The sequence below is a fragment of the Humulus lupulus genome, chromosome 8, assembly GCF_963169125.1.
Source record: "Humulus lupulus chromosome 8, drHumLupu1.1, whole genome shotgun sequence".
Lineage (NCBI taxonomy): Eukaryota > Viridiplantae > Streptophyta > Magnoliopsida > Rosales > Cannabaceae > Humulus > Humulus lupulus.
In genome coordinates this window covers 154,083,504-154,227,682 of record NC_084800.1, presented here as the reverse complement: position 1 = coordinate 154,227,682, position 144,179 = coordinate 154,083,504, and the positions used below count along the sequence as shown (strand labels likewise).

Here is a 144,179-nt window from a genome sequence, read left to right as displayed (position 1 = left end):
AGCCTACTATATCCATCCTATCCAGAAAAATTATATTCATCCTATCGAGCTTATATCGAGCCTAATGGAGTTCTAATGTATTAATCCTATTGAGCCACTGTTGAGCTTCTTCTATTGAATCTTATCGAGCTTCTATCGAACCCAACCGTAAATATATTATCGAGCTTACATCAAGCTTTCATCGAACCTATCGAGCAAGTTCGACAAACCCATTAAAAATACCTAGAACCTCAAATCGACATACCCACTCCACAAACTCACAGATCACATACAAAAAATTAGTGAAAAGTTGCATTTATGTTGAAAAACGTATATGGGTTCGAGATCTTACCTTTGCTCCATCGTGAAGGGGTTGTCAGAGGGCTTAACTGATTTCGCTGGAATGGGCCTATGTCGAGTCAAATCCTTTACCGAGGATGTGATTTAGGACAATGGTGGGTTGCGGTGGAGGCGAGTGGCGTCGATTTCGCCGAGAGAGAGAGATGGAAGCTTAGTTTTCGGGATAGAAACGGGTTTGGGGTTTTTTGTGTTGTATGAGAGAGAGCTTTGGGTCCGAGAGAGATAAAAACCTTGGGGTTTTTTTTTTTTTTTTGTGGGGGGGGATAGTGCTGGAATTTTGTTTAATTATGGGTACACATTATGTTGGGTTTTATGCCCTTATAAAACCATGTCGGACATGTAGCATGATTTCATATTATCAATAAAAGTAGTAGAAATCATTTAGTTTGACAACCGTGTTGCTTGCTTGTTTTATTACATGATTATTGAAATAATACAAACATTTATAAAATCCCGAACATATGGATGGTTACAATTATAGTGACTAGGTCACAGTGGATTATAGTTGTAATTATATGTTCAAAAGAACGAGTCCTAAGATTAGATCAGTGCATTGGATTTTCACTGATTAGGCAATCTACGATATGATCTACTTACACATTCAGGGTGTGATGTCTTGTCCAAGGCATCGACCAAGTAGATAAGATCGGATGTATTTAGTTACATCAGACTAGGACCGATATTGATTATTGATTGATAAATAAGTATCGTTGTTATCAAATCTAATCAATGTCACAACGTTGACCATATATTAAGTCGATCTTAATTCTGAGTGATAATATTCTGCTAATTATATTATTTAAATCTTTTGACTTGTTCGTTACCAGCTTACCCTACGGTCTAGCCCATACTTACATCTTGGAGATTTATTAGTGTAATTGAGTGGGAGTATTATTCATAGATACGAAATCTATAACTTCTGTATGAGAAGTGAAAAGATGATTTCCTTAATTGCTTTGTTCAAAAGGTTAAATGATTGAGATCTCATTTCTGTGATTAAGTTCACGGAAATATCATTTATAAGGAACTTAGTGGGAGTTAAGGATAAAATACTGATGAGGGGTAAAACGGTAATTTGCACCCAGCTCGTTAGTAAGTCATCGATAGAGGATTGACTGATTGTAATGGTTATAACAATGGATAACGTATTTATGGTTTTGAAAATACGTTCTATGAATTCAAGAGTTCAATTCCGAGTCTATAGTGGAGTCACGAGGAATTAATAAGGTAGTGAAATTATTCGTAAATAAATTCACGGTAACTTGTTGGAGCTTGATTTCATGGATCCATGGTCCCCGCATCACCTTTGAGTAAATCATCTAGAATGTCTCAATTAATTGATTTAATTATCAATTAGGATTTTTAAAGTTGACTATGTCAATTTTGGAAAATTTACAGAGATATGAGATTTAGATAATAAAAGAGAATATTTGGGTAAATTTATTAATATTGATAAATTGGTATCAATATAAATAAATAATATTAAATCAAGTTTCAAATTATAATTAGTTAATTTGAATAAGGATTTAATTAATTAATTAAAAAAATAATAATAAAAGGTTTTGAATTTAGGCCCAGTTGGGATTTAAATTCAAAACAAAGAGATTGGACCCAAGTCCATTTATGGCAGCCCAATGCTTTTATTTTTGTTTATTATTTTTAATTAATTTAAATTTAAATAAATCTCATTAAGTTGCCTATATAAGGAATATGATATCTAGGGTTTTCAGGAGCAAGTCAGTCTCAGTTGATTTGGGTAAGTGAAAACCTAGACACTCTAATCCTTTCTTAGCCACAATCTCTTCTTCTTTTCTAGATCTCTATCTCATGTGTTGAGAACCAGCCCACACTAGTTCTAGGTTGATCAAAGGCTTGGTGAGGAAGACTGTGTTGCTGATCTTGTTCAATCTCTTGATAATACTCTGCTACAGAAAGGAATCAAGGGTTAGAGAGATTGAAGGATGTAGTTGTTCCAGTTCCGCTGCGTAATGTAAGTTTTTACTTTACTCTGTATTTGTATCAATTTCATAGGAGCATGTTCTAGGAATTTGCATGTTTGTTTGATAATATGTAAATTGCATGAAAATAAATAAAGATCCTGCAATGAGTTTTTCCTACACATTATGCATAGAAAGTGAAATTTCCCAATATAAATTCCTTCAATATATTAATATATACATATACATATAAATATATATATATATATACCGTTAAACTTACATAAAGTGTTACTCTATAATAAATAATTCTTATATAGTCATCAAAATTTTAGTCCATACTTGGAACCAATTATAATTAAGAATAAACTCCATATTGTAATAAGTTATACTATTTTTTTATCTTGTCTTAAGAAATATGCATCCATATAGTAATAATTATCTTAAAATTAAATATATACTTTCTTATACTAAAAATTTAAGATGAAATAAAATATATCTAAAGTTGTTGGAGACAATGATTTATTCTTTAGAGTTGTTATTAGATCTTTCAAATTGCAAGTTTGTAATAACTCACCAACATGAGTATCTTCTTGTTCAAGCTAAAATATTTCTATCTTCTCACACATGTTTAGAATTTCTTGGCATGAAATTTTTTGTATTTCTGTAGTTTTATCATCAGGATTATCTTCCCTCTCTTATTGTCAAGTTTTTTTGAAACTATCATAAATATATATATATATATATATATATATATCTTTTCCAATGCTTATATATTAAATTTGATATGTTTATTTATAAATTAATTATTAATTTAAACTCATTATATAGATACATACATGGTAATTATATCTAATGTTTATACAATAAATTTATGTGTTTTGTTAATTATTAATTAATTTAAAATTAAATATGTACATTTATAATATTTTTTTATAGTGATAAAAAAAGTTAGTCTAATAGAAAAGATTTTACTTTATATATACATAAAATGATCATATAAGATCCTAATATCAGATTTTGTAAAATATAATTATATATATTTACTACGCTATATCCTTTTTATATATATTGTGAGTGGAATGTGATGACGATAAAGTCGAGACAATATTGATTGATAAAATATGCAAAAAAAAAAAAAAAAAAAATGGAGATGAATTAGTATTCAAAATCGTAGAATACAGATCATTAGTTGATGTATTAAGTCTGCTACGATGGGACGGAAAGGAAAATGTCTTGAAAAAGTTGGACAAAGCAATGGCCAAAAGTTGAAGGATGACCTTGCTTTTGAAAGTGATCAAATTAATGGTTCAAAAACCTTTCTGATCTCCCATTAGCTACGTACGTACTATACACGAACCATCAGTATTGCATGGTCCTACAACGTTGGAAGTTGGAAGTTGGAACCTGCGGATTTGTCAAAAAAGCAAGAGAGAAAATCACCCCTTTAATTTTGAGGGATTTTCTTTCTTTCTTAAAAAAAATAAGAGAAGGGCTCGGGGACAAATATCTTGGTGAGTAACTGATCATCTTTTAAGACGTCTAAATAGTTCAAAGGAATATTATTATAAAGAGAACAAATATACATTTCTCTTTTACTTTTGATGCAATTAAAGTAGTAAGGAGATATTCATATAATTTATGTTTGATGAACAAGAACTGATTGTACATGCATGCATGTCCCTTATATATATATATATATATATATATATATAAAACCAGTACTGATCTATCATACACTGCAAAAATCAGCCCCGGCCCCCAACAACGACAGCTATCAGAAACAGGAAAAACTAATAATACACATGGAATAGACCAGTTATGGATAAAGAGAGAAACAAGTGATAAACTTGGGTGGTAGGCTAGAGAGAGCCTGATTTTTCAATGGAAGAAAAAGTTAATAAAAGCAATTTAATTATTTTCTTTTGACTAAATCACACCACTTTTCTTTTGTACTAGCTACCTAAGCTAATACGTGTGATAAAAGTTGATCTTCTTTCCCTTTCATTTTCATTGTGTGTATAATAAAATTAAAGTCAGCCACTGTAATTACTATGCTCAATAATCAACACTCTAGATGCAATCATTCAATTCAATTCAATTCAATGTAATTCAATTTCTATCTGTTACCACTGCAATCTAATAATTATATACTAGATTGATAATTTTTTTATCCAGCCTAATTTAATTTGTCTCTAACACTCAATCAATTCCAGTCCAATAATTCCAATCCAAATACTAATTACTTGCACTCGATTGGTTTACTAATGAGCTTTTATACTTCATATTAGTTTTTTTAATTAAAAATAATGACAAATAAAATACTAAATAATTTTAACATAATATTAAATATTGTTCTCTATATATAAATTATAGTCATGTGTCATAATAAATTTCAATAGATAATTTTTATATATTTTATTTGTTAAATTTAATATATAATATAAAGAATAAGTTGATTGGATTTTAACATTCTTACTTACTACTTGCTTTTGTACAATTCTAAATAAAAATGATAAACAAAATATCTTATTTATTTTTATTTCATGAGATAATATACCTATTGTTTTATTTATATATAATAAAAATTGAATTTTTCTTATAGTACATTATATTAACACCCCCAAAATTTAATTAATACAATCATTTCACTATTATAAAACTGGATATAAAACTGGGCTTTCCCAACACCCAACTACGACTATTGTAATTGCTCGGTGTAACTCTACGCCGACAGTTAAAAAATATAAGCACAGAAACCAACACCAACCGTTAATAACTGTCACTATTGGTTTTTACTATCGCTATTAACTGTGATTGAAATTTAATATAAATATATATTTTATAATTTGTGCTCACTTTTTTTTTTATCTTTTTTTTATATTCTAAAATATATATATATATAAATAAAACATATTTTAAATATTTGACAAAATAAAACAAAAATAACACATGAAAATTAGTTAAAGTAATTTTTTTTTAAAAAATTATACATTATTTTTAAAAAAAAACTATTTAGGATCTTTATTATCATGCCCATGATTTTTTCGAGGGGTTAAAAATTCCTCTCAAAATATTCGTAGTGTTGTAATATGAAACTTTCGTCTAATGTGGCTAACAGAATATTGATGTGGCTCTTTACTCAGTGACGTGTATTGGTCACGTCAGTACCACATGTATAATTTAAAATAAAAAAAATAATTAGAAGATATTTTAATTCAAAATAATTAAATTAATTCACATATTTACATAATTATATTAAAATTTCAACATCTTTAAACAATATTAAATCCTAAAATATTTTTAATATACTCTAATCCCTAATATCTTAAAATCATAATTAATTAAAAAAAACCATCATCATCATCTCGTTCATCAAAAACACCTTCCCGTCTTCTTCGTCACATATGTATTACTAACAAAAACATTGAAACTAAAATTACAAATTTAAAGATTTAAAGATTTTTCTATTCCAATACCATCACTGTTCATATTCATTGAGATTTGAAGACCCATAAATAAACCCTTACATATGTATAATCCAGTACCATACACCAGTAAAATTTCAAATCTAATACCCATAAATCAAACCAAAAGAATGAAAGCTTTGACAAAATAAATCACAGAAACAAACCAATGAAGCCCATACACAAAAACCACAACAAAACCCATGAAACCTCGTCAACCCCGTTGTTCCTCCGCCGCCAGATTCGTCGTGCTCGCAACCTCGGCAATCCACCCACGGGTCTACATAGCTCTTCCGGCATCGTCAACCCAAATCTTCTGGAGCAGTTTCGTGAAACCTAAGCAGCCTTCATTGTAGAGGAAGAAAGCAAAGAAAGATGAGAGAAGGAGAGAGGTTAAAGATAGACGGTGATTTTATTCTTTATAATTTTTTTAAGAAGAAGAAGAAGATGGAAAGAATCACGTTCTGACTTTATTTTTTTATTTCGTTTTTAGTTTAATTTTTTAAATTTTAAATTAATTGTAAAAATTTAACATCAATTTAAATTATTTTTTTATTTTAAAATCATCAAAATTAATGTTTTAATAAGAAAATAAGTTTTTTTAATTTTAAAATATTTTTATTTTCAATTACACACGTAGCACTAACGTGACCAATACATGTTAGCGAGTAAATGACCACATCAATATTCTGTTAGCCACATCAGACAGAATTAGACAGAAGTCTCACATTACAACACTGTAAATAGTTCGGGCGAATTTTTAACGACAAAAAAAAATCAGGAGGCACGATTATGTATAAATTATAGTTCGGGATTAAAAATCCTAAATATTATGAAAATAAAATAAAATTATTTAAATTAAAATAAAAATTAAATTAAAGAGCGTAAAAACAATTGAGATAAAATGTTAAGAAGAAATGTAAAAAATAAATTTATTTAATAAATGGGGTGGTTCAGTTGCAAATATAATCATCCTTTATCATATAAGTTCAATATTTTGTTTATTTGGATGAAATATTACAAATATTTAACAAAATATATATATATTTAAAATGAATTGAGAAATATAATAGCATAAATATTTAATAATTACATTAGTATATATTTAAATATTATAAAATATAATTATTATATTAATATAAAATTAAATGCTATGAAATATTATTGTTATAATAATATATAATACAAAAATTAATATTTAATAATTCTATGAATATAAATTCTAATATAACTAATTATAATACTATATAATACATAATCATTTAGTAGTTATATTAATATAAATTTAAATACCATAAAATATCATTATTATAAGAATATTTAATACAAAATTACATATTTAATAATTATATTAGTATAAATTCAAATGTTATAAAATATCATTATTATAATAATATATAATACATAATATTAATTTTTTTTTTAATTTTATCATTTGTATATATTTATAAAGAAAACATGTTGCTTTTTCTATTTCTTAATCTAACTTATACAAATATACATTCATAATAAATAATAACAAATATTATAAATACATTATATATAGGTGTTGTGTGTGTACAAATAGAATGACCGTGTAACTACATTAGAAATTAGAATAATATTTATCTTCTATCAAGAATAAACAATTTTTTTCTCTAATCATTGAGGTGTGCTTTAAATAATATCATAAATATTTTGTACATTAAATATGGTAGTTTGTGATCTACAAGATTATCATATATTTTTTTTTTAAATCATGGACAATGTTTTGGTTTAATTTTTCTTTTAATATGTTTATGTCATTAATTCTTTTATATATAATATTCTTTATTTTTAAAAAAATGTATATGGAAATTCTAAAAACATAATAAAAATAATTAATAAATTTTCTAAATAAAACTAAGCAAACGTGCAATGCACGTTGCTTGCACCTATTATATATAAAAATTAGGTGAGTCTTACATTTTAACACGATAAATTTAGTTTTGAATTAAAATGGGGATTATACCATTTTACTATTCTCTTGTGTTGGGATTTGTGCCCTTAAAACGTATTTCTGTATAAACGATTACTGTTAATTAAATTAAGAATATTTTGCACTCATATTTGTATTTAATTATACATGTCATTATCATGAAGATCCAATATTATCGATGTAGTCTTGAATTAAGTATGTGTATAATGATATATATGCAAGATGATTTAATTCAATATAATAATATAAAAATTATCCTTAATTGCTAAATAAAGTGGGAGCTTTATTTAATAAAGATTATGAGTAAAGTCTATCTTTTATTTAAGATGAAGTAGTTTATTCAAACTGTTAAGTGTAACGACATAGAGAGATAGATGTATTGTATACAATATAGATTGTATAGGACTAGGACACGATGAAAGAAAGATCTTCTAATAATCTCCGTTAAAATTAGAAGTTAAACATTCATCAATCGATGGTCGTTTGAGACTTGACCTCAATCCTGAGTTGAGTAATGAACTTCTATTTGTGCTTTTATGACTTTTGAGTTATCGGGTAAGGTTCAATACTCCTACAACTGAATTCATGATATATTGGAGTCATAGAACTACAAGTGGCTGGGAGTATACTACACAAATATGGAATCTGGTCCTTACTTAAATAAAGCAGATTAGTTGTTCCTCTTAGTATTGATTAGGGGTTTGAACATAGAGCACTCAGTTTTTGTTAGAGAACAAAACTTTTCTTTTGTAATTAAATTTATAGAATAATGTTTATTTGAGGATCAATGAAACTAATTAATAAAGATATGATTAGATATGTTAACAAATACTAGGACCTAGCTTTAATTATGAACAATTAGCAGATGGTCATAACTCATGCAATGATTAAATCAATGGATGACTTCATAGTTATAGCTTCTAATAATATAAGAAAATAGTTTTGAGAATTTAACAATGAATTTCTAGTGGAATAATTCATAGTTAATAAATTATGGAAATTCTTATATGCAGTCGAAGAAAACGCCACCACCATATTGGCGTTTTCAAATCTGACGTGGCATTGTGTTAGATTGGCACATGTTGTTGCTGGTGCTGCGTGGTGCTTTCTGGGCATTTGATATTCATTTTTTTTTTATCAAGAAGAAAGAAACTTCATTGAAAAAACTGTCCAGTACAACCGATGGGCCAAATCACCCAACACTAACAAACAACCTGTACAACCAACTTACAAATAGCACCTGAAAACACCTTAGTTACATTGGAGTTTCCTAATGAAAAGCTGGTCTTGAATAGAGATCTTTCTATTATTAACAGTGTATAATCTATACTTAACTATATTTATCACTTCCTTTGCTATACTATTAGCTGTCAAAGAATAGCCATCAAAAACACATCTATTCCTGTTCCGCCAAATGCTATAGATAACAGCTACTATAACCAAGTTCAGTATAGAATCAGTAGTACCAATCCGACCATGATTAAGCCAAACAACCCAGCCATTGAAATTACTCGGCCAGGCTTTAAACCCAATCCATGAAAAGATGAGGTTAAGAGTCATCTTGGAAAGGCAGCACTCAAAAAAGAGATGAGTGTGACTTTCATTGTGATCTTCACAAACTTGACATAAGAGGCTGTTCAAATGGAAGTTGATTCTAGTCAAATTGTCTCTAGTGAGAAGGTGAGCATTAACCACCTGCCAAAGAAGAAAACGGTGCTTAGGGAGAGTCAGCTTACACCAAACTGCATGATTATAACCCACCAACTGCTGGTTTAAGGTACTATTATATAGATTCGAAGGCTTAATCCTCCTTGAAACCCCAGCAGCAAGAATCTCTGTCTTACTGAATTTTCTCCTTAAATGGCACAATTTCCTCCAATACCAGCTACTATCTAGTTTCAGAATATAACTCTAGAAATCAACACCCTTCAGATAGATATCCTTAATCCATTTGACCCAAAGTAAATCCTGCTTTTCTGAAATAGCCCAGATGTATTTAGCAAATATAGCTCTATTCCAGTTAGTCCCATCCCTAAACCCGAGACCTCCATATGCTTTAGGGAGACACACCTGTTGCCACGAAGCCATATGAAGCTTACTTCTGTTCCCTGAAGCTCCCCACAGAAATCCTCGACAAATCTTCTCTACCTCCTTAATAATGCTCTGAGGTAAGATAAAGACACTCATCCAGTAATTCCTAAAACCAAAAAGAACTGAGTGAATGAGAAGCATTCGGCCTGCAAAGGACAGATGCCTACTGGTCCAAGACATCAGTTTCAATCTGATTTTGTGAAGAATAATCTCACAATCCTCATGTCTCCACTTAGTAGGCCTCATAGGAACCCCAAGATACCTAAGAGGAAAGGATCCTTCAGGCAACTGAATATCTTGGGCAATAATCATTCTCTCTTTTGCATTGTGTAACGACCCGAATTTGCTAATCATCCTTAGGGCCTTGATTAGTGTGCATGGAGGGCAATAAGTGGGTTAATGTGCTTATATGTGAATTTATGTGTATGTATGATTATGATGCATGTTTAAATGAGTTAAATGTGCATGTGGGCCCCTTCTGGATATTAGGGGCATAAATGTGATAAATGAGATATATGTTGTATATGTGTGATATGTCTGTACAGCACGATCCGAGACAGTCCTGGGGAGCGGTTAGCCGGAGAGTCACAACGGGGTTGAGATTTGGACTCGGGGTGAGTTGAGGGGTAATTTGGGTATTAGATGAGTTATGGGGTTATTGGAATATGAAAATAAATATTTAGAGATATATTTGAGGATAGAAAGTCTAGGCGGGAATATTTGGGGAATTTGCCATTTTTCCCTCGGGGACGTTTTGGTACCTCGAGCCTTGAGGTAACCCTTTAGACTTAAGTTAAATAAAACAAAAAAGGAGAATTGTTTAGAAACACAGGGAACCGACACATATTTTCTTGAACTGAAGAATAGCTCTTGTCTCTCTCTCTTTCACTCTCTAAGGCTAAACTTGAGGGAAATTCAAGGGAATTTGCTGGGAATTAGGAGGATTTCAGCTGGGATACTCTAGGGACTTGAAGCTTGGGGATTGAGGATCTAACTCAGGGATTAAGCTCAGCAAGGTAAGCTTTAATTACTAAGGTTTGGTTTTTAAATTTCTGCTGGTTATGGGAGATTGCATGTTAGCTAAGCTTGATTTGTCTTTGGGGGTTCTAGCTGAGTGTTGGTGCAAATTTTAATGGGGTCTTGGGGTTGTTTCTGAATTGGATTAACTGTGCTGGATATCTGGGAATATTATTCAAGTTTTAGGATGAATTGGCTTGGAGAAAGGTTTAGGAAAATGGTGAAAAATCTGGGTTCGGTGTCGAGCGCCGCGGCCCTAGAAGGGGTGCGCCGCGGCTCGCGTGCGCGCTCGGCCATGGGAGGCCGAGAGATTCATGCGTGTCGCGACCCGTGTGGGGGTCAGTGGGGAGCTAGCCTCTGTTTCGAGGCTAGCCGCGACTCTTGTGGGTGGGGCCGCGACCCTTAGTGTCAGTTTGGGTTTTAATGGTATTTTAGGCTTAGGAACTCAAGGGGTAAGACTCGGGATGGATTTTATCACCCGAATTGATAAAATTCAAGGTCCCGAAGGTTAGGAATTATGGCTCGGAGTTATTTATTGGGTTAGAATTTTATGAACAGATATTGTTAATGTGTTGCGACTAGGGTTTCGGCGAGGCTCACGTTAGAGGACTGTGCTCGAGGCATCGGTGCTCAGGAAGCTCGGAATTCAGGTAAGAAAACCCCTGTTTCCATGGAGCTTGTGTGCAGGGTTGAGCCCAATGTGTTGAATGGAAATGATATGCAGGGCCGAGCCCTATATGCTAGAATTGCATAGCGTAGCTCTTTATCTGTTTATGCTTGAATTCTGTATTTTTTATTATATCGTGTATGATATTATGTGTGTGACCGGCAAGAGCTGGGAACGGTGTAGACCGAGAACGGCGTGGGGCCGGGAACGGCGTCAGGCACGTTGAGTGCAAGGCCGAGAACGGCAAGGGGCCGGGAGCAGCGTTGAGCATGTGGGGTGCAAGTTGACAGGGCGAGTCCCTAGAAGGATACCTGGGATATCCTCACGGTGTGGACCGCGAACCCAGGGCTTGGTAAACGCCTGGGACGGCTAGGCCGTATGTGTTTAGCCATTGGTGGCTTGTTTATATGCTTGACTTGTGTATTGCATATGTTATCTGTTATGGGTTTTCTTGCTGGGCTTCGGCTCACAGATGCTCTGTGGTGCAGGTAAGGGTAAAGAGAAGATCAACCAACCATGAGTACAGCGGGCGTGAGGCGGCGTGTACATGTTTGGCCAGCCTGGCTGCCACGGCTAGGGGATTTTGGGAGATGCTTGTAAATGAACTTAGACTTTGTCGTTTAACCGACTCAGAATAGTTTTGTGTTGTAAATATTTTCTAAACTGTGTTTTGGGATCCCAAGTGTAAACCTTTATGATTTTCTATGAAAAACTACTTTCTCTAATGTTTTCTTTTAACTATGGCTTAGTTACACGGTTTGACCTGAAACCTCGATTAGCGAGTTGAAAGCACGATTTTAAACTCACTTAGTAACGGCTCTAAGGAAGTAGGGCGTTACACATTGACTCCTCCAAAGTAAATATGGGACTTGTTAGCATTGATAGAGAGACTAGTAGCAGCACTAAACTTTACTAGGACCTCTTTAAAAATGCTCACAGCCGAACGAGTTCCTTTACAGAAAAGAATCAAGTCATCAGCAAAGCACAAATTGAGAAGCTTAAGGCTCTTACACATGGGGTGATATCTGAAATTAGAAATCTGAGCAGCATGTTGAAGGCTCCTAGTCAAATACTCCATAATAAGCACAAATAGAAGGGGAGACATTGGATCACCTTGTCGCAGCCCCTTCTTGCCCTTAAAACTACCTTGAACTCTACCATTCATAAGTAAAGAGTAAGAAGTATTTCTCACACAGACCCTTATCCAACCTATAAATTTCATAGGGAAACAAAGGGCCCTCAAAAGATCTTCAAGAAACTGCCAATCAAGTGTGTCATACGCTTTACTTAGATCTATTTTAATGGCACATCTAGGAGAAGTTGAAGCCCTCCCATAGTTCTTGATTAGGTCCTGAAATATCATGATGTTATGAGCAATTGAACGACCCCTAACAAAAGCACCCTGGTTCGGCTGAATGAGGACAGGGAGGACTAATGCCATGTGAGAACACAACAGTTTGGCCATACACTTGTATAAAGTAGAACAGCAAGCAATAGGTCTATAGTCGATAGCCCGAGCTGGATTAGAGACTTTAGGGACCAAGGATAGAGTAGTTTCATGAAGCTCAGAAGGAAATTGTCTTGTGGAAAAACCCTGACCAATCGCTGAACAGACTTCTTCCCCAATATCCTGCCATAATGCTTTGAAAAAACCAGATCCGAATCCATCTGGTCCTGGAGACTTAGTGATGGGAATTCCAAACAATGAAGCCCTGATTTCCTTACGAAAAAAGGGTTTTAAGAGAAGCAATTGCTGATCTATGGAGAGCTTGGAACCCATCTCAATACAATGCAAATCGACCCTGCCTGTAGCCGAGCTCGGACTACCTAAGTAGCTTTTAAAATGGTCAACAAAGTGAGCCACTACCTCCTGAAAATCATCAAACAAATTTCCTTGCTCAGTAATATAGGAAGCAATACTATTATCTGCTCTGTGTTTTTTCAAACAAGCATGGAAAAAAGAAGTGTTCATATCTCCCTTTCTAATCCAAGTAAGTTTACTGCGTTGAGCAAGGAAGCTATAGTACATATGCTCTTGAATAGTGAACTTTTCTGCAGTCACTTTAACTGCCTCTTGCAAGCTGTAATCTTGAGGATGAGATTGAGCTTGAAGTTGAGCTTCCTGAAAAGCCTCCTTAGTCAAGTGGTAGTTCATACCTATATCACCAATGTCATCTCTATTGAATTTCTTTAGTCTATGCTTCAGCCTCATTGTCTTTAAGTAAATTGCTCTCAACCCAGTTGCCTTAACAGGGGCCCTCAAACTACTCATAACTACATCTTTGAAATCCGGGTGGGCAGTCCAAAAATTATCAAATCTAAACAGCTTGATTCCCACCTTCTCCATAAGCAAGTTAGTGACAACACACGAGCAATGATCCGAAACTACTTCCCATCTAAACACAGCCATTGAATGAGGAAAGAGATCAAGCCACTCCTCATTCATGAAAACATGGTCAATTTTAGAGTAAATCCTAGCTGAACCTTCTTGGTTGTTTGTCCAAGTAAAATAGGAACCAATACTTTTAAGAGACTCAACTTGAGTATCAGCTAGCCATCGAAGAGGATCTGCCAACTCTAAACTAGAAACTGGTTTCCCTCCTGATCTGTCTAAACCAGAGAAAGGGGCATTGAAGTCCCCTAACACAATCCAAGCTCTAATAGAAAGAGAAATTCTGTGTAGCCCTTGCCATAAACTCCTCCTCCCCTCCATCATGTTGTAACCATAGACAAAAGTAACATAAAAAATTTGCCTCTGACCAGCCATTTTGACCAAACAGTGAACATACTGATGCGATTCTTCCAGAATAGTCATTCTCACAAAGATTTTCCTCCACACTATCAAAAATCTACCCTCAATGGTCGGACTAGAGTAAAACTCCCAATTAGGAAGTTTATGCTCCATGAACTCCACAATTTTATTCCCCCTCATTTTAGTTTCTAAAATACCTCCAACTCCAATTTTATTCCTGCTACATAAATCTAAGACTGAAACATGTTTATTAGAACTATTCAGCCCTCTCAAGTTCCAACTCAGAATATTACAATTATCCATTGGAAGAACTAGGGCCAATGTTACCTTCTTTGCCACCCTTCTTCTGCTCTTGAAGCACCACAAACTTATTTAACTGTTTTTGTACTTGACCAGGAGGAGAAATACTAATACCAGTAGTTGGTCCCTTCCTAGCTTGTGTAGCCACACGTCTTGGCATTTGCCATTGCTCACCCTTATTTGTTTCCTTCAATTGATCAGACTTAGCCAAAATTGGAAGCTGTAAATCCTTAGGATTCTGAATCGAAACATCCTCTGCAGCAGTAGCACTAGGCAAATCCTCAGGTGTCTCTTCAATAAGCTCCTCAGAATCCTTATTCTTCCTTTCTTTTGTCTCTGTTTTAACCACAACTTCTTTTTTCACCCACTGAGTTTTTTGCTCCTTACGACAGTCCACCATAGAATGTCCAAACCCAGAGCACACCTTACACTTAGTAGGCAACCATTCGTATTCCACTCCCTGTTCCATAATCTGGCCATACTCATTGAGAAACTAAATAATTCTAGGAGGATTATCAGTTATCTCCATTTCCACAAGAACCCTAGCAAATTGAATTCTTGAACGTTCCATAGTAAACTTATCAACCATAAGAGGTTTGCCAATAGTGCTCACCAGTGCACTAAGACATTTACTACCCCAATATTGAAGCCCAAGGTCATGTAATCGAATCCACAATGGAACTGAGCGAATTAATCGAATTGCACTGAGATCAACTGTCCATGGCCTAATAATAACAGGTTTTCTATCAAATTGAAGCACACCATTCTCCAACACATGATCTCTCGTAGCTTCATCATTGAATTTGACCATAGTTAGCCCCTAGATGACCCCCAAACTCTTTTGATGAACCCTTCAAAAACAACCATTGGAGGATTGGCACCAAGCACCATACAAATCACTGCCGAACTCCAATTCGAAGATTGAACTTTGACCTCTTCAGTATCTACCTTAGCAAACTTCTACCCATCTCTAAACAATGGTTCAGTAAATTCTAGTTTCTGGTCAGAAAAGGAGAACTTACTAGCCGTGAACTGTTGCCATTGACGATGGGCCGAAGTCTAAAAATCCCCTTCATCTGCCTTATCCGCCCAGGATGCATCAGTCAGACCTGAAGCAAAACCATCTCCCTTAGAGTCGGACCCCTGAGTGTTGACATTTAGTCGATCGTCTTCACATGCGAGATTCAAACCCTCAGACCCAGCCTCATCCAGAGTATTAAGAACATCAATCGCCTGGCCTACATTTTCCAATCCCTCAGGACCTGAAACAATCGGAACCTGCGTATCGGGTATCAACAGATCAACCTGTTCTACTATATGAATTTTAGGCTTATGTACCGGCTTCTTCTTCTTCGCCATGGAAGAGAACAACCCGAGACTCAGCTTTTTGGTATCTTATTTATTATTAGCTTGATATTCATTTTTTGTTGCTCAGTTAATTGATTGTTTTCGGTCACGTGTTGGCTTTGAAGAAAGGACTGTACCCTTTGAAAAGAAATATTGTATTATGACATTAACCAATAACCTTCATATCAGTCCACCTTAGTCTCATTCAAAAAAAATTTCTTCATCCTTTTCACCTGATTCTCATTAACAATCATAGCAATACCAAATACAAACCTAGAAAGATCAACTAAAATACCCCAATAATCAAATAGAAACTCATAAATCTCAAGAAAAAAAATATAAAGAATCAAAATGAAGCTCTCTGGGAAGTCTTCTCAGAGTTTGATGTCATCCTCCACCATTGCTCAACTCACAAACTAGTGATAAAGAAAGAGGGAGATCGAGAAAAGAGATTGATTTGCCGAAACTAATTGTCAAATTCCTAAACGCATTAACGAAGATCCACGAACTCGCGGCACACCCACGAACCCAGCACCGTCCTAAGTCACTCGATGCCTTATCTTCTCCTAGCCCAACCATCATCCCCAACCCCAACACCAGTCCCTCAAGCATCTCCACCACCTAGCACCTCCGTCCACAGAGATACCATTGTTGACCATCAGAGATAGCGGTGTCCCTCTTTGTTTCAAGACCTTAGTTTTGCCCACCACTAGGAATGAAGATCCGAGTTCACCGCAGTGTCAAAGTTACCCCAAAGTTCAATCAAACAAACAACTAACAAAGACCACCTAAGATCGATCACGAAGAGGGCGAATAATATTTTGTTCGGGTTTGCCTTTTATTTATTTTACCTTTAAACAGAAGTAAACAAGCCCAGTTGTATGAGTCTCCACATGCTAAAATGATAAAAATCACATGTCTGAATACAATATAAACGCCAATACAGTGGTGGCATTTTCTTCAACTATACATAAGAATTTCCCAACAAATTAATTAAAGAAACTAAGAGTTAGTGAAATTAATTAAATTATTGGAGTTTAGAACTACGGGTCCATATTTTCCCATACTAGCTCAATAACAGAGATGTAAGATTTTGGAATTAAAAGGAAATAATTAAAAATAATAAAGTATTATTTTTTAATCTCACAAATTAATATTATTTGTGAAATGATATTTAAAATATTATTTATGAAATAATACTTAGTGGAAAATAAAATTATATTAATAATTTTGTGAAATTAATTTTTATATAAAATTAAGTTAATCAAATTTTAATTTTGTGGTATAATTGTATACTACATAAAATAATATGATAAATGCCCAACAAATAGCATTTTATAGAGATAAAATTACATAGGGCCCAAAGTTCTGTAGTTGGCGCCAACCACAGTCCACATAGATTGTGGTCCACACATAGACCCAATGAGATTAAGGCTAGGTGATAAGGTCATTTTTGTGTTAATATTTGATAAGTTTTTCCATGCTTAGATGGTGTTATGATAGCATTTTTAGTAGTTTTAACTTAGTTTCGTGACTCTACAACATATTTTCTACATTGTATTTTATGATGATAAATCTGACATTTTGATGGCAAGTGTAGTTTATGAATCATAGGTTGAAAAAAGACTCGCTGAAATAAGGTTAAATGAAGTTTTAGGAGCATTCCAGGCTTTTGGGATTGAAATGTTTAAGTGGCAGCAGCGTACAAGCTATCTAAGGTCGAGAATTGAAGAAATTGAAGATAGGCCGCAACCCATAAAATTCAGGATGTGGAACTTTAATTGGAATTGACGTTTCAGATTTTATATTCCAGACAGGCTGCTGCCCAGATTTTTCAGGTCGCTGCCTGTTGTGTAGAAAATTGAAGTTGGGCCGCTGGCCAGTTTTTTTAGGTCGCAGCCTGCGTGGCCAATTTTGCCTATATTCTGTTTTAGGCCACAGCACGCATTTTTTAGGGCGCGACTTGTGACACTGTTTTAAGATTTTTAATTACATTTTAAATATAATTTAAAGGACACTATAAAAGATTATTAGGGTTCATTTGAGATTAAGTTTTTATTACGGTTTAGGAGAGAAAAAGACTCAGAAAGGGCTGGAGAGAAGACTACAACACTATTGTTCATCAATCTAGTTTCTTTTCTTCCCTTAATCTATATAATTTTAATTATAATTATGTTTACTATTATGGAGTATGTTCTTTTTAGGTTAAGGGTTAATTCAAAACCCAAGACATGAATTCTTGATTGTTGATAATGAGTATTATTCTTTAATTTCTCTCAATATTAAATTGTTTCTATTTTTCCAATAGATTGTTATGAATTTTGTAATTTCTTGTTAGGTGACCAACTAATTAAGGTTTTACATTGTTCAATTGTCATCTTAGAATTACTACTCACCTAATAGTTTATAATTCTACGTGTATGTGAAAAATTGCAATTGATAGTAATGTCAAAATAAATGTTGATTGTGAAAAAAAAAATAGAACATAGGTTAAATGAATTATATGCTTCACTAATTTATTGCCTACATTAACTTGTCTCCATAGGACTTAATGATTTACCTAAGTTAAATAGATTGTATGTGTTATGCTCGTTTTCCCCCGGGACATGTGGCATGATGCAATAGGTCCATGGGCTCCGTTAACAAGATCCAGGCCCATCCTGAGCATGATGAACAAGGAAGAAGAAAGTCCTAATGGCCCAATCGTCAATAAGCCCAACAATGTTCGATGGGCGTGACCATAACAAGGGAACCAGGACCAAGATGCAGGCCCAACTCATCTTCCCGGTCCCAACCGACCCGTATCCTCCGGGATACCAATAGAGATGGCAGGCTCACTAGTCTGGGAATAGACCTTGTCAAGAATGAACCCGTCCTGGTGAGCGAACTAGGACTCCAGAAAATGAACCAAGACATTAGTAAAGGAACCCGGACCAGATGTCCGGATAGGGCAAGTCTGATCTTCCCTGACACTTACATGTCCCCAAGAAACACGGAAGTTGGTCTCCTCAACTAACTTGCAGAAGAGGTTACGCACGGAATGTACGCTGTTCCTAGGAAATACTACTGCCACTAATCTGACAGATCCTGTCCCCAAGATCCCTTTAGGTGCCCATGCAGACCAGTCTGAGGTTATGTACAATTGGCAGTTATAAGGCTTGGCTATGCCCAAGCCGGCCCAATGGGCCCTAATTAATATATTTTATTATATAACAATCTTTGTATTATGACTCCATTAGTGAGTAAATCGTGATTACATCTCTATTGGCCCTGGATTAGTCCGGCCCAAGCCCACTGCACTTGACTGCCTATAAATAGGGCCAGTTGTGCACTGTGGTGAGGATCTGAGATTTTCTCGTGTAAGCAATTACCTTGCCCCAAAATGCTAGCTCCGAGAGCTCCAGTGTTTGGCTGCCTCCCCTCGAGAAGAGCATCCAGTTCTTCGGAGTCAACCCTCTTCGCCTGACGGGCCTGCTCCCTCTTCGTTTTCTCTGCATCAGCCTTCGTCGCGCCCTCCACTGCTTTGATGTGGATGAGCGCCAGTTCCTCCCTCAAGGTAGGATCCTTTTCACATTGCAGCCCCTGGAAGCTAGGGGCAACTATCGAATGGTTAGCGGCCAGCATTCCAACCAGCCAAAGGTTCTCCGTAGTTACGAAGCCCCCACATGCAACTCCTCGGCGCTCAAAGTGGCGTAGATTTCTTCTGCTCTAGGATCGATTTGGTGAGCCAGGTCTAAGCATATGGACCTGTGTTCTAGGATTGTGAGTATCCAGTAAATAAAACTGATGGCTAAAGAAAAAATAAGTGGAAAAGAACAACTTACCCACACGCTGGAATTTCAGCACCAAAGGGAGGTTCTTCTCTAGGAGGATCCCGGATGTCATGAACCAATAGTGTATGACATCCGGGGGGTGTTTCCACGTGCTGAATGGAGCTGGACTGATTTCCAGGCTTTCAATCTATAGAATTCGTCCCAAGTCTTGTCTTTGGAGTTAAGTTGCCGCTCAAACTTACAGAAATACAACTCCTCCGCGGGAATGGGAGCCGGGATCTCCTTCGAGGCGTAGAATATGCGCCATCTCGTGAGCAATTTGTACGCTTGGGGGAGGAGCTGGAAGGGAGAGATCCCCACAAACTTGAGGAACTGCGTGAAGTAAATGTGAAGTGAGAGAGTGGCTCCCACACTGATGTGCCCACGCTCCAGGCCCCGAACATGCCCACACCAGTATGGGCCTTCTCCTCTTTCTGGGCCAACCGGTTGTAGAAAAGTCTCGGAGTCATCTCTATTCCAAGGGATTTCTCCAGCAGATGTAGGATCCGGTAGTTCTGGAACTCATTCTTCTCCTCGTCCATTTCCCACATGTTGATAGTGGGGAGTCTAGACCCTTCTAGGATTAAAGGGCTCGCCTGGACGAAGTCTTCCGGATGAAGAGTGATGCCACGACTCATGATTAGGGACCTGGAAGCGACAAAGAAAACAAAACGAAGAAGGTAGCACCAAAACTGAATAAAATTTTTTACGGTATGGGGGTTCTCCTAAAAATGCTTGGAGAAGTCCCCTCTGGACCCAAGTCCGGGGTCAATAAAGATCCCAAGAGCTTTAGTCGGGAACTAAAACTCAAAGGTTTCTCTAACTCTCCCAAGTCAACCTTGGGACGTTCGAATTTATCCGAGACAATTAGACGGGAATTATCACCTAGAAAATCTACAATTCAGACCAACACTATCCTACCTAGGACCACCCTATACAGTGGTCACGGCCCTAACAGTTTTATGGTCGCGGGAAAAACATTACAGTAAAAAATAATAATAAACAAAGAAAGAAAAATGACCAAAATAAACAGAGAGGAGCTGGGTTTGAAATTTATGAAATCTGAGGCGACAAAGTCGGCATAATCACAGCCTTAAATCTGAGAAGATGATACGGCAACTTGTCTACAGCCTGAACTGGAACTAAACCGTCTGATGGTTGAATGGAAAGAGGCCTGGTTGAAAATAGACAGCTGCGGAAATGGACTAATCGCCGGAAAAGCTCGTCGGCATGTTGGGACATAAAAATCTTTCTTTTTTGCTCTGAATATGTAGAATGTGTAAAGTTGGAAATGAAACTGTCGAGGTGTTTATCGAGCAGGAATCCACTGTGGGATCCAACAATTTAGAATGGGGATCTCAAGATTATCCCCATCATACGGTCCCGGATGACGGAAAGGCTTTAATTAGCCCAATCGAGCACCAGATCATGGATTCGTCAATCCATGATCGACACCTAACTTATCCAATGGTCAACATTGAAAATTTCCAAGTTATCCCCATCCAACGGTCCCAGATGGTGTAGAGACATTAAACAGCCCACTGGAGTACCCTATCAACTTTGCTCATACAAACGGGACACCATGGAAATTATGCTGACATCCATCAGTCACTGGGACAATCAAAAGATTCTTTCGAAATCTGTGAGGCGCGAGTGGTACAGACGCACCATCAACTTGAAGACACGTGTACGAAACATTGTGAATTTGAAGGGACGTGGATCGCCCAAGTGGCCCCCAAGTAAACGAACCTGACTTCTGGGAATCGTGAAAAACGTGAAAAATCAAAAAAATCTCAAAAAAATCAAAAAAATCAAAAAAATGAAGAATCCTTAAGGGCCGCGGCATAGCCATATAATGCCGCAGCATTGGGGGATCCAGAGACCCACGAATTTTGAAGTCTAGCGGCGGGCCGCGGCATGGATGAGGAGGGCCGCAGCATTGAAACCTAGTTTTTCCAGAAAATCGAGGCGGGCCGCGGCATAGATACCATGATGCCGCGACATTCTAGGCTGAAAAGTTGATGCGGGCCGTGGCATGGTCAAAGTAATGCCGCGGCCCGTGTACGAAATCTGGGGTAAAAAGCCCTAAATCAGCCATATTCTCATTCACTTTCACTTTCACAATCTACCATCCTACTCAAACCTCCTTTTCTCTCTAATTCTTGAGACTTCCATCAGCCAAAGAGACAAAAAGAAGAAGTTTTGTGCCATTCAAGTAAGTGTCTCCTATCTATTCTAGTGCTTTTGATTGGAGAATATATTACATTGTGGTATTGTGGATTGTCCTATGCTTTTCTTGTGAGACATTTAAGGGGTTTGTCAATTGTTTTTCTGGGAATTAGTGGTTGGGCTGTTGATTTTGTTATTCAGAAAGTTTTGGGGGAGTGACACCAAGGGGAAGTTGTACTCAAGTTCTTGAACACCAATTTGGGGGTTTAGTTTGTTCTTGTTTTGAAAGACACTATGGGTCCTAAGAGAAATCCTCCGAGAGGTACCTCCTCAAAGAAAGCCTCCTCATCCCGCACTCAACCACCACCAACACCACCTGCCCCGGCTGATTATGACACAAAATTATTTGTCAACAAGGAAGCAGCTGACTTGTTTAAAAAGATTCATAAGAGATCTGTGGTAAGGGAAAGGGGATTTGAGCTTCATGAGGCCACTGTTGTACAAAACCCTGCCTATGATATCATCAAAGCTGAAATATTGCGACGTAATTGGGGTTTCTTTTGCGACTCTACCTATGTGGGATCAGCCAACTGCTCTCAGATATATGAATTCTTTGCCAACTTCCCATATCTTGATGCAGAACAGAACAATTTTATCAGGGGTAAATTGGTGCCTACAACATCTTATTCATTTAACCAATTACTGGGCCTCCCTTCATTGTCTGCACAAGAGGATGAACATTGGCAGTTGGGCCATTTTTATGAGCCAAACTATGATGCTGTGGCTGCAGTTCTGAGTGTGGAAGGTGCACGTTTCAACTATCATAATGGAAAGCCCAAAGAGTTGTACAGGTGGCAGCTCAATCCAATTGCGAAGGCGTGGGTTTATTTTGTAAGTTCACGTTTATTGCCGACCTCTCATCTGTCTTCTATTGATAGAGAGCGCTGCTTGTTGGTTTATGCTATCATGACCCAAATGAAAGTTGATGTGGGCCGAATAATTCGCTATAGAATTCGCAACATCAGCAGATTCAATACTACAGCTGGTGTCGCCCATGGTACCTTCCTCTCGACCCTATGCAACACTTATGAGGTACCAGTCTACCCAAGCGATCTAGTCCGGCGGCCAATGGGGGCAATCAATCAGACTATGTTTACAGCTTTCCCTTCGGCTTCTCTTACGCCGCCTGCCTCTAGCCATCAAAATAAGCGCAGCCGGGCTGATGAAACAGTGGACATTGATCAAGCTGAGGAGGAGGAAGCAGATGAAGCAGGTCTCAGTAACCCACCTTCGAATTTGACAATTGGTGGACCTATTGATGAGCACACGCAACGCACGCATGATTGATTGGATTACCTTATTCAGCAAAATCAATACTTAATCCAATCGCATCATGCGCAGAATCAGCACTATAATGACTTCATGGTGCAACAAAATGAGTATGGGCGGGTTCACATTGAGGAGTTGAATGCTTTAGTAACGAGGTGGACTATGAGCTCTGCTGATGAGAATTACTTCACTCCTCCGCCACAATACTCTCCATACCAGTGGCCGCCTCCACCACCTCCTCCACCATACTGATGTGGCAACAGGTAAGTTCTCTTCCCTTGTCCTTTTCTTTATCACATTGGGGACAATGTGCATCTTAAGTTTGGGGGGGGAGCTTATTTTGTTTTATTTTTGTTTTGTGCGTTGTTTAGTTTAGATTTTAGTCTGTTGTGTTATTTTCTGTGTTGTTTAGTGTAATTGTTAAACCATCATTCGTGTCTGTTGTTACTTTGTCTTTGCTCGTGAAAAGGAAATTGAATTCAACTGTGTGCTTGGTTCAATTGTTTTAGAGTTTAATTTAAAAGTTTTGTGGGAAATTTTTAATATGTTTTGAAAATGCAACATTTTGGATTTTATTATATGTGTTTGACTAGGGTTGGTGGAATGACAATTTGAATTTGATAGAACTTGCATTATTTGGCCTTTGAGGTGAAATCCTTGATGACATGTGTTTAGAAAAGTGATTTAGGCAATTTTATTGGATCGATTGTGCCTTTCAAGCCAACCTTGATTTAATTATCCTTAGTTACCCTTTTTGAGCCTTAAACTTGGTTTTTGTTCTTGATTATACTATTTGAGCCTAAATTTCCTAACTTCATTATTTTTTTTCCTTTTCCTTTGTTATCATAAGCATATAATTTGTGGGAAGGAAGAACGAAAAATAGTGAGGTATTGGTATGATTTGAATGTAGTATGATTGTACAAAAAGAAGAGAGAGAAGTTTTTAGATTCTTAAAAAAAAAAAATCAATTTGTCACACTCCTTGATTTTATTTATATAGAAAATATTAAGTTTGGGGGAGTGTGATTTGAAAAAAAAAATGATATGAAAAGAAAAGAAGAAAATGATGAAAGTGTTGTAATCTCTCTCTCTAGTTGTATAAAAGGGTGATTTTTTGTGTGGTGAAGAGAAAATTTGGCTGGTTTCAAGGTTTTATGCTTATGGTAACGATTGAGCCTAAATGACAAATTTCATCTACCCTTGCCTAAGCCTAACGCTATAACCTGTGAAAGTCCTTTTGATTTCAAAACACTTGTTATTGACATTAGTGGAGAAGGTCAAGTAACGCAAGAATATTGAAGAATTGGTTTGTGGAATTGTCTGGAATGAGTTGAGCACATATAATAGAGTCCAAGTGTTGTAGTCATTTTCGTGATATATTATTGATTTCCCTAATTGAACTCTACAAATTGGACTTTAAGGCAATTGAGCTGAAATTCTGGTTATAAATATTGCAATTGAGATTTCATGAGTTTTGGCAAACCAGTGTATATGGTAATGATGGTTTAGCTTGTTCGTTTTGTGTTTGTTTCTTTTTGTTAGTTTAACTTGGTCTTTACTCGAGGGCGAGTAAAGGTTAAGTTTGGGGGAGTTTGTTGAGTCTAGTTTTTATCATGTTTTGGTGATGTTTTTAGTAGTCTTTTTATTTCGTTTTTCTTTCATTCAGTGCGGATTTATGCTTTTTTTGTCTGTCTTTGTGAATATCAGGAAGAATTGAGCACGTGGAAGAAAATGTCAAAGAAAGGGAAGAAATAACCAAGTTTTTCATCATATTTCGAGAAAGAATGGTTCCCAACATAATTTGGAAGTGTTGGTGAATTTTTGGGATGAAAACTTGAAGAATTGAGAAATCCCTTAAGAGCCATGGCATGAGCAAAGTGGAGTCGCGGCTAGGTGGGAAACAGAACCAATGTTTTTAAGGAATTCCTCAGGCCGCGGCATAGATGGGCATTTTGCCCAGAACTCGTCGACGCGAGCCGCGGCATGGCTAAATAATGCCGCGGCATGAAGAGGACCTTTGGCCCAGGAAATTGGACACGGGCCGCGGCATAGTGTATGTAGAGCCGCGGCCCGCCTCTTTAAAATTTGAAGTCCTAGGTTTTATTATGGCGAAAAAGAGAAGAGAAAAGGGGACGTACGGACGAGGGAGAAGTGCTGGTTTTGAAGGCTCAGGCTTAGAGTATTTTTTACATGTTTTTCTTCTTCTTCCTGATGTTATCTTTAATTTTTGTTGTGATTAGCATTATGATTATGAACTAATTTTCTGTTTAGGATGTTTAATTGAATCACTTGAATCCCTGTTATGAACTAATGCAATTTTAATATTCTTCTTCTTCAATCTTCTTCAATTCCATATAACCTGTTTTTATAGATTGATTATTGATTGGCCATCTATAGTCATATACATATGTTTTTAAGTCAAAATCTGAGAAGTGAGATTTAATTCTGCTGTGGTTATATTGGACATAATTCTAATTTAGAACGAAAGTATCTGAATTAATTGTGTAACTGTTATTAAGTTGTCGAGATTAATGCTACCTTTGTGGTTCAATTTACCATAGAAATATAGGAAATTGTCACCTAGGTTGAGTTTATAATTCATAGTATGATTATAGGCTGCTGTATCAACTTGTTAATTGAATTAGGTAAAAAGAAGAAGAATTCACACTTTGCATTAGGGAATAATAGGGAGGATAGTTGATGAGATTGAATATCCTAATTGTTTCTTCAGTGATTAAATTAAAAGTTTTACTATTAGTGGTTATTCTATTTAATTTTCAATTATTGTTTCTGCACTTTATAGTTTCTTTTGCTGCACTTACAAAAATCAAGAATTTCAATTCATCAAATAGAACAAGAAATTAATTGACTGGTAATTGATAAATCAGTCCTTGAGGACGATACTTGGTTTTACCATTTTATTACGAATTGCGACTGTGTGCACTTGCATAGCAAAAAAATATCGCAACAAGAACAAATGGGAATTTCTTTGTGGAAGATTCCAGGAGTACTACCCTCCAGTCTTTGAGGGAGTCCTAGATCCATTCAGAGCCGAGCAATGGATGGGCATGATCAGTTCCATTCTTGATAGTATGGGGCTGGTAGGTCACGATAGGGTGATATGTGCTACATTTGTATTGCGGGATGATGCCCGGACGTGGTGGGAAGTAGTATCCCAAACATGAGACACAGCTGTGATGGATTGGAAAGAATTTAGGCAGCTGTTTAATGAAAAATATTATTGTGATGTAGCTAAGACAACTAAAATGAATGAGTTTCTGAATCTTGTTCAGGGTAAGGCATCAGTAACCGAGTATGTTAAAATATTTGATGAGTTGGCCATGTTTTCTTTAGATATGGTACCCACAGATGTGGCTCAGAAGGAAATGTTTGTTCAGGGATTGAATCCTGGAATAGCCCGGGGCATTAGAGTTGCCCCAGTATATGAAATTTCTACCTATGCCCAAATGGTGGAGAAGGCTCTTGTTGTTGAGAGCATATTAAATGAGAAGAAGAGTGTCAGAGAGCACAAATTTCAGATAGGGGTATCTCCACTTATTGGAGCAAGTAAGAATGAAAGCTGGAAGAAAATTTATCCAATCTACACTCGATGCAAGAAGCGTCATCCGGGAGAATGCCAAGCAAAGGCATGTTTCACATGTGGTATGGTTGGGCACATTGTGAAGAATTTCCCTATGCTAAGAGAGGATGAGCAAAAGGGGATGGACAGCTCGACTCCAACTCGAGTGTTCATTCCGAAGTGGTCAGAGTCCGAGACTAAGACTAGCTCTTCAGGGGTAGCAGGTTAGTTTTCTAGTTCCGATTTTGTATTATGTTGATTGGTTTTGGTGCTATGTTGTTCCTTTGTTTGTTGTATATATAGAAGCATAAGGATGACATGTAGATCACATGGTCATGTTGTGATGAGAAGATGATATAGTATTGGTGATTTTAGAGATGAATTGGGTTATGATTAAAAGAGACTCATCAGTGATTTTGATTAAGTTGGTTATAACTGACTTCAGATGATTCAGGATATGGATATGTTAAGTAAGTGTGGGGCAATTTTAAATGGCAAGGAAAGAATAGCATCTCTTGGGCTTGAGAGTGGGAATCCTTGTGGTAGTTGGCACTGTGCATAAATTTGGCATGCTGATGACATCTGTATTGAGAGCTAGAGTTTTATGACAGGGAGATGCATAGAACTCTTAGCAAGTGTGGTGGATGCCACCTAGGTTGTGCCAGTGAGGTCAGGACAGACTGGACTAGTCTGTTAGTTTCTGGATGTGTTTCCAGGGGATTTTCCAGGGTTCCTTTACGTGAAAGGATAGAATGGTGATTTGATTAGTGCCAGGGAAGGAATCAAATTTAAGCATTGTTTGAATGGCTCAGCGGAGTTGTAGGAATTAAAGGTTCAGCTTGTAAGTATGATGGAATTCTCTAAGGTGGATCTTGGATCTAGTTAGGACCAGTTAGAGATCGGGGAGAAAGTTATTTAAAAGACTGTGTTAGTTTCAGACAAGAGCACCGGGAGTGCTATGTATGTCTTGAAATTTTTTCTAATGCCAAGTGTTTATGAATCAGATGAATAGAGCATTCAAAGGGTTATTTGAATGGGATTTGTAATTGTCTTAGACGATGGTATTGTGGTATTTCCTCTGCGGAGATTTGCCAAGGTCAAGGAACGCCTCAAAAGGCAAGAGTTTCCTTGGACGGGCAGGATATTACATGTACTTTGGGGGAAAGAGTTCTGAGTCTTTTTGCAGATCAGAATCAGTTAGTAGGTGGTTGTGACACCTCAGTGACACAGAGAAAAAGATTGCCTAAGCAATATGTTGGTTAAAGTATCTGACCAGAACTAGAGTGGAGTTTCTGGTGGGCCAAATGGCCAGTTTATTGTTTGAGACTATTATTTTTGAAAGGATAAAAAGGAAAGATGACTAAGTGAACCACGGATAGGAAAGATTGAGTGGAAAGTCTTAGCTGGATTAGCTAAGAGTTGTACATTGTCAGGTATGAATTTATTGAGGTATAAGGACCGGATTTGGAATCTGATGGACATTAAGATTAACTGGGAGATTCTGGATGAATCTCATGAAATTCTTTTATTCTCTTCATTCAGGAGTCATGATGGAACAGGATATGGAAGCTTAATATTGATGGCCTGAGTTGAAGAGGGACATGATGGAATGCGTGGTAAAGTTCTTAACCTATTAGCAGGTCAAGACAGGGTATCAGAAATCGGTGAGGCCATTGTAGCCTTTGAGTATTTCATAATGGAAATAAGAGAACATCGTGATGGGCTTCGCGGTGGGATTGCCCAGGTTAGTGGGTCAGTATGAGTTGGCATTGGGTCATTATGGGCCAGTTTTTCCGAGTAAGTTCACTTTTATCAGTAAGGATAAGTGAATAGTATAGCTGATCAGTAATCAGATATTTTTGTGAGAGAAATAGAGCACCTTCATGAAACTTAAAGTCTGTCTTATCATATGAAGAATCTATTGCAACTTCCAGGTCTTGGAAGGGATAAGGAAGGCGATGAATATATAGAAGAAATTCAGTACAGTTTATTACTCTCAAACTGATTGTAAATCAGAGAGAGAGGGTTATCCAATTATTATTGGAAGAACATCTTATAAGATGAATGAGTTAATATATATCTGGATCCTGAGCTGGTTTAGGGGACTATTGAGATTATCAGAAGTTGAAGCTTGGATGCTCACTTCTCAGAGTAAATGGAAAAGTTTTGCTGAATTGGAAAGTAGGAACATGAAATTCCAAGTAGGAGATTGTATCTTGTTTAAAAGTATCACCATGGAAATGGGTGAGGAGTTAGGGGCAAGTTGAGCCCTAGAGTAATTTAACAGTTTGAATCCTGGATTATTTGACAGTTTGAGTTCTGGATAGGACTGGTCAGGTTGACTTTGGATCAGCCTTGTCTTTGGCACTGTTAGTTGTATACAGTGTGATATGTACTTCCATACTGAGGACATGGGTTGAAAGAACTCATGAGTTGAGTTATGAGAATCTGGGGATTTGTGGCTAAGTTATCCTGTAAGGAATAGCCAGTTCAGATTGAAACAGAAAGAATAAGGTTCTGAGGAACAAAGTGTACCTTGGGTTAAGGTATGTTGCAGAAACAGTGAGGTCGAAGGAATAATCTGGGAATCTGGGATGAGTCGTGCGGAATTGATATTCTGGCAAGTCAGATAAATTTCGAGGACGAAATTTCTGTAAGGAGGGGATAATTGTAATGCCCCAAATTTCCTAATAAGGTTTAGGACCTTGATTAGGAGGCTGGGAGGGCCATAATTGATTTATTATGTTATTAAATGATTATATGCATGTTTATGTGAATTATATTATAATATGATGATAAATGCATGCATATGGGTTCACATTATATTATAAGGGCATTTTGGTAATTTGGCCCGTTGAGGGCGTGATTGTGTATTTTCATGCATGTGGGTGAATTATAAATAATACCACATTATATGTGGATTGGTTCGAGCCATTCGGCATGAGACGATCATGGAATGCAAGTTTTCGGTCTAGTCATAACGGGATTAAGTTCGGGGCTCGGAGTGAGTCTTGGGGTAATTTGGTGATTAGAACGTTTCTGGGAATTAAAGGGGAACTGGATATGAATTATTAGCATTTGGGAATATTGAGAATAATGGGAATTGGAGGGTGTTAATTATAATTAACGAGATAGGCGGGAAAGGACGTTTTTACCCTTGGGGGTCTTTAGAAGCTTTTATTTGACCTAGGGGCAAAATGGTCTTTTCACCCCTAAGATATATATCAGCTCTTTAAGTTTAGAAGGCTGTGGAATTATAAGAAAACAGAGCATCATCCTCATCTGTTTCTCTCCCTCCCATACATGTTCTTCCTTCCTTCTTCCTTTCAATTTTTGAGAGCCAATTTGAGGTAACAAGCTAGGAGATCAAAGGTGGGAGCTTAGAAACTTCGTTCATCCATTGAAGGGGTTCTAAATCAAGCTTAAGGTGACCGCTAAAGGATCAAAGGATTGATCATTCTCAAGGGTTGTTCTTTTATTAATTCTTGCTCGAACCTGAGGTAAGAAAACTGCACCCTGTGTATATGTGACATGCATGGTTATTCTTGATGCATGTTGGATGTTTAAATGTGATGCATGTAATGCACGAGAAACATGTGATTAGGGCATGCTATGAATATTGAGTATGAGATTGTTCGGAGCTTGAGCCTCTGTGTGTATGCATGATCTTAATTATGCTAGTAATTGTTAAGCAAGCATGTTGAATGCCCTGTATTTGGATATTAGACATATGGTATATGTTGGTAGCATTGCTTACTTGTGCATGGCCCTGATCACTCAGATTTAGCATTAGTCGTGTGTTACCGACCTGGGAGCCAGACCATTGGAACCTGAACACCAGAGTCAGGACAAATAAATCAGACTACATTTATTAACACCTTAACAGTCCAGGCCGTTGAAACCTGAACATCGGGTTTAGAACGAGTTTACTAATTAAGTCATATCTAAAACAAATCTTTAACGGTCCAGGCCGTTGGAGCCTAAACTATAAAGTCAGGATAAATTAGTTAAGTTATATTGATAAGTTCAAAACGGTCCAGGCCGTCAAGACCCGAACATGGGTCTAAATACCTTCTACAACATTTCCCTAGTGGTCTTGGCTATTGGAATCAAGACCCAACATTCGACCCAGATTCATGTAGAGTGATAAAAAACTTAGTGAATTTTGAGGAAAAACAGATGAATGTACAAGGGAAATCATTGTGCAAAAAATAAAGCAAATATATAACAATACGGATGATGAAAATTGTCTGGGACGCATCCGCATTCATAAAATTAATACAATTACAAAAAACAGGAAGGAAGCCCTAACTAAAATACAGAGGCCCAATCCTAGGCTTCGTTCTGATTTGGGACACCCGAAGTATTCTCATCTTGTTCGTCCCCAGCTAGAAGCTCCGCATCAACTTTCTCCTTGGCCTCAAATTCAGCCCTCTTTGAAGCCGGATATGGATAGAGGAGGAGGTTCATGTTCTTGTCCTGGAGCTAGGCCATGTAAATGGCCTCATCAAAAGTGGGTAACGGCCATGTTCTTGTCCTGGAGCTAGGCCATGTAAATGCATCCGCCCGCTCCTTCGCTATGCAAGCCTCCTTTCTCCGCTTCATCTCAAGCTGAATCGTGCCTTCCAAAGCCTGATTCTAGGACTCAAGGTTTGAAACCCTCTCCCATTCTTGGCGAAATTGGGCCTCAACTGCCTCCAAAAGGGCCTTGATCGAAGCCTCCGAGCCACGAACATGATGCAGCTCCACCTCCAGGTTGTCCACCAACTTCTTATGTTCAGTGTACTTCCTGGACAAAGCTTCCTGATGCTGTGCCCGAATCCGGGTAGCCTCCTCACGATCTGCCTCAATCTAAGTAGCCTCCTTGGCAAGGGCCTTCTTAGCAGCTTCCCTTTGGTTAACGACCCCCTCTAGCTCCATCTGAGCCATCTCTAGCTTCATCTCTATTTCTGCCACCAGATCCGCGTTCCTATGGGCCAACAGGGCTTCCTGGAACAAACCAAATTTAAAAAATACACATGCAATAAGTATGGTAAAATAAAAGACTATACGAGCATGTGACTTACCGCGGTGTCCTGATGATGAATGGCTTAGGAGACGAACAGGGCATCTTGGCTGGCCAAGGTAGCGTACCACTTCAGCTGGAGGGTGGACATGGTAGTTCCCATCTGGGCCAGCAAATTCGCAGCCAACGAAGCTGTGTCCTGATCCAGCTTAGGCCAAAACCCGGTCTCGGCTACCAATCAGTCCACGATGGGTTGGAGAGCATTGAAGGCCTCTGGACAGTTGGAAAACTCCACCTTCCGGCGGATGGTCAGGGCCCGGTACAGCTCATCCCGTTTTTCCCGGCCATCGTCCCAAGCCTGGGACACCATTTTCATCCTTTCCTCCTAGAGGACCAAATCCCCTTACTTAGGAAGGGCTGGGTTGACGGGAAGCCTGGGCGCATCCGGAAGCTGTTGCGTGACGATAACGCTCCCCCCTAAGGAATGCTCCTTGGCCAAGGTAAAATCCTTGGTCTTGGCCCTCTTGGCCCGATTCGGGGACTCTAAAACGACCGAGTCCGCTACTCTTTTCTCCGCCCTTCAACCTTCAGATGGCTCCTGATCCAAATTGATAACATGGAGAGGAGCAGATGGGGGCGGGACCGTTTCAGCGGGCGCCACTAGGAGGGAACTTGCAGCTGGAGCCTCCCCAGAAACTTCCAGGACTAGCTTTGAATCCCCGAGCACTAACTCCATGACCTTTTTCTTGGTCGGGCCCTTGGAGGCCTTCTTCGCCGACGCCTTGGATGCAGCTGCCCTGGCCTCGATCATTTCTTTCATTTTGGTCATGGGGTTGGACATCTCCGAGTCACCTGAGATAGAAAAACAAAGAAACTAATCAGCAAGATATACGAATAAGGATAGAAGTCAAAAATGAAATGAATATTTAAGTCTAAAGTCCTCTAGGACGAACCCTTATCTAAAGAACGGGCACGACTCAACTCCCCTAGGGAGAAATAGTGAATTTGGTCCCCCATGTCATCTAGGTCCAAAAAGTTAACCGTATTGTAAGAACCAGGACGAGTACATGAGGGTCAATGTATCTATAACAATGGGGCAAGGACGCCCCACTTTATTGACGGGCCCGGTCAGATCCCGGTACTGTTGCCTATTCCTAACTAAGTCCTCAAAATGAGGAACATAAGTTAAAATCGGAGGCGAGTTACCTTGCCCTGAAATGCTAGCTCTGGGAGCTCCAGTGTTTGGTTGCCTCCCCTCAAGAAGAGCATCCAATTCTTCGGAGTCGGCCCTCTCCACCTGAGGGGCCTACTCCTTCTTTGTTTTCTCTGTATCTGCCTTGGTCGCGGCCTCCACTGATTCGATGTGGATGAGCGCCAGTTCCTCCCTCAAGGTAGGATCCCTTTCACATTGCAGCCCCTGGAAGCTAGGGGCATCTATCGACTGGTTAGCGGCCAACATCCCAACCAGTCGAAGGTTCTCCGTAGTTAAGAAGCCCCCACATCCAACTCCTCGGTGCTCAAAGCGGCGTAGAATTTCTTATGCTCCAGGATCAATTTGGTGAGTCAAGTCTAAGCATATGGACCTGTGTTCCAGGATTGTGAGTATCCAATAAATAAAACTAATCGCTAAAGAAAAAATAAGTGGAAACGAACAACTTACCCACATACGGGAATTTTAGCACCAAAGTGGGGTTGTTCTCTGGGAGGAACCCGGATGTCATGAAGCAATAATTTCTGACATTCGGGGGGTGTTTCCACATGCTGAATGGAGCCGAACTAATTTTGCGGGCTTTCAATCTATAGAATTCATCCCGCATCTTGTCTTTGGAGTTAAGTTGCAGCTCCAACTTGTAGAAATATAGCACCTCCGCAGGAGTGGGAGGCGGGATCTCCTTCGAGGCACAAAATATGCGCCATCTCGTGAGAAATTTGTATGCTCGGTGGAGGAGCTGGAAGGGCGCGATCCCAAAAAACTTGAGGAATCGCGTGAAGTAATTGTGAAGCAAAAGAGTGGCTCCTGCACTGATGTGGCCCATGCTTCAGGCCACGAACATGCCCACACCAGTATGGGCCTTCTCCTTTTTTTGGGCCAGCCGGTTGTAGAAAAGTCTTGGAGTCGTCTTTATTCCAAGGGCTTTCTCCAACTGATGTAGCATCCGGTAGTTCTGGAACTCATTCTTCTCCCCGTCCATTTCCCACATGTTGACAGTGGGGAGTCTAGACCCTTCTAGGATTAAAGGGCTCGCTTGGACGACGTCTTCCGGATGAAGAGTGATGCCACGACTCATGATCAGGGACCTAGAAGCGACAAAGAAAACAAAACAAAGAAGTTAGCACCAAAACTGAATAAAATTGTTTACGGTACGGGGGTTCTCCTAAAACTGCTTGGAGAAGTCCCCTCTGGACCCAAGTCCGGGGTCAATAAAGATCCCAAGAGCTTTTTTCAGGAACTAAAAATCAGAGGTTTCTCTAACTCTCCCAAGTCAACCTTGGGACGTCCGAATTGATCAGGAAAAATTAGACGAGAATTATCGCCTAGAAAATCTATAATGTAGGCCTACACTATCCTAAGGACCACCCTATATGGTGGTCATGACCTTAACAATTTTATGGTTGCAGGAAAAACATTATAGTAAAAAAAAAAAGAATAAACAAAGAAAGAAAATGACCAAAAAACTTACTGAGAGAAGTTGGGTTTGAAATTTGTGAAATCTCAGGCGACAAAGTCGGCATAATCTCAGCCTTAAATTTGAGAAGATGATACAAAAACTCATCTTCTGGCTGAACTGGAACTAAACCGTCTGATGGATGAGCGGAAAGAGGCCTGGTCGAAATTAGATAGTTGTGGAAATGGACTAATCGACGGAAAAGCTCGTCGGCAAGTTAGGACATAAAAATCTTTCTTTTTTGCTTTGAATATGTAGAATGTGTAAAGTTGGAAATGAAACTGTCGAGGTGTTTATCGGGCAGGAATCCACTGTGGGATCCAACAGTTCAGAATGGGGATCTCAAGATTATCCCCATCATACGGTCCCGGATGACGCAAAGGCTTTAATTAGCCCAATTGAGCACCCGATCGTGGATTCGTCAATCCATGATCGACACCTAACTTATCCAACAGTCTACATTGAAAATTTCCAAGTTATCCCCATCCAATGGTCCCAGATGGTGCAGAGACATTAAACAGCCCACTTGAGTACCCTATCAACTTTTCTCATACAGACGGGACGTCTTGGAAATTACGCTGACATCCATAAGTCACTGGGACAATCAAAAGATTCTTTTGAAATCTGTGAGGCGCGAGTGGTACAGACGCACCATTAACTTGAAGACACGTGTACAAAACATTGTGAATTCGATGGGGCGTGGATCGCCCAAGTGGCCCCCAAGTAAACGAACTGGGATATTTGGATTTGATCCAGGAGAGTAAGGCAAGTCTCCACCATGCGAACACGGATGAAGACTTGGGGAGTAAATGTTATCTCCGTTTTCCCCCGGGACATGTGGCATGATGCAATGGGTCCATGGCTCCCATAAAGAGATCCGGGCCCATCATGAGCCTGATGAACTAGGTAGAAGAAAGTCCTAATGGCCCAATCGTCAATGAGACGAACAACGTTCGATGGGCGCGACCATAACAAGGGAACCAGGACCAAGACGCAGGCCCAACTCATCTTCCTGGTCCCAACCAACCCGTATCCTCCGGGATACCAATAGAGGTGACAGGCTCACTAGTCTAGGAATAGACCTTGTCAAGAATGAACCCGTCCCGGTGAGCGAACCAGGACATTAGTTATGGAACCTAGACTAGACGTCCAGATAGGGCAAGTCTGATCTTCCCTGATGCTGACATGTCCCCAAGAAACATGGAAGTTGGTCTCCTCAACTAACCTGCAGAAGAGGTTATTCATGGAAGGTACGTTGTTCCTAGGAAACAGTATTGCCACTACTCTGACAGATCCTGTCCCTAGGATCCCCTTAGAAGCCCATGCAGATCAGTCTGAGGTTACATACAATTGGCAGCTATAAGGCTTGGCTATGCCCAAGCTAGCCGAATGGACCCTTGTTAATATATTTTATTATGTAACATTCTTTGTATTATGACTCCATTAGTGAGTAAGCCGTGATTACATCCCTATTGGGCCCGGATTTGTCCGGCCCAAGCCCACTGCACTTGACTGCCTATAAATAAGGTCAATTGTGCACTGTGGCGGGGATCTGAGATTTTCTCTTGTAAGCAATCCCTCTGCTTAAACTTGCAGAAAGCTCCCTTGTCAAAAGCTCTCTAAAATATAATACAATAGACTCGTGGACTAAGTCTCATTAACGCCCCAACCACGTAAAAACTTTGTTTGTTTATCTTTGATCCTTTCTTCCTAGCTTTTATTTCTTAATCTATTTCTAGTTTCCAAAAAATTCGGTAAACAATATGCTTTATAGATTTATTGCTTAGCTAAAAGAGTTAATTATTGAGCACTTCGCCTTGATTACTTGTAATAGGGATACTGGGATAATTGTCTGCTTCAGCGTTATCTGCCCAATTAATAGTTTAATTGAGAAATTGGAATAATATTTATTATTAGTGATTGAGAATGATTGTTGAGGGTGGTGATTAACCTTTAACTATTTCTTAATATCGTAATATCAATCTTTATTTTCTTTCTAGTTTATTTTATTTAATTTTGAGTTCAAAATCTAAATCCCCCTTTTAAGTTTTAGTGTTAATTATTGAATAATAAAGTGAACGATAGTCATCGTGGGTTCAACCTGTGCTTGCCATTATACTAAAATAATTGGAAGTATTGAAAGAAAAATAGTTGTTAAATTTGTTGTGGTATACGACACGCATCAAATTTTTGGCGCCGTTGTTGGGGACTATTGTAAGTTTTTTTTATTTAATTTTATTAACTACATACGCACTAGTTAATTTTTTTTATTGGAAGTGTATATGTCTGGTGACGATACTCAAGAAAGACTACAAGCCATAAAGCAATATCTTGAGACATCGTTGTCCTACTCTTCAAGGACTATCACTGACAATCCACTCTTTCAACCTTCCAAGAAAGTCAATCTAGTACAAATACCATTACCATCTGACGACGATTATGACTCTGAAACATCAGTTTAGTCTTAAATGGCTCAGGAAAGGACGTTGAAAGAGTTGGTGGCACCGAATCTAGACCATCAACCTCTATGTATTCAATATCTGGCGTTGGATGTTAAATTTGAACTCAGGTCGGGCCTTGTACATTTATTACCATCTTTCCATGGGCTACTAGGAGAGGACTCGAACAAGCATCTGACAGAGTTTCACATAGTCTGCTCTAGTATGAAACCAGCATTAGTAACTGAAGAGCATATTAAATTAAGAGCATTTCCATTTTCTTTGAAGGATGGTGCAAGGGAATGGCTATATTACCTTCCTCCTGGAACTGTTAATACCTGGAATGAAATGAAGACAATGTTCTTGGAGTGTTATTTCCCAACATCTAAGGTTGGTAGTATAAGGAAGGAAATTTGTGGCATTCGCCAACAAATTGGGGAGTCACTATAGGAGTATTGGGAGAGATTTAAGCGTTTGTGTGCTAGTTTCTCTCATCATCAGATAAGTGAACAACTCCTAATCCAACACTTTAATGAAGGACTACAGCCATTGGATTGGGGTATGACTGATGTAGCCAGTGGGGGGGGGGGGGGGGGGGAGCACTAGTTGATAAGACTCCTACTGCAGCTAGGAGCTTGATTTCTAATATGACTGCTAACTCACAACAGTTTGGCATTCGCCAAGATCCTACTCCACCACCCAAATCAACTAATGAAGTGAGCACCTTTAATGCTAATCATCTTGGTCAACAATTGTCTCAATTAACTACAGTGGTACAACAACTTGCTTTAGGCCAACAAGTGCGGCCATGTGGAATCTGTCACATTGTCGAGCATGCTACTGATACTTGCCCTACTCTATTTGAGGGAGAGACTGAGGGTGTTAATGTTGTAGGAAATTTCCCAAGTCAATTACGCCAAATTTGCTATGAACCCTTTTCACAAACTTATAATCCTGTCTGGCGTGATAATCTAAATCTTCATTATGGGAATCAACAAGTTGCTCCACAGTCTACACCTGTGAGACCACCTAGTTTGTAACGACCCAAAATCGCTAATAAGGCTTAAGGGCCTTGATTAGCGTGCCAGGTGGGCATTAATGGAATAAATGTGATTAAATGAGTAATTATATGATTATTAAAGTTTGTATGATAATTGATGATATTATGTGGTAATGTGATATGAAATAAATGTGTGATATATGTGAGAACCACATTATTATGTGGACAGGTTCGCAGAGCACGACTCAAGACGATTCTAGGGTTAGATAGCGGGATAAGTCACAACGGGACTTAAGATATGATTTTGGTTAGATCGGGGGTACTTTTAGATAGCGGCTAGCGATTTGGACTATCGCGTCATGAAAATAAATATATGGAGATATATTTGAGGTTAGGATGTCTAGGCGGGAATATTGGGGGATTTTACCATTTTGGCCTCGGGAACGGTTCCGGCACCCCGAGCCTCGGGATTAACTTAACAGGTAAGTTAGACATAAGGAAGCTTTTAGAAGAAAAACACAAACTGACTAAGAGCTTTTATCTCAGCTCTCTTTCACGCTCAAGGGAAAACAAAGGAAAGAAAACACAGAAAATAGGGGAACAAGCTGGAATTTCTGAGTTTGGTGGTGAGGATTTGGAGGTTTAGCTCAGGAGTAAATCAAGAACTAAAATAGGGATTAAGGTAAGCATCTGGTCTTCTTTTATGTGGTTGAATTCTGAGTTCTAGCTGGGTTTTGGTTAAGTGTTGAAACAACTATGGTTTTGATGTTTTAAGGCAGAATTAAGAAGGAAACTTGGGAACTTAGCTTGGCTATAGCTTGGCGAAGTGATTCAACAGCAAAGGTAAGTTTCAACTCCTGATTTAGAGGTTTTAAATTGGGTTTGAATGGTTGGTTTGAGTGTTTATAGCTCTTGGGTTTTAGAAATTGAAAAGAGAGGATTAAAGTGTGCTAGGCTGTGTTTTCTTGGCAATTATGTTGTTTAGATCATGCTAAAGGAGTTGGGAATTAATTGGTTAGGAGTTGGGAAGCTTTGAGATGGTTTAAAGTGAGGTTTCAGGCTTAGAAATGGTGTAAATTATGGGTTCGAAAGGGAGGATCGCGGCTCTGTTCTAGAGCGCTGCGGCCCTAGCATGCAAAGGACCCAAGGAGGCTCGACCAAGGGGGAGCGCCGCGGCGCCCAAGACAAGGACCGCAGTGTGTGTGTGGCTCAGCATGGGTGTGGTTCTGTTTTAGGGAAGGGTCACGGCTAAGCTTCAGGGGCCGCAGCCCTTGGTTGCACACATGAGTTTTTTAGGGTTTTAGGCACGGGAAGGTGGTCTAGTGTGCTTCGGCTTGGTTTCACCACCGTGCTTGGTGGAATTTGGAATCCCGGGGGTTAGTTTTGTAATCAGAAACCTATATTTGAGTATTTATGAAACCCTATACTTTGGTTGTGGCTAGGTGATAAGAGCTTAGGCTCGGGAACGGACCGTGCTTGAGGGGCATTGCTCGTAATTCAATAACCGCACAGACTAAAGGTAAGAAAACTGCACCTGGTTGAATATATGTGACGAGACTATGGGCTCCCTATTGTAAATGCTTGAAAAGATGGTATTATGCAACGCAAGCCATTTGGTGAACCAACGGCCTAAGGGTGCCAAGGGTTTCACTAGCGCACAGGGCGCGGCTCGGCCACTGGTAGCCGAGGATAGCTTATTATGCACTGAGCTCGGTTTAAGCGGGCCGGAGTCAGTGGGTTAAACAGAGGGTGCGGCCTAAGTCATCGGCCCTGAATATTATGTGATATGAGTATATTATGAGATAGAATGTATCTTGAATTGGATTGTATGTGCTGAATGTTTGCTGAGGGTTATCTGATGGGAATACATGCATATTGAACTAATGGTCTGTTATTATTGTTTGAGTTGTTTATGATGTTTTCTTGCTGGGCCTTGGCTCACGGGTGCTACATGGTGCAGGCAAAGGCAAGGGCAAGTTAGATCAGCCCTGACTGGAGAGCTCAGCAAGCAGAATGTACATAGCCAGGTGCTCAACCGCCACGGTTGAGGTCTAGGCAAGGACGTGGAACCTGAAGACTGTCTGCTTTGCCTTAGTGTGGCTAGTGGATACTCTTGTACTTTTGGGAGTCTGTAAACTTATTCTAACTTTATTTTTATATGGGATCCCATGTTTACTACAGTTTAAATATATGAAATGAGTTTTTTGAGACCAAAACCTTTTTAACCTTAGCTCTTACATGTTTAGTGACACATTTTCAAAATAATGACTTGATTAGCAAGTCCTGCACCTTTATAAGTACACAGTGTAATGGTCTTAGCTATCCAGGGCGTTACATAGTTTCACTTTTCAACAACGGTCTCAAAAGAATTTTGTACCTAGACCATCGCAAGCACCACAAGTTGCTCCACCACCAAGTGCCAAACCCTATAATGAGAATTTGATCAATGCAATTGCTACAAATACTCTTCAGTTTCAGCAAACTACCCCAGCTTCCATCGAAAGTTTGGAGAATCAGGTGGGAGAACTAGCAACATCATATAACAGGTTGGAAGATCATCTATCTAATAAATTGCCTTCACAACCTGAGATGAATCCCAAGCAGAATGCTAGTGTAGTAACTTTGAGAAGCGGGAAGCAATATGATCCACCTAGTCCTCCAATGCCTAGTAAATTTCCATCCAAGCCACAAGTTGATTGCTCGGTTGATGAAGATGTGCCTCCAAAGCAAACCAACCCTACACAACCAACCCCTAAGCATACTTTTTTCACCTTACCTCCTTTGCCAAGCAGGCTAAAGAAGACTAAAAAGGAAGAGGTTGACAAGGAAATTCTTGATACATTTCACAAGATAAAGTGAATATTCCTCTTCTTGACGCTATTAAACAAGTGTCGTGCTATGCAAAGTTTTTGAAAGAATTGTGCACTAATAAGCATAAGTTGAAGGGTAGTGAAAAAGTTAGTGTAGGGGAGAATGCTTTTGCAGTTCCATGAAAGATGCTTCCACCAAAGTGTAAGGAACCTGGTACTTTTACTATCCCTTGCACTATTGGTAATAAAAGAATTAAGCGTTGTATGTTGGATTTGAGAGCCTCTATAAATGTCATGCCATTCTCCATTTATGCTTTGAAGAAACAAGGGTGATTATTCAACTTGCTGATAGGTCAAATACTTATCCCAGGGGTGTAATAGAAGATGTTTTAGTTCAAGTGAATGAATTGGTGTTTCCAGCAAATTTCTATGTTCTTGATATGGAAGATGAATCTATTCCATGCTCCACTCCAATTTTGTTGGGAAGACCATTCATGAAAATTGCAAGAACTAAGATTGATGTGCATGATGGTACATTGACCATGGAATTTGATGGGGAGACAATTCGATTCGATATTTTTGAGGCTATGAGGTATCCAAGTGATGTACATAATGAGTCTTAGATTTGCATAATGAAGACTGTTTTGAGGTTGCGTTGAGAGAGCATCTTATGTTGACCGATGAATATTTTTTTTATGAGATCATGGATGTCATAACCGCACTCAATAGTGGTTTTGACAAAACTTTTAAGAAGGTTGCATTTCTGGATTTACCAATTTCCAATGAGAAATTGCGGCCATCAATTGTTCAAGCTCCTACTCTTGAATTGAATCCACTTCGGAGCATCTCATATATGTTTACTTGGGGAAGAACGAGACACTTCCAGTTATAATTTCAAGAAATCTTAACCAAGTTCAAGAAGAAAAATTAATAAGAGTACTTCAAGAATATAAAACAGCCATTGAGTGGTCTATTGCTGATATTAAGGGGATTAGCCCTTCTATGTGCATGCACCGAATTTTACTTGAAGATGGGTCTAAACCAACATGTGAGGCACAACGGAGATTAAATCCACCTATGATGGAGGTTGTGAAAAAGGAGATACTGGAGCTCCTTAGTGAGGGTATTATTTACCCAATTTTAAACAGTCAATGGGTGAGTCCAGTTCAGGTAGTGCCAAAGAAGTCTAGAATCACAGTGGTAAAGAACGATGAAAACAAGCTGGTGCCAAAAAGAATGCAAACCGGGTGGCGAGTTTGTATAGACTACTGAAAGTTGAATGCAGCAACTCGTAAAGATCACTTTCCATTGCCTTTCATTGATCAGATGCTTGAGAGGTTAGCAGGTCATCCTTATTATTGTTTGCTTGATGGTTATTCAGGATATAATTAGATTGTTATTGCTCTTGAAGATCAAGAGAAGACAACCTTCACACACCCTTTTGGTACATTTTCTTTCCGACGTATGCCATTTGGGTTATGTAATGCTCCTGCCGCTTTTCAGCGATGTATGATGATCATTTTTTCAGAATATATTGAAAACATCATTGAGGATTTTATGGATGATTTTAGTGTTTATGGTGACTCATTTGATCGATGTCTTCATAATCTCACTTTGGTACTCCAGCGTTGTATTGAAACTAACCTTGTGCTTAATTGGGAAAAATGCCATTTTATGGTAAACCAAGGTATATTTTTGGGTTATGTGATTTCAGTCAAGGGAGTAGAGGTTAATAAGGCAAAGATTGATTTAATTCGCTCTCTACCTTCTCCGACTAGTGTGAAAGGCGTGAGATCATTCCTTGGGCATGCCGGGTTCTATAGGAGATTTATCAAGGATTTCTCTAAAATTTCCACACCACTATGCAACCTTCTTCAAAAAGATGTAAAGTTCGAGTTTAATGCAAAGTGTTTAGTGGCTTTCAAATTATTAAAAGAGTCTTTGACTACAGCTGCTATAATTCAGCCACCAAATTTGGAGCTACCTTTTGAACTCATGTGTGATGCGAGTGATTCAGCCATGGGTGATGTTCTTGGGCAGCGAGTTGACAAGCTTCCTCATGTTATATACTATGCTTCTCGCACTCTTAATGATGCTCAACTTAATTATTCCACCACTAAAAAAGAGCTCTTGGTGGTCATTTTTGTCATGGAAAAGTTTCGGTCATACTTGATTGGCACTAAAGTGATTGTTTATACCGACCATGTTACTCGTCGCTATCTATTGGCAAAGAAAGAAGCCAAGCCTCGGCTGAATCGGTGGATTCTACTTCTTCAAGAGTTTGACTTGGGGATAAAAGATAAAAAGGGTTCTGAGAATTTGGTGGCAGCCCACTTGAGTCGTCTTATTCAGGATGAAGGTAATTTGCCCATGGATAAAAAATTTCTTGATGATCAACTCCTCGCCATGCAAGAAGTTATTCCTCGGTATGCCGACATTGTAAACTACCTTGCTTCAAAGGAATTACCAAGCGATCTTACACAAGCATAACGAAATGAAATCAAGCATGTTGCTCGCCACTACATATGGGACGAACCTTATCTTTGGAAGCATTGTACATATCAAATCATTCGAAGTTGTGTCCTTGAATCTGAATTTCGTTCCATCATTGCTTTTTGTCATGCGTATGCTTGTGGTGGACACTTCGGACCTAAGAGGACAACTCATAAGATATTCGACAACGATTTCTATTGGCCCACAATTTTCAAAGATTCTTATGCTTATTGTAAAGCATGTGATCATTTTCAATGAGTTGGTAACATAACGACCAAGGATCAAATGCTTCAAACTCCTATTTTAATTCTTGAGATTTTTTATGTTTGGGGTATGGATTTCATGGGGCTGTTCCCATCTTCTTTTGGCTATGAATACATTCTTTTGGCAGTCGATTACATGTCTAAATGGGTAGAAGCAATTGCAACTATAGCGGATAATTAAAAAATAGTGGTGGATTTCATTCGCGCCAACATTTTTGTGCGCTTTGGTACACCCAAGGCTATACTTAGTGATCGAGGCACTCATTTTTGTAACAAGAGTATAGAAGAATTGTTTCGACGCTATAGTGTAACTCACAAGGTGACAGTTGATTATCATCCACAAGCCAACGGGTAAGCGAATGTTTCCAATCGTGAAATAAAATTGATTCTTGAGAAGAGCGTAAATCCAAACCGGAAAGATTGGAGTACAAGGCTTGATGATGCCTTGTGGGCTTATCGTAGGGCATATAAAACACCTATCGATATGTCACCGTATCGGTTGGTGTATGGGAAGCCTTGCCATCTACCAGTAGAGTTGGAGCATAAGGCTTGGTGGGCTGTAAAGAAGTGCAACATGGACATGGTTGCTGTAGGACAACAACGAATGCTTCAATTGCATTAGCTAGAAGAAATACACAATGAAGCATATGAGAGCTCGAGAATCTACAAGGAGAAAACCAAAGCTTTTCATGACAAACATATTCTTCCAAAGAGTTTTGTGGAAGGTCAGAAAGTTCTCATGTATCACTCTCGCCTTAAACTTTTTCCTGGGAAGTTGAAGTCTCGATGGTTAGGTTCGTTCACTGTCACCAAGGTTTTTCCTCATGGAGCGGTCGAAGTTGTAAGTCCAAGTACCAGAAAGTCATTCAAGGTGAATGGTCAGAGATTAAAGCCATATTACAAATCAATGGAGAAAGAACAAGCTGCTGTGATTCACCTCATTGACCCGATATATGTTGATGAATGAAGCATTAAGTCAAGCTAGCGACGGTAAACTTAGCTACTTTGTAAATTAGTTCATTTTAATTATTTTTTCTTTAAGTTAAACATTTTTTAATTATTATTTTTTTGTTGTGGTAATTTTAGTTTAATTTATGTAATTAGAACCGTGAAAACTATGAAAAAATATAAAAAAATTGAAAAAGTTGGAAAAAAAAAAAGGAATCAAGCCGCGACACACCTTTCCTAGGCCACGACCCTTTTCTGAAGAAAAGCTTCAGGAGGGTTGGCAGGGCGCGACATGCATTTCCCAGGCTGCAACCTACGAGCGTGATTTCAGACGAAGGTGTCTTATCAGGCCGCGGCACACTTTTCCTAGGTCGCGACCCTTTTTCAAAAAAAAAAGCATCAGGTATTGTATGGGCCGCGACACACATTTCCTAGGCCGTGGCCCATGAAATTTATTTAAGAAAAAAAAGGAAGAAGCTTCAGGTATGTGCGCGGGCCGTGGCACGCATTTCCAAGGTCGTGGTCCACGAACGTTTTTTTTAGAAAAATTGCAAGAACAACTCAATTTCATCATTCATTTTTCTTTAAAACAAACTACTATTCCCCTTTCTTCTCTCTCCCATTACTCTCATCACCATATCCCCATACCAATTTCTCCATTTTCTTTTGTTTTCTTCATTCTTCTTCCATCACAATCACCCTAAATCATTCTACCAGCTTCTTTATTCTTCCATTACTCCCTAAAATCTCTCCACATCTCCATCCTTATTCACACCATACTAATCCGAAAATTCACCCATCCCACTTTGTTTTATGAATTTCTTATACATTTCACACATACATTCAAAGGAGGTTTGCATTCTCATTCAATACTCTCATCAAGTAAGTTTTTCTTTGATAAATTTTTCAATTTGTGAAGAGTATTTGTTTTATCAATTGGACAATTGTAATGTGGTGTATTTTGGAAGCATTTGTGCGGTTGTTTATGTTGGTGTACAATGTGTCTTGCATTAATTTTCTTATTCATTCATGCACATTGTGATTTTTGGGAAGTTTTACTTTATGACATACATTTTTTAGAGCTTGTATTTTTCTGCGCTCTATGTGTTTGATAAAAAGCTTGAGAGGAATGGAGTATATGGTTGGTGTATGAGTGTTCTTGGTGTACGTTGGAAGTGGTTGTGTATGATTTGAGTGGATGCATTATGTCGTTTTGACACTGGAATTGGTGACATTTAAACTTTCTTTTTGGCGTGGTTCAATGTTGGTCATTGTGGTGATTTTCTCTTAATATTTTGGTGACTCACATTGGTGTTATTGGATTCTTATTCTTCATTTTTCTATTTTTTGACAACCATGGCTCCCAAGACAAACATAAATCAAGCTTCTTCATCGACACAAATTCCTTATGATCCCCAAAGGTTTGTGTCCAATGAAGCTTATGAGAGTTACATGAATGCCATTGCTCATGACAAGGCGTGGGTCCCTGAACGAGGATTCGATCTTCACATGCTTCACGATCAACCGTTCCTCATGCATCAAATTGAGTCTCAGGGTTGGGAAAAATTGTGTGCACATCCCGAACCTGGCATTGGGCCTATTGTTGAATTTTATGCTAATGTTGTAGTTCATGAGAACTACAAAGTGAAAGTGACAGGTGTGAAAGTGTCATTCAAAGTGATGAATATGGCCATGTTAAAGATAATCTTAATCATCAAGCTATCATTGATGAGATTGCAATGTCGGGAGCTGTTTGGACCTTGTATAGTAATGGGGCTCCTCACTATATCAAAGTCGCTTATCTGGATAGCAATACCAAAGCTTGGCAGCAATTCATGGGGGAAAAATTAATGCCGACAGCCCAACTTGGTCGCATGAGGCAATTCTCCTTTACGATATTCTCACTGACAAGACCATCAATGTAGAGCAGGTTAGTCATGGCTCCATCATCCGAAGTATGAGCCAAGTGACGGATGATTTTTATGTTCGCTCATTGATCACTACGTTATGCAAGAAGGCAGGTGTTCCTTGGGATGAATATGAAGACAAAGTGCATCCTTATGCATTATTGATCACAATACCCTCGATAGATTGAAGGAAAAAACCGTTGCTTAGGCCAATGATCAAGACATGTCTTCTATTCCAACACTTGTTCCCCCTTTGAATGATAGTAGAAGAACCACTCAAAATCATTTGCAAGCTTTGGAGCAAGAGGTTTATCATGGCCGACTTGATATTCAGGTCAATACTCAACATATCCTAGCTCACAACCAGAGGTTTATTGAATATGCGAGCTATCAAGATATCTGTTATAGGATGGATAAGGCTCGTTTGAATGTGGATATGTCTGTATATCCACCTGCTCCTACTTGGTTGCAGGCATACACACCACCGGTTCCCATGCCCATTGTGCCATATCAGACCTATGATGATGAGGATGATGCTGGCGCTGCAGATATGGATATTCTTGAGGAATAACCTGTTTTGAGGGAGTTTTTCTTTCTTCTCTTTCACTTTATTTTCTATTTTTCTGAGGAAATTAAGGACAATGTACTGTTTAAGTGTGGGGGAAGGACAAAAAAGTTTTACTTTTTTTACTTTCTATTTTGTTATGTCTTTGTTATCTTTATATTATTTTCGTTTTATTTAGTTTCTGTCTTTAATTTTAGTTCAGTTGAGCAAGTCTTGTTGAAAGCATTGGTCGATGATGAAACTTTGAATTGTGCTTAAAGTGATGTTAAACAATGAGGAATTCTGTATGATTTGTGTGCTTGACTCCTATGTGAATTGCTATTTTGATTTATGTTGTTTTTCACTCTATGCACGATTGAATTCACCACTTAAATGTATTGGAAAACATTTATGCTTGTTTGAAAGAAAAAAAACACATTTGAAGTCTCAACCACTCTAGAAATCATTGATTAAATGTTTGAGGCGAAATCATAAGTACACGTGATTAGGAAGATGATTAAGGCAGTTCTTTGGATCGTTTGAGTCGTTCAAGCCAACCTATTATATGATAATCTCTTGCTTCCCATGTTTGAGCCATGATGACTGTTACTTTTCTTCTATGAATTGAAATTTTTGACCTTGTACCTCATTGAATTTTTTTATTGTAACTCATTGCACCATGGTTATATATATGATTGTTAATTTTGTGGGATGGTTTGTAAAAAAAAAAAGGAAATACTTATGGGTTATTTGTTTGGTTGTAATTTGTGTATGATCTCTATTCCTCTCCTTGAAATATATATAAAAAATTTATGATTTGCAATGATGAAAAAAAATATGATATATGTAAATTTCACAAAAATATAAGTGTGGGGGAAATAGTGAGATCATTATGGAAAGAAGAGTAAGACAAAATAGGTATTTCTTGAATTGTATGGGAAAATTTGAGGAAAGTTCAAAGAATGGAATTGATGTATGCTATGGTGTGCTTTGAGCTTAAATGTACATTTCTCAACTACCCTTAACCTTAGCCTTACATTACAAGCCTATAAAGACCTTTTGATTTTTGATCATTGTGTGTTCATAATAGTGGAGAGTGATTGGTTAATGTCTATGGAGTGGATGCATTTCATTGAAAAACATTTCGGTATATGGGGACTGATTTTAAAAGAAAATGATTTGGCAAGTATGAATTAAATTTGATGCATTTGAGTTGGTGTTGTGATCAAGTGTTTAGTAAATTATTTTTGAAAATCAAATGGTGAATTACATATGGAGTTGAAATTCTAAAGAGTATGAAAATCTGATTTTTTTTTTTGGCATTACTTATTTGTGTGATTCTTAGAGACATTCAAGCTTTTGACAAGACCTTTGTTTAGTGAGTCTAGATTAGTTTGTATTATTTTTATTTTTAGTTTTGTTATTTTAGTGTTTTGCTAAGGGACTAGCAAAATTTAAGTGTGGGGGAATTTGATATGATCATTTTTGTATTAATATTTGATAAGTTTTTCCATGCTTAGATGGTGTTATGATAACATTTTTAGTAGTTTCAACTTAGTTTCATAACTCTACAACATATTTTCTACATTGCATTTTATGATGATAAATCTGACATTTTAATGGCAACTGTAGTTTATGAATCATAGGTTGAAAAAAGACTCACTGAGATGAGGTTAAAATGAAGTTTTAGGAGCATTCTAGGCTTTCAGGATTGAAATGTTGAAGTGGCGGCAGTGTCCAACCTATCTAAGGTCAAGAGTTGAAGAGATTGAAGATAGGCTGCGACCCATAAAATTCAAGCTGCGACACTTTAATTGGAATTGACGTTTCAGATTTTATGTTCCAGATGGGCCGCTACCCAGATTTTTCAAGTCGTTGCCTGTGTTTGTAGAAAAGTGAAGTTGGGCCGCTGCCTAGTTTTTTCAAGCCGCGACCAGTTTTGCCTATATTCTGTTTTAGGTCGTAGCACGCATTTTCCATGCCGCGGCCTGCGACGCTGTTTTTCATATTTTGAATTACATTTTAAATATAGTTTAAAGGATACTATAAAATATTATTAGGGTTAATTTGAGATTAAGTTTTTATTACGTATTAGGAGAGAAAAAGACTCAGAAAGGGTTAGAGAGAAGACTACAACACTACAACACTATTGTTCATCAATCTAGTTTCTTTTATTCCCTTAATCTCTTTAATTTTAATTATAATTATGTTTGTGATTATGATTACTATTATGGAGTAGGTTCTTTTTAGGTTAAGGGTTAATTCAAAACCCAAGACATGGATTCTTAATTGTTGATAATGAGTATTATTTTTCAATTTCTCTCAATATTAAATTGTTTTATTTTTCCAATTGAATGTTATGAATTTTGTGATTTCTTGTTAGGTGGCCAACTAATTAAGGTTTTACATTGTTCAATTTTCATCTTAGAATTACTACTCACCTAATAATTTAGAATTCTAAGTGTATGTGATAAATTACAATTGATAGTAATGTCAAAAGAATTGTTGATTGTGATAAAAAATAGAACATAGGTTAAGTGAATTATATACTTCATTAATGTATTGCCTAGATTAGCTTGTCTCCATAGGACTTAATGCTTTACCTAAGTTAAATAGATTGCCTGCTTCAAAGATTTATTTCTTAGCTAAAAGAGTTAATTATTGAGCGCTTCGCCTTGATTACTTGTAATAGGGAGACTGGGATAATTGTCTGCTTCAGTGTTATCTGCGGGGTTAATAGTTTAATTGAGAAATTGGAATAATATTTATTATTAGTGATTGTGAATGATTGTTGAGGGTGGAGATTAACCTTTAACTGTTTCTTAATATCGTAATATCAATCTTTATTTGCTTTTTAGTTTATATTATTTAATTTTGAGTTCAAAATCTAAATCCCCCTTTTAAGTTTTAGTTCTAATTATTGAATAATAAAATAAACAATAGTCCTCATGGGTTCGACCTGTACTTGTAATTATACTAAAATAATTGAAAGTATTGAAAGAAAAATAATTGTTAAATTTATTATGGTATACGACACGCATCACTAGGTCTTATTTTGATTTTTATTTTAATAGAACATAACATCATGAGAATAAGACATCAGAAGTAATTTCACGTTATATTTGCCAAGAGAGAAAAATAGAGAACTTTGTTCTCTCTAAATTGTGAGAATAACACTTTCTCATGTGTTGAGATTCAAAAGTGTGTTATTGTGATACTGCCAAATAGCATAGACATCCACTTGTCTCATTTTTTGTGTGCGAGTCATAGTATGGAAGATGGTAGGTTAGGAGGCTAGCTAAAACACTATTTGATCTACACGTGTTCTACATCTAGAAAATGTATTTGTATTTTTATTTTTATTCATATTCATGTTGCATGTGAAAGATCTCATTCTAGTTATGGTTCCTAGAATGATTTGTTTTTATGCTTTAATAATTGTTATTATCGCATTTAAATGTTATGTTATGCTTCCGGTGCACTATCAGTCACATGATCAAAAACCAACATCTTATTTGTTTCATACCAATTTATACTTCTTTTATTTAAAAAATACTAAAACACTTTGATAAATCAATACAAAGTAAATATTATAAAACATAATTTTAATTTAATTTATTTTCAATGTAATTAAAATAGAAATATTTGGTAATATTAAAAATAAATTTATTTAAAATTATGTTCAAGGTATTTATGAGAAGATTCGCCTAAAAAAATTCAAATAGATAACAGTTTATTTTTTATCATGTCTTATTTTTATTAACTATAGTCTTTCCAAATGTTTCAATAATAATTTTAAGAATGTCCAATTTTTCATTTTACATTGCTCATAGTCACATGCACCATACATTCCAACTCAAATTATGTCATATGCACTAGCTAGTACGACAATACAGTATCAGTATAAAACACAAAATTTCAAACCCACCAAAAATAATTAATAGTAAAAAAATAACAATAATTCAAAGGGATAGCTTAAGTGCTTAATTAGCTTTGGATTCATTTTATGTCTTGTCACTAATTATGGGTTCTAGTCAAATTTTCGTTTTGTATTTTTAATTTGTCTTCTCTATGGTCATTCTCACCCTTTTTTTCTATTTATTTTTCTTATTGTTCTTTTTGTTGGGGCTCTAAAGCAGACTCTACTAAACCGCATTGAGTTGACTCAATTACACCAGAATATATATTCATTATTCATATATATCTCAACAAATTTCTAAACATGTTGAGGACATGGGCATATATTGAACTTATCTATCTTTTAAATTCATTACGTGGTTGTTAGATATTGATTGTGTGAGCTACTGTGGGAGAAAATGGACATGAGATTCTTCTTTTTAGGCTTGTCGTTTGTTTTTGTTAAAATGGACAAGAAAAAGTGATGTATGGTTGGATGGTCAATGGGCTTTGGGGTTCATTGAGGAATTTATAGGGGTGGACGGTGGACCCAAAGAAAAGTACATACAGATGCAAATTTTAAAGAGATGTCATTGCATGTCTTCCAAATAAAGTATAATAATGATAATAATAAAGATTATTTAGGCTCCCTAGAAGTTTGAATCGAATTGTTGTCAAAACTTGAAATCAGTAATAATATTAGGTGGAATATGTATATAATTATTTATAAAAGCAATTGAAGGAAAGAAGGTTGAATGAGTTCCGTTGTTGTTGTCGTCCTTTTAGAACTTGTTTCAACTGTTTGGAGGCCCATCAGGCCTTATGCTTTTTCGGTCTTCTTATGAATTGTAGTTGCCCTGCCCAGTTTTGCCAACGATATTTTATAGAAAATGGTCTAAAATAAATGCATCAACAAGTTAATGTCATTATTTTTAAAATTATAGAGAAATAATTCATTTATATTGTTGATTATCTAAAATGTTATTTTTATAATTTATTTATTTATTTATTTATTTAGGACTGTATGACTTTAATATAGTGGTATATGTATATTAGTTTTGTTTAATTAGTTTTAAATTTATATTGATTTTTTAAGTTTTTTTATAGGTTGTTGGTATATTATTTTCCAATTAGTGTATATATTTTTTGTGATATAGTATATAATTTTTTTTTTTGATATTTAGTTTCTATTTTATTATACATAGTGGTAATATAAAATATTGTATCATAGTATATACATTTTAATAGTAGTATATAACTTTGTTAGCATAGTATATACATTTTTTAGTAATAATTTTGTATGTTTTGATGATATATTATTTTTTAACTCAGTATATATACTTTGTAGTATGGTATATTATTCAACAACCTATAAAAAACGAAAAAAAATCAAAATAACTTTAAAATAAAAACTAATTAAACAATACTAATATACATATACCATAATATTAAAATATTTAGAACAAAATAGTAATTTGTTAAAAGACATATTTGGTAATATGTGATATTAATGAGATGATTGGGCTATTTTACTACAAAATTAAAAACATGGACATTTATTTTCTTTCACACATCATTAAGGATCATTTTGCACTATGCCCCTATTTTCATATTCATAGCTTTTATGACAAAATCTTACAAAAGTACAACTTTTTTTCAAATTTTATAGGAAAATTCCAATCTAAACACGGGAATTGTGGCCGTTAAGAGAGAGATATCATAGGTGTTGTTTGGTAACACTTAAAAAAATAGTTTTTTATTTAAGTAATTAAAAATTTGACAATTAAATATAAAATGTGTTTGGCAACTCTATTTTTTATTTATTATTTTTTATAAATTTTAATTAAAATTTTGAAAATAAAATTTTTTTACTTTCAAATTTTTTTTAAACAGTTTTCAATTTTTCATTCTCTTCTTCAAATCAATACATCATATCATTAAATAAAAAATAAAAATAAAAGTTATCAAACACGTTTATTATTTTTTGTTTTTAAAAACAAAAAACAAAAATAGTTACCAAACATATTTTTATTTTTTAAAAATAAAGAAACAAAAATAAATAATATTTCTATTTTTGTGTTTAAAAAATTCAAAAACAAAAATTTTACCAAACGTCCCATAGTAATTGAAAAGTATAAATTAATTCGGTAGATTGACATACCCATTACACTTAGACATATACATAATGTCTCAATGATCACTACTTATGGATGCTTACCAAATTACCAAATGTTTTTTATTTGCCAAGATTTTTTTTTCTTTTTGCATTAAATTCGAATTGTATGTTTTTGGAAATTGACATTCTTTGGAAAATTGATGATGATCGAATCAATTAGAATTACAGTATCTTTCGAAATTGACATTCTTTTGAAAATGATATGCTTAGAAAATTAAGATTTCATAATAAATACATATATTTTACTTAACTGATCCATTGTTGAAATTGTTTTTTTGTTCAAAGTAAGAAATAGAAGAAGACAAAAAATCAAAATTTCACCCAAATTTTAATCACTACTCAAGATTAAATATTAGATTCTTTATCACTAACACTTTTGTGTGGTTTAATTATACATTTTTTTTATTATCAATCATTTTACTATGTCCATTGAAAATTTCCCTTTATATAATTTGTCATTAATTATTTTTGTTTCAAAATTTATTTATTGAATATCACTTATCAAGAGAAACGTGATATATATTATATTTTCTTTTTAAATAATCTATATTAATGGAAGCTTTTTTTTTTCTTATGAACGCTCAATAATGGAAGTTTTGTTTTTCCTTAGGGCCAATTTTTTTCTTCATGTTGTTATCTTTTTTATTTAAAAAAAAATTAATTAAATATTAACATCAAACAAAAACTCTCATTAAAAGAAAAGAAAATTAAACCTACCAATATGAGCTATAATAAATTGATCCAAATTGAGTCAAGAAATTATTAATGGAATTATAATTCATAAATGAGAAAGAAAAAACATTTGTTGAAAAAAAATATTATTATGATTATTATTGTTGTTGTTATTTTAGGTATTTTTATTTTTCTCCATTATAAATGTCTAAATTGTATAAAAGTGAGATATTTTCGGACTTGTGTATTAAAAAATTAATAATAAAGATATTTTCTTATTGACCAAGTATCTCATTAAGGAATAGAATATATTTTTTTTCAAAAATAACAAAATCAATATCTACTATTTAAAATAATTAATAATTGACAAGTCATTAAGTAAATATTAGATTAGGGCTGAGAATAAGTTATTTATTAGAGAACTTAACATAAATATGGGAATCTTAACTAAACTTTAAATATATATGGACAAAAAAATAATTAAGCCAAATATGGTAATACACGGTTAATACAAAAATATAAATATGGAATTCCCATAAACTAAACAACCAGATTCCCATAATTTTCGATCAATAAAAAGATTTCACCCACTGTCAATCAAGAAATTTTTTGTCCGTGTACAACAATTCATCGACCATTTTTTCCGATCACAACTTCATATTCATAACCCAACATGACTTTCTCATGTGGGAAAACTTGTTCTGTGGACTTAGCAGTGTCGTGATTATCAATGAATGTCATTGCATTTTCCGGCATTATTCCGATCAAACCTGGAGGCTTCCCGTTTGAATCTTTCAACCGCGACAGCTCCCCTTGCAGTACTGCTCCACGCAACACTCCCCTCGTCGTGAAATCAAATGCCTTTGACAACCCCACCTGCTGCCGTGACCCAGTCTTGTTCTTTCCCGACCGCATCCCACTTCTCTCCCACCGCAAACTCCGGCGTAGTTTGCTCCATGTAGATCTTGGTGAATTTTGGGGCGTAGCCCGTGACCATATCGAACCGCCACCCGAAAAATCCAATCTCAGATTTCATCCAATTCATCCACTCCGAGAACTCCTTCTGAACTCGCGGGTTGACGTGGTCGATATCAGGAGCAGGTACGAACGATTCTCCAGTGTCGGGGTTTCCAATGCCATCGGAGTACTCTATGTCATCGCTGCAAATAAAGGAAGGACCCCAATCAAGGCGGTCATCTGGGGTACCACCTTCGAAGATAGACCATTTTCCTCTTTGGTCTTGCTTCTCGGCTGTTCTGTGGTTTATGACTATGTTTGCTATGCTTTTTATTCCTTTGTCTCTAAAAGCTCTTAAAAAAAACAATTAAACATGTAACCAATTTCAAAAAATATAAACATGAAAAATTGATAAGTACTTTACATTTATAAAACTACTTATATGTATTTAACTTTGTATGGTTGAAATATACATATAAAAAAAAACAATTCATTCACTAAGGAAACCAGTTACAAACTCATTAAGCAAAATATTCCACTGTTATCTGCAAAGTAACCAGGTACAAATGTAACCAGGTACACATATAACCAGGTACACATGTAACCAGGTACAAAAAAAAATAAAACAGTTTAACAACAAAAAAAACACAACAATAACAATAAAACAAACACAAAACAGAATTGAACATTATGCAAATTAACTACAAATCTACAAGAAACTAGATACACAACCATACAAAAATAAAACAAACAGAATCCACATGTAACCAGGTAAAAAAAAAAAAAACAGTTTAACAAAAAAAAAAAACACAACTACAATTCACATAAATGCAAAAGCCATCACTATAATTATAATCAACTTAAAGTAGTGATAGTTACAAGAATCGATACCAAAGTGGTTGATCCAAATTTTTTGTCATTTTCTTCCTAACAACTAAGGTTGACCAAAGTGGTCAATATCTAGTATATAATCTGCCAATATAAGAGAACTTGATAGAGCAGCTGAGCTTAAACCTTTCGACGAAACAAAAGCTGGTGTCAAAGGACTTGTCGATGCTAGCATCACTGAGATTCCACGTATTTTTCAATATATGTTCAGTTTCAGGAGAAACTACTGTACCGATCAGTATTCCAGTTATAGACCTTGAAGGTCTTGACAAAGACGATGTTCGACGAAAGAAGATCGTTGAGAAGATAGGAAAAGCTTCAGAGAGTAGTGGCTTCTTCCAAATTATCAACCATGGAATCCCTGAAAGTGTTTTGAAGGAGATGAAAGAAGGTGTTCGGCGATTTTTTGACCAAGAAACTGAGGTGAAGAAAGAGCTTTATACTCGAGACTACTCGAATCCACAAAAATTTCAAAAAAAAAATATAATAATAATAAAAAAAATACTTAAAATGACTGAAAAAACCTCACAAAAATTCACATAAATGCATAATAAACAACTACTGAATTAAACTTTTCTTACAAAAATGTTTACCAAAATAATAATAATAATAAAAAAGACAGAAATTCCCTCACAAAAATGCCCATATGGAATAAATAAACTTATACAAAAAAATATGGGATACAGAAACAATATTTTGATAAATATGGGAAAACAAAACCCATAAAAAAGGAAAACAACAAAAAAAGCCATAAAAAAATGCACACACAAAAAAAGCCATATATATCAAATTTTATTGAATTTTCCCATATTTCATGTAAATTCCTCTATTTAGTAATGATCATTCCGCAATAAGAAGGTTTTCAAGATTAAATTACTACTAATGATAAAGATTACCAATTAATTTCAAAATTATAAGAAAAATTCAATAAATTTATTCTTTAAAATTTTTAAATGTTAATAGAATACATAGATTGGTGGTTGGGAATTCAAAATTATAATTTATCATAACACACTATTTGAAAAATTCAAAAAATAAGGTTCTTATTAATTAAAAATAGATTTTTAAATTTGGAATATATGAAAATTTATGATTATCAATACGATCTCATCATTTGCTAACAAAAGTAGCTATGCGGCAAGAAACAGAGAGAGAGAGAGATTTCAGATCTGGAGTTCTCCATGTCTATATACTATGTGTTTGTCATCTTTGTGCTTACATGTTGTAACGTCCCAATCCACTAATAAGACTTAGTGTCTTGATTAGCGTGTCGGGAGGACAATAATTGATTTAGTTATGTTATTACGTGGATTAAATGATTATGTGATTAGAAATGCATGTTTAAGTGAATTAAATATGCATATGAGCCCATTTTGGTTAATAGGGGAATAATTTTAATTTTAGCCCGTTGAGGGCATAATTGTACTCATGTGTGTGTTATGAATGCAACCACAGTATTGTGGAGATTTACTTGCGATGTTTGATCTGAGACGATCCTAGGGAGAGAAGTAGCGAAATAGTTACAATGGGGTCGAATACCTGGCTCGGGATGAGCCTAGGGGTATTTTGGGAATTTGGTGTGTGTTCGGGATTTATCGGATAACAGGTAGTTATTTAGTGATTATTTGGGTATGCCGAGATTAATTGGGGATTTATAGGAGTACTCGAGAAATTAGCGGGAATGGCGCAAATGACGATTTTGCCCTTGGTGGTATTAGAAAGCTAGGATTGGTCTTGGGGATAGATTGATCATTTTACAGTTGGGGGATAGACTTGGTTTGGCCTAGGATGCTAGAACTGACTAGAAATAGAAGGCAGAAGAAAAAAAAACTCTCTCAAGCTAATCTCTCTCTCTCTCTCTCCCACGTTATCTTGCTCTCTTTCTCTCCCCTTTGGTGTATGTGGGAACCTTGAGGAATTCTTTGGAAAACTAGCTAAAGGTTGGAGAAATTTGAAGCATGTAGTGATTGGAGTTAGCTCAGGTCAAATTATGAATTGAGGTAAGAATTTCTGGTACTGAATTATTAAGTTTCCTGCTGTGATTTTCAAGCTTTGTTGAGGTCAAACCATAAGTCTGATTCTGGATTTTGGGAAGGCTAAGGGTTAGCTTTTGAGGTATTTATGCTGATTAGGTTACATTGATATGAATTCTAGGTTTAATTCTGGGTAGAGGGGCTAAACTGAGTGCGAATTGGTAAGTTTGGCTGAGGAAAACGTAGTGAAAATGCATGGAATTTTTGTGTTTTGGGGCTCGAGTCACGGCCCATATGAACAAGGAGGCTTGGGAGCCTCTGAAAACGTCCAGACGCCACGACTCAAATGGAGCGCGTCGCGGCCCGTGTTCCCCAAAAGAGAGCTGTAACGATCCAAAATTGCTAATGAGGCTTAGGGCCTTGATTAGCGTGCCAGGAGGGCATAATTGGTATATATGAATGTTTAAATAGTTAAATGTGTGACTATGTGGTATGCATGATTAATATGATTATATGAATATGTGATATGCATGTTTACGAGTATTAGATATGCATGTGGGCCCTTTATAGCTTATAAGGGCATATTTTTAATTTTGTCATAAATGTGATTATATGTGATAAATTGTTGAGACCACATTATTATGTGGATATATTTACAGTATATGGCTCGAGACGATCTTAGTGAGCAGATTAGCGAATACTCGGGGGGAGCCTAGGGGTATTTTTGGGAATTTAGAGGATATTTTGGGATTTATAGATATTGAATAAGTATTTGGAAATTAAATGGACTCGACAGGATTAATTGGTGAATGTTAGGAACACTTGAGGAATTAGCAGGAACCGGGAGTGGAATGACCATTTTACCCCTTAGTACCCTTAGAAGATTATAGGTTTAAAGGGGCATAATTGTCTTTTGTTTAAACAAGAGATATATTCAGTTTCACTCTTAGGAATAGTTAGAAAGTGGTGGAATACTCTCAGCTCTCTCTCCATCTCACGGTTTCTCTCTCTCTCACTTGTGCTTGGAAGTTGAAGGAAAAACATAGGAGGGTTAAGGTGATCAAGCTTAGGGAAATTCTGTGGGGAAATCTTGAGGAATTCACGCACCAAACCAGGGAATTCAGCTGGGATTACTTAGAGAAATTTGTTAAGGAATTAGGCTGCCACTTGAGTGAAGAAATTTAGACTGGAACCTCTAAATTATGTTGAGTTATGTTAAAGGTTAAGTTTGTATGAGGTCTGGTTCTGTTAGCTGGATTTGGATTGATTTTGGGTGTTTTATAAGAGTATGAAGTTTCTACAAGTTTAGTTATGATATTTAGGTTGTGGTAATAAATATTATGGATTTGGTTTTGTGTTTGGTTGGAGGTTTGGTGGAATTTTTGAGGCTTTTGGCTGAGAAGAAAGAGGAGAAAACCCAGAAAATTTGGGTTTGTAGGGGCGCGCTGCGACCCACCTCTGGGGCTCCGCGGCCTGCATGCCCAGATGGCCCTAGGTGGCTCTCTGATTTGTAGGCGTGCCGCAACCCTAGGGGGCAGGTCGCGGTCCGCCTCCCCCAGAGGCTTAAGGATTTAGCCTCTGACTTGGGGGCGCTCCGCGACCCTTAGGGTCAGGTCGCGGCCCGCCTGGGGTTTTTTGCCTTATGTTAGTTTCTAGAATTGTTGAGGCTTGGGGACTCGAACCTAGGCACTCAGGATAATTTTCTACTACCCAATTTAGTAGAAATTGAGGTCCCGAAGGCTAGTTTTAGTCTCCTAAGTATTTATTTGGATTAGAACTTGGTGATCACCCATTTGCCACTGTGGCTAGATTTATCACCAAGGCTCAGGACAGAAGATCGTGCTCGGGACCATTCTATATCCTCCGCTCGAAATTCAAGGTAAGAAAACTGCACCCTTGAGTGGTAGTGAGCGGGACTGAGATTCACAGTTATTTGTTGCTTGTACTATGTGTTTGTAGATTGTTATGATATACAAGAATGATCGGCCTAAGGGAGCCGGGGCCAACGGTAAGCGTACTGAGCGCGGCCTGGCCTGACCGAGGAAAAGTACACAGACAAAATCCTTAAACTTGTATTTTGCAATTAGAATGGCCATTGGTTGTATATAACTTTTGAAAATTGTAAATTTTTCTCTTAAACCCTGTTTTTGGGATCCCATGTACCAAACATCTATTTTAATGGAAATTAACCATTTATGATTACAATTTTTTAACCTTAACTTGGTTATTGTCTTTCGGTTCACATTTTTGTCCAAAGGACTTGATTAGCAAAACCTGCACTATTTTAACTACACAGTGTAACCATCTTGGTTATCCAGGGCATTACAACTTAGTATCAAAGCCGTCTAGGTTTAAGGGTTCCTGAAGACTGGCTGGACATGTACACTCGCCGCTAAAGACAAGCTCGACTCAGGGTTTGGTAATTGTGTATGTGTGATTATATATTTAAATGTTTAAATGTTTGAATGAAATATAAATGTTTTAATCTGTGTGATTAATAGGGAGCATGAGATACTGATAGGGCCTGGCCCTTGACTGCTGTGTGATGATAATGAGGCATGCTTATTAGCATTGCTGTTACATGTAAATGAATATTTGAATAATTGTTTGCATCTTGATTGCTTGAGATTGGTTGAGTTTCTACGGTGAACTATGGAATAATTGTTAACCTCTCATCATTGCCTGACCGCCGAGTCGTTGATTGCAGATAAACTTTGATAGCTATGCATCCAAGGCGATCTATACGGCTAGCCGACACCTGGTCTTAGGCTAGAGATGATGATTAGGGCCAGAACCCTCCGCCAGTCCCTGAGAACTGGTAGCAGATACTTGCAGATATGCAAGCTCGGTTACAAAATCAAGAAGAGAAAATTCATCTCTTGAGACAGCAAGCTCCATCAGGGAGTGCTGCACCTATTATCCCACCTGTTTTGACACTAGTAGTACAGACACCTGAGGTTGGGAACAGGTGGGAGCCACTGTTTGAGCGGTTCAGGAGACAACATCGTCCAACCTTTGAGGGAAGACCAAATCCACTGAAGGCTAAACAGTGGATGAGTATGATCACTTCCATCTAGGATTTCATGAGGGTGGAAGGTAATGACAGGGTGGCCTGTGCCACCTATATGCTAAGAGAGGATTCCCATATTTGGTGGGAAGTGGCACCACATACCAGGGATATTTCTACTTTGCCCGTATGGGTTCAGGGATCTATTCAACCAGAAGTGTTACAATGTTGCCATCAGGGTCGCAAAGGTAAATGAATTCACAGAATTGGTACAGGGAAACATGACAGTTACAAAGTATGCCCTAAAGTTTGATAGGCTGGCAAAGTTTGCATCAGACTTTGTGCCTACAGATGGGGCAAGACATGATAGGTTTGTTTGAGGACTCGATACTATGATAGCCTGGGATGTGAGGATTACTTCAGTACCTGGGCAGACGACTTACGCCCAGGCTGTTGAGAAGGCTCTTACCGATGAGGAAGGCATAAAACAAGATCTGGAGGGAGAACACTGCGAGATGAGATGTCCGCAGGACAGTGCTCTATCCACAGGTTTTGGTAGGGGTGAAGGTCCCAGTGATCTGAAGAGGAAGGCCCCTGACACTTCGACCACTGTTGGTCGTAATAGGAGGGGTCGAGGTGCTCAGGGTGGCCGCTAGGGAGGCAGTGAGACATGGAGGAGTTACCCAGAATGCATGAGGTGCAGGAAGCGCCATTTGGGTGAATGTCGGGCTAAAGATTGCTATCTATACGAGGTGGTGGGACACCTCAAGAAAGACTGCCCAATAGTAAAGAAGGAGGAACCAACTCGAAACACAAGTAAGAAAACTGTTTGTACCCATAGAGAAGGGCATGGCCCTATTATTTGTGTTTAACATGTGTGTGAATACCTGTAAATGTTATGCTATGTTGTGCATGATTATGAATGAACGACAAAGGCTGGGAATGACAAAGGCTGGGATTGGCATTAAGCATGCTAAATGCAGGCCGCTAGGGTAAGACCCTCTAAGGGTGCTGTACTCACCCGCTCGGTGAAGACCGTGAACCAGTGCCTGGTACCGCTATCTATTTAAGTTTTTTATTACTAAATTGAATTGTGATATGCTATGTGTTGAGTTTTCTTGCTGGGCCTCAACTCACGGGTGCTCTATGGTGCAGGTAAGGGTAAGGGAAAGGTCGAACAACTATGAGTTGGAAAGTGTGGAGCGGCGTGTACATGTTCGGCTTACCTGGCTGCCACGACCGGGGTTGTTTTGAGGAATATACTGTAATGGTTGGTTTTGTTGCTTAAGTCAATTGTATCATAAATTTTGAGCTGTAATACATTTTTGAAATAGTATTTTGGGATCTCGATGTATAACTTTTATGATTTTAATGAATGTCCAAATCTTTTATAATTAACGTTCATCAAATGAGTCTTTATTTCGATTTAATCACACTTTTCAACCTAAAACCTCGATTAGTGAGCTAATGTCACATTTATAAATCACATGGTAATGACTCTAAGGTAGTAGGGCATTACAACTTGGTATTAGAGTGTGCCAAGGTTTATGGTTCCTGTAGATCGACCGAACATGTATGCTCGCTGCGAGAGACAAGCTTGACTCAGGGTTGGTTGGTATTAAGTGAATTATATATTTAATTGCTTGTCTGAGTTTCCTTGTTTGCCTGGATATTATAGATAAAGCATGATGAATATGCCTGTATATATATGATGCTAGGGCACGGCCCCTTTGATTGCTAGGTGTTTATGTTATGTGTATATTGTGTGGATCTGTTATCATGTCTGATATGTTGCATCATTGATTGTAGGCATATTGAAGTTATGCCTCGATGATAGATTAGACTCCGCGACAATATGGTCGAAGATGACAACCAAGTCCAGGACCCTCCACCTGCCCCACAGAGTTGGCAACAGATGTTTGTCGAAATGGAAGCAAGACTTTAGTGAACGGAAGATGAGCTCCGAGAACTGAGGCAGCAGGCCCCTCCTTGGGGTGTGGGGTTAAAAATTCCATAGGCTGTGGCACTAGTGCTAGCCTGTAATGCCCCGAATTCTTTGATGTGGTTTAATGGCGGCATTAGTAGGCTGGGAGGGCCATAATTGTTTAATTATGCCATTAATTAATAGAATGCATGTTAATATGAATTATATTATAATATGATGTTAATGTTGGATTAGCTTATACAAGATCTTTATTTATTTTCATGTATATCTAATATTAAACAAATTAATACGAGATAGCCTAAAACATGTTTCTAAAATTGAATTCAAGAGAAACAAATAATATAATACTTACAGTATACGCAGCGGAATTAAGAGTCCTTCCTTCAGTTTCTCTAACTCTTGTGTCGCAGAGTATTATCAAGAAACTGAACCGATCTTCTATTTTCTTCACAATCTTCCAATGTATCCTTAGAACCACCTAGACTAGTGTGGGCGATTCTCAACACATGAGATAGATATATAGAGAAGAAGAGAAAATAACAAAGAGGTTTAGAAAATGACTTGTGTTTAAAGAGAATCTAAAACTATAAGAAAATCTGACTTGTGACTTATCAAACGTATGTTTTGACTTCTCTCTAAGCACTCCTTTTATAGACTCAATTAGGCCATTTAATTTAATTAAAAAATCAATAAATTAATAGCCATTTTGAAGCCCTAGGTCGAAATTATCATGGGCTATAGGCCCGTGAAATTTCCCATTTGATTATAAGCCCGTTGGACTTAAAATCAAGGCTTGTATTATTTTATATTGATTTAATTAAATAAATAATTATTTAAATCCTTTATCAAATTAATTATTTATAATTTGAACCTTGATTTAAATTTATTTATTAATTTAGATACCAATTTATCTTAATTAATAAATCTTCCATAATTTCTCTTTTCTTCTCAAAATTACAAAACTCTGTGAAACTATCCAAAATTGACCTGGTCAACTTTGATAATTCTAATTGATAATTAAATCAATTAATTGAGACTATCTAGATGATTTTATCCAAGGTACAATGGGGATCATGGGCCTATGAAATCAAGCTCCAATAAGTTATCATAAATCTAACAAATAAATTTACTAACTTATTAATTCCTCGTGACTCCACTATAGACTCGGAATTGCACTCTTGAATTCATAGAACGCTCTATAACAAATATAGATACACTATTAATTATCCATTGTTACAACCATAATTGTCACTCAATCCTCTATAGACGGTCTACAATGAGATAGGTCTAAAATACCGTTTTACCCCTCATTGTATTTTATCCTTAAAACACTTAGTTCCTTGTAAATGATATTTCAGTAAACTAATTTAATTATTGAAATGAGATCTCTATCATTTAACACCTTGAACCAAACTAAAAGGAAACCATCGTTTCACTTCTTCATCAGAAGCTATAGATGTTCATATCTATGATTAACACTCCCACTCAATTATACTACCGAGTTCCCAAGATGTAAGTATGGGCTAGTCCGTAGGGTAAGCTGGTAACGAACAAGTCAAAGAACTCAAATAATACAATCAGTTAGAATACTAACCACTCAGAATTGAGATTGAATTGACCGATGGTCAACTATATGATATGACTAGAATAGATAATAACGGTATGTTTACTTATCTTATCAACTGTCAATATCGGTCCAGTCCGATGTAACAAATACATCCGATTTTATCTACTTTGCTAATGTTCTGGAATGAACATAACACTATAATGCGTAAGTAGATCATATCGTAGATTGGGAAGTCAATGTAAATCCGGTGCACTGACTAATCTTAAGACTAACTTATTTTGAACATATAATCATAGTTATATTCCACTGTGATTACATCACTATAAATAAGATTTGCTATATGCTCTGGATTTAATAGAAGTTTATATTAAACAAATAACCATGAAAATAAAACATGTGAGCAAAGTGATTGACCAAGTCAAAAAATGATTTCTATTCTTTTATTGATAATAAAATGAGATTACAAAGAATTTTGGTTTTAATTAGGGCATAAAACCCCAACAAACTCCCACTTGCACTAATTTAAACTAATGCCTTAATTATACTAATCCCATTTCCTTGATATGCTTTTCAAATGTAGCTTCTGGTAGTGTCTTTGTAAACGGATCCGCAAGATTGTCTTCAGTTGCAATCTTAATAACCTTCACATCTCCCCTGGCCACATATTCTCGAATAATGTGATACTTCCTTTCTATATGCTTACTCCTCTTGTGACTTCGAGGTTCTTTCGAGTAGGCTATCGCTCCTGTATTGTCACAAAACAACACAAGCGGTTTATCCATTTCTGGAATAACACCAAGATTCGAATAGAACTTCTTTAGCCAGACTATTTCCTTAGCTGCTTCTGACGCAGCTATGTACTCAGCCTCCATGGTGGCATCTGAGATTGCAGACTGCTTTACGCTTCTCCAAATCACAACTCCACCCCCAAGAGTAAACACCATTCCAGAAGTAGACTTTCTGTCATCGACATCAGTCTGAAAATCTGAATCGGTGTAGCCTACAGGGTTCAGAACACCACCCTTGTAGACTAACATATAATCCCTAGTCCGTCTCAAATACTTCAGGATATGCTTAACTGCTATCCAATGTTCCGGTCCTGGGTTTGACTGATACCTGCTCACTACTCCCACTGCATAGCAGATGTTCCGGTACACAACATGGCATACATCAGACTTCCAACTGCAGATGCGTAAGGAACTTTTCTCATTGCATCTTCCTCTTCAGGAGTCTGGGGAGACTGCTTCTTTGAAAGATGAATTCCATGGCGGGACGGTAGACGCCCTTTCTTGGAATTTGTCATTGAGAAACGTTCAAGCACTTTATCAATGTAAGCTGCTTGAGATAGAGCTAAAAGTTTGTTCTTTCTATCCCTGATGATCTGGATACCTAGAACATAACTTGCTTCACCCAAATCCTTCATCTGGAATTGAGTGCTCAGCCAATTCTTCACATCTGATAATTTCTTAACATTGTTTCCAATGAGTAAGATATCATCTACATAAAGAACCAGGAATACCACTATTTGATTTGCCTTCAGTTGGTAAACACAGGGCTCATCAATATTTTGTTCAAAGCCATAGGTTTTGATTATTTCATCAAACCTAAGATTCCAGGAACGAGAAGCTTGCTTAAGTCCATAGATGGACCTATTTAACTTACAAACTTTTCCTTCTTGTCCAGATACTTTAAATCCTTCTGGCTGATCCATATAAATGACCTCGTCAAGCTTTCCATTAAGAAAAGATGTCTTGACGTCCATTTTCCAAATCTCATAGTCGAGAGCGGCTGCTATGGATAGGAGGATGCGAATGGATTTGAGCATGGCTACCGGACTAAAAGTTTCCTCATAGTCCACGCCTTCTCTTTGGGTATAACCCTTTGCCACTAATCGAGCTTTATAAGTCTCGATATTTCCATCAACACCTCGTTTCTTCTTGTAGATCCACTTGCACCCAATGGCCCTAAAGTCACTAGGTGTTTCCACAAGATCCCAGACGGAATTTGAGTACATAGACTCCATTTCCTGTTTCATGGCTTCGAGCCATAGTTCCTTTCCAGGGCTAGCCATTGCCTGTTTGAAAGACAATGGATCTGTTGGGTTTTATGCCCTTATAAAACCATGTTGGACATGTAGCACGATTTCATATTGTCAATAAAAGTAGTAGAAATCATTTAGTTTGACAACCGTGTTGCTTGCTTGTTTTATTACATGATTATTGAAATAATACAAACATTTATAAAATCCCGAACATATGGATAGTTACAATTATAGTGACTAGGTCACAGTGGATTATAGTTGTAATTATATGTTCAAAAGAGCGAGTCCTAAGATTAGATCAGTGCATTGAATTTTCACTGATTTGGAAATCTACGATATGATCTACTTACACATTCAGGGTGTGATGTCTTGCCCAAGGCATCGACCAAGTAGATAAGATCAGATGTATTTAGTTACATCGAACTAGGACCAATATTGATTATCGATTGATAAATAAGTATCGTTGTTATCAAATCTAATCAATGTCACAACGTTGACCATATGTTAAGTCAATCTTAATTCTGAGTGATAATATTCTGCTAATTATATTATGTAAATCTTTTGACTTATTCGTTACCAGCTTACCCTACGGTCTAGCCCATACTTACATCTCAGAGATTTATTAGTGTAATTTAGTGAGAGTATTATTCATAGATACGAAATCTATAACTTCTGTATGAGAAGTGAAAAGATGATTTCCTTAATTGCTTTGTTCAAAAGGTTAAATGATTGAGATCTCATTTCTGTAATAAAGTTCACGGAAATATCATTTATAAGGAATTTAGTGGGAGTTGAGGATAAAATACTGATGAGGGGTAAAACGGTAATTTGCACCTAGCTCGTTAGTAAGCCATCGATAGAGGATTGACTGATTGTAATGGTTATAACAATGGATAACGTATTTATGGTTTTGAAAATACGTTCTATGAATTCAAGAGTTCAATTCCGAGTCTATAGTAGAGTCACGAGGAATTAATAAGGTAGTGAAATTATTCGTAAATAAATTCACGGTAACTTGTTGGAGCTTGATTTCATGGATCCATGGTCCCCGCATCACCTTTGAGTAAATCATCTAGAATGTTTCAATTAATTGATTTAATTATCAATTAGGATTTTTAAAGTTGACTAGGTCAATTTTGGAAAATTTACAGAGATATGAGATTTAGAGAATAAAAGAGAATCTTTGGGTAAATTTATTAATATTGATAAATTGGTATCAATATAAATAAATAATATTAAATCAAGTTTCAAATTATAATTAGTTAATTTGAATAAGGATTTAATTAATTAATTAAAAAATAAAAAATAAAAGGTTTTGAATTTAGGCCCAGTTGGGATTTAAATTCAAAACAAAGAGATTGGGCCCAAGTCCATTTATGGCAGCCCAAGGCTTTTATTTTTGTTTATTATTTTTAATTAATTTAAATTTAAATAAATCTCATTAAGTTGCCTATATAAGGAATATGATATCTAGGGTTTTAAAAAAAAAAAGCAAGTCAGTCTCAGTTGATTTGGGTAAGTGAAAACCTAGACACTCTAATCCTTTCTTAGCCACAATCTCTTCTTCTTTTCTAGATCTCTATCTCATGTGTTGAGAATCAGCCCACACTAGTTCTAGGTTGATCAAAGGCTTGGTGAGGAAGACTGTGTTGCTGATCTTGTTCAATCTCTTCATAATACTCTGCTACAGAAAGGAATCAAGGGTTAGAGAGATTGAATGATGGAGTTGTTCTAGTTCCGCTGCGTAATGTAAGTTTTTAATTTACTCTGTATTTGTATCAATTTCATAGGAGCATGTTCTAGGAATTTGCATGTTTGTTTGATAATATGTAAATTGCATGAAAATAAATAAAGATCCCGCAATGAGTTTTTCCAACAGGATCATCATCACTAGTGTCACCAACAACCATATTGGTTTCACCATCCAAACCATAGCGAACTGGGTTTCTAGAAACCCTCCCACTACGACGAGGCTCCGTGACTGTTTGCTCAGGAACAGTGGTATTTTATTCATTTAAATCGACTTGCGTCGGTTGTACATGAAGAGTGGGAATTTCATCATCAACTCGCGTTGATGACAATGGAACATTGGTTGGAGTCAATTCTTTAACCATCTCCTCTAAAACTACTTTGCTGCGAGGTTTAAAGTTCTGGACATAGTCATTTTCCATAAAAGTAGCATTTTTATAAGTAAACACTTTCTTTTCTGAATGACTATAGAAAAGTCCACCCCGAGTACCTTTAGGATAGCCAACAAACATGCAAACTTCAGTTCGCGGTTCTAGCTTTCCCTCCTTTTTCCTCAGGACGCGAGCGGGACACCCCCAGATTCTATAATGGCATAAACTAGGTTCACGACCATTCCGACGTTCTAAAGGTATTTTGGGGATTGAATTTGACGGCACGCCATTGAGAATATCATTTGTGGTTTCAATTGCATGTCCCCAGAACGAAGTTGGTAGAGTTGAGTAACAAAGCATGCACCTAACCATTTCCAATAAAGTTCTGTTTCGGCGTTCCACTACACCATTTTGTTGCGAAGTACCTGGGGCAGTAAGTTGTGATAAAATCCCAAGTTCAGTTAAATGATCTTGGAACTGCATATCCAAATATTCTCCACCCCTATCAGATCGCAAGATCTTTAACCTTTTACCTAATTGGTTATGAGCCATTGCTAGGAATTCCTGAAACTTTGAAAATGTTTCTGAATTCCTATGCATAAGGTAAAGACATGAGTATATAGAGTAATTGTCAATGAAAGTGACAAAATACTCAAAACCACCCCTAGCTTGTATATTCAAAGGTCCACAAACATCTGAATGCACAAGACCAAGTGGTTCTTTGGCCCTATCACCCTTTGCAGAGAATGGACGCTTGGTCAGTTTGCCTTCTAGACAAGATTCACAGACAGGTAATTCACCTAAGGTGAGTTCCCTCAAAGGTCCATCCTTTGTAAGTCTTTGAATCCTATCATAGCCAATGTGACCTAGTCTCAAGTGCCATAAATACGTCATATTATTATTATCGGTCTTTTGACATTTATTGTTCCTAGGTTTAGCTACTTTGAATAAATCATTGTTAAGAGCAAGGGGTTCGTTAGGTCGCAGAATATAAAGCCCGTTTTCCAAATATGCAATACACAATTGTGATCCATTGAAAGAAATAGATATATTAAAACTTGTGAAAGTCATAACAAATCGTTCTAATTGCAACATGGAAACTGAAATTAAATTTCTACTAAAATCCGGAATAAAAAATACATCTTTTAAAATTAAAAATTTATTTCCAAACTTCAGACGAGCTCTTCCTCTAGCTTGGACTGCAACGAACGCTCCGTTCCCAACTCTAAGCTTTAAGCCGCCTTCGTTCACTTCCTCCCACGATTCAAGAAGCTGTAAAGAGTTACAAACATGTTTGTAGATTCAGAATCAATAATCCAAATGGATTTATCATTCTCTAAAACACATGTTTCCAAGATAAATGAACTATAATCATTACCTTTGTTTTTCATTTTCTTCCCCTTAGGCATCTGTGCACGTGGTTGTACACTCGTCTTTGCAGCCTTTGCAGGCTTGGGGTTGTTTATTTGTCCACCTTTCCTCTTTTTTTCCAGCTTTCGAAGACGAAGCTTGGTTAGCTTCAGCCTTAGCTAGATGAGCAGCAACATCAGTAGTCTTATTTTCACCTCCTTTACTAGGTCCACCCATGACAGGTTCAATAATCTGAAGCTCGTTCATGAGCTGCGTCAGACCATAGTTGAGTTGAGCACGAATGTGCAGACACGGTTCCATCCGAGAATTCACGGTTCCATCACGTACGTGTGGAGTCGGTGTTATCAAATCATTTACGACGCTATCAAGAACGTGCAGAGACGATGCTCGTTTTGGGGATTCATCAATCATGACGAACTCGGAGTTGTCACCAATCAACTTTATGTTGATATTCTGCTTCCAATTATGGAAGTTTTCTCCGGTGAGTTTCTCCATCGAAAGTTGAGAAAGGATGGGAGTAGACACTACTTAACTTAAAACTACAAATTATCAATAAAATAGAAATCAATCACATTTGCTCAATAAAACTTCTATTCACACAAATTTCAAGAAATAGCACAACATATACCAAAAATATGTAAGATATGAGAAAAAATACCAACAACAATCATATCTCTATTTCTTTAGGTTTTTAACTAATCTATGATATCCTTGTCCCGGTTGGCGAGAGTCAAAAATACCACTAGTTAAATAGAGTTGTAAACTCATTTAATAATGGACACCACTATTAACAACCTACTATTCGATCAAAATAAGAAAACAAAATCTCTTATTTTATGAGCTAGACCCACGGTTTCAATAATCATAGATTTAGTCCTAGTAGTCACCGTAGGGGTGAGTCTAGTAGAATTTGACCTATAATTATCTATCTTTCGAAATCTAACCTTGTCAAAATAGCTAATGAACACCTTCCGTAGGGGGACGAATCAAAGCGCCTCGAGGCCCTATTAAGCTATTGACTATGTTAAACCAACGGTGGAGATCGAATAAAATTCTTAAAATAAGCTCATTATAAAATTAAAAATAGTATTTTTATTATTTATTTTTAGAAAATTAATGACTATGGTTTTTCCAAAAAAAAATTAAACTGATTAAAATTTTTAAAACCAAAGTCCTATAATTTCTTATTAATTCTAAAGTGTCACATTGAAATAAATTCAATTAATTTAGAATTAATTTATTGCTAATCAATATTTAGATTTAACTAATATAATGAACCTATACATTTAATTCAAACTCAGGTAAATGAGCCTTAACAATTGGGCTTGTATGGATGAGGGCTGGGTCCAGTATGTCGTTCCCACTACAAAGGCCCCTTATCTTTCATACAAGGTCCAAAAGACAGGAATTTAAATCTTCGTTTTATTAATTGTTATTAATTGATTAGGCCCACTATAGTCATGCAAAGCAAATAGGCATTCACAAGTGGAATTACCTACAAGAGAGGAATATAAACTTTACATTTTCTAATGGGCCCAAATAAAACCTATAATTTTATGAATATTTTATTTGGCAAAATACCATATATCTAACAAACATATGGGCCACTATATTCATCTAAGCCCAATTGCAAAAATACCATATATAGTGCAACACAGACATGTTATAATTGGATGGGACTAATCATGTTACTATATGAGCAATTCTATGAATTTATGCAAAAATACCACAATTTATTTCATTTGCAAAAATACCACAATTAATTATCTAGAATTTATCAAAAAAATTCAAATTAATTAAATTTTTTACAAAAAATAAGTCAATTTAAATGAAATTTATCAATAATTAACAATAGTTAATTTAAATTTCATTTATCAACAATCAACTTGGTTTTAGGTTAATTTGATAAAAAAATATTAATTTAATTTAAATAGGATTTATCAACAATTAACCAAAGTTAATTTAAATCCTATTAAAAAAAATTATTAATTGGCTGAAAAAAATGATATTTTTAAAAATTTAACCAATTTTAAATTTTAAAATCAATATCTTAACTATTTTTCAAAATATCTTGTGTTGTTATAACTATTAGCTAATATTTTAACTATTAAAAAAAATAAAATATAAATAGTTATAACAACCCTAAAATATCTCAAATAGTTAAACAAATTCAAATATACATAAAAATATCTAACTCACAATGTTCAAATTTCAAATAATTTAAATATTAAAAAAATTATAGAATAAAAAGATATTTATATTTTCAAATAAAGATTTAATAAAACAAAATCAAGAATTTAAATGAAAATATCTTAAATATCTAATATCATAATTCTAATATTTAATATATTAAAAGATTTAAAATTAAGTTGTTAGTCTATTTTTAAATTTGAATTTGAATGTTTGTAGAAAATATCTAATTATTTAAATCCAAACTAACAAAAATATCTTTATTTAAAAAAAATTAAATGATGAACAAAAAATATATTTTTGGTTTTTATTATAAATAATTTATTTCTACAAATTTTAATTTAAAAAAAATGTTTTTGAAAAAATAAAAATTGGATGAATAGTACCCGTGGTACTATTCATCGTGCTCGTGTGCGTGGGCGCGCGTGCGCATGGGAGCCAGGCCAAATTTTTCACAAAATTTTTTTTTGAGCAATTTTTCAAACCAAAACCATTTTCTAATTAATTTTTAACATGTCTTACTCAAAATAAAGCATATATAAAAATTAATAGCATAGAAAACAAACCAAAATAATCTAAAAATTGCTAAAATTCACATAAAATATATATGTTCATAAAAACATGAAAAACCATCCAATTATTCAAACATATCAGATAATCCAATTTTAAACATGTTCATGCATGAAAATAAATATTACCAAAGGCTCTGAGGCCAATTGTTGGATTAGCTTATACATGATCTTTATTTATTTTCATGTATATATAATATTAAACAAATTAATACGAGATAGCCTAAAACATGTTTCTAAAATTGAATTCAAGAGAAACAAATAATATAATACTTACAGTATACGCAGCGGAATTAAGAGTCCTTCCTTCAGTTTCTCTAACTCTTGTGTCGCAGAGTATTATCAAGAAACTGAACCGATCTTCTATTTTCTTCACAATCTTCCAATGTATCCTTAGAACCACCTAGACTAGTGTGTGAAATTTTCAACACATGAGATAGATATAGAGAGAAGAAGAGAAAATAACAAAGAGGTTTAGAAAAGGACTTGTGTTTAGAGAGAATCTAAAACTATCAGAAAATCTGACTTATGACTTATCAAACTTATGTTTTGACTTCTCTCTAAGCACTCCTTTTATAGAATCAATTAGGCCATTTAATTTAATTAAAAAATCAATAAAATAATAGCCATTTTGAAGCCCTAGGTCGAAATTATCATGGGCTATAGGCCCGTGAAATTTCCCATTTGATTATAAGCTCGTTGGACTTAAAATCAAGGCCTGTATTATTTTATATTGATTTAATTAAATAAATAATTATTTAAATCCTTTATCAAATTAATTATTTATAATTTGAACCTTGATTTAAATTTATTTATTAATTTAAATACCAATTTATCTTAATTAATAAATCTGCCATAATTTCTCTTTTCTTCTCAAAATTACACAACTCTGTGAAACTATCCAAAATTGACCTGGTCAACTTTGATAATTCTAATTAATAATTAAATCAATTAATTGAGACTATCTAGATGATTTAATCCAAGGTACAATGGGGACCATGGGCCTATGAATTCAAGCTCCAATAAGTTATCATAAATCTAACAAATAAATTTACTAACTTATTAATTCCTTGTGACTCCACTATAGACTGAGAATTGCAATCTTGAATTCATAGAACGCTCTATAACAAATATAGATACGCTATTAATTATCCATTGTTACAACCATTATTGTCACTCAATCCTCTATAGACGGTCTAGAATGAGATAGGACTAAAATACCGTTTTACCCCTCATTGTATTTTATCCTTAAAACACTTAGTTCCTTGTAAATGATATTTCAGTAAACTAATTTAATTACTGAAATGAGATCTCTATCATTTAACACCTTGAACCAAACTAAAAGGAAACCATCGTTTCACTTCTTCATCAGAAGCTATAGATGTTCATATCTATGATTAACACTCCCACTCAATTATACTACCGAGTTCCCAAGATGTAAGTATGGGCTAGTCCGTAGGGTAAGCTGGTAACGAACAAGTCCAAGAACTCAAATAATACAATCAGTTAGAATACTAACCACTCAGAATTGAGATTGAATTGACCTATGGTCAACTATATGATATGACTAGAATAGATAATTACGGTATGTTTACTTATTTTATCAACTGTCAATATCGGTCTAGTCCGATGTAACAAATACATCCGATCTTATCTACTTTGCTAATGTTCTGGAAAGAACATAACACTATAATGCGTAAGTAGATCATATCGTAGATTGGGAAGTCAATGTAAATCCGGTGCACTGACTAATCTTAGGACTAACTTATTTTGAACATATAATCATATTTATATTCCACTATGATTACATCACTTTAAATAAGATTTGCTATATGCTCTGGATTTAATAGAAGTTTATATTAAACAAATAACCATGAAAATAAAACATGTGAGCAAAGTGATTGACCAAGTCAAAAAATGATTTCTATTCTTTTATTGATAATAAAATGAGATTACAAAGAATTTTGGTTTTAATTAGGGCATAAAACCCCAACGGTTAAATGCATGCATGTGGGTCCACATTTTAATTACAGGGGTGTGATGATTGTTGACGCGGTTCTTCGCCAATAGGTAATTAAGAAAAGAAGAGAAAGGGATTAGTGCTTTTGTTGAACCAAAATAGATAGATGATCTTAGAAATGAAATGGTGACTCAAAATACGTTTTTTAAGTGGTTCAAAGGTTAAAATCCTTCTACTCCACTAGTCAGTATTATTGCTATATACTGGGTATTCTTTTACAGGGTCTTTCTTACAATATCGAATCCAACCCCTTATAACTCCCAGGGTCTCCATATTTATAGGAGAAGGCACCTGGGAGTTGGTAAGAAGGTCATCGCGTGACCTCCTTACCTATCATGTCAATCTGAGACATTCATTATTAATTCCTAAACCTGACACATAAGTGTGGTCAAATCAATAGGTAAGGGGATAATGGGCCACACGGCCCAAACCAGATGTGGGTGTTTGAATACGCACGTTCCTGCTACGTGTTTGAGAAGTCAGGGGTATATCAGACACGTGATGTCTGATATATGCACGTTTACCTTGCGTGATTGACTTTATAAAAGGTCACAGCCTCCAACTCCACCTCGTACCACGAGCTGGATGCTTCCCTCGACCTTTGGCCTTCAGATTCCAGGCTCAGTCCTTAAGAAATCTTGGCGAACCCTTAGGTTACCTCGAGCTAAGGAGGTAGGACCTTACGATGGCAGCTCCGGTCTTGGGGATGTTCACGTGGTAGTCGTGATTAGGCCGTATCTCAGCTCGCTAATCAGCCCGTGGGAAAATCAGGGCGTACATCTGCCCCCTAAGCCCCTGCTCATGGTGCACGACGTCGCATAGGGCCATAGTTGGGGCTTTTAGGCTTCCCCAATAACTCTTCATATTCCACAATCTACGCAGGCGCCGAATATGTGGAACATCGTGGTTGGTGACGATACGTCTTCCGAGAACCGCATTTAATGGCCTAGCCTATACCAAGCCGTCGTTTCGCCTTTCGAGTGGAGGGCCTTGGATCCCACATTAGGGAAATCCAACGGCCCTCTTCACGTGACCCTTCATGAATATAAAAGGGGTGACCACCTTACGCATGACCCTTTCATTTGAAATCTTTCATAAATTTTCCTCTTCTTCTCTCTTCATCTTCAAAAGAAAAAACCCTCTTCTTCCCGACCGCCATTCCTAACGCTCAAGAAGTTCAGGCACAAAGACTCCTTCGAAGCCTTGGAACCAACTACTCCGACGAAGCCCCAACCCAGGCGATACCTTCATCCACTTCCCAGCCAAACACTCTGTAAATCTCCTGACTGTGCATGCTTTGAAATTATTTTTCACTGTAGCTTAGGTAAAAATTTACTGTAGCCGCATGCAAGGGTTTGCTGGGTTTTGTGGGAATGAAGGGTGAAAGCCTTTTAGGTTAGGGTATCTTTGCAGTAGAAAACCGTTTAGGAGCATGGTTTATAAGGTGCGTTTTTTGGGGAAAATTTCTGGGTAGGATTTTCGATATGTTGGTTTAGAGTATTCAGTATTTTTGGGTGCAAAACCGGGTAGCTTAGGGGACACGCTTCACAGGCGGTTTTGCCTTCCTTGCCTACTGAAACTTTCCCCCCAAGGAAAAATTCTATCCTGACCCTCCTGACACACGAATTCCGAGTAATCGGGGATCTGTTGGGAGCACAGGCGCGTGTTCACAGAACCGCGTGGTCTCACTCTCCACGGGCTGGGCTTACCTCAGCTAGTGCAAAGGACACTCTTGATTCTTCCCCATACTTAGGTCGCCTTTTATGAAATCTTTTTCTTTTGTTCGCTAGGCGACCAGATGGCACCCAAGAAGAATGTTTCAAAAAAGACTGCTGGCAGCTCGTCCTCGCAACAGAACAAAGGAAATGAGGTGATGGTCGATTCCCCGATCCCCAACTTCGGGCCAGCGGTGGAACAGGAGCTCGAGGTGGCCCTTGACGCGTTCTTTGAGGCGGAGAGGATCGTCTCAAAGATAACCTACTAGGCGAAGATAAACAAGATCTTCCTCTCCCACAAGATTGAGCTGAGGAGAGAATCCGTGATTGCCCAACCTCCCGCAGAGGGCGAGCAGAGCTGCGCGCCGCTTGATGAGGCATTCTCGGCCTGGAGCGACGAGCATTTTAAGGCGGAGGCCTTCCTCCCGTTGGATCAGTACTTCACTGATTTCCTCAATTACGTGAGGTTGGCCCCATTCTAGCTCCCCCCAACTCTTATCGGCTGTTGGCGGGGTTAAGATATTTATTCTTGAAACAGGAGTGGGAGGTCCCCATTCCTGCACACATTTTGTATTTTTTCTGCCTCAAGGCTAGCCCGGAGCAGCGGGGGCGAGGCGATGGGTTATATTACTTAGCCCGGTTCCCCAACACGGCTGCGGTCATCGAGCTGCCCAGCCACCCCAACGACTTTAATGATCAATTCTGTATGTCGACGGGGTTCCGAAACTGCGAGCTCCACTACTTCAATCGTCCTCGTAAGTGCCTTTCAACCTTAGCTCGTGAGTTAAGTATCATTTAACTTCCCTTTTATCCGCTTCTGACTTAGGATAATTTTGCAGCTTTCTTCGCGAGGAGAGAGAAATCTGTGACCCTCGGGGCCCAGTACGAGACACTGGCGGGCTTGCCCCCCAGTGAAAAAGACTATCGTCAGCTCGTGACAGACGAGACGATGGTGGCTTGTAAGCTGATCTCCCCAGGCTAGACTCTAAACTTGAGGAGGCCCCGGGCGCTTCCCCCAGCTCGCGATACTAGGCCTATCATCATGGAGGAGGTCGCGGGGGATGAAGATGAGGAGGATGAGGTTCCCCTCGTGAGGAACAGGAAGCGGGCGTTGGAGGTCGCCCAGAGAATGGACGAGGAGAGGATCCGGTCCGGAGCAGCCGCGGGTCCTTCTGGCCAAGGTAACCCTTATATGTTTAGGAATTTAGATTGGGCCACTGCCGACCCCAGGCTAGCTAGGTTCAATCCCAGACAGCTCGTCCAATGTTACCGAAGTGATCCGGACTTGGATACAACCCTGCTCCACTGTGTCGACCAGCTCATGCTGGATTACCATGATAGCCGCCCTAGGGGTACTGTAGTCGTAGATAACACCCTAGCCTTTAAGTCGATCCTATTCGAGGAGTATGGGACCAACCTTCGGTCATGGCCATCACTCCGGAGGGGTGCCGTAGCTCTGGGACTTAGGCAATACGTAGAATAATCTAGCCCAGAACTAGTGTGAGATCCAGAACTTGTGCCAACTCGGGAAATAATCGAGTTAGATTCTCCCGCAGGAGCTCCGGGGCCGATGGTCGTAACCATAGGTTCTTCTTCTAGCTCGGGGGGTAGGATCCCTTTTAGTATATATATATATATACTTGAATTTCCCATTGTTTTTGTTTTTGAATGGCTGTTAACTTGTGTACTAACCATATCTTTGTTTTGACAGAAGAGATGTCTCAGCTCGGAGGGAGTCTGCGAGCTGCGTTCGCCGGGGGGAATCCCTCAGCCGGGGCCTCTGGGCCCAAAATGAAGAAGCCCCGGACTTCAAAGAAAACCGCTGGGACCCCAACCAAGTCTCCTGCAAGGGAGAAAGAGCAGCCCCCCGCCGCTCAGGTCATGGGAACTGTTCCTCTTGCTGCAGGGGGGAGCAGCATGCCCCCACCCCCTCTGCGAGCTCCGGCCTTCGTCCAGGACACAGGGGCGGAGCTCGGGACTTCGGCAATTTCAACCTCCGAGGTTCGCATCCCGGTTGACCCCCAGGACCTGGAGAAGATTCCAGAGGCCTTCCAGGGGACGGTGTATGAGTCGGCGAACTACGCCGTCAGCCCCATCTACAAATTCAACGAGAAGGAGCTCAGGGCCATCGAAACCAGGAGCCTGGTGGGCGTGCTGGAGTCTTCATTGGGCATGGCCTTAACGGTAAGCTGAACCCACCCTTTTATGGTTTTTGATTATCATGCCTTGCCCTGTTTTCCCTTTCTCCCTCCTTTTTTTTTCTAAGGCATGTGCCTCTCTGTTTTCGCAGAGCGCCGTTGCCCTTCATCGGAGCATAGCCAGGACCAAGGCCCAGCTCGAGGAGATGAGGAGCAAGCACTAGGCGATTGTGGCCACTCACCAGACCTCCTTGCAGATGACTAAGGATGCCCTGGCGGCCGCGCAGGTCGAGCTGGAAGAGGCCCGTCCCAAGCTACAAGAGCTCGAGACCACCAAAGCCGCCCTCGCCGCTTCGCGGGCAGACCTAGACACTACGAAGGCTGAGGCCAAGGCCGCCCTGGAGGCCGAGCAGGCAACTTCAGGCACCGCAATGGAGGACATGTTCTACCATTGCTGGGCCTATAATTAGGACACCGACTTCTCCTTCTTGGCAGCGGACGTCTGGGAGCCCTTGCTGGAGAAGTTCAAAGCTCGCCTCAAGAAAGAAGTACCTTCCGAGGCTGGGGAAGTCTCTGGCGCAGCTGAGCAGGGCGAGACGGTGACCTCCAAGGGGCCAACTGGTGGAACCTAGGGCCTTTCCATTCTGCCCCCACTCTTTCATTCTTATTTTTTTTTTGTTGTAACTTTTGCATGAGGTGTTTCCACCTCGAGACAATTAATTTTTACCTTTAAATTGGTTAACTCTCTTTTGCCTCTACGCATTTCAGTTACAATTTTTTCAAAAACTTAGTTCGCGTTAACTTTTATCAATATCTCGTGCTCTTTAAGAAGAACAACGATCAATCGATTTAAATCAACTTCTAAGTTTTTTGACCTGGTTATATCCAGGAACTTAATTTGAAAACTTAGTTCATGTTAATTTTTATCAATATCTCGTGCTCTTTAGGAAGAACAACGATCAATAGATTTAAATCAACTTCTAAATTTTTTGACCTGGTTATATCCAGGAACTTAATTTGAAAACTTAGTTCGTGTTAATTTTTATCAATATCTCGTGCTCTTTTGGAAGAACAACGATCAATAGATTTAAATCAACTTCTAAGTTTTTTGACCTGGTTATATCTAGGAACTTAATTTGAAAACTTAGTTCGTGTTAATTTTTATCAATATCTCGTGCTCTTTAGGAAGAACAACGATCAATAGATTTAAATCAACTTCTAAGTTTTTTGACCTGGTTATATCCAGGAACTTAATTTGAAAACTTAGTTCGTGTTAATTTTTATCAATATCTCGTGCTCTTTAGGAAGAACAACGATCAATAGATTTAAATCAACTTCTAAGTTTTTTGACCTGGTTATATCCAGGAACTTAATTTGAAAACTTAGTTCGTGTTAATTTTTATCAATATCTCGTGCTCTTTAGGAAGAACAATGATCAATAGATTTAAATCAACTTCTAAGTTTTTTGACCTGGTTAAATCCAGGATAGGACTTAGTTCGCGTTAATCCTTATCAATATCTTGCATTTTTTAAGAAAAACAATGATCAATCGATATGAATCAACTTCTAAGTCATTAAGGCGACCTGGTTATATCCAGGTACCATATGCCCCCCAAGTAACTGGGAAAGGGTCTTTCATGGTTACTTTAGATTACACTTGAAAACATGTACAAATATAAACAAAAAGTTAATTCTCATTGCTTAATACATAAAAAATGGCCATTTAGGCCTTACAAGGGAATCATTGATAATATCTCTTCAAATGGATGGCGTTCCAGGTTCGTGGGACTGCCCCTCCATCTAGCCGAGCTAATTTATAAGTTTCTTCTTTAATGACCTCGATGACTTGATATGGCCCTTCCCAGTTTGGTCCCAAGACTCCATCTTTGGGATCCTTACTAGCCAAGAAAACTCTCCTGAGGACCAAGTCGCCAACGTTAAAGGCGCGATTCTTGACTTTTGAGTTGAAATAGCGAGTGATTTTCTGCTGATAATGGGCGAGCTGGAGTTGCGAATCCTCTCGTCTTTCATCAACCAAGTCAAGGGAAGCGCAAAGTAGCTCGTGGTTGCGGTCCTGGTCATATGACTGGACCCTATGCGAAAGTACCTTAATCTCCACGGGGAGGACTGCCTCACTCCAAAAGGTCAGGGAAAAAGGAGTATGACCCGTAGGAGTCCGATGCGAGGTCCGGTATGCCCAGAGAACCTGGGGGAGCTGTTCTGGCCAGACTCCCTTCGCCTCGTCTAGTCTCTTCTTGAGGCTCACCTTTAACGTCTTGTTGACAGCCTCGACCTGTCCATTCGCTTGAGGATAGGCCACGGAGGAGAAACTTTTCACAATTATGTACCTTTCACAAAACTCGGTGAACAGGTCGCTGTCGAACTGAGTCCTATTGTCAGAAACAATCTTCTTGGGCAGCCCAAATCGGCAGATAATGTTCTTAACCACGAAGTCAAGGACTTTTTTGGAAGTTATTGTTGCCAGAGGTTCTGCCTCCGCCCACTTCGTGAAGTAGTCGATGGCCACCATGGCATAACGGACCCCGCCTTTTCCAGTAGGGAGGGCGCCAACCAAGTCGATCCCCCAAACTGCAAACGGCCATGGGGAAGAGATCATCTTCAGCTCGACTGGGGGAGCTCGGGCAACTGTGGCGAATCACTGGCACTTGTCACTTCTTCGCATATGAGATCGAGTCTTTGGACAGAGTGGGCCAGTAATAACCTTGCCTCAAGACCTTTAAGGCCAAGCTTTGCCCCCCAGTGTGATCTCCGCAAAAACCCTCATGCACCTCCTGCAGGATGGCTTGTGCTTCGCCTGGAAGAACACATCGTAGGAGAGGTAGGGAGTGCCCACGTCGGTATAGCACCCCGTCTACTATCGTATACCTAGGAGCTTGATACAGCACTCGCCGCGCATCATTACGTCCTTCAGGTAGCTTTCCCTCGGTGAGATACTCAAGGATGGGGGTCATCCAAGTCGGCCTGGCGTCGATCATCTCGACCTCCGCCCTGAATTCTTCTATACTTGGTTTCTCCAAGAATTCTACTAGCACTAACCCCAAGGTCTCCGTCTCCCCGGAGGTGGCGAGCTTGGCAAGAGCGTTTCCGTTAGCGTTTTGCTCCCGAGGTATCTGCTCGATCGAGCCTTGCCCAAACGCGAACAGCTCAACCTTTACCCTTGCTAGATGGGGAGCCATCTTGGGTCCTTGTGCTTGATACTCGCCCAAAACCTGGTTTACCACGAGTTAGGAGTCACTGAAGCACTGGACGGAGCTCGCCTTTAGCTCCTGGGCTATCCTTAGCTCGGCCAGCAAAGCTTCGTATTCGGCCTCATTGTTGGAGGCCTTGAATCTGAATCTCATCGCCGAGTGGAATCTATGTCCTTCAGGGGATATCAAAATGATTCCAGCTCCGGAGCCGTTCTTGTTGGATGAACCGTCCACGAATATCCTCCACGATGCCCAGGTCGAGGTGACCTGGGGTGAGTCTTCTACAGGATCCTCCCGGAATCCTGTGCACTCGGCTACAAAATCGGCCAGGGCCTGACTCTTTATAGCAGTTCGCGGAGTGTACAAAATCTCAAACTGGCTGAGTTCGATTGCCCACTTTAACAAGCGTCCCGATGCTTCAGGTTTTTGCAAAACCTGCCTTAAAGGCTGATCGGTCATGACGTGTATTGAGTGGGACTGGAAGTATGGCCTGAGCTTTTGTGAGGTCGTGATAAGGCAGAACGCCAATTTCTCCATCAACGGGTACCGGGATTCAGCTCCAAGAAGTCTCTTGCTAATGTAGTAGACTGGCTTCTGAACCCGGTCTTCTTCCCGGACTAACACGGCACTAGCTGCATCCTCTGTGACAGCTAGGTATAGAAAAAGAGGCTCCCCTGCTTATGGTTTGGATAATACGGGTGGCTCGGCCAGATGTGCCTTCAAGTCGAGGAAAGTGCTTTCGCACTCTTCTGTCCACTCGAACTTCTTATTTCCTCGGAGCAGGTTGTAGAATGGCAAACACTTATTGATGGACTTTGAAATAAACCGATTGAGGGCTGCCACCCTTCCTGTCAGGCCTTGGATATCTTTGTGCGACCTGGGTGAGGGAAGCTCGAGCAATGATCTGATCTTGTCGAGGTTCGCCTCGATTCCCCGGGTATTGACGATGAAACCCAAGAATTTTCCCGATGCGACTCCAAAAGTGCACTTCTGTGGATTTAGCCTCATACCATACTCCCGTAGTATCTTGAAGCATTCCTCCAGGTTGGAAACATGGTTATCGGCAGTCTTTGACTTGACTAGCATGTCATCAACGTACACTTCCATGTTTTTTCCGATCTGGTCTGTGAACATTCTGTTTACTAACCTCTGGTACGTAGCTCCGGCGTTCTTCAGCCCTATGGGCATGACCTTGTAACAATAAACGTTAGTCGGGGTCATGAAGCTGGTGTGCTCCTGGTCCGCCAGATTCATGGCGATCTGTTTGTAGCCTGAGTACGCGTCCATAAAGGACATGAGCTCGTGCCCCGCCGTGGCATCCTCCAACTGGTCAATCCTTGGCAATGGAAAACAATCCTTGGGGCAGACTTTATTCAGGTTGGAGAAGTCGATGCAGGTCCGCCATTTCCCGTTGGGCTTTGGGACCAGCACGGGGTTGGCGACCCAAATCGGAAACTTGGCTTCACGGATAAAGCCGCATTTTTTGAGCCGGGCTACTTCTTCCTCTAAGGCTTCAGCCCGGGTTTTTCCTAGGCGTCTCTGCTTCTGGGACTTTCCAGGAACGCTTTTATGCAGATGAAGTGTGTGCATGATGACACTCGGGCTGATTCCCACCATGTCCTCGTGTGACCACGCAAACACATCTAGGTTATCCCGCAGAAATTTGATCAGCTCCGCTTTCCTCTCGCTGCAGAGGTTTTTTCCGAGCTCGACCATCCGTGATGGGTTCTGCGGATCGATGTTTACTTCCTCGAGCTCCTCAATAGCTTGGAGCTCAGATCTGTCCTCGCCTATTTGGGGGTCAATATCCTCACTTAAGACGATATTTTCCCCTTCGGCGCTTTCAGGTTTTTCAATCTCAGGACCAGCCAAGGGGTCCCGAGATTCCTCTTCACCACTTTGGATGGCCATTGCCAGCTGCCCGGCTTTCAATTTTCCCTTCATGGAAATGCTGTAGCATTCCCTGGCAGTGAGCTGATGGCCACAGACAGTGCATATTCCCGTGGAGGTAGGAAATTTCATCGCGAGGTGGCGAATGGACGTGGCGGCCTCAAAGGCTATGAGCGTGGGCCATCCCAAAATTGCATTGTACGCAGCAGAGCAGTCGATGGCCACGAACTCGAGGAGTTTGGAAACTGTCTAAGGTCCTTCCCCTAGGATGATCACCAGCTCGATAGTCCCTATGGCCGCTAATCCTTCTCCTGAAAAACCATACAACATCATGGAGGTCGCCTTCAGCTCGGCGACAGTCAAACCCATCTTCTCTAATGTGGACCGGAATAGGAGGTTCACCGAGCTCCCATTGTCGATCAACACCCTCCTAACCCTCCGATATAAACCCTTTAGGCTGTGAAACAGAGGGAAAACATAGTAAGTTCTTGGAGCTTACCGTACCTTCTTCCTCCTTCATCTTCTTTGTGATTTTTGAGCACTTGTTGAGGATTTAAGTTTGGGAAGTAGGCCTTGGGAGTTTGGGAGAGTGGTCTACCATTGAAGAGCATCACAACCTGAGTTTGAGGTAAGTTTCTAGCCACTAGTTCCCTGGTTTGCTCTGTTTTAGTTGTTAGTTTCAGCTTATGATTTTGTTGTGGATAGTTGGAATTGATGGAAGTTTTGGTTGGGGTTTAACTTGGGTTTTGATGAGGGAGTGTTATAGATCAAATTTAGGGGTTGTATTGGATGTTTGAGTGGTGTTTGAGCTTGGTTTGAAAGGTTGGTTCCAAGGGAAATCGCAAGGGAAGAAAAACCAGAGTGTTGGCTGAACTGTGGGTTGGGCCGCAGCATTGCCAAGGAGGGCCACGACTCTTGAGGGGTGCTGAAGGAGGTCGCCTCTGTTTGAGGGGCGGGCCGCGGCCCTTAGTGGCATTTTGGCCAGAAATGAGTTTTTGGCTTGGGGATTCTAGCCTTAGGCCTTGGGATCGATCCTACTACCCGGTTTAGTAGTATTCGATGACTCAGAGGCTAGGTTTTGGTTTGGGAACCTTTTGTTATTCATTTTATTGATGGAATCCCATAATTGGTTATGACCAGGTAACCGCTATGGGAAAAAAAGACAGGTTGTTCTTACATTAATTCTCGCTCGAACCAGAGGTAAGAAAACTGCACCCCATATGTGACATGCATGGTTGTTCATGAAGCATGTTGATTGTGTAAATGTGGACATGGTTTGATTACTAAATGCTTAGAAAATCTTGCTCACTTGTGTATGGTACTGGCTCATTAGTAAGAATTGGCAAATGTGTCAGTATCAACTGTGAATCTGTGACTCATTAGTCAGGTTCGGCAGTGGTACTGGGCACTGGTCACACAGTGCTGACTCATAAGTCAGGACGGCCATAGCGTGTTAAACGCAAGCCAATAAAGATTAGATCTAATCGATATCTGCATTGGATGACTCAAAGAGCATTAATGCAGGACCGACCTCAAGTTCGATGAATATAGTAAGCGCTTGTGTGGCTTACCCATTAGTCACTCATCTGTTAAGTTAGAGACTTACCCATCAGTCTCCCATCTGTTTAAGGCTAGTGGCTTACCCAGCCGCCACTCTTCTGGTTAAGTTAGTGACTTGTTTGTCAGTCACTCAGTATGGTTTTTCTAGAACCTCAAGTGATATTCACTCATCTGTTTAAGAGCTATAAGCTCTGTGTGATTATAATGATAATCATTTGATAATGTTTATATGCAATACTGTGTTTTCTTGCCGGGCTTTGGCTCATGGGTGCTATGTGGTGCAGGTAAAGGGAAAGAAAGGCTCACCCAGCCTTGAGTGGAGAGCTTAGGTGGTGATGTGTACATATGTGGCTCACCCAACCTTATTGCATTTTTCATTTATTTATTTATATAACTAAAATCAATCTTCCACAAAATAATATATTTTTCTTTTTAAGGAAAAGATGACTGTTGACGCAGTTTTTCACCAACGGTGTATTAAATAAATAATAAGGTTGAATTAGTGCTTAATAATAAACTGAAAATATGAAATGAATTCACAAGAACACAAATATTTTTCCGTGGTTCAGTGGTTAAAATCCACCTAGTCCACGAGTCTATATTATTGTTGTTTCTCTCTCTCTATTTTGGCAGAGTTTCAGTATTACAGAATAATCGTCCCTTTCCCTGTCCAATATTCTCAGTATTTATAGGGAAATTTCATGGACAAGTTTGGGTAACTGTGTAAGTCAATCACGGATTTACATATTTATTACAATTAATACAAACAATTCCCATTTATATTGGGATATGATTTGATCATAAAATAAATGGTCTCCTAATATCTAGGACATTAAATATGACAGGCTGGTCATAAATAAATGTACAAAAGTACCTGAGTCTTTGGGGATCCGCGGATACGCAATATATTTGAATTATCATGAGCTGGATATCTCTCCGAGCTCGTACTTCGGCCGCCATTTGAATTTCATGAGCTCGTGCTTCACGACCTTCATGTCTACACGTGCCCTTGTGAAACTGAAGTTTCTTACGTGGACAATAAATAGATATCATTTCCTTAATTATTTCTTCATATATATATTTGCTAGCTGTACTTGAGCTGAGAGAAGGACTCATGCTAAAATTAGGGTACAACATTTTCCCCCCAAGTCCCTGCTCGTGGTTCATGTAGTCACCTTCTGACCTACACCGTAGGGAGTTTTAGACTTCTGCTGCATTAAACCATGCCTACACACTACTCGAGTACTGGACACGTGGTATACCACAATTGGCGTCTGTTCAGGTTTCGAGGCTTAATTTATGTCGTTTACGTATAAATAGGGTAGGCAATTTTCAAGGTTCACCTCCTTTCAGTTGAAATCTTTCTACATTTTCTCTCCTCTGCATTTCTGAATCCTTCCTCCTTCTCAGAAAAACCCAGAAACCGTTCGTTGCACCTAGCTACTCAGGAGCCTTCCAGGAATTTTCCCCGGCAAAGTCTACCTCTTTTTATCAAAGAACATACTGTAAGTGCTTCATCTTTTAGTTTTTAAGATAATTTTCTTTTACTAGTCTTCTTTCTTTTTTCCTTCACCATGCTCATCCGCACTTCACCGTAGTCAACATTTGGTTATTTCCCAAATGTTTTTAGAAAATAGGCTTCAACTTAGATTCAATGAGTAGGTCCTAAAATATCCTTAGAACTACGACATTCATAAAACTGGGTAATTTCTATGTAAAGTTGGGTAATTCATGGCAAATTTAGAAAATACTCATTCGAGATATAGAAGATGAAAAGTTTTTTGGGTCCAAACCAGGTTCCTTAGGGGTCATGCTTCTTGGGTGGTTTTGCACTAAACCGCCTCCCAAGGAATGTAGTGGCTTGATATTTTGACACATGGATCCCTAAACATCAGGGGTGTGTTAGGAAACCGAGGCGTGTAACATAGGGTAGCGTGTGACATCACACGATGGGGTCGAGGCTAACTCAGCTCGTACATCAAAAGTAAACCATTTCTCTAATTATTTCTGCACTATAACCTTTAAAAACTCTTAGGTTGCTCACTAATTAGGTCGTTCTATTCGTTGGGCGATCTGATGGCTCCCAAGAAGAACGCACCCAGCTCGTCCTCTCAAAAAAAGAAAAAGGGGAAGGAGGTTGCCACTGAGTCTCCCATTCCCCACTTCTGTCCAGTGGTGGACAAGGAAGTAGTGGTTGACCCTAACGCCTACTTCGAGGCAAAAAGAATCGTCTCTAAGATCACAACCCAGGGGAGGGTAAACAAGATTATGCTGAGCCACAACATCGAGATCGGGACCGGAGTCCTCATTGCCCGACTTGACTTTGAAGGGGAATAGAGCTACTTCCTTCTCCAGGACAATTTCGCGGCCTGGAGTGACGAACACTTGAAGGCAGATGCCTTCCTTCCCTTGGACCAATACTTCGCGGATTTTCTAAATTTCGTGAAGTTGGCTCCATTTCAGCTCCCCCCAAATTCTTATAGGCTTTTGGCGGGGATGAAATACCTATTTTTGAAGCATGAGTGGGAGGTCCCCACTCTGGAAAATATATTATATTTCTTCTGTGTGAAAGCCAGCCTGGAACATAGAGGTTGAGGTGACAGGTTCTACTACCTCACCAGATTCCCCAATTTTGCTTCGGTCATCGAGCTCCCAAGCCATCCCAACGACTATAAAGACTTGTTCTTTATGTCGAACAAGTTCCGAAACTGTGAACATAGATACTTCAACCGTCCTCTTAAGTTCTTTATTCTCTGACCTCAGTTCGTGAAATTCAATTCTTTCTAAGATATTTCCCTTTGCACGTGTATTAACTGAGTTCATTATTCGTGCAGCCATATTTGCGAGGACGGCGAAGTCTGTGATCCTTGGGGGCCAGTACGAGAAATTTTCTGGGCTGCCCCCCAGTGAGAAGGACTACTGCCAGATCATGAATGACATCACAATGCTGGCGTGTAAGTTGATTGGCGAAGGCTAGACATTGGCCTTAAGGACTCGGGTTACTCTCCCAGTAATCCATGAGCTCCCGTCCTCTCAAGAAGAGGCCTTGCCGACCATAGAAGGCGAGGACAAAGAAGAGGATGAGGTGCCTTTGGTGCGAAAGAGGCGGGTTCCCGAGGCTATTCGAGATCCTGATTTAGAGCGAGCTGCGTCAGAGGCAGCAGCCGGGCCCTCCGCCCAAGGTAACCCATATCCCTATAGGGTACTAGATAGGGCTGTTGCAAATTTTAGGATAGTTAGATTTAACCCAAATCATCTCGTCCACCGTCATCCTCATAACCCAGACCGTAATATAACCCTGCTCCAGTGTGTAGACCCCTTAGTGGTGTATCGTGATAATAGTTACCCTAAGGGCACCATTGTTGTCGATAATACCTTACATTTTAGGTCCGCCATCTTATTGGAGTACAGAACCAACCGTAGGACATGTCCTTCTCTGCTTCAAGGCCCCTTTGCCCCTGGATTTAAGCAATACGTTGAAGAGTCCAACCCTGAGGTAGAACCGAACCTGAACCTCCTAGGATCCAAGAAATACTAGTTGTAGACTCTCATTCTCCTCCAGTAATCCCAAGGCCGGGGGTCGTGATAATAGACTCCTCCCCCAGCTCGGAGGGTAGGATCTTTATTTATTTTCTTTGTGTATGTTTTTGAATTTATTTGTGATCTAATCCCTTTTTGTTCTTTTCAGGTGAAGAGATGTAACAAACTAGAGCTCCTGACCTCCGTACCGCTTTCCAGGCCGGGAAAACTAGCTCAGGCCTTGTCGTGAAGAGGCCCAGACTTATGAAGAAGGCCCCTCCGACAGCGGGAAATGTCTCAAAATCTCCTGCTAAGGAGAAAGGCAGGAGCTCGACAGCTCCGGTGTCTTCCGTTACTCAGAGGAGGATTCCTCCTCCACCTCAGTATGCGCCTTCTCAGGATCAAGTAATACAAGCTGATCCTCCAGCTCCTCCTTCCCCAACTGTGACCTTCCGAATACCAGTAGATCCCTAGGATCTAGAGAGGATCCTTGAAGCTTTTTGGGGGATCATGTATGAGACGGCAAGCCACATGGCGGGGCATGCTTATAAGGCCAGCTCGAGGGACTTGAGGACGACCGAGGAGCGGAGCCCAGAAAACATCCTAGAGTCAGCGTTGGGGATGAACCTCACAGTAAGTTATCATTCCTTGGTGACATCTTTCTTTTTATCGTGTCAAATGATACATCTAACTTGCCTTGTTAGTTTGCAATCTGCCCTGGCTCAACATCGTAGCATAGCCTAGGCTAGGGCTAGAAACGATGAACTCTAGGCCAAAATAAACGCTGCTAAGACCGCCCTAACAGCCGCCCAAGAAGGCGAGCAGGCCGCCAAAGTTGCCTTTACGGCTGCTCAAAAGAGTGTGTATGATGCCAAGTTTGCCCTCGCCTCGTCCCAGGAATGTGAGCAGGCTGTAAAGATTGTCTTAGATGCTCTCTAGGCTCAAACTGCACAACTCTAGGCCGAGGTTGATGAAACCAAGGCAAAACTGCTTGAGGCCGAGGCTGCAGTCAAAGAAGAAAAGGCGGCCTCATTGTCGTCCATGGAAGATATGTTGTACCATTGCTAGGCCTTTAACTAGGATGGCAACTTTTCTTTCATTGCTCCCGCGCTGTGGGAACCGTACCTTGAAAAATTCAAGGCTTGAATCTTGCTAGAACCGTCAGAAATGAGGGATGCTTCTGCGGCGGTCGAGCAGAAGGCGAGGAGGTCACATCCTCAGAGCAGCCTGGAGGAGCTTAGTGACAATCTTTTTGTTTTTGTTTTTGGTTTTTATATTTGTTTGTAATCAATTTCCCTTGGGCTCAATTCGAGGTTTTTCTCCTCGGGACAATTTTATTTTCAATTTATATATCTAATCTCTTTTATCTATTCATCTTTCCTTTACGATCTCTCATGTTTATGACTCCTTAGACTTGTACACTCGAGATTTTAGGAATTGATTTTTAGATCGGGATAGATATTTTAAGCTCAGTTATATACAAACTTTATGTGTTGATTTATATCATACCTGTTAAGAATCAGGCCTTGGACCTGGTTATATCAGGGATTTAAAATATTTTAAACTTAGTTCGTGTTAGGTTTATTGATAACTCGAGCTTTAAAAAGCCCTTGATTTTAAACAATTTTCCCAACTTTCCAAGTTTTGTACCTAGTTGTACCCAGGGTTTTAAATGATTAAAACTGAGTTTATGCTAGGTATATTGACATCTCGAGCTCTTAAGAAGCCATCGAATATTCAATTTTCCAAGCTTCTATGTTTTGGACCTGGTTGTATCCAGGGTTTTTAGTGATTTAAACTTAGTTCGTGTTATGTTTATTGACATCTCGAGCTCTTAAAAGGCCGTCAAATAATCAATTTTCCAAGCTTCTAAGTTTTGGACCTGGTTGTATCCAGGGTATTTTTGTACCTGGTTGTATCCAGGGTTTTAAGTAATCTTATTCTGATCCACCTCGGGTTATATGCCCTCCCAAGTAACAATAATTTAGAGACTTTCTTGGTTGCTTTTACAAACATCAATACACGAGCTGATACAACCTTAACAAGAAAAATTATTTAAAACCATCTTAACAACAAAAATTATTTAATAATCCATCTGTCATTTAATTAAATGGCTTTTATAATTAAGCCTTACATGGATGGCCGTACTATTGATAATACTTTTTTAAATGCATGGCGTTCGAGGTCCGTGGGACTATCTCCCCATTTAGCTGAGCTATCTTGAAGGTTCCTTCACGCACAACTTCCACGATCTGATATGGTCCTTCCCAATTCAGGCCTAAAATGCCATCCTTGGGATCCTTATTTGCCAGAAAGACCCTTTGGAGAACCAGGTCGCCTAATCTAAAAATTCATCTCTTGACTTTAGAATTAAAGTAACAGGTGATTTTTTGTTGATAGTGGGCGAGCTGTAACTGCGAATCCTCTCATTTATCATCAATCAGGTAGAGAGATGCGTTAAGTAATTCATCATTCCATTCCTAGCTAATTGTCTTTTGCCTGTGAGTGGTTACCATAGCTTCGATTAGAAGGACAACCTCGCTTCCAAAAGTTAAGGAGAAAGGAGTGTGTCTCGTGGAGGTTCTGTGAGAAGTTCGGTTTGCCCAAAGTACTTGTGGGAGCTGTTCAGGCCATACTCCTTTGGCCTCGTCTAACCTTTTCTTAAGGTTCATCTTTAGGGTTTTGTTCACAGCCTCGACTTGCTCATTGGCCCGTGGATATGCTAATGAGGAGAAACTCTTAATAACTCCGTATTTTTCACATAAGTTAGTGCAGAGTCACTATCGAACTGGGTCCCATTGTCCGACACGATCTTTTTAGGAAGCTCAAACTGACATACAATATTCTTCACCACAAATTCCAGGACTCTCTTTGAAGTGATGGTTGCCAAAGGCTCGACCTCTACCCACTTCGTGAAATAGTCGATTTCCACCACCACGTAACGAACTCCTCCTCTCCCCATTGGTAGGGATCCTATTAGGTCGATTCCCCACACCGCAAATAGCCACGGGGATGAGATCATCGTTAGCTCGACTGGAGCAGCTCGGGAAACTGTGGCAAAACACTGGCATTTGTCGCATTTATGAACATAGGAGGTGGAATCTTTCGTTAAAGTGGGCCGAAAGTAGCCCTGCCTCAATATTTTCAATGCTAGGTTTTGCCCCCCAGCATGATCTCCACAAAAGCCTTCATGCACTTCTTGTAGAATGGTTTTAGCCTCCTTAGGCAGAACACATTGTAGGAGAGGCAATGAATGACCACTTCGGTATAATGTACCATCCACTATCACATACCTTGGAGCTTGATAGAGTACTTTTCTTGCATCCTTTCTTTCCTCAGGTAGCCTTCCCGTTGTGAGGTATTCCATTATGGGGGTCATCCAAGTTGGTCTTGTGTCAATCATCTCGACCTCTATCATTTGTTCTCTCACGCTTGGACTCTCCAAGAACTCTACTAGCACTACATTCAAAGTCTCAGCTTCCTTGGTGGTGGCAAGCCTTGCCAAAGCGTCATCATTAGAGTTCTGCTCGCGAGGTCTCTGTTCAACAGTACTATTCTCAAATTCAGATAGTTCCCCCCTTAGCTAGGTAAGCCGCCATCTTGGTGCCGAGCTTGATATTCCCCAAACACCTAATTAATCACGAGCTGAGAATCGCTATAACACTGGACAACCTTTGCTTTGAGCTCCTTCGCCACTCTCAGTTCAGCCAGTAAGGCCTTATATTCGACTTCATTATTAGATGCTTCGAATCCGAATCTCAGAGCTGTATGAAATTGATGCCCTTCTGGGGAGATTAATTTGATCCTAGATCCTGATCCGTTCTCATTTGATGATCCATCTACGAATATTTTCCACAACTCTTGCACCGGTTCCTTCAAAAACTCTTCTTGATATCCAGTGCATTCAGCCACAAAATTGGCAAGGGCCTAACTTTTGATTGAGGTCCGTGTCACGTACAATATTTTGAACTGGCTGAGTTCAACTGCCCATTTTAAAAGACGTCCCAATGTTTCAGGTTTTTGCAATACCTGCCTTAAAGGTTGGTCGGTCATGACGTTGATTGAATGAGACTGGAAATATGGTTGGAGCTTCCTAGAAGCCAATATCAGACAGAATGCCAGCTTTTCTATCAGTGGATATCGTGATTTAGCTCCAAGAAGTCTCTTGCTTATATAATACATTGGTTTTTGAGCACAGTCTTCTTCTCGAACTAACATAGCACTAACTGCATTTTTTGTTACGGCCAAATATAGGAACAAAGGCTCTCCAGACATAGGCTTGGACAATACTGGGGGCTCGAACAAGTATGTTTTTAGGTCAAGGAATGCTTGCTCGCACTCCTCAGTCCATTCAAATTTCTTGTTTCCCCTTAGCAAGTTGTAGAACGGCAAGCACTTTTTAGTGGATTTTGAAATAAAATGATTCAAAGCTGCTACCCTTCCAGTCAGGCTTTGAAATTCTTTGCATGACCTGGGCGAGGGCAACAGTGATATGATTTTATTAGGATTCGCCTCTATGCCCCTCATATTGACTATGAACCCCAGAAATTTTCCCTATGCTACTCCGAAAGTACATTTCTGGGATTCAACCTCATACCATATCTCCTTAAGATCTCAAAACATTCTTCTAGATCAGATACATGGTTACCAAAAATCTTTGATTTGACAAGCATATTGTCGACATACACTTCCACATTCTTCCTGATCTGACCAATAAACATTTTGTTGACTAATCACTGATAGGTAGCTCTGGCATTCTTCAGCTCGAAGGGCATCACTTTATAACAATATACATTAGTTGGGGTCATAAAGCTAGTATGTTCTTGGTCTGCAGGATTCATCGCGATCTAGTTATATCCAGAATACACATTCATAAAGGACATGAGCTCATGACCCACCATGGCATCTACCAACTGATCAATCCTTGGCAGTGGGAAGCAATCCTTGGGGTAAGCTTTGTTCAGGTCGGAGAAATCGATGCAGGTCCTCCATTCCCCATTTGGCTTTGGGACCAGCACAGGATTGGCAACCCAGATCAGGTATTTTTCTTCACGAATAAACCCGCACTTTAACAGTCGAGCTACTTCTTCCTCTAGTGCTTTAGCTCGGACTGTCCCCAAACGCCTCTGTTTTTGGGATTTTGCAGGCACGTTATTGTCCAAGTTTAGAGTGTGCATGATTACACTCGGGTTTATTCCCACCATGTCTTCATGTGACCAGGCAAGAAACGTCCAGATTCTCTTGTAAGAAATTGATCAGCTCCTTCTTCCTTTCATCATCAAGATTTTTTACAATCTTAACAACTCTTGAAGCCTCTTTGGGATCTATACTTACTTCCTCGAGCTCCTCAATGGCCTGGAGCACTAACCTGTCCTTGCCCATTCGTGGGTCAATGTCATCATGCGAGATGACGTCGCTATCCCTTGCTTCTTGAGGTTCTTCCATCCCACAAGTGTCTTCCACTTCCTGGGACTCCTCACCTCCGTCATTTATGGCCATAGCTTGCTGCTCGGGTTATGATTTTCCCTTCATAGAAATGCTATAGCGTTCCCGGCAGCGAGCTGATAGCCTCTGACGGTGCATATCCACACAGCTGGGGGGAACTTGATTGCTAGGTGGCAGATAGAGGTTATGGCTTTAAATGCCATCAATGCAGGTCGACCCAAAATTACATTGTATATAGTTGGATAATCGATCACAATGAACTCGAGTAACTCGGAGACAGTTTGCGAGCCTTCTTTCAATGTTACCACTAACTCAATCGTTTCGATAGTTGCTGATCCTTCGCCAAAACATCCGTACAGAATCATTGAGGTTGCCTTCAGTTCTGTTACAGACAACCCCATCTTTTCCAAGGTAGACCTAAAAAGCAGGTTCACAGAACTCCCATTATCTACTAGTGTTCTCTGTACTCTTCGATTGGTGAGCTGAACGGTTATGACCAAAGGATCATTATGTGGGAACTAGACGTGACTAGCATCCTCTTCTGCAAATATGATTGGTTGTTTTTCCAATTGTTGTTGCTTTGATAACTTCTGTTCCAGGACGAACTCCACTCTGTTATGGGATTTTAGTTCGTTAATGTACCTCTTATGGGCACCTCTGCTCGTGCCTTCCAGATGGGGTCCTCCTGAAATGGTGGCTATATCTCCTCCTATTATCGAAGGAGGGTCATCTTGATTTTCTTGAACTCCGGCTTGATTCATTGGAGCTTTAGGAGCCGATGGAGGATTTTGTCCAGCGGGCTGACTAGGGACCACTCAATTTCAGGTGTATTGGGCCAAAGGTCCTGCCCTGATAAGGGTCTCGATCTCATCCTTCAGTTGTCTACAGTCATCAGTGTTGTGACCGATGTCATTGTGAAATCGGTAGAACTTCGAAGGATCTCTCTTCGCTCTTTGGTTTTTTAGTGGTTCTGGCATCTTCCATGGAAGGCAAGTAGAATTGGCTAGTAAGATGCGCTCCCTAGTATTCATGATGTCGCTATAGGTTGCATAAACAAGCTTGAATTTTTCCCCGCACTTATTTTTCTTTGTTCCGCTCTGGTCACCCTCACTATTTCCCTTCCTCTTATTATTTCCCCCTTGGTTATTCTGGGTAACGGATTGAGCCGTAGCTGCAACATCTGTTACCGCTCCAAAAGGCTAGACAGGGTTCTAGCTGATTCCTGCGACAAAAGCTCGCGCCTCTTCCAGGTTGACCCATCTTTGAGCTCATGACAAGAACTCATCCACACTACTAACTCCTTTTCTTTGCAATTCTTGCCACAAGTCACCTCCAACAAGGATTCCTGTCCTCATTTCCATGAGCTTGGAGCTATCGTTGGCATCTCTAGCTCGTGTAGCGACATTGGCAAACCTACTTAGATATGCCTTCAATGGTTCACCAGGTTGTTTCTTTACATTAACCAATGAATTAGCCTTAATCCGAGCTGTCTGGGAAGCCCTGAATGCTCTCTTGAAACAACAGAAAACTTCTTCTACGAGATTATTGAATGCCTCTTGTATTGTTTAAACCACTACCTGGCTGGCCCAATTAGAGTTGAGGGAATAAAATGCACCTTAGATCAGGTCCGACGTTGTGGGCCATCATCATGGTGTTAAACATCCCAAGGTGATCAGATGGATCCCCATTTCCTTCAAACTTTGACAAGTGTGGCATTCTGAAGCACACCAAATGTGTGGCTGCCGCAGTATTTGGAGCGAAAAGGTTGAGCTCATCCTATGAGTCATAATCATCTTTGTCTTTTTCAGATAAAAGCTTCTTCATTTGTTCCTCCATCTAAGCTAACCTCTCGAGGGTTTGGTCCTTAGTCCCTAGGTTATGTTGGGGCTGTTCAACAGCTCCCATCCTATCGTATGCGTTAGATGGGTTGTTGTCCCTCCAAGCTTGAGCTTAGTTTGGTGGGGTATTCGTGTTATCACGTACTTTGGAAGGACTTCCTTCTTGACGATTATAACTAAGACCCTCATCTCGGGCTGAATTTCTTCTCTGTGAATGTAAGCGATCTCGCATATCGGGCTATGGATCGTATCGAGGACTTTGTGCTGAACTTAGATGATTTCTTAGATCGCCCTTGGACCTAGCACTTCGACGACTTTCAGTCCAATAACTTCCATTTGCGAAGCTTACAGCTCGCGGTTGAGGTCGAGGATCTGGATTTTCAACACGGGTTCGTGAGACATAGGTATGGGTAGACGGAGGAGGATTTCTCCTACAATCTGCATAAGCAGGAATGTCCCGTGTAGGTCGAGGTGGTGTTGGATGTCTAATAGGTGACGGGGGATACCTTACTAGCGAGGCAATCCTTGTCCCATCAGGGCGAACTAAATTAGCCTGCCTCTGTTCTGCCCCATTATTTCTAATTCTCTACGCCTGACGATCCAATTGTGACGCAGAAGGGTTAGTTGGAACCATCTATCTTTGTTAGCCTACCCCAACCCCTCCTCATGGGTTGCCATGAGTGTTCCCAGGCATGTGTGAAGGAGGCATCGAACTTGGGGTCGCGGTTCTAGTCGATCGACTGACGTGCTGATGACCCCTATGAGGGCCACTGGGTTGAGCATTTTGGTAGTCTCGTGCTGTAGGCACAGAACTTGGGGTGGCAGTCCTGACTGACCGACTTGGTTTGGATTGGTTATTCTTCTGGGACTTATGAGACCCACTTTGCCTCTTTCCGACATTAATGTCGGTTGCAAGAGGGGGTAATCGAGCCAAAACCTCCTTAATTTGCTTGTTTGCCTTAGCAAGATGGCTTCTTAATTGCATATTTTCCAACTCAACTGCAGTTAAGTAGTTTGGGTTTAGATTCAGTGGCAATGACATTGAACTCTCAATATCGCCGTGACCCGCTGGTTGCTTTCTCGGACGTTGCTGAACTTCAGGGGTATGTTCGTTTGAAACAACAGTATGATGGGCCTCCTGCCTACCAGGCTATTCTCTCTCAATGTCGTGCATTGGGCGAGTGACCAACATGATGAGATTTGATTGGGATTTTGATGAAAGCACTAATTTCGTCCTCTCAATGAAAGCACCAAACTGTTGACGCGGTTTTTTGCCAACAGTGTATTGAAGAAATAATAAGGTTGAATTAGTGCTTAATAATAAACTGAAAATATGAAATAAATTCACAATAACACAAATCTTTTTACGTGGTTCAGTGGTTAAAATCTACCTAGTCCACGAGTCTATATTATTGTTGTTTCTCTCACTCTATTTTGGCAGAGTTTTAGTATTACAGAATAATCGTCCCTTTCCCTGTCCAATATTCTCAGTATTTATAGAGAAATTCCATGGACAGGTTTGGGTAACCGCGTGAGTCAATCACGAATTTACATATTTATTACTTTTAATACAAACAATTTCCATTTATACAGGGATATGATTTGATCATAAAATAAATGGTCTCTTAATATCTGGGACATTAAATATGGCAGGCTGGTCATAAATAATCGTATAAAAGTACCCGAGTCTTTGGGGATCCGCGGATACGCAATATATTTGAATTATCACGAGCTGGATATCTCTCCAAGCTCGTACTTTGGCCGCCATTTGAATATCTTGAGCTTGTGCTTCACAACCTTCATGCCTGTACCTCGGGTTAAACCCAGGATGCCTAACACCACACGTGCCCTTGTGAAACCGGAGTTGCTTACATGGACAATAAACATATATCATTTCCTTGATTATTTCTCCGTATATTTATTTGCCAGCTGTACCCGAGCTGAGTGAATGACTCGTGCTGAAATTAGGGTACAACAATGACAACCATATTTCAAAATTTAAAATTTAAGTTCAAATTGATGATCATCATTATCATCATCTTTTAAAATTCAATAAATCAAAAAATATTTTTGACTTACCAATTTTATTTTCTCCCACTCTAATAAAATAATTAATTTCAAAAATTTATTTATTTATTTATATATATGAATTTCGAAAATTATATATTTAAATTGATAAATGTATTTTTGAAAATTAATAATTAATTCCAAATTAATTATTCAACCTTTATTATCATATAATTGCATACTTGACCCAAAGAATAAAATTCTTCTCAAATTCTCAAATTACAGTTATACCCTTGTATCAACACTTACCTTGATATGGTGTTGATAGAGCCACCATACCTATAATATCAAGCTCCAATAAATATTACATTATTAATCAAAGCTCTTTGATTAAATAATCATATTTATTAATCTCATGATTACTCCACTATAAATATGAGATTGAACTCTTGATAATTACAAACATATATTTACTGAGTACTTTATTAAAGAATAAAGTGTCCATTAATATAATCATTACATACTGCGTTAATCATCTATTAATGGTTTATAATTAAAAGGGAATAAAATTATTGTTTTACCCTTTTAGCTATATCTTGTTCCTAGAGTACCGTTGACTTTACTAGTGAATGTTGTGTCACAACAAGTTTGCGACGTGAGCGCTCATAACCTTTTCAGTTCCAAAAGTCAACCCAATAGGGAACCATTATTCAATATATAAGAAGGTATAGATTCCATATCTGTTAAACTACGTCCTCAGCCATATACATCATTGAGTCCCCAAAATAATTGTTCTTAGCCTGATCATTATGACAAACCTTAACGATGAATCAAAGGATCAAATGACATATATAGGAGTTCATAGCAACCTCAAGATTAAGATCATCGTGAATATGATCATCGTTTGATGTGTTTGATTAATACTATGAAACAGTTTTGAAGCAAGTAATAACAAATCACATCTGGTCCAGTTCTACATACTCTCAGCATGCAAAGTACATCCACTAAAGTGTCCTACTACACTATTAACCCAGATCTAGGTCACTTGATTTATAACTTCATTTTACTGCAAACTGTTTTTAGTTTATTATCTTAATCTCGATCCTCTCATACCAATATGAGATTAAGACCACATAGATAAACTTTGGAATTTTATGATATTTACTTAATATTATCAACATAATATCGGACATAGTCTATATATATAATAATTAAACATAATATCATAATTTTGTCAACTACAATTGCTTTAAGGTCACTATTCCCAACAATCTCCCACTTGTCCTAAAGCAAATTAAGGCATCTCTTTCAATATTTCAATCACATTCTCTTGACCAAATTTGTCTAAAAAAGCCTTTGTAACAGTTTTGTAAGGAACTATTTTGAAGTTATCTTCAAGATCATTACATAAATTATGTAAAATTGTCTTGTATTAAATGATACTTCATTTCATGTACTTTACCCTCTAATGATTTCTAGTTCTTCTAGAATAGTTGTATCTCCATTGCTTTCGCGATGAGATACTAGTTGTTTATTCTAGTCTGAAACTCTTTCCAGAATGAAAAAGAACTCAACTAAATCAAATAGCCTATTTAAAGGCTTGTAGATGTTACATTTTGGCTTTTGTGGTGAAACATACAAATCTGAAACGTCTAATACATTTACAGATTAATGTGTCTCCTCAACTATTATGGAAGCTGATTCTGATATCAATCTTTGAAGATTTAAAATCATTTCATCCTTTGGGATTTTAGGTCTCTTCCTAAATGCACATACATATAATCTCTATTTTATTCAAGATACTCAAAATTAAGTCCTTATAATAATTCAATGACTCAATCCATCATTGGATTGACAACTATTGACTATTCCCACTGTTTAACAAATATCAATTCGAAAACATAACATTCGATACATTCAACAGTCTATCACTAAGTTGTAGGAATATTGTCTCATGTCCTTCTTTCTAGTAAAAGAATAAATGGACATTTATTATTTAGATAATACACCCTTCTGATTAGGAAGGCAAAACGCCTTTCTTGGATTTTTGTAAACTAAAGCATTTAAGATTTTTATCTATATAAGTCCCTTGAGACAGTGCCAGAGGATTGCTCTTTCAATCTCTATAGACTTGAATGTATAGAACATTCTTGGCTTTTCTAAATCTAATATTTAGAAATATTTAGCGAATCATTTCTTTTCTATTGACGATTTCTCTATATCATTCCCAAAGATTAGAACTGTAACTCCCTAAACTCTCGGGAGTGTTATGGTGTGCATTTTAAACAGTGCTAAACTCGCTAATCAAGTCATTTGGCCATAAATGTGTAATTAAGTATGATTAGCGGTTCAGGGTTAAATTTTTTGGTTAAGATACAACGTTTCACTAAAATGTTTACTGTATACATTGGGATACCAAAAATATAATTTAAAGGATAATTAGAACAAAAGATTTACAACCAGCCGACCTAAGCGGCAAAATAGGGTTTAACCCTAGTTCCTCTTTAAACCCTCGGCCATGGCGGTCGAGCAGCCGCATATGTACACATCGTCACCTAAGCTCACCAACTCAAGGATGGTCCAACTTTCTTTCGCCTTTACCTGCACAACATAGCCCCCGTGAGCCGAAGCTCCACAAGAAAACTCAATATGCTCATGAGCAGTAATAACATGTTACTAAATCATAATGTGCATGCATAACAATAATAGCCCTATTCATGCATGAAAATATGTCCAGATAATGATTGTGGGCCCTGCCCTTTGTATGGATGACTATCAAGTTAATCCTAATCAGATGAGTGATTAACACTTTGAGATTCTGATAATCATGTTGGGGCTTATAACCCAAATCAAATGAGTGCTTAACACTTTGAGACTCTGATAACCATGTTGGGGCGTGTAGCCCTAATCAGATGAGTGAATGATGAGTAAGTCACTAACTTAAACTAGATGAGTGATTGATGAGTGAGTCACTAGTTTAAACCAGATGAGTGACTGATGAGTGAGTCACTAGCTTAAACCAGATGAGTGACTGATGAGTGGGTCACTAGCTTAAACCAGATGAGTGACTGATGAGTGAGTCAGAGTCACTAACATGGGATCTGCACCCTTAGCCATGTGACGATGCAGTCACCTGGGCCTTTTGGCCCTGGCTCTAAGTGACTAGCCATTAGGCTAGACAAGCGCTTTTAGTTGTCATCGAAATTGAGGTCGGTCAAGCACTAATGCTCATGATGAGTCATTCAGTGCTTATGTTGATTAGATCTAATCTTTTTGGTTTGTGTTGAACACATCAGTGCTATTCTTGACTCTTAAGCCAATACCATATGGCTCGTGCCGATTTCTAACTCATGGATTAGTGCCACACACAATTAAGCAATGCAACAAGGCATATATCATATGTAAAATATCCAAATGTAGGACATTCAACATGCTTACTTAACAATCACTAGCATAATTATGATTATGCACAATTATAGAGACTCAAGCTCTGATCAATCTCATATTCAATATTCATGTCATGCCCTAATCACATGTATCTCATGCATCACATACTGGGTTCAGTTTTCTTACCTCTGGTTCGAGCGACAAATAAAAAATGAACGACCCATGAGAACGATCAATCCTTTGATCCCTTAGTGGTCACCCAGTCATAACCAAATATGGAATTCAATTAAAGAAATTAACTATAAAAGGTTCTTGACCTAAACCTCACTCCTAGGACCTCGATTCATACTCAAACGCTTAGTAGATTCGATCCCGAGCCTTAGGAATGAAACCCCAAGCTAAAAACCCTCAAAACTGCCCAAAATGTGAATAAGGAAAAGTAGGGTAACACTACAGCGCTGCCCCCCTAGCGCCCCAGCGCTACCGCCAGAGTTGATTTTCCCTGGCTAGTGCTGTAGCACCCCCCCTTGGGCATTTTAGCACTAGAACCAGGCTAAACCAGCCCTGGTTCTTCCTCCTTCGAGTTTTCCATTTCCAACCTTAAAAACTTGATCCCAAACTCCATCCGAACCCCCAAATGAACCCAAATATCTATTTTAGATATCCTAGGCATCATAACCCAAGCAACCTTTGCCAAAAACTCCCATCAATTCTCATCTATCCAAACTAGAAATCAAGCTGAAAACCAAAAGGAAAACAGAGCATAAACCTGAGTTTCAATGGCTAGAAACTTACCTCAAGCTCAGTATCACACCCTCTTCAATGGTGGAACATACCCCTAGACCATCAAGGCTCAACTCCCTAGCTTCGTTCCTCAAATAGAGCTCAAAATTCAAAGAGAAAAGGAAGAGAAAAACTGGTAGGGAGAGGAAGAAGTTGATGCTCTGTTTTTGCAAGGTTTCTACAACCTTCCCAATGGTTATATCTATCCTTAGGTGAAAAGACTTAAATAACCCTAGGATTAAGTAAAACCCTTAACAACCACCAAGGGCAAAATCGTCCTTTCCCACCTATCTCGTTAATCATAATTAACATCCTACAATTCCCGTTATTCCCAATATCCTCAAATGCCAATAAATCATATCCCATTAACCTTTAATTCGTGGTAATGTATTAATCCTCAAATTACCCTGAGACTCACCCTGAGCCCCGAAATTAACCCCGTTATGACCAAACTGATAACTTGCATTCAATTCCCAAGTTCTATTATTATCCTATAGTTGAGAAACTTTTTTTATGATATTTTCAACTTTAGAGCATATATTACTTCATATATCCTTTTCGGTGGCTCCTATTTAACTACTTCAACCATTTCATTTTTGAAGATTGTCTCATGCCGAATGGCTTGAACAAATCCAAATTATGATATGGCCTTACTCATAATTCATCAGCATGCATGAAAATGTACAAATATGCCCTCAACAGGCCAAATCACCAAAATCTCTTTTAATGAAAAATGAACCCATGTGCATGCATTTATCATCATATAATAATATAATTCACATAAACATGCATATAATCATTTAATGACATAATAAATCAATTATAACCCTCCCGACCTCCTAATCAAGGTCCTAAACCTTATTAGGAAATTTTGGTCATTATAACTATCCCCTCCTTACAAAAATTTTCTCCTCAAAATTTATCTGAACAGCCAGGACTATAAATTCCGCACAACTGATTCCAGTTTCCTAGGTCATTCCCTCGGCCTCACTATTTTTGTATAATACCTTAATCAAGGGTACGACTTTGTTCTTCAGAATCCTATTCTTTCTGTCTCATATCTGGACTGGCTATTCCTTATAGGATAACTTAGCCTCAACACATGAGTCTCATATAACACATGTTTCCTCAACATGAAAATAGAAAATACACTGTATACAGCTGACAGTGCCAAAGATAAGGCCAATCCAAAGGCAACCTGATCGATCCTATCCAAGACTCAAACGGTCATATTAATCTAGGGCTCAACTTGCCCTTATCTCCTCACCCCTTTCCATGGTGATACTTCAAGGAAGATGCAATCTTCTACTTGGAACTCCATGTTCGTGCTTTTCAATTCAACAAAACTTTTCCATTTACTCAGAGAAGTGAGCATCTAAGCTCTAACCTTTTCAATAACCTCAATGGTCCCCTGAACTACCTCAAGATCCAAAATCAACATCTCACCCATCTCATTCCAATGAATGGGTGATATACATTCCTTACTATACAACGTTTCATAAGGTGCCTCTCCAAAACTGGATAACTCTTTCTCTGATTTACCATCAGTCTGAGGATAATCAACTGTACTAAGTTCCAACTATATACTCATCGCCTTCCTTAACCCTCCCAAGACCTGGAAGTAATAATAGAGTCTTCATCTGATGAGATAGACCTTGAATTCCATGAAGGCGCACTATCTCTCTCACATAGAGATCTGTATACTGATCAGCTGTGTTACCCATCCTTACTGAAAGAAGTGGGCTCACTTTAAATACTGGTTCATAATGACCCAATCCAAATCATGCTGACACACTCTCCTGGGCAGCCCCACCACGAAACCTATCGCGATGTTTCCTTATTTCCAATATAAAATACTCAAAGGCTGCAATGGCCTTACTGATTTCTGATACTCTATCTAGACCTGCTAACAGGTTAAGAACTTTGTCATGCATTCCATTACGTCCCTCTCCATCCCAAGCCACCATTATAAAGCTTTCAAATCCTGTTGCATCTTTCGCAATGCCTGGATGAAGAGAAAAAGAGAGTAATATGAGATTCACCTAGAATCTCCCATTTAATCTCAGTGTCCATCGGATTCCAAATCCGATCTCTATATCTCAACAAATTCATACCTGACACTATATAATCCTTAGCTAATCCAGCTAAGACATTGCACTCAATTTTCCTATCTGTGGTTCACTTAATTGTCTTTCCTTTAAAACTCTTCGAAAGAGTAAACTCAAGTATACAGCTGGCCACCAGGCCCACCAAAATGATGCATAGGCAATCACTTTTCCCTGTCACTTAGGTGTCATAACAACCTACAAACTGATTTTGATATGTAAGAAAACTCAGAATTCTTTCCCAAAGCTCATAATATCCTGCCCTTCCAAGGAAAATCTTGCCACTAAGGCGTTCCTTGACCTTGGCAAATTTCCAACTAAGAATATATCACAATACCATCATTCCAAATGATCACACATCCAATTCAAATAATCTTTGAATGCTCTGTTAATCTAATTCATAAAAAAAACAACTTAGCATTAACCAAATTCTCAGAACATCACTCACCACTCCCTGTGCTCTTATCTAATATAAAAGCAGTCTTCTGCAAATCCTTCTCCTTGACCTTCAGCTGGTACTAACCAGATGAAAGATCCACCTTGGAGAATACCACCTTATCCAATAACTGAGCCTTTAGGTCCTACAACTTTGCTTAAGTCATTCAATGTAGTGCCCTAGATCTGATTACATCCATGGCACCAATCCAATCACCATTTATCATTTTATGTAAAGGTAACCCTGGAAAAAGTCCTAGAAATCCATCCAGCAACTCACAGACTAATCTAGTCGATCTTGATCCCATTGGCACAATCTAAGTGGTATCCACCACACTAGCTAAGCATTCTATGCATCCTCTTGCAATAGATCTCTAGCTCTGAATACAACTGTTATCAACATATAAAATCCATTCACTGTAACAACCCAAATTTGCTAATAAGGCTTAGGGCCTTGATTAGCGTGCCTGGAGGGCAATAGGTGAAATATGGATATAATATGCGAATTTATGTGATTATGTGATAGAGATGCATGTTTAGTTGAATTAAATATGCATGTGGGTCCCGTTTGGATATTAGGGGTATGTCTATGATTTTAGCCCGTTGAGGGTATAAATGTGATAAATGTGATATGTTTGTGATATATATCTGTGTAGCACGATCCGAGACAGTCCTAGGGAGCAGTTAGCCAGAAAGTCACAACGGGGTTGAGAATCCGACTCAGGGCTGGTCGAGGGATATTTTGGGTATTAGATGTATTATGGGGTTATGGAAATAAATATTTGGAGATATATTTGAGGTTAGAATGTCTAGGAGGGAATATTGGGGAAATTTACCATTTTTCCCTCGGGGACATTTTTGGCACCCCGAGCCTTGAGGTAACCTTAAAGCTTAAGTTAAATAAAACAAAGCCTAGGAAGTTTTTAGAAACTTAGAAACTGACTTTTTCTCCCTCTCTTGAAGCTGTCCTCTCTTCATCTTTCTCTAAGGCATATCAAGGGAAAACTTGGTGAAGCTAACTTGAAGCTAAGGAATTCAGCTGGTATTTAGGGGAGCTTGAAGCTTGGAGCTTAGGAAGCTGATTCAGAGATTCAATCTAGCAAGGGTAAACTTTAAATTATAAGGATTAAGTTTGGAATTTCTACTGGTTTTCATAGAGTATGCATGGTTTGGATTCTAGGACATGTTTTGATTGTTTGATGGGTGTGGGAATTGGTTCTTGAGGTTGATGGTATGTTTAGGTTGCATAAGTATGAATTAAGGGTCTAATTCTGAGGTTGGAGGTGATTTTGGAGGTCTTAGCTCAAAGGATATGCAGGGAAAAATGGTGTTTTTCTGGGTTTGGAGGCGAGGGCCGCTGCTAGTGTGCATGCAAGGCCTTGGGAGGCCATGGTGCTCGAGGTGCGCCGCGGCGCTTGGCCAAGCGCGCCGCGGCCCGTGCGTGTTTCAGGGTGATGTTAGCCTCTATTTTGAGGCTAGCCGCGACGCTTGTGGGGTTGGGTCGTGGCCTTAGTTCAAAGTTTTGAGGGTTTTGACTTGGGAACCTAATTGCTAAGGCCCGGGATGGATTTTATCACCCGGATTGATAGGATTCAAGGTCCCAGAGATTAGAATTGTAACTCAAAGCTATTTAATGGATTAGAACTTGATGGATGAATATTGTTAATGTGTTGTGACTAGGGTTTCAGCGAGGCTCAGTTTAGGGGACTGTGCTCGGGATATCGGTGCTTGGAAAGCTCGGGACTCAGGTAAGAAAACCACTGTTCCCATAGAGCTTGTATGTAGGGCAGAGCCCTATATGATTGTATTACAGGGCGTAGCCCTTTGATTGAATTGTTCACGTTCAGTATATGCTTTATTATACTATGAATGCAAATGTGTGAATGTTCGGCAAAGGCCAGGAACGACGCAGGCCGAGGTCGGGAAGGCCGGGAACGGCAAGGGGCCGGGAACGGCGTTAGCCACAAGGAGTGCAAGTTTGAGTGCGACAAGGGGCTTGGAGCAGCATTGAGCACGTGGAGTGCGAGTTGCCAGGGCAAGACCCTAAAGGATACCTGAGATATCCTCGCAGTGTGGATTGCGAACCCAGGTTCTGGTAAAGCGCCTGGGACGGTAAGGCTGTATGTGTTTAGCCTATTGATGGCCTGTTTATATGCTGAGTGTTTGTTATGCATATGTTTTCTTCTTGTAAGGGTTTTCTGGGCTCCGGCTCACGGGTGCTCTGTGGTGTAGGTAAGGGTAAGGGGAAATTTGACCAACCATGAGTACAGAGAGCGTGAAGGGGCACGTACATGTTTGGCCTGCCTGGTTGCCACAGCTAGTGGTTTTGAGAGATGATTGTATTAAAACCTAGATTTTGTCGCCTAGTCAACTTGGTTTGTACTTATATGTTGTAAATATTTCTAAAATGTATTTTGGGATCCCAAGTGTCAAACACATTATGTTTTTAAGTAATTGAAGTTATTTTTGAAGTTTATTACTTTGTTTATGATTTAATTACACTTTTTGACCTAAAACCTTGATTAGCGAGTTGAAAGCACATTTTAAACTCACATAGTAACGACTCTAAGGAAGTAGGGCGTTACATGCACAGTGCCAACCATCACAAGGGTTTCCCACTCTCAAAACCAAGAGTTACTATCCTTTCCTTACAAGCTATCATTGCCTCACACTTGGTGTAACACCCCACTTCCTTAGAGCCATTACTAAGTGAGTTAAGAACTTGCAATTATATAGTGTAGCTAAACTATAATAAAAATCATGTAATTTGAAAATGTAGTCATTCATTGAAAATTATAAAGAGTTATACATTTGGGATCCCAAACTACTGTTTAGAAATATTTACAACTCAAAATATGATTAAAGTCGACTAGACGACAAAATTAGGATTAATACATATCATCTCCCAAATATACCCCTGGCCGTGGCAGCCAGGCAGGCCGAACATGTACACACCACTTCACGCTCTCCGTACTCATGGTTGATCGACCTTTCCCTTACCTGCAACATAGAGCACCCATGAGCCGAAGCCCTAAAAGAAAACTCCACTCAAGCAATCAACATATGCATAACTATCAATCAGCATATAATAAGGCAGCCCATAGGCTAAACACAAAATGACCATGCCGTCCCATGCGCTTTATCAGGCCTTGGGTTCGCAGTATACACCGCGAGGATGTCTCAAGCATCTGAGAAGGGTCTCACCCTAGCAACTTGCATTCCGAGTGTTTAACGCTTCTCATGGCCCCTTGTCGTTCTCAACCTTCGTCGTTCTCGGCCCTTGTCGTTCTCGGCCTTTGCCGTTCCTGGCCTTCGACGTTCCCGGCCTTCGACGTTCCTGGCCTTCACCGTTCCCGACCCTTGTCGTACCTTTACAGATATGCAACACATAGCATAAACTTAAAAAATACTTAAACAAACACAAACATAATTAATAGGGCCACGCCCTGCAACACAATCACATAGGGATGGCCCTGCAATACAAACTATAGGGCCACACCCTGCTCTACGGGTACAATAGTTTTCTTACCTGTGTCCCAAGCTTCCCGAGCACCGATATCACAAGCACAGTCCTCTAGTCCGAGCCTCACTAAAAACCTAGTCACAATGTATAGCCAACATCCATCCATCAAGTTCTAATCCATTAAATGACTTTGGGTTATAATTCTAGTCTCTGGGACCTTGAATTCTATTAATCCGGGTGATAAAATCCATCCCGAGCCTTAATTTTTGGATTCCTGCACCTAAAACCTTCTCAGGGTCCAATATCATACTAAGTGTTGCGACTCCAAGGCCCTATGTTGCGGCTCGCCTCAACCAGAGGCTCAGCCTCCCATTTCTGCCTATTCGCGCCGCGACCCAACCTTTAGGGCGTTGCGGCCCGCGCCTCTTCCTGGCCTCCCTTCTGCTCCAGGGGGCCGCGACTCACCAAGAACAATGCCGCGACCCGACCCTTCGAACCCAGAAAAATCCCCCATTTTCACAACCGAAACCCAACCAATTTACCCCAAAATCAATCCCAGATCTCAATTTAATCATTACAATAATTCTAAAATGATCCCAGCAGCAAAACCTAACAAAACTAATCTCAAAACTCATCTAAATAATCAAGAGTCATCCACAATTCAACTTACATGCAGAAGCTTGTAACTCTAGCAAAACTCATCATAAACTCTGATAATTTTAATACTAGACCTCTTACCTCAATGATGAATTCAGGCCACACTTTCTCTTCAACTTCCCAAGCTTACTCCTCCCATAATCCAAGCCTTAGATTTATGAATTCCTAGCTCAATTCCCCTAGAACTTTCTTTAGCCTTCAAGCTCCCAAAGAGAGAGAGAAACTGAGTGATAGGGAGATAGGGTCGGTTTAGGAAAATTCTAAGTGTTTCTCTGCTTTGTCTTACTTAGCCTAAGTCACTTAAGTTACCTCCAAGGCTCGGGGTACAAAAAACGTCCCGGAGGGAAAAATGGTAAATTTCCCCAATATTCCCCCCTTAACGTTCTAACTTCAAATATATCTCCAAATATTTATTTTCATAACCCGATAATCCAATTAAATGTCTAATGCCCAGAATACCCCTTGACTCACCTCGAGTCGGGTGTTGGGTCTCGTTGTGACTTCCTAGCTAAACCGCTCCCTAGGATTGTCTCAGATCGTGCATCTCAAACATATCACCACTCATATGTGGTAAAGATCACAATAATTACAAATATTGCATTTATACCCTCAATAGGCTAAAATTACAAACATGCCCCTAATAACCAAATGAGGCCCATATGCATATTTAATTCACCTAAACATGCACTTCTAATCACATACTCATCAAATTCACACATTAATATAATAAATCACTTATTGCCCTCCAGGCATGCTAATCAAGGCCCTAAGCCTCATTAGCAAAAACTGGGACGCTACACTTGGCTAACCTATCTAAATCCAAGATCATCCCGAAGTCAGTCATAACAACCTTATCATAACAACTGATGAGTCCTTTCCATCATAATCTACCTCATCTCTTAAAATCACCACATAACCAAGTGATCTGCGTAATAAGTCTATGCTTCTCTAGATGCAACAAACAAAGAAACAACATGGTACCAAAACCAGTCAGCATAATACGAAAATCAAAACTGGAAAGCTGACCTGCCACCTTTGAGGAACTAGTCTCAGTCTCCAAATCTGACTCCATCAGAGCGAACACTCGAGCCGGAGTTGAGCTGTCCACCCCCTTTTGCTTATCCTTTGTTCGCCTTGGGCAATGTTTCTTGAAATGCCCAACCATTCCACATAAGAAACATGCCTTTGCTCGGCATTCTCCCAGATGACGCCTCTTACACCGAGTGCATTCTGGGTAGACTTTCTACTCCTTGTTCTTGCTTGATCCAATAAATGGAGGTGCCACTATCTGAGCTCCATGCTCTCCAGCACTTTCCTTCTCAATCTAATTTCCTGTGCTCTCAACGGCAAGAGCCTTCCCTACCACCTGAGTGTAGGTAGAAATTTCATGCACTAGGCGGCTCTAACGCCCTAAACACTTCTGGGATTCAATCCCTGAATAAACCTTTCCTTCTAAGCTACATATGTGGTTACCATATCAAAATCAAACTTGGCCAACCCATCAAATCTGTTAACATACTCGGTTACTTTTGCATTTCCCTGAACGAGGTTCATAAACTCATTCATCTTAGTAGTCTTGGCGGCATCACAGTAATATCTCTCATTGAATAGCTGCCTAAATTCTTTCCAGTCCATCAAAAATGTATCTCGTGTCAGGGATACTACTTCCCGCCACGTCGGGGCATCGTCCTGCAATACATATGTAGCACAGACCACCCTATCGTGACCTACCAGCCCCATACTGTCAAGAATGGAACTGATCATGCCCATCCAGTGGCAACCCTTAATGGATCTAGGCCTCCCTCAAAGACTGGAGGGTAATACTCCTAGAATCTTCCACAAAGGAATTGCCATCTGTTCTCAACCCTAGGCTGAGCCAAAACTGGTGCCACTCCTGGCATAACAAAGGAAGAGGTGTTCCCCGAGAGGTTCCGCTGTTGCTTCAAACACATAATCTCTTCATCTTGCCTCTGCAATCTTAATTGAAAATCTGTAAACATTTGCTGAAAATTCTGAGGGGCAGATAAAGAACTCAAACCCTGGCTGAAACTCCTAGCCTCTGTATGACCACCGCCAGGTCTCATTATCTACCTTGGATACATACCTGTTGGTTGAATCTGTAGTCAATAACTTGACCCATTAAACATGATGAGCATATCAAGAGCTTTCCCCACGGGGAACAATCTTACCACACTACATTCACAAACTACTGTAGTGGTAAACACATGCCCATAGCATTTGTTCAACAATTTATAATCCCTTCTCTTCCAACATACATACCATGCCTCCAACTCCAGCATGCAAATAATCATATTTATATAATCAGGGAGGAGGTAATCATATAATCACATTCATATATATTCACGCAGCATGTAATCATATTATCATTTAATAGTCAAGAGCCAGGCTCTATCAGAATCTCATGCTCCTTAGTACAATGTGCAGGTAAAGCATTTACATTCTATTTAAGAAGTTAATCACATAACTACAGAATTAGTTACCATACCCTGAGTGAGCTATCTTTGATGATGAGTGTACATGCCCAGCTTGTCTTCAGGAACCCTTAACCTTAACTCACTCTGATACCAAGTTGTAACGCCCTAAACTCCAGGGACCGTTACAGTGTGCATTTTAAACAGTGCTAAACTCGCTAATCGAGTCATTTGGCCATAAACGTGTAACTAAGTATGATTAGCGGTTTAGGGTTAAATTTTTTGGTTAAGATACAACGTTTCACTAAAATGTTTACTGTATACATTGGGATCCAAAAATATAAATTAAAGGTTAATTACAAAAAAATATTTACAACCAGCCGACCTAAGCGGCAAAATAGAGTTTAACCCTAGCTCCTCTTTAAACCCTAGGCTGTGGCGGTCGAACAACCGCTTATGTACACATCGTCACCTAAGCTCTCCAACTCAAGGAAGGTCCAACTTCCTTTCGCCTTTACCTGCACCATATAACACTCGTGAGCCGAAGCTCAACAAGAAAACTCAATATGCTCATGAACAGTAATAACATGTTACTAAATCATAATGTGCATGCCTAGCAATAATAGCTCTATTCATGCATGAAAACAAGTCTAGATAATGATTGTTGGCCTTACCCTTTGTATGGATGACTATCAAGTCAATCCTAATCAGATGAGTGATTAACACTTTGAGATTCTGATAATCATGATGGGGCTTATAGCCCAAATCAGATGAATGCTTAACACTTTGAGGTTCTGATAACCATGTTGGGGCGTGTAGCCCTAATTAGATGAGTGACTGATGAGTAAGTCACTAACTGAAACCAGATGAGTGACTGACGAGTGAGTCACTAGTTTAAACCAGATGAGTGACTGATGAGTGAGTCACTAGCTTAAACCAGATGAGTGACTGATGAGTGAGTCACTAGCTTAAACCAGATGAGTCACTGATGAGTGAGTCAGAGTCACTAACATGGGCTCTGCACCCTTAGCCATGTGACTATGCAGTCACCTGGGCCATCTGGCCCTGGCTCTAACTGACTAGCCATTAGGCTAGACAAGCACTTTTAGTTTTCATCGAACTTGAGGTCGGTCAAGCACTAATGCTCATGATGAGTCATTAAGCGCTTATGTTGATTAGATCTAATCTTTTCGGCTTGTGTTGAACACATCAGTGCCGTTCTTGACTCTTAAGCTAATACCATATAGCTCATGCCGATTTCTAACTCATGGGTCAGTGCCACACACAAGTAAGTAATGCAACAAGGCATATATCATATGTAAAATATCCAAATGTAGGGCATTCAACATGTTTACTTAACAATCACTAGCATAATTATGATCATGTACAATTACAGAGAATCAAGCCCTTATCAATCTCATATTCTATATTCATGTCATGCCATAATCACATGTTTGTCATGCATCACATGCATCACATACTGGGTGCAGTTTTCTTACCTCTGGTTCGAGCGAGAAATAACAAACACTACTACAAATTTGGCATGGGACGATGGTTTTAAACCGTCGTATGGACTCTCGTATGTCAGATCTAATACCGTCATCCCATGCAATGTCATGCCATGTAAAGCATGAAATGACGGTTCAAATAAAAGTGTCATCTCTTGTCGTACATGAGACGATGGTTCCTATACAAACGTTGTCTCTTGTGGTACATGAGACGACAGTTTTTGTGCAAGTGACATCCACTGCAGTAAATGAGACGACAGTTCCTACTCAAGCGTCATCCTCTTACAGTACATGAGATGACAATTTATGTGCAAGCATCGTCCCCTGCAGTACATAAGACGATAATTTTGTGGAGACCGACGTCCCATGTAGAATATGAGAATTTTTTTCATTTATCTATTTTCAATAACTATATTCATTCATAATTTCTTGTGTAATTACAACATAGTTCAGATAGAATCAACAGGCAGACAAAATCAATAGAACTCAGTATGTTCCAAATCTAAAAATTACAAGATCAAAATATGTAAGTGCTAACTCACTTGGAATAATTATGTAAGTGCTAACTAAATACTACAGTTAGTATATTTTTTTAATTTTGATTTCAAAAGTTACTCTAGCTATGACTCATCTGCTCAAGAAACTCTAGCTATGATTTCAAAAGGTAACTTTAGCAAGCCTCTTAGACCCTTACTCTATCTATGACTCATCCGCTCAAGAAACTCTAGCTATCATTTCAAAAGGCAACTCTAGCAAGCCTTAGACCCCTCCCCCCCCCCCCCCCCCCACAGGCTTATGAAATTAGTCTCTTTGTGTGACACCTTGACTCTGGCCTCGAACTCGACCGAGGTGCTCAGCAGTACCTAACACTTGTGTTAGGATGTCATTTGTTCCGATCTCAATCAGTTTTCCCTCTTTTATTTTCTCAAGCATGTCTTACTGTACAAAATTTAATCAATTATTTGTTTGTTACTAAAATATAAAAAAATTACCAAAAGTCATTTAACGTTTTGCAACTTACGATGGCCTCTCCCATGACCTTGTCATGCTCGATGACATAGTTGCCAGAAGAATCTTTTATGGCCTCCTTCCAGAGTATAGGTCGATCTATCTGCTCTATTGTACCCCACTTAGCTTGCTGCATATAATAGAATTAGGTCAAATTTAACATCAAATGAGGAAAACATAAAATCAGGCATAATTCGTTCTATATATGTACTTACTAAATCAGCTTCCAATTCAGTATAGCTATGGCGTGAACTCCTACGAGGGTATTGTAAATGATTACGCCTTTCTTGTTGTAATTTTCTAAAATCTTGAAACTCTCACAAATACCACAAGTAAACACTTCCACTCTCACAAATAAATTACAAGTAATAAAACACCACATTATCAAAGAAACACATATTCAACAAAATCATTAATATTCAATCATTATACGCAGATGAAAGAACTCCTAACAGAGTTAGCAATGCGCCACTACCAAGGCTAGAAATTCATATATTTCATACTATACTCCTTTAACATAAGATGATCTATATAATCTATCTACTCTGTTATATGACATTTTGGCATCTTTATCATCTATTGAAAACTCAAAACTCTGGACAATCACCGATTAAAGAAGCTCAAAATTGAAAAAGAAGGTAATTACATGTAACGCAACATTTTATATGACCATAAGTTGACTGTTAACAATAAAAATTCAAGCTAAAGTGCAATGCTGTATTTATAGAGTAAGAATCATAAGTTGGTTTAAAAATTCATCGAGGCAAATGCAGAATATGTAAGACAAGCCTTAATTTAAAGAACCTTGCTTCTCCAACCTTTTAGGCGTTTTTGAGAATAATTATATATTACAATTTGTAACTTCAAACAAAATATATTCATATGCACTTGCTAATGACTTATAAATTACTTCTCCTAAATATATAAACAAATGAAGAACTTATGCAAGGGACTGGTAATATTGACAATCCTTACTAATGAGCAAATGAAATAACATAAATTAGTAGTTTTAGTACCTCATATGTGACTGTTCATGAAATAACCCATCTCTCTATTATCATACTTTAATCAATATTAAAAAAAAAGATGACTTTTAAAGTTGCATTATGCTTTATTACTTGTCACCAAACGAAACACAAAATTACCTTCCAAGAAGCATCATGGAGAGCCTTGTAACATTGCCTAACTTTCTTCTGAAACTCCAGCTGCTCATACCTCTCTCCTCCATATCCTCCTCTTTCTGCAGCTTTCTGAGAATCATAATGTAATGTCGCAGTTCAACACAAAGTTTAGACTAAAAAAAAGAAAAGATATAGATGCCTTTTCACCATGTGAGAAACTACAATTAAAGGTCTTCCTGGAGGTTTAAAACTTAAAATAAGGCAGATTGAACATCAGGGAGAGCTTTGTATCTAGATTGTGTAAATGGTCCAAAACCATGTATCATTCATTGTAAAAAAGTTATAACCTCAAAATTGGCAGTAACCAAAATTGGTACATTCATGAATTTACATACTAGCCTGAAAATTATAACTTAATTACCTCTGGTGGTATATCAAGATATACTACAAGATCTGGAGCCAATAACCCTTTTTCTGGAGCCTACAAAGATGATCTGGTTTGTTAGAAATTAAATACAAACAATTGTTTATAAAAACAACTAAGCATATCTTCACCTTACACCACTCAAAATCTAGTCCTTTGGCAGAAGAGAAAGCCACCCCAGAATAAAAATACCGGTCAACAATGATGGTGGTTCCAGATTTCAATTTACTTTCCATCAAGGATCTGCAAAGAAAAGGAATTTTTCAAAAATCCCACGTTTGCTTCTGTCATACAACATGGTTTTAATGAAAATTCCAACATTTATCACAACAACAATGATAGGAAGCATTATAATTTGAATATATTTTTTTAATTTAACAAACCAAATATTAAACAAATAGTTTACTATTTCACCACTAGCCATCCATTTGGACTGTCTTTACCCTCTGAATAATCTGAAAGATAAGAGCAGTGCCATGACTTTTGTTAAATCAACATATCATCCATCACCACATTAAACCAGTTACAGATATGAACTCAGCCAATTTGTGTTTCAAGAACCAATAAATAATACAAAAGGCTAAATAAGCAGAAAAAAATTATTCGTTATCTAAATCAACCATAAAGCAATAATGAACTCCAATGCATATAAAAAATTTAGAATGACATAGCTAACCTCTTCTCCCAACGGTTGGCACTAAAAAGAAGATGTATAGCATGATCATCAAGTTGAGATTCATTGAAAAGATAGGATGATATCATTTGTCCCACACTTGTTGTTCTGTCTAGGAATCGCCATAATTTAGCTGAATGCCCCAATCCATCCAAGTACTTGTGTAGACTACTAGATTGTTGTTTTTCCACAGCGATCTAAGCCTTCTAGAACAATCAAAGCACTTCTTGAGCCACTACTGCCAGTTGACTTAAAGCCATGGTATTTGCCATTTGAATAGACCTAATAAAGCCCTTTGAAGGATACTTCAATTGTATATTCAATGACCTTGTTACAGCTACTGTCCCAAAATTCCTACACAACAAAAGCACTCAAATTGTTGAACTCACCAAGAGCAAAAAATCAGGACACTTACTATTGGGTATGAGAAAACAAAGACACACATATAAAACTGGCACACCTATATGATTTATCCAATTAATGATTTAAAAAAAAATCAATTTTTCCACTTGAGTTGGATTTATGTTTACTTGACACTCAAATATATCTAATAAAACTCTTTATGCAAAGGAATACTAACTGTAGATGCAAATATGCCAATGCCTTTATACTGCTAGTTTGCTATTGTACCAAAATTCCTACACAATAGAAGCATTAAATTATAGTAACCATCAAGAGCAAAATTTTTTGATGACAGTTGTAATTGGGCATTTATGAAAGGGGCATAAACATCACCTATAAATTTAAGGGCTCATTTTTGTTTGATGATTCAAAGTGTGTAAAGAACAATAAATCATTTCACTTTTCTGAATTCTATGTGCAATTTTCTCCCACCCTCCATTTTTTTAGGATTCACTACCACATCTGAGAACTTATGCATAAAAAATATACATTTTTAAGACAAAAAAAATATGAAATAGACTATAGGAGACATGGAAAAAAAATTAATAATCTTACAAAGCCTTAGAAACAGTCAGATGAGAAGCAATGACCGTTTATCTTCCAACCTATTAAATGAGATAAAAGAAAATAAACACAAACATCAAGGCCCAAATCAATAGGAAAAGCAAAAATTGGATCCCAAACTAGGTAAGCAAACTAAAACTTTAATATAACTATAGACAAACCAAAAGCTATTCACGAATAGTTTTTTCATTTAGATGGATTTTTTGGTTTGAGTAAAATGAAAGCAAATAAATAAATAAACCATAAAAATTCAACGAATATTGTTCCTGTATTAGAGCCATTCAGATATTTATCAAATCGACATGTTACAAATGAAGAGACATAAATTCAACTAATACTGTTCTCGTCTATGGGGGTGAAATATGAAGAAAGATTTATCAAATCGACATTTTTTGCAGTGAGGAGAGTAAACGTCGAACAGTTTCACTGCACTGAGAGAGAGAGGGGCTCTCTAAAATCAAGAAAAGAGAATTGGGCTATTGGAGAACTCGTAGCAGAGAGAGAGGTCAGAGAAGGGGGGCCTTGAAGGTTGAACAGTTTGTGATAAATTAAAGAGCGCCTCTGTGAAAATGCAGAGAGGAGTAAGGAAGAGAAGGATGAAGAGGTCATTTTGTATATCTGTACGAAGAAGAGAGAGAGTATTTACTACCAGTACTGGCACAAGTCCTTATCTCAATGCAATTTTCTAGGGGCAGAGGAGTTTTCTTTACCAACTAATGTTTCAAACAAACAAAGAAATAGAAAAGTGAAATTGTAGTTTATAATCATTGACGACATTGTAAAGTCATGTGTAGTTAGTTATTATTGACTGCAGTCTTTATTTAGTGCTTACTATTGTCTGAAACAAAACACAATCTGTATTCACAGAGGATAAAGAAATAGTGGAAATCTTACTTCATTGTTGTCAATCACAAATTCACAATTAGGACAGGCTCTAGCGGGGTTTCTTTTCCAATTAATTCTTTCAAGATCATGGTTGCTAGAGGCACTCTTGATCTTTGTAGAGATTATGTTACCATCTACTAACCATGATAGTCTGCACAAATTACACCAACAAAATTGCAGTCAGAATTATTGTTGTCACAAGCAAAATACTAAGAACAAAAAATTATCAGTCTAGCTTTAAAAGATGGAGAAAACTTTTACAGTTTAGTTACAAAAATGTGGAACACTTCAAAGAAGCTATCAAAAGAAAGAGCTTCATAATTAGCTGTCAAAAGAAATTTAGGAGAAGTTCGATTAATAGCTATGGTGGAAGGTAAGATAGCAAGACTTGAGAACCAAATCAATAAAATTAAACTTGGACTGCAACATGAACAAGAAACAAAAGAAGAATCAAACCAATAGTAGCTCTTCTACAATAGATGACAGTTTATATAGCTTTATAAACAAATCAAGGTAAGATTTAACAAATCAAAACTCAACAAAGAGACCCAATTCGACATTCTGAATCTTCAATCCCAGAAATCAAAAGAAAGAAAGTTGAGAAGAATTATTGGGAGTTTGAACTTTGAGAGGAAAAAAAATAAAGAAAAGGGAAAGAAAGCAATTGGGACTCCAGTGATTGCTCTAATCTGGTGTGAGCTATGAACATATATGAGAGAGGGCGGAGGTCCATACCGGGAGAATCCGTAGCACACCGGAGGTAATTAAAAATTTAACAATTAAATATAAAATATGTTTAGTAATTCTATTTTTATTTGTTATTTTTTAAAATTTTAATTAAAATTTATTAAATTTTGAAAATAGATTTTTTTCACTTTCAAATTTTTTTTAAACTGCTTTCGACTTTTCCTTTCTTTTTATTCTTCTATACTTTAAATCAACACCTCATATTGTTAAATAAAAAATAAAAATAAAAGTTATCAAACGTGTTTATTATTTTTTTGTTTTTAAAAACAATAAACGCGTTTGATAACTTTTATTTTTATTTTTTGTTTAACAATATGAAATGAGGTGTTGATTTGAAGAAGAGAAGAAAAAAAAGAAACAAAAAGTCGAAACGGTTTAAAAAAAATAAAATGTGAAAAAAAATTCTATTTTCAAAATTTAATGAATTTTAATTAAAATTTTAAAAATAATAAATAAAAATAAAGTTACCAAACACTGTTTTATGTTCAATTCTCAAATTTTTAATTACCTAAATACAAACCTATTTTTTTAAGTGTTACCAAACAGCACCATCATTAATGAATTTTTAATAAAAGAAATCTTATTTTATTAAATATATAATAAGTAATTCAATTAGCAATTAATATTACAAAAAAATATTAAAAAATTTAAAGAATTATTTAAATAAATCATTTAAAAACTAAGCTCATTCTTTAACTAGTAGCTATTTTGTGTGTTGCAAATTATTAATTAATATTTTTTATTAATATATTTACATAAAATATATTAAATTATATTAAAAAAATACAAATTAAATTAGTACTTGATTAGAAAAAATTGTATTGCATTAGACAACAGTTTAAGTAGAAATGTTGTCTCATGTTAAAAATAGACATGTTACAACAATCTCATTAGAACTGTCGTTTCATGTGAGTTTTAATTGGCATGACACAACAGTTTGTGAGCGACTGTTGTGTCATGTATATTTTTAACATGACACGACAGTTTTACCACAAACATCATCTCATGCATGTCGTCTAAGTACAATTTTGTAGTAGTGAAATGAACGACCCTTGAGAACGGTCAATCCTTTGATCCCTTAGCGGTCACCTAGTCATAACCAAATATGGAATCCAATTAATGAAATCAACAATAACTCCCATCAATTCTCATCTATCCAAACTAGAAATCAAATTGAAAACCAAAAGGTAAATACTACATAAACCTGAGTTTCAATGGCTAGAAACTTACCTCAAGCTTAGTATCACACCCTCTTCAATGGTGGAACATATCCCTACACCATCAAGGCTCAACTCCCTAGCTTCGTTCCTCAAATAGAGCTCCAAATTCAAAGAGAAAAGGGAGAGAAAAACTGGTCGGGAGAGGAAGAAGTTGATTCTCTATTTTTGCAAGGTCTCTACAGCCTTCCCAATGGTTATATCTATCCTTAGGTGAAAAGACTAAAATACCCCTAGGCTTAAGTAAAACCCTTAACAGCCACCAAGGGAAAAATCGTCATTTCCCGCCTATCTCGTTAATCATAATTAACACCCTCCAATTCCCGTTATTCCCATTATTCTCAAATTTTAATAGATTATATCCCATTTTTTGGGGTTTTTTGAGAGAGAGAAAGAGAGGAGAGAGAGAGAGAGAGAGAGAGAGAGAGAGAGAGAGAGAGAGAGAGAGAGAGAGAGAGAGAGATGAGATGTTAAAATTTTTTTGAAGGAAAAATAGGAGGGGTATTTTGGGTAGATGGGTATGGTAACTTTTGGGTATTTCTAGAAAAATTACAACACTTGCAAAAAATACATGAAAATGTAACCTAGACTAGCTAAGGTCTGATTAAGAGCACATTGATGTTGAACCTTGAGATGTAGTCTCGTTGAGACAATTCCACCATTTTTCCATATCTATTTTGAATTATACAACTTTTTAATTATTTTAAACAAACTTTTAAAATAATTAAACTTTGAGTTTTAACACCCAAAAGTTTTTAAGCTCAGGGCTAGGCTTGGGCCACAACAGAATTTTATTCAAAATTTTTAAAATAAATTACAAAATTCCTATGCCCCAAAATTGGTTTACATATTTCATCTAGAAATTTTAAGAACAATTCCTAAACCCAAAAGCACAATTATAAAACAACCCTTAAGAATCTATCACCGTGAAAATAAACATCCATCCATTCAAGCATATATAACATATAATATAAAAATGCATATAATCCCACACATCAATTGATATTATGCATATATTAATGACCTGCTCTGGTATCAATTGTTAGAAAAACATTCAGAGTACGCAGGGGAATAGACGTGGTGGGCCCATTGTGAATAACAATAAAAAATTTCATCACTCATATAAACAATTTATATGAACAAGAAAACATCTAGACATAAATATTAACATACAATATTATTTATCATGCAACATATATATAAATATTCAATATATTTATATATAACATTCAATCACATAAATATTCAAGAACATGAACAGTTACCTCTTGAAGCCTATCAAGTTTAATTGAGACTTTTCGTATATTTATCGATCTTCATATCCAAAGCTTTGAGTACTCAAACCATGATCTTTCAGAATGTTCTTTACACCTCAAGATGTGTGTGGGAATATAGAGAACACGAGTTTGTATTTTAGGAATCACAAGTATTTCTCAACACATGAGAACTTGGATTATGGTCTGAGAATGGTTAGAAAAAAGAAGAAGATGATAAATTTATGTCTGACAAAAAATTCTGAGAACTACTTTGAATTTTATTTTATGTATATGTCTTGTATATCTTTTCTTTATTCTATATCATATATATAGAGATAGATAATTATATTACCTTATTATTCATAATAATAATAGTAATATAATAATAATATCATAATGATGCTAGGAATTGATTTAGGTAAATATCTAACTTACCAAATTTGAAAAAATATTTTGAAATTATTAATTAATTAAATTAATAAAATAAAAACAACACTGATACAATTTCAGTGTAGTAGTACACGCATGTCACAGTCCTTGGACTATGTCATGCGTGAATTGTTATTTCCCTTTTCAGGAAAATTACTTTTTTCTTTTATTTATTTATTTAACTAAAATCAATCTTCCACAAATATTTAAAAGGGAATAAAATTACCGCTTTACCCTTTTAGCTACATCTTGTTCTTAGAGTACAATTGACTTTGCTAGTGAAGGTTGTGTCACAACAAGTTTGCGACGTGAGCGCTCATAACCTTTTAAGTTCCAAAAGGCAACCCAATAGGGAACCATTATTCAATCTATAAGAAGGTATAGATTCCATATCTGTTAAACTACGTCCCCAGCCATATATATCATTGAGTTCCCAAAAAAATTGTTCTTAGCCTGATCATTCTGAAAAACCTTAACGCATGAAACAAATGACCAGATGACAAATAACGTTCATAGAAACCTCGGGATTAAGATTGCCGTGTATATGATCATCGTTTGATGTGTTTGATTAATACTATGAAACAGTCACATCTGGTCTAGTTCTATATATCACTATATATAAAGTATATTCACTAAAGTGTCCTGCTACACTAGTGACCCGGATCTAGGTCACTTGTATTCATAATACTAGCAAACCGTTCTAGCAATAATTAATCTAAATATTCCATAACTTTATTTTACTATGAATTGTTTTAAGTTTATTATCTTAATCTCGATCCTCTAATACCAATATGAGATTAAGACCACATAGATAAACTTTGGAATTTTTTGATATTTACTTAATATTATCAACATAATATCAGACATAGTCTATATATATAATAATTCAATTTAATTATTTATTTCATTTAAAATATTTGTCAACTACAGTTGCTTTAAGGGAATTATTCCCAACAAAGATAAAATTAGTTCCGAGGACTACCACTTATGCCCAGGTAGTGGAGAAGACCCTTACTGCTGATGGGACTGAATATCAGATATGAAAAGAGGGTGCCACAAGGCACGATGCTCAGAGGACGGTGCCTCCTTTCACTGGTTCTAGCCAGGGTAGTGGCCCCAGTGAGCAGAAGAGGAAGCCCCCATATTCTTTTGTCCCTCCTTGTTTTGATAGGAGGGTACGGGGTGCTTTCAGTGGCTGTCATGGTGCGGGAGAGAACTGGACAAGCTTACCATAGTGTCCACGGTGCAGGCGGCGACATCTGGGGGAGTGCAGAGTCAGAGCATGCTTCACTTATGGGAGTGTCAGTCACCTTAGGAAGGACTACCCATAAGTCAAGATGGAAGAGTCGAAGAAGAGTGACAGCCTCACTCCAGCCAGAGTGTTCACCTTGATCCAGACCGAGGCTGAGGCTAGTCCCTCGGTCGTGATAGGTCAGATTTCTAGTGTCAGTTCTTCATTTACTACATTAATTGAGTCAAGAGCTACTCATTCATTTGTATCTGCTAGATTGATAGTTCATTTGTGTAGACCTTTTGATATGTATGCTAGGGGATTTAGGACTTTGTTGCCAACTAGGGAACTGGTAGTCTCTAGGAGATGGGTTAAAGCATTACCAATAAAGATACACAGTAGGGAGTTGTTTGTGGATCTGATTAAGCTAGTGATGGATGACTTTGATATGATTCTGGGGATGGACTGGTTATAAAAGTACGGAGCGAAGATCGACTGCAAGCAAAGAATGGTGACCTTTGAACCAGAAGGGGAGGTACCTTTTGTATTTGTGGGGAAAATGAGTGGGCCATGAGTACCTATGATTAGTACACTGAAGGCTAGGGACCTAATGCAAGAAGGTTGCATAGGGTTCCAAGCAAACATAGTGGATACCTCTAGGATTGTTTTACTTGGACCAGATGAGACCAGACTAGTGTGAGAGTTTCCTGATGTATTTCCAGAAGACTTGCCAGGGTTTCCACCACACCAAGAGATTGAGTTCGTCATAAAGTTGGCGCTAGAGGCGGGGCCAGTATCTAGAACACCTTATAGAATGGCTCCAGCAGAGTTGAAGGAACTAAAGATTTAGTTGCAAGAGTTACTGGATCTAGGATTCATCAAACCCAGTTTTTCACCATAGGGTGCTCCAGTGTTGTTCGTCAAGAAGAAGAATGGGACCTTAAGGATGTGCATTGACTACAGAGAGTTGAATAAACTAAGCATTAAGAATAAGTATCCACTGCCCAAGATTGACGACTTGTTTGACTAGCTACAGGGGAAGACGGTGTTCTCTAAGATTTACCTTCGGTCTGGCTACCATCAGGCTTTGTACGAGGTATGGACATTATGAATTCCTGGTCATGTCCTTTGGATTAACCAATGCCCCAACAAATTTTATGGATTTGATGAAAAGGGTTTTCAGGGATTATTTGTATAAGTTTGGGTTCATATTTATCGATGATATATTGGTGTACTGCAAGTCAGAGACAAAGCACGAGCATCATCTTTGTCTGGTACTACAGCGGTTTAGAGAGCATAGGCTATATGCTAAGTTCAGAAAATGTGAGTTTTGGTTACCCCAAGTAACATTTCTGGGCACATTGTGAGTAAGGAGGGGATTTTGGTGGACCCAAGCAAGATTGAGGTAGTGAAATATTGGCTCAGGCCGGGCAGTGTACCTGAGGTTAGGAGCTTCTTGGGATTAGCAGGGTACTATCGACGGTTCGTTGAGGGGTTCTCCATAATAGCTACACCGTTGATTGAGTTGACACATAAGAAGACCAAGTATGTCTGGACAGATAGATGTGAGAACAATTTCAAGAAGTTGAAGTGGCGACTGATCACAACTCCGATACTGAGTCTTCCATCAGAAAATGAAAAGTTTGTAGTCTATTGCGTTTCCTTGAGGCAGGGTTTGGGGTGTGTGTTGATGCAAGCCAGAAAAGTGATAGCCTACGCATCGAGACAACTGAAGGAATATGAGTAGAGATATCTCACTAACGATCTGGAATTGGCAGTGATGGTATATGCACTAAAGGTTTGGAGGCATTATCATCATGGAGAGAAGTGCGAAATATTCACCGACCATACAATTTTAAAGCTTTTCTTTACTCAGAAGGATCTGAATATGACTGTGAAATTTTATACCATCCAGGGAAGGCTAATGTGGTGGCCGACGCATTGAGTTGGAAGGGCCCAGGGCAATTATTCAGTTCGAGGTGAAGAAATAAATAGAGCGGGAATTGAATTGGTAATTGGTCAACTAGCTAATATCACACTTTACTCCACGCTCCTTGAAAGAATCAAGGAAGCGCAGAGGGAGGATCCCCAGTTGAGAAAACACAGGGAGGATATCTTTATAACGCCTTGGATAACCAAGACCGCTGTGTATTTTAAAATAGTGCAAAACTTGCTAATCAAGTCGTTTGGACAATAATGTGTTCTTAAAGTCAACTATTAGGTTTGGGTTAAAAGATTATGATTTTAAACTGTTAATTTTCATTAAAATGGAAGTTTGGTACCTGGGATCCCAAAATAAGGGTTTAAGTGACAATTTAAAATCCTCAAAAGTTTAATATGAACAAAAGCCACTCTAATGGCAAAATACAAGTTTAGGCTCTGTCCCTATACTTTCCCTCGGCCGTGGCAGATGAGCAGCTGACAATGTACACTCCACCCTCAGAGCTCTCCAACTCATGGTTGGTCCAACTTTCCCTTGCCTTTACCTGCACCATGTAGCACCCGTGAGCCAAGGCTCAACAAGAATACCATAAACAACAACCACATATACAATAGTAGCATCCAATCAATCTCAATACAGTCATTAAATAATTCAACATAATATAAGCATGAAGCTAAAAACAGTAAACATGTATTTTCAAAACATATTGTAACCAGTGGCACAAATGCTTAGGGTCGGCGCCCTTAGGCCGAGCCCTCTGTTTACTAAGCTGACCTCAGCTTGCTTAGGCCGAGTTTATTATTTATTTAGCTGACCCCGGCTCACAGTGGCCAAGCCGTGTCCAATGCGCTAATCATCAGCCCCGAATCCCTTAGGCCATACTTTAACATTTCACATAATATTAATGAAGTTACATAACACATATATCCAGATACAGGGAACCTTAGTCCCAAAGTAAACCACATGGGTGCAGTTTTCTTACCTTGAATCTTGAGCAGAGAATGAAGAGCGGTCCCGAGCACGCCCTCAATTCTGAGCCTTAGCGATAAACCTAGTCACAGTGTCAATGGGTAATCATCAATTTCTAATCTAAATAAATACTTAGGGGACAATAGCTAGCCTCCAGATCCTCGAATTCTACTAAACCAGATAGTAGAAACTGTCACGAGCGCTTAGGTTTGAACCCCCGAGCCTTCCCAATCCTAAAAACCAACCTAGGCTGAAATTCCATAAGCGGGTTGCGACCTGGCCCTAATGGTCGCGGTGTGCCCTCAAAATAGAGACACAACCCCATGTATCTGGGGGAGGTGGGATGCAACTTTCCCCCTAGGGTCGCGGGGCACCCTCAAAACAGAGAGCCCTCCTAGGGCATTCTGGGCATGCGGGCCGCGGCGCCCATGAGAAGGGTCGCAGTGCACCCCAAGAACCCAGAATTTTATTAGTTTTCTCCTCATCCTTCCAAGCCAAAAACAAAAAATATTCAACCAAACCATCAACCAAACTCTAAACTAAACCCATAATTATTATCCCCACAACGTAATCAAAATATCTAATCTTATAAGAAATTCTTATTCTTCCTAACACCCAAAATCAGTTATCAAATTCATACTCATGCAAGCTCAACCCCTTTAACATAAACTTAGAAGAATTAGAGAATTTGACTTGAATTCTTACCTCAAATTGCAGCCTAGTTTCCCCAACATTATCTTTGAATGAACATAACTTAATCCTTAGGTTCCAATAGCTGAATTCCTTGTTTCAAATCTTCAATTCATCAAGATTTCCTCAAACTTAAGAGAGAGAGAGAGAGAGACAGAGAGATAACCGTGTATGAGAGAGTGTGAGAATGTACTGAGAAGTTCTACTACTTTATGGTTACCCCTTAGACACTTACAGTGTATAAAGCTTAATTTGAAATGACCAAACTGCCCTTTATTACCAACCAAGTCCTTAAATTACCCATATGGGTAGAATGGTCATTTCTCCACGATTCCCGCTAATTCCTCAAGTTTTCCTCGCATTTATTAAGTTATCCCATCGTGTCCAAAAAATTATCAAATACTTAATCAATATCTAATAAATCCCAAAATATTCTCTAAATTCCCTAAATATCCCAAGGCTCCCCCAAGTCGGGTATTTAAACCCCACTGTGACTATTTCCCCTTTTCGCTCACTAGGACCGTCTCGAGCCATATACTGCAAATATCCACATAATAATGTGGTCTCAACCATATATCACATAAAGTTACATTTATGCCATTAACGGACAAAAATTACAAATATGCCTTTATAAGCTATAAAGAGCCCACATGCGTATCTAATACTCATAAACATACATATAATACATTCATATAATCATATTAATCATGCATGCCACATAATCACACATTTAACCAATTAAACATACATATATCCCATTAAGCTCTCTTGGCAAGCTAACCAAGGTACTAAGCCCTATTAGCAATTTTGGGTCGTTACAACTATTCCCACCTACTAAAAATTTCGTCCTCGAAATTTTCGTGAATAACTCGGGATACTGATCCCGCATTGTTGACTCCCGCTCCCAGGTCACTTCTTCGACCTTGCTATAACTCCATAATACTTTGACTAGAGGGATCGTCTTGTTTCGTAGAACCTTGTCTTTCCTGTCTAGGACCTGAAATGGTCCCTCCTCATATGATAAATCTGTCTGCAATTCCAAATCCTCATACTTCAACACATGAGTCATATCTGAGACATACTTCTGAAGCTTAGAATTATGGAATACGTCATGAACTCCTGATAACGATGGTGGCAGTGCCAACCTGTAGGCCACTAGCCCAATCCTTTCCAAGATCTCTAAAGGTCCTATGAATCTAGGGCTCAGCTTGCCCTTTTCCCCAAACCTCCTCACCCCTCGCAGTGGTGAGACTCGTAAAAACACATGGTCCCCTACCTAGAACTCCACGTCCCTACGCTTAGGTTCACCGTAGCTTTTCTGTCTGCTCTATGAGGCGAACATACGAGCTTGGATCTTCTCAATAGCTTCATTAGTCTTCTGAACCAACTCCGGTCCCAAATACTTCCTCTCACCCATCTCATCCCAATGAATGGGCGATCTACACCTTCTTCCATATAACATCTCATATGGAGCTACTCCAATCGTTGATTGATAACTGTTGTTGTATGAAAACTCCATCAACGGGAGATACTTACTCCAAGACCCCTCAAAATCCAACACACATGCCCTAGAATGTCTTCCAATACCTAGATTGTCCTCTCATACTGTCCATCTGTCTAAGGATGAAAGGTTGTACTGAACTTCAACTGAGTCCCCATAGCCTTCTGCAATCCACTCCAAAACTTGGAGGTAAATATAGGATTCGGATCTGATACTATAGACTTAGGAACCCAATGGAGACGTACAACCTCCCTCACATATAACTCTACATACTGATCCACAGTATATGTCATCCTCATTGGAAGAAAATGAGCTGACTTGGTGTATCTATCTACTATCACCCATACTGAATCATGTAACCCCACTGTCTTGGGTAAACCTCCTACAAAATACATAGTAATATCCTCCCACTTTGATTCGAGAATACCCAAAGGTTGTAGCAACCCCGCTGATCGCAGATGCTCAGCCTTCACCTGCTGAAAGATCAAACACTTGGCCATGTACTCCACTACATCATTCTTCATCCCAGGCCACCAATATAACATTCGTAAATCTTGAGACATCTTCGTGGTGCTTGGATGGAGTGAGTACGGTGTAGTATGGGATTCATCAAGTATTTCTCGTCTAATTTCCACATCTATCTAGACAAAAATTTGACCCTTATACCATAATAAACCAGTCTTTGAAATTGAATAATCCTTAGCCACTCTGACTAGGAAATTCTCTCTAAATCTCTGCAACTGTACATCAACCAACTGACATTCTCTTATCCTCTCTAGAAGGGTCGATTGTAAGGTAATATTGGCCAACCGACTAACAACCAGTTCTATCCTCGCTCCAGTCATCTCCTTTGCCAACTTCTTTAACATCTGTGTAGAGCTGAATAACTGTCCTGGGCCCCTCCAGCTCAACGCATCTACCACCACATTTGCTTTCCCTGATTGGTAAATGATATGAAAATCGTAGTCCTTCACCAACTCTAGCCAATGCCTCTACCTCATATTCAAGTCCTTCTGGGTGAAGAAATACTTCAAGCTCTTATGATTGGTGTATATCTTGCACTTCTCCCCATACAGATAATGTCGCCAAACTTTTAGTGCGAATACTGTTGGGGTTTTATGCCCTAATTAAAACCCAAATTCTTTGTAATCTCATTTTATTATCAATAAAAGAATATAAATCATTTTTTTACTTGGTTAATCACTTTGCTCACATGTTTTATTTTCATGATTATTTTTTTAATATAAACTTCTATTAAATCTTGAGCATATAGCAAATCTTATTTATAGTGACGTAATCACAGTGGAATATAAATATAATTATATGTTCAAAATAAGTTAGTCCTAAGATTAGTTAGTGCACTGGATTTACACTGACTTGCCAATCTACGATATGATATACTTACACACTACAGTGTTATGTTCTTTCCAGAACATTAGCAAAGTAGATAAGATCACATGTATTTGTTACATCGGACAAGACCGATATTGACAGTTGATAAGATAAGTAAACATACCGTTATTGTCTATTCTAGTCATATCATATAGTTGACCATAGGTCAATTCAATCTCAATTTTGAGTGGTTAGTATTCTAATTGATTTTATTATTTGAGTTCTTTGACTTGTTCGTTACTAGCTTACCCTACGGACTAGCCCATACTTACATCTTGGGAACTTGGTAGTATAATTTAGTGGGAGTGTTAATCATAGATATGAACATCTATAGCTTCTGATGAAGAAGTGAAACGATGGTTTCCTTTTAGTTTGGTTCAAGGTGTTAAATGATAGAGATCTCATTTCAGTAATTAAATTAGTTTACTGAAATATCATTTACAAGGAACTAAGTGTTTTAAGGATAAAATACAATGAGGGGTAAAACGGTATTTTAGTCCTATCTCATTGTAGACTGTCTATAGAGGATTGAGTGACAATAATGGTTGTAACAATGGATAATTAATAGCATATCTATATTTGTTATAGAGCGTTCTATGAATTCAAGAGTGCAATTCCGAGTCTATAGTGGAGTCACAAGGAATTAATAAGTTAGTAAATTTATTTGTTAGATTTATGATAACTTATTGGAGCTTGATATCATAGGCCCATGGTCCCCATTGTACCTTGGATAAAATCATCTAGATAGTCTCAATTAATTGATTTAATCATCAATTAGAATTATCAAAGTTGACTAGGTTAATTTTGGATAGTTTCACAGAGTTGTGTAATTTTGAGAAGAAAAGAGAAATTATGGCATATTTATTAATTACGATAAGTTGGTATCTAAATTAATAAATAAGTTTAAATCAAGGTTAAAATTATAAATAATTAATTTGATAAAGGATTTAAATAATTATTTAATTAATTAAATCAATAGAAAATAATACAGGCCTTGATTTTAAGTCCAATGGGCTTATAATCAAATGGGAAATTTCACGGGCCTAAAGCCCATGATAATTTCGACCTAGGGCTTTAAAATGGCTATTATTTTATTGATTTTTTAATTAAATTAAATGGCCCAATTGAGTCTATAAAAGAAGTGCTTAGAGAGAAGTCATCAGTTAAGATTTCTGAGACGACAGATAAGTTTAATCACTGGTTTTCTGATAGTTTTAGATTCTCTCTAAACACAAGTCCTTTTCTAAGCCTCTTTGATTATTTTGTCTTCTTCTTCTCTATATCTATCTCATGTGTTGAGAATTGCCCACACTAGACTAGGTGATTCTATGGATACATTGGAAGGCTGTGAAGAAAATAGAAGATCGGTTCAGTTTCTTGATAATACTCTGCGACAGAGAGGATACAAGAGTTAGAGAAACTGAAGGAATGACTCTTTAACTCCACTGCGTATACTATAAGTATTCTATTCTTTGTTTCTCTTTGGATTCAATTTTAGAAACATGTTTTAGGCTATCTCGTATTAATTTGTTCAATATTAGATATACATGAAAAAAATAAAGATCCTGTATAAGCTAATCCAACAAATACCACTACTGCAAACTCCAGATCATGGGTAGGATACCATTGCTCATACTCCTTCTGCTGTCTTGACACATTAGCAATAACCTTCTCATTCTGCATCAACATGCATCCCAATCCCAATCTTGATGTGTCACCAATATACCAAAAACTTACCTCCCCCCGAAGGAAGACTCAACACAGGAGCAGTAATCAGTCGTTGCTTCAATTCTTAGAAGCTATTCTCACACTTGTCTGTCCGGGTGAACTTCAAATTCTTCCGTGTCAATGTTGTCATCGGTGCAGCAATCTTTGAGAACCCTTCCACGAACCATCTGTAATATCCCGCTAATCCTAGGAAGCTTCTAACCTCTAAGGTGTGCATTGGCCTCGACCAATCTTTCACTGCCTCTACCTTAGCCTGATCCACCTTGATTCCATCTTCCACCAACAGTGTGTCCATGGAATGTCACTTATCATCGTCAGAACTCGCACTTCTTAAACTTGGCATACAACCAATGCTTTCTCAATCTCTGCAATACTTGTCGGAGATGTTGTTCATGTTCTGTCTTTGAACTAGAGTAAACCAATATGTAGTCGATGAAGACAATCACTAACTGATCCAAGAAATCCTTGAACACCCTGTTCATCAAGTCCATGAATGCTGTTGGGGCATTGGTCAAACCAAACAACGTAACCAAGAACTCATAATGCCCATACCTCATTTGGAAGGTCATCTTCGGTATATCATCGTCCTTGATCCTCAGCTGGTGATTACCATATCGTATATCAATCTTTGAGAATACCGTCTTTCCCTGTAGCTGATCGAACAGGTCATCGATCCTTGGTAAGGGGTACTTATTCTTGATCGTCAACTTGTTCAAATCCCTGTAGTCTATACACATTCTCAGAGTCCCATCCTTCTTCTTCACAAACAATGCTGGAGCACCCCATGGTGAGAAGCTAGGTCTGATAAATGACAAATCAAGAAGTTCATGTAACTGTATCTTTAACTCCTTTAGTTCTGTCGGAGCCATCCTATATGGTGCCCTCGACATTGGCTCTGTACCCAGTGCTAACTCAATGATGAATTGAATCTCCCTATGCAGCGCCAGTCTTGGTACATCCTCAGGAAACACGTCCGAGAACTCACATACCAATATGGTCTTACCTAGCCCTACTAGCATAACTCTGGTGGTATCCACCACACTAGATAGGAAACCTATACAACCTCCCTGTAATAGGTTTCTAGCTCTCAATGATGATATCATGGGTATGCAGGGTCCATGCACAACGCCCATGAAAACGAAGGGATCCTCACCCACAGGCTTAAAGGTCACCATCTTCTTTCTGTAATCAATAGTAGCCCCATATCTGATCAGCCAATCAATCCCCAAGATCATATCAAAGTCATTCATACTCAACTTAATCAAATCTATTGATAGTGCTTTATTCCATCTCCTAGAAACTACCTGTTCCCCTATAGGCAGTATAGTCCCAAACCCCGCAGTATAATACCGCTAGTTGTACACCATCTATCAATTACCTTACTAGAAACAAATGAATGTGTAGCTTCAGAGTCAATCAATATAGTATATGAAGAGCTAGCACTAGAAAGCTGACCTATCACTATCGAGGGACCAGCCTCGACCTCTGCCTATGTCAAGGTGAACACTCGAGCTGGAGTCAAGCTATCCACCTTCCCTGGTTCCTTTTTCTTTGCTGTTGGGGAGTCCTTCTTGAGGTGTCCCGCCACCCCTCACAAGTAGCAAGCTTTAGCTCGACATTCACCTATATGATGCTTCTTGCATCTCGTGCACTCTGGATAATTTGTACATGTCTCACTGCCTCCCTGGTGGCCACCCTGAACACCCCGACCCCTCCTATTAGGACCAGCAGTGGTCGAAGTGTCAGGGGTCTTCCTCTTTAGATCACTGGGGCCTCCACCCCTATCAGACCCTGTGTATGGAGGCACCGTCCTGCAAACATCCTGTCATGCAGCATTCTCCCTCCAAATCTTATTCTCTGCTTCCTCAGTTGTAAGAGTCTTCTCAACAACCTGGGCATAGGTCATTCCCCCAGGTACTGTTGTGATTCTCACATCCCGGGCTATCATAGCATTAAGCCCTCGAATAAATCTGTCCTGCCTAGATGCATCAGTATGCACGAAATCTGGTGCAAACTTTGCAAGCCTGTCAAACTTTAAGGCATACTCAGTGATTGTCATGCTGCCCTGCACCAACCCAACAAATTTATTCACCTTCGCTGCCCTGACGGAAACGTTATAATATTTCTAGCTGAACAGATCTCTGAACCCATTCCAACTTAAAGTAGAATTATACTTGGTCTGTAATGCCACCTTCCACCAAATACGGGCATCCTCCCTAAGAATATAAGTGGCACAGGCCACTCTGTCATTACCTTCCACCCTCATAAAATCTAGGATGGAGGTGATCATACTCATCCACTATTAAGCCTTTAGTGGATCTGTTCCTCCCTTAAAGGTTGGAGGATATTGCTTCTTTAACCGTTCATAAAGTGGCTCCCACCTGTTCCCAACCTCAGGTGACTGTACAACCGGTGCCGCAACAGGTGGCACAATAGGTGGAGCATTCCCTGATGGAGCCTGCTGTCTTAGGAGGTAGATCTGCTCTTCCTGGATTTGTAACGAGCTTGCATATCAACAAATATCTACTGCCAGTTCTCAAGGATTGGCGGAGGGTTTTGGCCCTGGTCATCATCTCTAGCCTCAGACCCTTTGCCGACTAGTCGTATTGATCGCCTTGGACGATAGATATCCAAGTTTATCTGCAATCAACGACTTGGCAGTCAGGCAATGATGACATGTTAACAGTCTTTCCATAGTCCACCATTGAAAGTCAACCAACCATAAACAATCAAGATGCAAACAATTCATTTAAACATTCATTCACATGCAGCAGCAATGCTAATAAGCATGCCTCATAATAATCACACAACAGTCAAGGGCCAGGCCCTATCAGTATCTCATGCTCCATATTAATCATACATATTAAAACTTTTATATTTCATTTAAGCATTTAAGCGTGTAATCACATATATGCAGTTATCAAACCTTGAGTCGAGCTTATCTTTATCGGCGAGCATACATGCCCAGCCAGTCTTCAAGAACCCTTAAACCTAGACTGCTCTAATACAAAGTTGTAACGCCGTTGATAACCAATACCATTACACTGTGTATTTTAAAATAGTGCTAGACTTACTAATCAAATCGTTTGGACAATAATGTGTTTCTAAAGTCAACTATTAGGTTGGGGTTAAAATATTTTGATTATAAATAGTTAATTTTCATAAAAATGGATGTTTGGTACATGGGAACCGAAAATCAGGATTTAAGTGATGATATACAATCCTCAAAAGTTTAATACAAACAAAAGTCACTCTAATGGAAAAATACAAGTTTTAGGCTTTGTCCCTGTACTTTCCCTCAGCCATGGTGGACATGCAGCTGACAATGTACACTCCACCCCTAGAGCTCTCCAACTCATTGTTGGTCTAGCTTTTCCTTTCCTTTACCTGCACCATGTAGCACCCGTGAGCCAAGGCCCAACAAGAAAACCATAAATAGCAACCACATATACTATAGTAACATCCAATCAATCTCAATACAGTCATTCAGAAATTCAACAGAATATAAGCATCAAGCTAACAACAGTAAACATGTATTTTCAAAACATATTTTAATCACTGATCAAATGCCCAGTGTCGGCGCCCTTAGGCCGAGTCCTCTGTATACTAAGCTGACCCCGACTCGCTTAGCCCGAGTCTATTGTTTATTTACCGGACCCTGGCTCACAGTGGCCAAGCCACGTCCAATGAGCTACTCATCAGCCCCGGCTCCCTTTGGCTGTACTTTAACATTTCACATAATAATAACGAAGTTACATAACACATATATCCAGATACAGGGAACCTTAGTCCCAAACACAACCATATGGGTGCAGTTTTCTTACCTTGAATTTTGAGCGGAGAATTAAGAGTGGTCCCGAGCACGAACCTCAGTTCTGAGCCTTAGCGATAAAACTATTCAAAGTTTCAATGGGTAATCATCAATTTCTAATCCAAATAAATACTTAGGAGACAATAGCTAGCCTTTAGAACCTCGAATTCTACTAAACCGGGTAGTAGAAATCATCCCGAGCGCTTATGTTCAAACCCTCAAGCCTTCCCAATCCTAAAAAACAACCTAGGCTAAAATTCCTAGGCGGGCCACGACCTGGCCCTAAGGGTCGTGGCACGCCCTCAAAACAGAGACATAACCCCCATGCATTTGGGGAGGCGGGCCGCGACTTGCCCCCCTAGGGTCGCGACGCGCCCTCAAAACAGGGAGCCCTCCCAGGGAATTCTGGGTATGAGGGTCGCGACGCCCATGCGCTGGGTCGTGACACGCCTCATGAACATAGAATTTTCTGGGTTTTCTCCTCATCCTTCCCAGCCAAAACCAAAAAAATTCAATCAAACCTTCAACCAAACTTAGAAGTAAACCTAGAATTCTTATCCCCATAACCTGATCAACATATATAATCTTATAAGAAATTCTTATTCTTCCTAGCACCCAAAATTAGTTATCAAATTCACACTAATGCAAGCTCAACCCCTTTAACATAAACTCAACAGAATTAGAGAATTTGTCTTGAATTCTTACCTAAAATTGCAGCCTAGTTTCCCCAGCAGTATCTTTGAATGAACACAGCTTAATCCTTAGGTTCCCACTACTGAGCTCCCTGGTTCAAATCTTCAATTCATCAACATTTCCTCAAACTTAAGAGAGAGAGAGAGAGAGAGAGAGAGAGAGAGAGAGAGAGAGAGAGAGAGAGAGAGAGAGAGAGAACTATGTATGAGAGAGTGTGAGAATGTGCTGAGATGTTCTACTACTTTATGGTTACCCCTTAGACACTTACAATGTATAAAGCTTAATTTGAAATGACCAAACTGCCCCTTATTACCAACCTAGTCCTTAAATTACCCCTAAGGGTAGAATGGTCATTTCTCCACGATTCTCGCTAATTCCTCAAATGTTCCTAGCATTTATCAAGTTATCCCATCGTGTCCAAATAATTATAAAATACTTACTAAATATATAATAAATTGAAAAATATTCTTTAAATTCCCAAAATATTCCCAGGCTGCCCCGAGCCGGGTATTTAAACCTCATTGTGACTATTTCGCATTTTCGCTCACTAGGACCATCTCGAGCCATATAATGAAAATATATCCACATAATAATGCGGTTTCAGCCATATATCACATAAAATGTAGTGTCCCAAATTTGCTAATAAGGCTTAGGGCCTTGATTAGCGTGCCTGGAGGGCAATAAGTGATTTATTATGTTAATGTGTGAATTTGATGAGTATGTGATTAGAAATGCATGTTTAGGTGAATTAAATATGCATGTGGGCCCTGTTTGGTTGTTAGAGAATTTTTGTAATTTGAGCCCATTGAGGGTGTAAATGCAATATTTGTGATTATTGTGAATATTGTGATATATTTGTGTTGCACGATCTGAGACAGTCTTAGGAAGCGGTTTAGCTAAAAAGTCACAACGGGGTCGAATACTGGACTTGGGGCAAGTCGAGGGGTATTTCGAGCATTAGACATTTTATTGGGTTATCAGATTATGAAAATAAATATTTGGAGATATATTTTAAGTTAGAATGTTTAAGAGGGAATATTGGGGAAATTTACCATTTTGCCCTCGGGGATGTTTTTGGTACCCCGAGCCTTTGAGGTAACCTTAGAGACTAAGTTAAGTAAACAAAACTAAGGATATGTTCAGAAAACTAGGAACCGACCCAAACACTTCTCTTTCTCTCTCATTTTTCTCTAAACCATACCAAGGGGAAACTTTGAAGATTAAGCTAGGAATTGGAGCTTTAAACTTGAGGATTAGCTCAATTTCAACTTGTGGATTCAAGAAGAGTCTAAGGTAAGCTCTTAAATAATGATTCTAACCATTAAGCTCTGTAAGTTATTGGCTGAGTTTTAGTTTTAATAAGTCTTGGAGGTTGAAGATTTAGTTTGGGATTTAGTTTTAATAATAGTTAGGTTTTGTTGCTGAGACTATAATAGAACTTCTGTGATGATTAACTTGAATCATTGGGTTCATTTTGGGGTAAATTGGCTTGGTTTTGGAGGTAAAAATGGAGGAGTTTTCTGTGTTCGAAGGGTCGGGCCGCGGCATTGTTCTTGCCGAGCTGCAACCCTCTAGAACACTTTGGAGGCCAGGAAGAAGGGCGGGCCGCGACACACCATGGATTGGGCCACGACACGCATGGCCTGTTTTGGGGGATGGAGTTCTTGGTTGAGGTGGACCACGGCATGGGACCTTGGGGCCGCGATGCTTAGTGGGTTTTTGGACCCCAAGGAGGTTTTAGGCTCGGGAATCCAAAAGTTAAGGCTCAGGATGGATTTTATCACCTGGATTAATGGAATTCAAGGTCTTGGAGACTAGAATTATAACCCGAAGTCATTTAATGGATTAGAGTTTGATGGATGGATGTTGTTGATGCATTGTGACTAGGTTTTCAGCGAGGCTCAGACTAGGGGACTATGCTCGGAATATCAGTGCTCGGAAAGCTCGGGACACAGGTAAGTAAACTATTGTACCCATAGAGCAGGGCGTGGCCCTATAGTTTTTGTTGCAGGGCACGACCCTATATGATTGTGTTGTAGGGCGTAGCCCCATTGATTATGTTTATACATGTTTAAGTATTTATTTAACTATGCTATGTGTGCATATTTGTGAATGAACGGCAAGGGTTGGGAATGGCGAAGGCCGAGAACGGCAAGGGCAGACAATGGAAAGGCCGAGTATGGCATGGGACTGGGAGATGCGTTAAGCAAGCAGAGTGCAAGTTGCCAGGGTGAGACCATATTGGATACCTGGGATATGCTCACGGTGTAGACCGGGAACCCAGGGCCTGGTATAGCGCCTGGGACGGCATGGTCGTTTGTGTTTAGCCTGTTGGCAATTTTATAATATGCTAATTGGTAGCTATGCATATGTTGTTTTCTTGTGTGAAGTTTTCTTGCTGGGCTTCGACTCACCGGTGCCCTATCGTGCAGGGAAGGGCAAGGGGAAAGTCAACCAACCATGAGTACGAAGAGAGTGAAGCGACGTGTACATGTTTGGCTTGTCTGGTTGCCACGGCCAGGGGTATTTTTGGGTGATGTTTTTATTAAATCTAAATTTGGTCGTTTAATTGACTTTAATCATACTTTTGAGTTGTAAATATTTCTAAACAGTATTTTGGGATCCCAAATGTTTAGCGCTCTATAATTTTCAATGAATAATTACATTTTCAAATTATGTGACTTTTATTACAGTTTAGCTACACTTTTTTCCTAAATCCTCGATTAGCGAGTTAATTGCACGTTTTAAACTCACTTAGTAACGGCTCTACGGAAGTAGGGCGTTACAACTTGGTATCAGAGCAAGCAAAGGTTTGTGGTTCCTAGAGATTGACCGAACATGTACGCTCGCTGTCTGTGACAAGCTCGACTCAGGGTTGGTTGGTAAAGATTGAATTATATGTTTGATTATGTGTTTAAATGCCCTGTTTGCTTGCTTATTTTATATAGAGCATGATGAATGATTTAACAAATGCATGATGCCAGGGCGTGGCCCTTGAGTGTTCTATGCTATTTGTATGTTATGTGGACTGTTGTTTATTGTTGGATAATATGAATTGGGAGGTGGTTTTGGACGTTGTTATCATGCCTTATGAGCGGCGTCATTGATTGCAGGCATATTGTAGAGATGCCTCGACAATCATCGAGAATCTGCAGCAGTAGGGACGAGGATGACAACCAGGGTCAGGACCGTCCACCTGCCCCACAGAATTGGCAACAGATGTTTGCCGAAATGGAAGCTAGACTGCATCGAATAGAGGAAGAACTTCAGCAGCTGTGGCAGCAGGCCCCTCCTCAGGCCACTGGGTTGTCAGTTCAGCAGGTTGTGGCAACACTACCAGTTCAGTCTAATATGGAGAACAAGTGGGAACCTTTGTACAAGAAGTTCAGGAAGCAGCATCCTCCCACCTTCGAGGGTGAACCAGACCCACTGTGGGCAGAGTAGTGCATGAATATGATTTCCTCCATTCTGGATTTCATGAGGGTGGAAGGGAACGAGAGGGTAGCTTGTGCCAGCTACATGTTCAGAGAGGATGCCCACATCTGGTGGGATGTAGTGACTCAGAGAAGGAATGTTGTGATTATGACCCGGGAAGAATTTGAAAACATCTTTAATGAGAAATATTACAGTGTGGCAATCTGAGCTGCGAAGGTTGATGAGTTCATCAGCCTGACTCAGAACCAGTTGACAGTTACCAAGTATGCTCTGAGATTTGACTAGTTGGCGAAGTTCGCGCTAGATTTGGTGTCGACTGATGCGGCAAGAAGGGATCCGTTTTTACGGGGGTTGAATGTTATGATCGCCTGTGATGTGAAGATTACATTGGATCCAGAGAATGCTATGTATGCCCAGGTAGTGGACAAGCCCTTACAGCTGAGGGGGCCGAGGATCAGATATGGAGAGAGAGCGCTGTTAGTCGCAATGCTGGGAGAACGATACCTCCTTTTATTGTACCTAGTCGGGGTAGTGGTCCCAGTGAACAGAAGAGAAAGGCCCTAGATTCTTTTGTTCCTCCTAACTCGGATAGGAGGGCGCAGGGTGCTTGTAGCGACCGTCAGAGAGGAGGTGACAACTAGAGGAGTTTTCCAGGGTGCCCTCAATGCATACGACGACATCAGGGAGAGTGAAGGATCAGGGCCTGCTTTACTTGTGGGAGTATCAATCATTTGAAGAAGGACTGCCCACAGTCCAGGAAATAGGAGCTGAAGCAGGGCGACAGTCTCACTCCTGCCAGAGTATTCTCCTTGAATCAAACTGAGGCAGAGGCTAGCCCCTCAGTCGTGACAGGTCAGATTTCTAGTGCTGGTTCTTCTTATACTGTGTTGATTGATTCAGGAGCTACCCATTCTTTTGTGTCTGCTAGAGTGATAGAGTAGCTGTGTAGACCTAGTGATTTGTATGCTAGGGGTTTTTAGACTTTGTTGCCAACTGGGGAACTGGTAGTCTCTAGGAGATGGATTAGAGCATTGCCAGTAGAGATAGACGGTAAGGAATTGTCTGTTGATCTAATTGAGCTAGTGATGGATGACTTTGATATGATTCTAAGGATGGATTGGTTATTGAAGTATGGGGCGACGATTGACTGCAAGCGCAGGATGGTGACTTTTGAACCAGAAGGGGAGGTACCCTTTGTATTTGTGGGGACAGTTAGTTGACCGCAAGTACCTATGATTCCAGCACTAAAGGCTAGAGACCTGATGCAGAAAGGTTGCATAGGATTCCTAGCGAACATTGTAGATACCTCTAGGGTTGTGTCAGTTAGACCGAGTGAGACTAGATTTGTATGTGAGTTTCCAGACTTATTTCCAGCAGACCTGCCAGGGTTGCCGCCGCAGTGGGAGATCGAGTTCGTTATAGAGTTGGCGCCAGGGGCGGAGCCAGAATCTGGGACACCTTACAGAATGTCTCCGGTAGAGTTAAAGGAATTGAAGATTCAGTTGCAGGAGTTACTGGATTTGGGGTTCATCAGACCGAGTTTCTCGCCATGGGGTGCTCTAGTGTTGTTCATTAAGAAGAAGGTGGATCTCTTAGGATGTGTATTGACTACAGGGAGTTGAACAAGTACCTACTGCCTAGAATTGATTATTTATTTGACCAGTTATAGGGAAAGACAGTGTTTTTAAAGATTAATTCTTGGTTATACCAAAGACCGCTTTCCGCAAAAGATATGGACATTATGAATTCTTGGTTATGTCTTTTGGATTAACCAACGCCAAACAACTTTTATGGATATGATGAATATGGATTTCAAGGACTATTTGGACAAGTTCGTGATTGTATTTATTGACGACATACTGGTATACTCTCAGATAGAGACAGAGCATGAGAAGAATCTACGTTTGGTATTGCAGCGGTTTAGAGAGCATAGGTTATATGCTATGTTCAGTAAGTGTGAGTTTTGGCTACCGCAAGTCACATTTCTAGGCCATATTTTCAGTAAGGAAGGGATTCTCGTTGACCCAAGTAAGATTGAGGCAGTGAAAGATTGGCCTAGATTGGGCAGCGTTCCTAAAGTTAGGAGTTTTCTGGGATTGGCAGGGTATTATTGGCGGTTTGTTGAGGGGTTCTCCAGGATAGCCACACGGTTGACTGAATTGATGAGGAAGAAGACTAAGTTTCTCGCCATGGGGTGCTCCAGTGTTGTTTGTCAAGAAGAAGGATGGATCTCTTAGGAATTGTACTGACTACAGGGAGCTGAACAAGTTGACCATTAAGAACAAGTATCCACTGCCTAGGATCGACGATTAGTTTGACCAGTTACAGGGAAAGACAGTGTTTTCTAAGATTGATCTACGGTCAGGTTACCATTAGTTAAGGATTAAAGAAGAGGACATACCAAAGACCGCTTTTTGCAAGAGGTATGGACACTATGAATTCCTTGTTATGTCCTTTGGATTAACCAATGCCCCAACAACTTTTATGGACATGATGAATAGGGTTTTCAAGGATTACTTGGACAAGCTTGTGATAGTATTTATCGATGACATTCTGGTGTAGTCTCACTTAGAGACAGAGCATGAGCAACATCTACGTTTGGTATTGCAGCGGTTGAGGGAGCATAGGTTATATGCTAAGTTCAGCAAGTCTGAGTTTTGGCTACCGCAAGTCACATTTCTGGGCCATATTGTTAGTAAGGAGGGGATTCTGGTTGACCCAAGTAAAAATAAGGCAGTGAGAGATTGGCCTAGACCGAGCAGTGTTCCTGAAGTTAGGAGTTTTCTTGGACTTGTAGGATATTATGGACGATTTGTTGAGGGGTTCTCTAGGATAGCTACACCTTTGAAAAAATTAACAGGATAGAAGACTAAGTATGTATGGACAGAAAGGTGTGAGAATAGTTTCAAGGAACTGAAGTGGCATTTGATCACCGCACCAGTATTGAGTCTGTCGACGGACAATGAGAAGTTTGTGGTTTACTGTGATGCTTCCAGACAGGGTTTAGGGTGTGTGTTGATGCAAGATGGAAATGTGATAGCCTATGCATCAAGACAGTTAAAGGAATATGAGCAGAGATATCCATGCATGATTTTGGAGTTGGCAGTGGTGGTATTTGCACTAAAGGTTTGGAGACATTACCTGTATGGTGAGAAGTACGAGATATATACCGACCATAAATGTTTGAAATACTTCTTTACTCAGAAGGATCTGAATATGCATCAAAGATAGTGGCTGGAGTTGGTAAAGGATTATGATTGTGATATCTTATACGATCCTGGGAAGGCTAATGTAGTGGCTGATGCATTGAGTCGGAAGGGCCCAGGACAATTGTTCAGTTCGAGACCGATATCTGATAAGCTAGCTGAAGAGATGACTAGAGCAGGTATAGAGTTGGTGGTTGGTCGGTTACCCAACATTACTCTTCACTCTACACTCCTTGAGAGGATCAAGGAGGGCAGGGGAAAGATTCCCAGTTGAGAGGGCACAGAGAAAATGTCTTAGTAAAGCGGCTAAGGACTTTTCTTTCTCAGAGATGGGGTTACTGAAGTACAAGGGTTGGATCTGTGTTCTGATGGATTCTGATATCCGGTGAGAGATCTTGGATGAATCACATACCACTCCCTATTCCTTACTTCCAGGTACGACAAAGATGTACCAAGATTTGAGAGCTTTGTATTGGTGGTCGGGCATGAAGAGGGATGTGGTGGATTATGTGGCAAAGTGTTTAACATGTTTGCAGGTTAAGGCTGAACATCAGAGGCCAGTGGGATTACTGCAGGCTCTAGGGATTCCAGAGTGGAAGTGGGAAGATATCACCATGGACTTCGTGGTTGGTTTACCGAAGACTGTGGGATAACATGACTCGATGTGGGTTATTGTGGATAGCTATACCAAGTCCGCCCATTTTTTACCAGTTAGGATGACTTATACTGTGGAGCAGTATGCCGAGTTATATGTGAAGAAAATTGTTCGACTTCATGGGGCTCAGAGGTCGATAGTATCCGACAGGGACCCCACCTACAACTCCAAGTTTTGGGAGAGTCTGCAGAAGGCTATGGGCATGCAGTTGCGGTTTAGTACCGCTTATCATCCTAAGACAGATGGACAGTTTGAGAGGAAGATTTATATACTTGAAGACACGTTATGAGCTTGTGTGCTGGATTTTGGGGGATCTTGGAGTAAGTATCTCCCTTTGATTGAGTTCTCGTACAATAACAGTTATTAGGCGACTATTGAAGTGGCTCCGTATGAGATGCTATATGGGAGGAAGTGCAGATCACCTATCCATTGGGAGTAGACAGGTGAGAGGAGATATTTGGGTCCTGAGATGGTTTAGAGAACCAACAAGGCAATTGAAAAGATTAGAGCTTGAATGCTCGCCTCCTAGAGTCGCCAGACGAGTTACTCAGACTTGAGACGCAGAAGTGTGGAATTTTAGGTCGGTGACCATGTATTTCTTAGGGTTTAACCTTTGAGGGGAGTAAAACGGTTTGGTGATCCGGGCAAACTGAGCCCTAAGTTTGTTGGCCCCTTTGAGATTCTGGAACGGGTTGGAGAGGTAGCTTACAGATTGGCAATGCCTCCAGCTTTATCAGGGGTTCATGATGTTTTTCAGGTGTCCATGCTCCGAAAATATGTATAAGATTTGACGCCTGCTTGAGTTATGAGAATTTGGAGCTGGACAAGGATTTATCTTATGAGGAGAAGCCAGTTCAGATTCTCGATCTTAAGGATAAAGTTTTGCGGAGCAAGACCATCGCCTTGGTAAAAGTGCTGTGGAGCAACAACAACGTTGAAGTGGCGACATGGGAACTTAAATAAGAGATGTGGGAGCGGTATCTCGAGTTGTTTAGGTAATTTCGAGGACAAAATTTCTGTAAGGAGGGGATAGTTGAAGCGTCCCAAATTTTCTAATAAGGCTTAGGGCCTTGATTAGCAAGCCTGGTGGGCAATAAGTGATTTATTATTATAATATGTGAATTTTGGTCAATATGTGATTAGAGGTGCATGTTTAGGTGAATTAAATATGCGTGTGGGCCCCGTTTGGTTATTAGGGGCATGTTTGTAATTTTAGCTCGTTGAGGGCATAAATGTAATTATTGTGTTATATTTGTGATATATTTGTGCTGCACGATCCGAGACAGTCCTATGGAGCGGTTATCTAGAAAGTCACAACAGGGTAGAATACCCAACTAGGAGAGAGTCGAGGGGTATTTCGGGCATTAGACATTTTATTGGGATATCGGGATATGGAAATAAATATTTGGAGATATATTTGAGGTTAGAATGTTTAGGAGGGAATATTGGGGAAATTTACCATTTTTCCCTTGGGGACGTTTTTGGTACCTCGAGCCTTTGAGGCAACCTTAGAGACTTAAGTTAAGAAAAAACCAAACCAAAGAAGAGTTCATAAACTAAGGGAAACTGACCCAAGCATCCTCTTTTCTCTCTCTTTCTCTAAACCATACCAAGGGGGGAACTTTGAAGATCAAGCTTGGAATTGAAGCTAGCTGTGATTGAAGATTAGCATATGGCTAAGTTGTCAGATTGTGGTAAGGATTCTAGAACTTAATTGTCTAAGTTATGTTGAGTTTTGTGCTGGTATTTCAAGGTTTTGCATGTGAGCTAAGTGAAGAATCATTCTTGAGTATTAGATGAGGTTTGGGGTTAATTCTTGTTAGGTTTTGCTGCTGAGATTGTAGTAGAGCTTCTGTGATGATTGACTTGAATTGTTGG

The 144,179-nt window shown here is 38.7% G+C and overlaps 1 protein-coding gene and 2 pseudogenes across 1 annotated transcript; 1 reads left to right on the top strand and 2 right to left on the bottom strand.

The window, feature by feature from the left end:
- Nucleotides 1-54,210: 54,210 nt before the first annotated feature.
- Nucleotides 54,211-54,898, bottom strand: LOC133796175 (alpha-amylase-like; annotated as a pseudogene).
- Nucleotides 54,899-55,593: 695 nt separating this feature from the next.
- LOC133796174 (1-aminocyclopropane-1-carboxylate oxidase homolog 11-like) lies at nt 55,594-96,730 on the top strand. Its single transcript, XM_062233655.1, has 2 exons — nt 55,594-55,851; nt 96,551-96,730. The coding sequence occupies exons 1-2, from the start codon at nt 55,594-55,596 to the stop codon at nt 96,728-96,730; spliced, it is 438 nt and encodes a 145-aa protein (XP_062089639.1).
- Nucleotides 96,731-113,310: 16,580 nt separating this feature from the next.
- On the bottom strand, nt 113,311-117,453 carry LOC133796173 (thymidylate kinase-like; annotated as a pseudogene).
- Between the last annotated feature and the right edge of the window lie 26,726 nt (nt 117,454-144,179).

Excerpts from the sequence above, each read along its gene's own strand:
- LOC133796174 (XM_062233655.1), top strand. The coding sequence starts at position 55,594 with ATGCTAGCATCACTGAGATTCCACGTATTTTTCAATATATGTTCAGTT. Across the intron at positions 55,852-96,550 it reads TTTTTGACCAAGAAACTGAG|TTAAGTAGTTTGGGTTTAGA; the intron begins GTGAAGAAAGAG and ends ACTCAACTGCAG.